The sequence below is a fragment of the Leucopleurus acutus genome, assembly GCF_964270905.1.
Source record: "Leucopleurus acutus genome assembly, chromosome: 5".
NCBI classification, from domain to species: Eukaryota; Metazoa; Chordata; class Mammalia; order Artiodactyla; family Delphinidae; genus Leucopleurus; species Leucopleurus acutus.
The window spans coordinates 3,160,454-3,299,031 of record NC_139147.1 but is presented as its reverse complement, the minus strand read 5'-3'; the positions used below and the strand labels follow the sequence as shown (position 1 = coordinate 3,299,031).

Here is a 138,578-nt window from a genome sequence, read left to right as displayed (position 1 = left end):
TCCAATTCCTTGTCGCTGCTGTAACAAGTAACTGCACAGTACTGATTAGAGACACAACTTTTTAAACACACACGTGTTTACTCTGTTACAGTCCTGCAGGTCAGCGGTTCTGAAACAGGCCAGCGGGTTCCTTTCCTTCCGCGGCCCTGGGGAGAGTCTGCTTCCCTGCTTCCCCAGCCTTTAGAGGCTCCTGCATTCCTTGGTTCACAGCACCTTCCTCTGTCTTCAAAGGCAGCAGTGGTGCCCCTTCAGATCTCCCTGTTCCTCTACTTACAGTCACATTGCCTTCTGCTTCTGACCTTCTTGGCTCCCTTTTGTAAATTCCCCTGGGATTACATTGAACCCACCCAATAATCCCAATAATCTGGGACTATCCCCCCATCTCAAGACCCATAATTTAATCCCACCTGCAAAGTCCCCTTTGCCATGTGATGTAACGTAGTCACAGGTCCAGGGATTAGGATGTGCACAACTCTGGGGCCGCTCAGTCTTCAGCCCACCCCACCCCCAGTCCTTCCAAGCACTTCCAGCTACTTATATAGAGGCCAGGGTGTAAGGATTTGTGACATGCCCCCTTGGTGCAGGTCTTATTCAGCATCTCTTTTTCTCCCTTTGATCAAGTGGAGGGGGGAGGGGAGCTTTGCAGATGGAGACAGTGGGTCCTGCCCTGACTAACAGGAAGGAAAAACCAGACAGTCCCCAAGCCCACCAGGCACAGTGAAGTATCCAGAGATGGTGTATCCAACGGTGCTCTGACTTTGAAGAAGCTGGTCCAGGCAGTCGAGGGGGGGCCCCCAGCGGTGTCCTCTCACCCCAACCGTGCTGAAGAAACAGAAAAAGTTCTCCAAGTGCTCAGAGGGAGGGCACAGTCGTGGTTGGATGTGCCACACCACCACCTCGCAATCCCTCTGCATTCTCTCCTGGGTATCCCAGTGCCACACAGACCTTCCTAATCACGATGATGATAAAAACTTCACAAATCAAGCAAGTGGGGTTTCCATAGTGGTCACTGCTCTGGGGTGGTCCACAAGATGTCCAGGTTCACCCTCTCACGGGGGAGGCTTCCGGGTCTCACGCCCCTGGGTGATGAAGGGGGCAGACAACGACCTCGTCTTCACTGGGCTGCTGATGGGGGTTTACACGGGACGACGAGATGGGTTTGAATCTCAGAGCTTGAAGTCAAGTGTGCAAGAAACACTGTTTTCTTTATATTCTCTAATTCTTCTGACTAGCCCCCCACTTCTGCTGCAAAGATAGAAAAGCCCACTTCTGTCATTCTCGGCTTCCAGAATGACCCTCACTGTGCGGGGTGTCCTTGGGCACAGAGCTGTCCTGCGGAGGGGTAAGGATGGAGGTCCCTTTGGAAGCTTTTCATTATTTGGTGTAAGTTTTCAACTCTTTGAACTAATAAGAAACCAAAAAAGAAGGAAAGAGGGCTTCCCTGGTGGCGCAGTGGTTGAGAGTCCGCCTGCCGATGCAGGGGACACGGGTTCGTGCCCCGGTCCGGGAAGATCCCACATGTCGCGGAGCGGCTGGGCCTGTGATCCATGGCCGCTGAGCCTGCGCGTCCGGAGCCTGTGCTCCACAACGGGAGAGGCCACAGCAGTGAGAGGCCCACGTACCGCAAAAAAAAAAAAAAAAAAAAAGAAGGAAAGAAAGATTTCTGAGCACTCTCCTCTTTCCTCTTTCCTTTGGCCCTGCTGGTCCTCAGGTGTTCACAAGCCTAGTCTGAGCCCTGCTGACGTCATCTGGAAATAGATGTCCTGTGCCCACTGGCGCCCACCTCCGATCCCACCCACATTATCTCTTTGATTTCCTCACCTGTGAGCTCGAAAACACAAACCTGGAAAGGGGCCCTCCACCGTGTTTTGCTTGCTGCCCCCCACACGGTGGAGGTTAACGTTGTTTAATAACTTTGTGGCAAAGTGACTGGGGCTTCTCCTGGCCAGTACTTGGCTCCTTTGGAAGATGAGAGGAGGCTGAAAGCAGGGGAAGGAGCTGGCCTTGGGCTGGGCTGCAAAGGAATTGAGGGGCCTGAGCTCATGCCTGTGACAGAGAAGCCCTCAGCCACAGGTCTGGAGCCATCCATCCCTGCAAACGCTGCTAAGTTTCTCTGAGAAGAAAGAGCCATCATAATTTTCCACTGAAGCAAGTCTTATTTTAGCACCAAATTTGAGATGCTTTAGGTATGAGTCATGTTGGTGAATTTTATGGGTTGAATCATGTCCCCCTAAATTTTATAAGCTGAAGTCCTAACCCACAGCACTTCAGAATGTGACTTCTATTGGAGATGGGTCTTTAAAGAGGTGATAAAACTACAATGAGGTCATTGGGGTGGGGCCCTAATCCAAGATGACTGGAGTCCTTATAAGAAGAGGAGATTAGGACACAGACATACAGAGGGACAATCATGTGAGGACACGGGGAGAAGAAGGCCATCTACATGCCCAGGAGAGAGGCCTCAGAGGGACCAGCCCTGCCCACACCTCAATCTTGAACTTCAGACCTCCAGAGTATAAGACTAAAATAAACAACTTTTTTTTGAGCCGCCCAGCCTGTGGCACTTTGTCAAGGCAGCCCCAAGACTCTACTACAGAGCATAAAAAACATTGATACAAACACCAAACATGGATACTTCTGAAGGGCTGGTTACTGGCCAGGGCACGCAGCTCAGCGCAAGGCCCATAATAAACGTCACCATCAACCGAGCCTGTTTAAAGCGTCCAGATCCATACACGACCCCTCCTGACTTTTTCTGTACTTATTTTCAGTTAACATAAAAACCTAACTCCCTGTGGGCAGGTCTTGTGAAGAGTAAAGGCCAGAACCTTGGTCACCTAAAGGTCCTCCCTCCCTGGCCTTGGGGAAGAACGAGGTGCAGGGACATTTGTGCTGACCCCCTCTTCTCACCCCAGTTATTTCTGGGAGCCCTCTGGGGAGCACGGGTGCTCGGGAAGGGATCTGTGGGACACTGCCCTTCTCAGCCCCCAAGATCAAGAGCCTCTAGTGGCTTTGCCATCCTACCGTCTAGAGGAAGGCACCCACCTAGGGTCACGGCCCACGCTCCCAGAACCTCCTACACAGAGCCAGGCTGGGGGTCTCATCCTCTCCAAGTCCCTTTGTCACCCGGTCTTGGGGGCTCACAAAGGCCTACAAACAGCCCTAACTGCTTCTCCCACTCCATCAGACCCCCAGATCAGTCCAAGGAGCGTGGCAGAGGAAGTGGGGAACAGAGGCGTCCCTCCTACCCACGTGCAGAGACCCTGCACCCTCTGGCCATGCATCGAAAGCCAGTTGTCAGTACTTGCAGATGCTGGGACCATAAGCCTGGAACCCCAAGAAATGGACTGAAATTCTCGTACCCCAGGAAGAGAATTCAGCCACATGGCTGAGCTCATGGGTAAGTTCAAACATCAATAGCTTTTGTTTAGGCCCACATCCTTAGGAGATACGACACAGAGAATGTCCCGTTTGCATGGCCATGACAGCACAACATGAAACACCTAGGAATACATTTACAGGACTCATGAGAACTTAACATACCACCGAGGGCACAGAAGAAGGCTGGAATGGTTGGAAAGGCACGCCATGTTCCCCCATAGAAAGTAAGACTCAACATCACAAGGATGCCATCTCCTAAATTCATCCACAGGGTGATCACAATCAAATTCAAATCATGAAAATGCCTTTTGAGGGAGAAATGAGTGGATTCTGAAGTTCATGAGGAAAAACAAACTTCCAGGAGGAATAACTAACAAAATCCAAAAGGGAGTGTTGGGATAAAGAGGGGAAGTAACCCCAACAGATATTAAGCCCATTATAAAGCTACTGTAGTTAAAACAGTGTGGCAGAAGCACTGGATTTTAGGCAGAGCGATCAGAGGTATAAATAGAAAGACAGGAATCAGCCCTGAAATATAGGTGTTTATGTATGTTAAACTGGGTAATGGAATGACTGGGTGGGGTAGGGGGGAGATGATTAAGTCAGTGATATTCGAACAATAGGGTCGCCATCCGGGGAAGAGAAGGTTGGAGTCGTTCCTCACTCCTTGCAAGAAAAAAAAAAATCAAAGGTTTAAATGTACAAAGTAAAATTGTAAAAGTACTAGAAGACACCATGTGAGAACTTTTTAAAAGTATCTCAGAGTGGGGGGAAGGCCTTTGTAACCATGACACAGAAATCTGGAACTATAAAAGGAAAAATAGATAAATTCAACTAAAATATTCTTCAAATCTGCTTTAAAAAGCACCTTAAACAAAGTTTAAAAGTACAAGCTGGGAAAGTACAAAATTTAAAAGTATTACAAGCGTAACCCTACCCCCAGCCCACCCAGCCTCCTCCCTCTGCACCCCAGGGACCCCAATGCCCTTAGCCATGCTCTGCCTCGCTCTGCTGTTTGCTGTCACTTGTTTGTGTAGACATTGCTTATTTCAAAGGGTGCAACTGTGACCACGTGCCAAGTTCACCGCAAGCCCAGGACCTGGGCAGGGAGTGGCACCCCGTCACCTCTGTGACAGTGATTCACCTGCGAACCTGCTCCATTTACGTGGTCCAGGGTTTCCCAACCTCGGCACTGCTGACACTGGGGAGGGTTAATTGCTTCTTGTGGGGGCTGTCCTGTGCATTGTGGGCATCCAACAGCACCCTTGGTCTGGACCCAGTAAGATGCCAGAAGCACCCCTCCTCCCCATGATGATAACCAGAAACGTCTCTGGACATTGCCAAATGTGTCTGGAGGAGCAAAATCACCCCAGTTGAGAACCACTGATGTATCCCCTTCCCAGAGATGCCGAGAGCCCTGTCCCCAGGTGATGACACGTGAAGTCACCCGGGCTCCCCAGGACGCACACACGTGTGCGGGTGGAACCCCTGCTGGGTACACGTGCTATCATGGAGACAAATGCCTTAACCAATAGGTCTCTGTCTTGAGCTGAGCAGCTTGTGTTGCTCTGAAGGGCAGGGCTTTGTGCATCACAGGACAGAGGAAGCCCGGGGGTACCTGTGAACAGCTGTGTGAGCCTGGGGGGCTGCACGGAGGGGTGGCCGAGACCAGCAGGGGAGAGCTCTGTCAAATGAGTCTTTCTGTCCGGGTGGCCGAGACCTGGTGACAACCCAGCCTTGTTTCTAGTCTTTTAGTCCATTTGACCGAGTCCCCCAACCAAATTCTAGAACTTGAAAGTCTGTTTTTGTTTTTTTTTAATTTTTACTTTATATTGGAGTATAGTTGATTTACAATGTTGTGTTAGTTTCAGGTGTACAGCCAAGTGATTCAGTTATACATGTACATATATCTATTCTTTTTCAGATTCTTCTCCCATATAGGTTGTTACGGAGTATTGAGTCCCCTGTGCTATACAGTAGATCCTCATTGATTTATCTATTTTATATATAGTAGTTACGTATGTTAATCCCAACCTCCTAATTTATTCCACCCCCCACCTTTCCCCTTTGGCAACCATCAGTTTGTTTCCTAAGTCTGTTTGTTTTGTAGATAAGCTCCTTTGTATCATTTTTTTAAATCTCACGTATAAGTGATACTCTATGAAAGTCTGCCATGAACGCCCAATGCTGTAGAGTCTTTGGACACAGCGCATGGTCCCAAATCAGAGTAATCTTCTCAATCCCTATCCCGTGCTTCCTCCCTCCCCCAGGCCCCAAGGGCCAGCAGACAATGGATACACACAAAATTAATAGAATTGCAAGAAATAGTTTCCAATAATGAAGGAGACGTTAATTATTCAACGTCACCGCCAGCATTGTCCGGAGGAATTAAATTGGGTTTGGGAGACCCGGGTTTGAGCTCCGATTCTGTCTTTTACTCATGTGACCTCGGGTACCATTTCTGTGTGTTTTGCGTGCGCCACTGTGACTGGCATTGGGTAACAGCATCCTACCCTCTATTCAGGAGGAAGTGGCACCCTCTTAGCAGTGAGCACGGGGGTGCTGAGCTGGGGTATCTGTGGCGTTTGCCCATTTCCATGATGCAAATGCTCCTCCCACCGTGGTGGATTCTGAGCCATCATCAACGTTTTAATAGTCGGTTTACAAAATGCCTGAGAATTTCAAAAGCCGCTCTCCTGAGCTGGCGTGAGCCGGCTGCAGCCCACCACTGCTCTGTGGGGGGAGGTCAGGGTTAGTGAGAGGGGCTTCGACGGGCTTGCGGGCACCATCGCAGCCATGTGCTTCGGGCGGGTGCCCACTTCCTGTAAAGAAAACAAGCCTCCTTCACAAAGAGGGGGATGGGCAGGAGGAGGGAGCCAGAACAGGAGAGTGAGGAGACCATGGCCCTGGGCTGGGAGGAAAGACTTGGCAGGAGAGCCGGGCCAGGGGGTATCAAATGAGATGCTGTGTGCTGGGCTCTGGACAGACGTTTGGCTCCTAGGATCCCTCCAAGGTTGTGCCTCTTCCGGGTTCCGGGTCCAACCAGCGACTCTGGCGCCTGGACCCTGCCTGGAGGGAGCCCCACCGCTTGCCTGTACCCAGTCTCCCTGTTCAACTGGGCACCACCTGCTTCCACCCCCTCCTGACCTGCTGTCCCTGCTACACACACACGAGAAAACCACACACTTCCTCCAAGGCAAGACAAAGCCTGCACACTCCACGCACTGAGTAAAGTCTGGGGGGTGGAGATGGCAAACTACCAAAGCTGAACTTGACTTGTAGAGACGTCACAGATTTTACAGGCTTCTCCATCGCAAAGGGTAGTAGGAACTCAGCTGTGTCGAAAGGTCTTCGCAAGTCTCCGCAGAAAATTTCCAGAATCCTTAGCTTCTCATCCCTGTTTGGTTCCAAGTAAATGCCACTTCCAGCTGTTGAATACCATTTGCTTCTAAAACTGAAGCCCCCCCAAAAGCTAAGAATTAGACACACACACACATACACACACATGATCTCCTCAGTGGAGCAGAGACGTTCTTGGAGAAATCATTCCAAAAATGAATGATCTGGAAATGTCAGATTTCTCCTTCTCCCTCCAAAAGTGTTTCTTTCAACTGGTAACTCATTATCTTTCATTCTGTTCCACTCACAATAAGGTGAGAATCTGTTAGTGCAATAAGCCAAAGTGTTTTCCCAAGAAGCTACAGCACATAAATCCCAAAGGAGAAATGCTCTGAGTGAACTGCAGGTAGGCTCACCCCAAAACCCTTCCCAGAAAGGCAGCCCAGCTGATTTTAGCGGTTGATTCTGGAAAGTACACGTTTTACTGCCTTCAGTGATCCTTGGACCATTTTGCTCTCCTTGCTCGGGGTGCTGACAGAAGGGAGGACCCTCTACCCTGGCTCACATCGACATTACTAAAAACCGGGGGTCCCAGAGCTTATTATCTGGGAAAACACAACCAGTCTTTGAGGAAAAGCAAGGAACCCTGAATAAGCCATCTATCAGCTTGCTTCTCAAACATGCAGTGGGATGGGCATCACCTGGGAGCGTGTTAGAAGTGCAGAGTCTCAGGCCCCTCACTCACCTGCTGGGTCAGAAGCTGCATTTTGACTCAGTCCCCAGCGGGTCTGCATGAAGTGAACGTGAAGAGGTGCTGTCTGCCTTGAAGAAAATATATTATGTCACGTGCCATGAGAAGATGAAAAGGGACACAGCAGAGAAGGGAACACAGGGATGGTGACACAGCATTTGTGATAGAAATGTGCCACCACGTCCTGAGCCTCTGAGGTCCCAGTTGACTGCTCTAGCGTCTTCCTAACTAGTCCTCTTCCTTCCTTCCTTCCTTCCTTAAGATAAGTGAACCCCCTTATCTTAAGTGGCTACTACTCAGCCATGAAAAAGAAAGAAATAACGCCATTTGCAGCAACAAGGATGGACCTGGAGATGATCATACGAAGTGAAGTAAGTCAGACAGAGAAAGACAAATATCACATGGTATCACTTATAAGCGGAAACTAAAAAAACGGTACAAATGAACTTATTTACAAAACAGAAAGAGACTCACAGACATAGAAAACAAACGTATGGTTACCAAAGGGGTGGAGGGATAAATTAGGAGTTTAGGATTAGCAGATACGCACTACTATATATAAAATAGATAAACAACAAGGACCCACTGTGTAGCACGGGGAACTATATTCAATATCTTGTAATAACCCATAATGGAAAAGAATCTGAAAAGAATATATGTGTAACTGAATCACTTTGCAGTACACCTGAAACTAACACAACACTGTAAACCAACTCGACTTCAATAAAAATAAAAGATAAGTGAACCCAGATTCTACCACTAGAGGGAAAGCTTTCTTCCGCCCTTAAGACCTCCTCGGAAGCCTCAGAGTTTATGTGAGATGAACATGGGCTTCATCTACATGGGCAGCTGGAGGCCCTGGAGACAGAAACTTAGACTCAGTCCCCGCCGTGCGCAGGACATGCATGGGTGAGCGAGCAATGGGACATCATCGGGGCGTGCGGGGGTCTGGGGAGCCCCAAGGAGACCGCCTCACCTGATCAAGTCTGAATGGGCACATCTCCAGTGCCCATTCGCTGTTACATAAACGTCATCCCGGTCGTGTCCTCTGGCTCTGCAGCCCAGCCCCACCGAGGAGGCCTGAGCAGCAGCGGGAAGATAGCCAACCAGGAGGCTGGAGAAAACACTGGTCACTTCATGTGAGCTAGAGGTGAAACGAAGCTCAAAAAGAGGGCCGGCCCCCAAATTGAACCCCAGTGAACTGAGTACAGCTGTCCACCCCAGGGGTTATAAAGAAAGAAAAGTGGACCAAGCAGTCCTTGTTCACAGCAGACTGGTTCTCGACTCAGGATGTAAACCCAGCCTGGTCCTGGGCCCTGCTGGGTGGATGGACTCATCTTTCAGGAGCAGTGCAGGGGACGGGGGCTTGGTCATCACACCTGACAGTCGCCTGTAGAGGCTCAGGAAGAAGGACACACTGGAATCTGTGGGCTGGATGGGTGGATGAACTGGGCCAGGCCTGCTCCGGGGCTGGAGAGCTCACCCTGGGCTCTCACCCTGCAAGAATCCAGGCCTCCAGCCACCCTGCCAGCAGGCGCAGGGGACAAGGGAGGGAAGCAGAGCTACGGCCCGGCCAGGACGTCATCTGGGGAGGACGTAAATCATCTTGCCATGTCTATGCTTCTTGAGTTTCCTGTTCCATCTCGCTTGTGTAGAGCACGGAGCAGGACACTGGAGCTGGGGAACCTCTGTGGACTGTTTGCAGTCATGATTGGCGTGGGTGACGTCAGAGCACGTGAAGTGGCCCAATCTGGTCATTAGGTCACGGTGGTGCAGAGGAGCTAAAAGGAGCACAAGTTTCAAGTCAGAAAGCTCTGAGTTAAGCCCACACTCGACACTCACCTACTTTGTGACCTGGAGTCATTTAATTATCTAAACTTCCATTTTCTCACCTAAAAAATGGACATATGTTAGTACCTCCTTCATAGGATCGTTGTGAGGTGAAGCTCACCAATGTTCTTTACATAAAATATTTAGCATAAGGCCTAGAACACAGTGATCTCAATTTGTGTTGGAAGCTCTGTTATTTTTTATATCGTAGCTTCGATTACCAATAAAACCACTCAGGTTTTTTCTAGATTCCCTCCTCCACTCTGGCCCTGTGAGCCTAGATGTGGAGTGTTTAAGGGATATTTACATGGGGTATTGTGAACCGAGAGGGAAGCAGGACCTAGAGCTTGAGAAAATTGATTTAAATCAATTTTTCTATGCACTTGGATTTAAAAGAATTATATACAAAAAGGTAAAGTAGTCATTTGTTGTAATCAGAAAGTTAGAGCAATTTAGAAGAGAAAATGGCTCCTGAAAAGAGCAAGATGACAAATAACAGTAGCTTCTACAGAATGCTTTTTATTTTCTTGAATCATTTTCTATTCTTTCAGTTTATGCTTTTAACACTTTATAAGAGGATGAGTAATACCATCTCAGTATTAGTGAAAAGGTGTGGCTTTTCAAGTCAAATACCTCGTAAGTGATGGAGCCCAGGTGAGAAGAGATGGGTACAGGTTTAGAAACATTTAGATCCAGTATCAAAAGTGAAATTGGGTCCTGGAAGTAATTGCTATGGCCCTCGCCTTCTCACCATGAACAATGAGAAGGTTCATCAAAAATATATGAAACAGGTTTTTCTCAGATGTTGGACAACAGGCAGGGCAGCAATTGTCCATCTTACTGCCTGAAGAGAGGGTTTCCAGGTCAGAGTACAGAGAGAACCTAGGTAAGCCCAGTAGGCTGCCTGAGTAGATGAGGAGGGGTGAGAGTTTGTAGAGACAAGGCAGCAGGGATTCACCAGTACCAGACAAGAGAGTGGCACAGAGAGAGCTCCAGGGACCTGTGGATGGTAAACTTCAATTATTCAGCAGAGCACTTACTGAAGTCAAATTTCTTGAGATGAAAACTATAATGGCTGAGACTTAAAAACACATTGGATAGAACTGCAGAAGAAAAAGATTGGGGAATACGAGCACATAACAATAAAAACTAACCAAATTGAAACAGAGAGAAAAATGACCGACAATGAAATGAACAAAGCATTGGCGACTCGTAGGAAAATATTGAGCAGGCTAGGACGTGAAGAACTGGAGTCCCTGAAAGGGACGGGGGAAGAAAAAATATTTTTGGAACGCAAGAGCCAAAATGTTTTAAAATCTCATGAAAACGACAGACCCTCAGCCAAGAATCTCAACAAACTCCAAGCATGAGAAATATAATGAAAATTACATGAGAAAAAACTATAATCAGATCGTTCAAAACCAGGAATTAGGAGAAATCTTAAAAGCAGAGAGAGTAAAAATAGACAGAACAGACAGAGACACAAAGTTAAGAATAACAGCAGACTTTTTGTCAGAAACAATACAGGTAATGTCGAGCAGCATCTCTAAGTACTGAAGGAAAAAACTGCCAGCATAGAGTTCTATACCCAGCGAACACGTGCATCGAAAATAAAAGTGCAACAGAAACTTCTTCAAATATAAAAAGCTAAAGAAATGTATCACCAGCAAACTCACAGGACAAGAAATCTTAAGAAAATTCTTCATCAGAAGGAAAATGATGCCAGATGGAAATCTGAATGCACACAAAGGAATAAAGAGCATCTACAACGTTAACTGCATGGATAAGTATATGATATTTATTCTTATTGTTATTTTTAAGAGACCGTGGGATACATAAACAAAAGTAATAACAATGTAGGATGGGGTTTATAATATCTGTAAATTAAAATATAAGACAACAGTAGCCTGGGAACAGAGAAGTAGAAATAGGGTTCTGATACTACACAAGAACTGATATACTATCACTTGAAAGCAGAGTGTGAAGAACTAAATATGTGTACTGTAGACCCTAAAACAATGACTACAAGAGAAGACAAAGATTTATATCTAATAATCCAAGAACAGAGATAAAGGGAACCATAAAAACAATCTAAAAGAAGACAAAAAGGGGGGAGAGGGTAATAAAATGACAGTTGGTATTTAAACCTAGTCATATCGAGGATACCATTAAACATCAGTAGTCGAAACACACCCATTAAACAGCATAGCTCAACAGATAAGATAAATAATCAAGACCTAACTGCATGCTACCTACGTGAAACCTCTCTTGCCTCTCTTTAAAAATTATTAGAAGTAAAAGAATGGAGAAAGATATACCCTGCTAACTCTATTCAGAATAAAGCTGGAAGGGCTATATTGATGTTAAACATTTCAGAGCAAAGATTATGGCCAGAGATAAAGAAGGAATTTCATCATCATAATTAATGAGTCAACTCACCCAAAGAATACAGCAACCCCAAACATTTGTACTACAGATAACAGAGCTTCCAAAACTGATAGAACTGCAACTGTGGAAAAATCCACAATTCTAGTCATGGATTTCAATCTCTCTCATAATAATTGATAAAAACTAGTAGACAGAAAATAAGTAAGTACATAGAATTCGGCAACACTATCAACCAACTTGGCCTAATCAATATTTATAGAACACCACCAAGCAACAGCAGAATTCACATCTTTTTCAAGCGTGCATGGGCCATTTACTAAGATAGACCATACTCTAGGCTAAAAAACAAGTCTTGGTAAGTTTAATAAAAGTACTCAAGTCATTAAATGTATGTTTTCTTACCAAAAAGGAATTAAATGGAAATTGACAACAGTAAAATATCTAGAATATTTGGAAACTAAATAACCCATCTCTAAATAACGCATGGATTAAAGATGAAATCAAAAGGGTAAATGGAAAGTTTTGAACTGAGTTAAAATGAGAATACGAGGTATCAGAACTTGTTAGATGTCATTAAGGCACGATTTGGAAAGAAATTTATAGCACATTAAATGTCATTCTTAGAAGAGAAGTAAAGTCTAAAAGCTATGAGCTTAGCTTCCACCCTAAAAACTAGAAATATAACAGCAAATTAAACCCAACATAAGCCAAAGAAAGGAAATTATATAGATCCAAGGATTTATCAATGAAATAGAAAACAGAAAAACTAATAGAATCAATGAAAACAAAAGCTGGCTCTTTGAACACATTCAAGAAAATGCATAAGCCTCCAACAGACTAACCAGAGGGAAAAAGAGAGAGAGAAAAGACCAATTACCACTATCAGGAGAGATGACATCACTACTGAGTTGGCAGATATTAAAAGACAACATTATGGGGCTTCCCTGGTGGCACAGTGGTTGAGAGTCTGCCTGCTAATGCAGGGGACACAGGTTCGAGCCCTGGTCTGGGAAGATCCCACATGCCACAGAGCAACTAGGCCCGTGAGCCACAACTACTGAGCCTGCGCGTCTGGAGCCTGTGCTCCACAACAAGAGAGGCCGCGATAATGAGAGGCCCGCGCACCACGATGAAGAGTGGCCCCCGCTTGCCATAACTAGAGAAAGCCCTCGCACAGAAACGAAGACGCAGCACAGCAAAAATAAATAAAATAAATTAATAAAACTCCTACCCCCAACATCTTCTAAAAAAAAAAAAAAGAGGAAAAAAACAAAGACAACATTATGAACAACTTTGTGCCAACAATTTCCAAAACTTAAATAGAAAATTTCTTAAAGATGCAAACTGTCGAAGCTCAACCAGGAAAAAATAATCTGAACAGTCTTATATCTAATAACAAAATTGAATTTGTAGTTAAAAACCTTTCCGCAAAGAAAAGTACAGGTCCAGAAGACTTCACTGGTGAATTCTACCAAACAATGAAGGAAGAAATAATACCAATTCTAAACAAACCCTTCCAGAAAATTGAAGAGAAGGGAACGCTCACCAACATATTCTATGAAGCCAGCATTACCTTGATAACAAAACTAGAGAAAGACATTTCAAATCAGAAAACTACAAGTAAATATCCCTCATAAACATAGTTGCAAAACGTATTAATAAAATTTTAGCAAATCAAATATAACAATATATAAAAAAGGTGATATATCCTGACCAAGTGAGGTTTACCCCAGAAACTGGGTTTATCCCTTTGTTGATGTCCTTATACCCTATTGTTATTCAGTCTAACTTTGCCAGAACCTCTCCCAGCTTTGTATGTGACTTGAGCAGTCATTCAATATCAATTTAATCAATTCCATGAAATCCTACATCTTTTGCAAGATTCAGATTTTCATGTTGCCATCTGTTGGTAATAGACTCGTATTGCATTGTGGAAAATTTGACAGTCAGAAAAACTGATTGCCAGAAGTGTGGGCGTGATGGTCAAGGGCAGAAAGATGCCAGCACTGACCAGGGCTGGGTGTTGAGTGAGGATGCTTTCTGGAAGTGGCCGGTGCAGTGGCAAATACGGTCAAGGAAGCCAGACCCCTTTTGCTTCACTGTGTAACGGGGGGGGGGTCCTAGGAATAAGCATCCCACTCTAAGCCCTACCTCCAACACACTACCTGGCAAGCAGCTGGCTTTCAGGAAGTATTTGTTGAATGAATGAATTGAAAATTATGAGAAATGGCATAAAGAAAAACAAAAGAGTGCTAGGAGATAGGACATCAGGAGGGGCCTAAAAGAGACTGGGTCAAAGAAGGGCTTTGTGAAGAGGTGAAAGGTAAGGGTGGTGTGAAATAATAGAAAATATATAAATTGGTCTCTGCTCCTGGCACAGAGCTCCTGAAACCCGAGTCATTTCCTAGGTGATAAGACAAGGTGAACTTGTTGACAGTTTGTCAACAATTAAGACAACTAGACAATTAGAATTTGTTCTTATATTTGGTCTTTGACCGCAGAGCTCCTAAATCCCTTGGAATTTCCTGGGTGATAGGAGTGTCTTTTGTTCTAATGAGGTGACTCTGGGCTCCTGAATGGGGGCTGGTCTCACCAGAAAGACCAAGCCATGATTAGAACCTTGGAATTTTCAGCCCCTTCTCCTCAACATTCTCCAGAGATGGGACAGGGGCTGGAAATGGACTTAATGGAGCTCCCAGTTTGTGCATTTGGAGGGTGATGCACCCCAATTCCATGGGGACAGAAGCTTCTGCACTCAGGGACCTCCCAGACCTCGCCTTTGTACCTCCTCATCTAGGTGTTCATCCGTGTCCCCTATCTCATCCTTTAATAAACTGGTAAATGTAAATAAGTGTTTCCCTGAGTTCTATGAGCTGTTCTTGCAGATTACTGCATCCAAAAGGGAGGCAGTCATGGGAACCTCCGATCTGTAGCCAAGTCAGACAGAAGTTGTGGGTCACCTGGGGACCCACTCCTTGTCATTGGCATCTGAAGTGTGTGGGGGGCAGTCTCGTGGGACTGAGCCCTTAGCCTGTGGGATCTGATGCCATCTCCAGGTAGGTAGTGTCAGAACTGAGTTCAGTCGTAGGACACCAGCTGGGGTCACAGAAGTGCCGGGTGTGGAGAAACACACACATCCGTGTCAGAAGTGCTGTGAGTGTGGCAGTCATAGAGAGTAAAGGAGAAATGCAGGAGGTAGATGGAGCTTTTCCTAACACGTGTGGCTTTACAGAGGGCGTGGCAGGGGCTAAAGGGTCAAGATTCAGCGGGTACAAATCAGACACAGGAGACTCAGACTCCGCTGGTGAGGTACCCGGGTGGCGTTTGTCTCTGTAACTCGCATGATGGCAAAGGAGACAGGGAACAAACACGTTGCATCCTCTGAACCAGCCCCGCACCCCTGGGTCCACATGCTGCCCAAGGAGAGTGGCTGAAAGATCATGCAGCGTCCAGGGTCTGCAGCCTTGCTGGAGGGTTTCCAGAATTCCTGTGCTGCGTGCTCTTTTTAGGTACAGAAATAGATGCTTTTTGCTGTGAGATTGCATTACTGTAGACATCCAGCAGCAGCTCCATTCACCCTCAGTGCCTCTCTTTCTACAATCCTTTCCACCCTCTTTCCCTTCTCTGCTTCCTGCTCATTCACAGCAGCCTCGCTGGAGGCCCTCCTCTTCCCCTGTCCCCCTGCCTGCCCACCCCAAACTGGGACCAAACCAAATCACCAACCAAGAACCAGTGTGCAGGCACCTGGCAGGAGAGCCCAGGAAGCTGGACCCCCGGCTGGAGAGGAGGGGTGAGCCAGCATCCACACCACCCTTCTGGGCTGGCGGAGAGAAGAATGGGTAGAGTGGAGGGGCTTCTCTGAGGTGGGCTCCCAGACACCTCACTCGGGAAGGCAATTATGCAGGGAAGGGCCCCGGGATGGGCTCCAGCAGAGGGGGCAGCTCTGAGGAGGTGCCCTGGGTCGAGGCCCAGGACGCCAGAACCCACGGAGCTGGCCGAGGCCGGGGACAGCCCCGGGTGTCAGAAATCCTGAAATATGAATCACTCACATCTTGAGATCAAGATGAATGTCTTACTCATTTCATTTATGGTAAAGACATTCGGTGAACAAAACTCTCCTCTACCCAGCATTACGCACTGAAGGTTCCAAATTCAGTAAGCTCCTTCAGACCTAGCCCTCCCGCAGATAACAGGAGATAAACTCTGGAGAAGTCACCAAACAACTATCTGATGCCAATGGAGTGAACAAAAACTGGCCAGGACCTGACAGAGAGCTGACACCTGGAGAGGAGATGTAAGGGTGAGCTTCCATGATTATAACTTTAGCCTGGGGCAGTGGTAGCCACACAGAGTGACTAGATGCCCATAGAAAAGGGCACCTCTCTGATCTGAAGAGCTAGAGGACCGGGCTCAGGGCCACCACAGCTGCTGGAAAGTGAGCAGAAAATCCAGGAGCAGAAAAAGCCAGAAAGGAGGAGCCTCAACTTCTGTGGATAAATCTGCCCAAATTAGATCATCAGAATTTCAAACTTCTTCTTGTCAAGGACACTGTCAAGAAAAGAGGCAGGGCCTCCCTGGTGGCGCAGTGGTTGAGAGTCCGCCTGCCAATGCAGGGGACACGGGTTCGTGCCCCGGTCCGGGAAGATCCCACATGCCGCGGAGCCACTGGGCCCGTGAGCCATGGCCACTGAGCCTATGCGTCTGGAGCCTGTGCTCTGCAACGGGAGAGGCCACAACAGTGAGAGGACCGCGTACAGAAAAAAATAAAAAGAAAAGAGGCCAGCCACAGACGGAAAGCAAACGCGTGTCTGATAAAGGAATTACATCCGGAAGAGATCAAGAACTTCCACAAATCAAAAAATAAGACAAGCCAGTTAAAAACTAGAAAAAATATTGAACAAACATTTCACAAAGAATGTTATGTGAATATCCAATAAGCACACGAATAAATGCTGAGTCGTTAATATTAGCTAAAAAGGACATTAAGGGGAAAATTGATGAAATTTACATAAGGAGTGGGGATTGGGGGAATCATACCAAATTACATCAAGGTGAAGTTTCCTGATTTGGATAATTCTACTGTGGTTATGTAAGAGAATATCCTTGTTTCTAAAAAATACACTGAAAAACTTAGACATATCTTACATTCAAATGGTTCTGAAGAAATAGTGTATATATATACTATATATGTATATATACTATATACACATGTATATAGTATACATACATATATATATATACAAATAATAGTATATAATATACTATTATATTATTAATATACTATTATAGTATATAATATATACTATATATACTATATATAATAGTGTGTATATATATATGAAATAGTATGTGTATAGATATATATAGCATATCTATAGTATATATACTATACTATAGTATATATAGTATATCTATAGTATATATACTATACTATAGTATATATAGTATAGATACTATATAGATACTACACATACTATTCTCTTTTTCTGTCTCTAAAGCAAATGGGGCAAAGATGTAAGTAATTAAGTCATTGCTGAGCCTGGTTAAGGAGGATAGGGGAGTTCCTTTTACTATTCTTGCAATGTTTTTGTAAATTTGAAAATACATAAAAATAAATTATAAAAACACTGAGGAAGATGTAATGAAATTTTCAAGGGCTAACAGAGTTGTGCCCAAAGGACCAGAAGCCAGCATGAAGGGCTAACACTGGCCAAAGTTGTGTCTGTTTCAGCACGATAAAGAATAAGAATTGTAGTGGATTAAAACACATGGAGTCCATGAAAATCCAGGAGTCCATGATGACTGCTTAAAAAAGAGAGGTCCAGAACAAACTAATCTGTTACCTTTTGAAGCATTTATTGAACTAATGTCTTGCTTTTAACATTGGTAATTCAAAGGAAGGAATTAAGTATTTACCCTGCCTTCCCAGGAGGACTGTATTTCATGGGAACCAAATAAATGCACATTTTACAGCCTGATAAATGCAGAAGGAACGGTAGTTAGAAAAACCATTTTTTTAAACCGTAATTTTAGTGGGCTGAATGGTGGCCCCAAAGATAGCAGGTCCTAAACCCTGGAACCTGTGAATGTTACCTCATTCGGAAAAAGGATCTCTGCAGATGTGATTAAAGATTTGGGGATTATCCTAGATCATCCAGGAGAGCTCTAAACCTAATCACACGTGTCCTTGTAAGAGAGACAGAGCGAGGTTTGATACAGATGTGAAAGGAGGCATCGACGCGGTGACGTGGCCACGAGTCAAGGGACGTGGGAGCCACCAGAAGCTTGAGCGGCAGGAAGGACCCTCCCCCGGGGCCTCTGAGGGAGCACGGCCCTGCCGAGACCTCAGTTTTGAATGTCTGGCCTCCAGAACTGTGGGAGAATAAGTTTTAGCTGTTTAGAGCCACCCAGTTTGTGGTAATTTGTACAGCAGCCCTAGGAAACCAAGACAATAATGAAATTAACTCAGACAAAGGTTATCCACTGGTGTTGAAACTGTCAGGTAAGTGACTGTGGGGAATTGGACGGGCACACAGAGCCAGAATCACACCTGGCACACAACTGAGCAGCAAAGGGGACCAGAGGGGTATCGGCCACTGTGCTGGACCAGGGTCAACCATGACGGCGGGTCAGCCAGGTTCACCACACCTTCTGCTTAATGAGGTGGGGAGTACACACGACCACAAACGGTGAATCATCACGCCTTTAGCTGTAACTTCTAGAACATAAGGAATATGGGGACAGAAGAACAAGCTAAGAGAATCCAGACACATGGAGAAGGTCAGATATTCTGCCAGGGAGTGGCTCAGTTTCTTCAAAACCAGTGTTGCTAAAAAAACATTATAAAAAACAAAACCAGAAAACCCCAGCGATGTGAGAGGGACTGTACAAAATAGAGTGTGAAGGGCAGAGGGGATTTATCGTGACTTCAGCTCACCAACCTGGGCCCTTCCAAGACCCTGACTGTGCATTCATGTGGTGACTTTTTTTGTGTAGTTGCGGAAGCGAAGTATTTTAACCATAATCACCTGCGTCCTCTGTCTCTTTTCTCCCGGCTCATTCAGACACGTCCTCACCACGATGGGGTCACTTGAACAATCAGGGGCATTTTTAGAATCCATTTAAGGGAGCATTGAGTGAGCTGAACTGAGGATAGACTTAGGAGTTTGGGTTTGGTAGAATACATGTATCTGTGTGTGACAGGCTTGCAGTAACTTCCACGTGTAGTTCTGTCATTGCTAGCTGTTCTGGAAAAGCTTCCAGAAACACTCCTGCCAGCCATTTGGATAACTTACCCAGGCTTCTGACACCCCAGGGTGTGGGGTCAAAGGTCAAGTCTCAGTCTGAACTTGTCTGGTGAGTCCAGCACCATAGATGTGGGAGTGGAGAAGGAGTACAGGCTCCAGGCTATGGGAAAGTATTTCAATCATCAGATGTGCAAAGCTGTAAGGGAGGTTACTACTGATGCCAGATCAAAGCAGAGTATCTCCTGTGGGGAACATGATGATACAACGTATACAATTTTTTTCTTTTTTTTTTTTTATTGAAGTATTGGTAATTTACAATGTTGTGCTAGTTTCAAGTATACAGCAAACTGACTCAGTGATATATATATAGATATATAGATATATAGATATATATATTCTTTTTCAGATTCTTCTCCTTTGTAGGTTATTACAAAATATTGACTATGGTTCCCTGTGCTATACAGTAGGTCCTGGCTGTCTACCTATTTTGTATATAGTAGTGTATGTATGTTAATCGCAGCGTATACAATTTTTGAGGGACTCACACGCAGTGGGGTTTATCACAGTGCTTGTTTGAAATGCCAAGCTGGGGCAATTTTGTGAGTAGCAACATGCCCGCAGGGGAAGATAAGCGTTTTGTGCCCCTCGACCATTGGTATTTCATAAACCACGCTCAAGAAACAACTAATTTTCTTGCTAATGTCCCTATAGAAAACCTTACAAAATTACTGTCGTAAGAAGAGGCAATCAAAGAACATGCCGGCGAAAAAATTGCAGGAAAAGAAATACTAGAGCATTGTATTAGGCAATGAATTAGTAGCAGTAGTCTGACAGTTTTCTAGTTGTGCTATATATGGATTTGTCACCTTTTAGCTTACAATCATTTTGAAATTTCTCATTCTGAATAAATATTTGCTTCATGTAACTTTATATCCATAGTGCTGTGTGCTGTTTCTTACAGAGGCCCCACGTTCAGGGGCATAACCACCAGATGCAGTGCGTGACCTGGGGCTGGGCAGACCGGCTCCCAAGGACATTTTGGGGTGAACTGGAGACCCTTGCCCTCTGAGTGACTCTGGGAACAGGGGAGGATGGGTGAAGCCGAGCTGGAGAAATGGGAGGCGGGGGCTCCTCCGGAGTTCATGATTTCAGAGCAGTGGGGCCTGAACTGGTGCTGGGAGAGAAAGGCGGGGCCAGGAGGGACCAACGCAGGCAGACCTCAGAGAGACTGCAGGTCTGGTTCCAGATGACAGCAATAAAGCAACATCGAGGTAAAGCTAGTCACGTGAATTTTTTGGTTCCCTGTGTATATAAAAGTTACGTTTACACTATACTGCAGTCTATTAAGTGTGCAGTAGCCCTAGAAAAACAATTTATGTTGGTGAGAATGTAAATTGGTACAAACATTATGGAGAACAGTACGGAGTTTCCTTAGAAAACTAAAATTAGCAATCCCACACCTGGGCGTATATCCAGAGAAAACCATAATTTGAGAAGATACATGCACCCCAGTGTTCACTGCAGCACTATTTACAATAGCCTGGACATGGAAGCAAACTAAATGTCCCATCAACAGAGGAATGGATAAAGAAGATGTGGTACATACATACAACGGAATATTACTCAGCCATAAAAAAAGAACGAATAACGCCGTTTGCAGCAACATGGATGGACCTAGAGATTGTCATACTGAGTGAAGTAAGCCAGACAGAGAAAGACAAATATGATATGTTTTTATCTGGAATCGAAAAAAACTGGTACAAATGAACTTATTTACAGAACAGAAATAGAGTCACAGAGGTGAAAAACAAACGTATGGTTACTGGGGGGAAGGTGGGGGAGAGGGGCAGGGAGGGATAAATTGGGAGGTTGGGATTGACATATACACACCACTACATATAAAACAGACAACTAATAAGGAGGCCGATTATAGCACAGGGAACCATGTAGAGCACAGGGAACTCTACTCCATACTCTGTAATGAGCTATATGGGAAAAGCATATAAAAAAGAGTGGATACATGTATGTGTATAACTGACTCACTTTGCTGTACAGCAGAAACGAACACAACATTGTATATCAACTCTACTCCTATAAAATCTTTTAAAAATAAAAATCAGTGTACATACCTTAATTTTAAAATATTTTATTGCTAAAAATGGCTAACCGTCATCTGAGGCTTCCACGAGTCAAAATCTTGCTGCTGGTGGAGGGTCTTTCTTGGATGTTGACGGCTGCTGGCTGGTCGGGGTGGTGGCTGCTGAAGTTTGGAGCAGCTGTGGCAGTTTTTAAAAGAAGACCCCAATGAAGTTTGCCACGTCAATGGACTCTTCCTTTCACGAATGATTTCTCTGTAGCAGCAGTGCTGTGTGATAGCATTTTGCCCGCAGTAGAACTTCTTTCAAGGTTGGAGTCAATCCCCTCAAATCCTGCAGCTGCCTTATCAGCTAAGTTTATGTAACATTCTAAATCCTTTGTTGTCGTTTCAACAGTCTGCACAGCATCTTCACCAGGAGTAAGATTCCATCTCAAGGAACCACTTTCTTTGCTCATCCATAAGAAGCAACTCCTCAATCGATTAAGTTCTATCATGAAATTGCAGCAATTCAGTCCCATCTTCAGACTCCACTTCTAATTCTACTTCTCTTGCTGTTTCCACCACATCTGCAGTTACTTCCTCCATGAGGTCTTGAAGCCCTCAAAGTCATCCATGAGGGCTGGAATCAACTTCTTCCAAACTCCTGTTAATGTTGATGCTTTGATCTCTTCCCATGAATCACGAATGTTATGAATGGCATCTAGAATGGTGAACCCTTTCCAGGAGGTTTTCGACTTACTTTGCCCAGATCCATCAGGGGAACTATCATCTATGGCAACTACAGCCTTCCGAAATGTATTTCTTAAATAGCAAGACTTGAAAGCTGAAATTACTCCTTAATCCATGGACTGCAGAGTGGATGTTGTGTTAGTAGTCATGAAAACAACACTAACCTCACTGTACATCTCCATCAGAGCTCTCGGGTGACCAGGTGCCTTGTCAATGAGCAGTAATATTTTGAAAGGAATCTTTTTCTCCGAGCAGTAGGTCTCAACAGTGGGCTTAAAATATTCAGTAACCCATGTTGTAAACATATGTGCTGTCATCCAGGTCTTGTCATTGCATTTACAGAGCACAGGCAGAGTAGACTTAGCATAATTCTTAAGGGTCTTAGGATTTTCAGAATGTTAAACGAGCAATGGCTTCAACTGCAAGTCACTAACTGCATTAGCCCCTAATGAGAGAGTCAGCCTGTCCTCTGAAGCTTTGAAGCCAGTCACTGACTTCTCCTCTCTAGCTATGAAACTCCTAGATGGCATCTTCTTCCAATGCAGGCTGTTTTGTCTACGCTGGATAACAGATGTAGCCACCTTCATTAATTACTTAGCTAGACCTTCTGGATAATGTGCTGCAGCTTCCACATCAGCACTTGCTGCTTTATCTCCTACTTCTATGTCAGGAGATGGCTTCTTCCTTAAACCTCATGAACCAACCTCTGCTGGCTTCAAACTTTTCCTCTGCAGCTTCCTCACCTCTTTTAGCCTTCACAGAATTGAAGAGAGTTAGGGGCTGGCTCTTGGTTAGGCTCTGGCTTAAGGGAATATTGTGGCTCCTTTGATCTTCTATCCAGACAAGTAAAACTTTCTCCATACCGGCGATAAAGCTGTCTCACTTTCTCATCATTCGTGTGTTCACTGGGGCAGCGCTTTCAATCTCCTCCAAGAACTTTTCCTTTGCATCCACAACTTGGCTGTTTGGTGCAAGAGATCTCGCTTTTGGCCTGTCTAGGCTTTCAACATGGCTTCCTCACTAAGCGTCATCATTTCTAGCTTTTGATTTAAAGGGAGAGACATGTGACTCTTACTTCTCTTGAACATTTAGAGGTCACTGTAGGGTTATTCAATGGCCTAATTTCAATATTGTTGTGTCTCAGGGAACAGGGAGGCCCAAAGAGAGGGAGAGATGGGACAACAGCCGGTCAGTGGAGCAGTCAGAACACACACAACATTGATCCATTTAGTTGGCCATCTTATATGGGGGCAGCTCATGGTGTCCCAAAACAATGGCAATAGTCATGTCAAAGATCACTGATCACTGGAATTATCACTCAGCCATAAAAAAAGAATGAAATCATGCCATTGGTAGCAATGGATGGACCTAGAGCTCATCATACTAAGTGAAGTAAGACAGACAGAGAAAGACAAATATCATATGATATCGCTTATCTGTGGAATCCAAAAAAATAAGATAAAAATGAATTTATTTAGAAAACAGAAACAGACTCCTCACGGACATACAAAACAAACTTATGGTTGCCAAAGGGGAAAGGTCGGGGGAGGGATAAATTAGGAGTTTGGGCTTAGCAGATACACACTGCTATATATAAAATAGGTAACCAACAAGGACCTACTGTACAGCACAGGGAACTACACTCAATATTTTGTTATATATATATATATATATATGTATATATATATATATATCTGAATCACTTTGCTGTACCCCTGAAACTGACACGATATTGTACATCAACTCTACTTCATTTAAAAAAAAAAAAAGATCACAGGGGCTTCCCTGGTGGCGCAGTGGCTGAGAATCCGCCTGCTAATGCAGGGGACACGGGTTCGAGCCCTGGTCTGGGAGGATCCCACATGCCGCGGAGCAACTGGGCCCGTGAGCCACAACTACTGAGCCTGCGCGTCTGGAGCCTGTGCTCCGCAACAAGAGAGGCCGCGATAGTGAAGAGGCCCGCGCATCGCGATGAGGAGTGGCCCCCGCTTGCCGCAACTAGAGAAAGTCCTCGCACAGAAACGAAGACCCAACACAGCAAAAATAAATCAATAAAAATAAATTTAAAAAAAAGATCACAGATCAGATCACCACCACAAATATAAAACTAATGAAAAAGTTGGAAATATTGTGAGAATTACCAAAATGTGACCCAGAGACGTGAAGTGAGCAAATGCTCTTGGAAAGATGGTGCCAATAGACTTGCTCGACACAGGGTTGCCCCAACCTTCAATCTGTAAAAAAAACCAGTGTCTGCAAAATGCAATAAAGCAAAACACAATAAAACAAGGTGGGCCCGCACTCGAGGAACTTGGATGCGACGGAGGCGTCAGCCCCCAGCCCACCAGGAGGCCTGAAGGGCGTGCACACAGGCCAAAGCCATCTCTGCGGTCAGCCCTGCCGCTCAGCCTTTTGCGGGGACCTCCCGGCAGGGAGCCCCAAAGCCCACCCCGAGATGCCGAAGACGCAGAACGGATGGGAGCGCCCCCTCCGGCGGCACCTGAGGGTTTCTTACCCAAGCCTGACATGTATTTGTTACGTTGCGTTTTATGAGCATTGCACACAGGAATTCTTATTTTCTAGTTTTCCTGGCTCGCTTGAGGGTAATTTGAGAGAGGGACTTCACTATCTAGTCACTCAGCTAACTTAGCCAGAATCCATTTCCATTAACCATCTTCAGCAGAGTTACAGTCATATGATGTTTTTCTTTCTCCTAGGAGAAAACAGCACTAAAAAAAAATCATGGCAAAATAACCTGGTAACTTTTTTTGTTGGCTGCGTTGGGTCTTCATTGCTGCACACGGCCTTTCTCTAGTTGCGGCTAGCAGGGGCTGGTGGCTTCTCTTGTTGCGGAGCACGGGCTCTAGGCACGCGGGCTTCATTAATTGTGGCACACAGGCTCCGTAGTTGTGGTGCACAGGCTTAGTTGCTCGGCAGCATGTGGGATCTTCCTGGACAAGGGCTCAAACCCATGTCCCCTGCATTGGCAGGCAGATTCTTTACCACTGTGGAACCAGGGAAGCCCCAACCAGGTAACTTTTAAAGAACTGGAAGCAGAGGCTATTTCATAAACAAAGGATAATGAAGAAATTTATTTGCAACTGTAAAACATCTTAACAAACAACTAAGTAAGAAAGATTAGTGATAGATGAGTAATAACTACCCTGGTAACAGAAGCATCTTTAAGACTCAACCTCCTACCACTCGGGCTTTTGCTTCATCTTAATCCAGCAGCTCTGGCTGTCTGGCTTCCTCTTCTTCAAAATTAACGTTTCCTGGGAAGAAAAAGGAAATGTGAGTGTGTTACCTTTTTTCTATTTAAAAATGCATGATGTGCTAGCAGATCTTTTGCAATAGGTATTATGAATATTAAACATTTCTATTTATCAGGCAAAATCATGGAACGTTAAATTTTATCTTATACAGGCTTTTATAGTTTTTCTTTTGGTACCAGTAATAAACTAAGCAAAAGGTTTATTCAGAGTAAATGCTAAGACAAAGAACATCCATGTAAGTGAGAGTAAGGTCCAGCATTATCTTTTGCGTGCGCGCACTCATCAGTGAATAAAATTGCTGGACTATAATTTATAAGTAACACTGTTGAAACTCTGATCTCTGTGGGAGCTGTACTCCACGCTTCCCACCCTCCTCCCACACCCCCGTAAGAGCATTTGTGTATTAATGCTGAAAAATTAAATGGTAAAAGGGTTTAAATTTTGAAGGTGTTTGCTGTATATTATTATACGTGCATTATTATAAAGCGTTATAAAGGTGAAAAGCATGTAGTAAAGTGAAGCCGTGGGATCAATCGACTGGGACCTGCAGCCCGAGGCATGCCGTATTGCTGAAATGCAGATTAGCAAGGACCCAGTTAGAGAGAACATGCACCGCACGGCTGTCCCTACCAGGACACCTAAGAAGGAGCGACATTCCCAGGGCAGGTCCTCTGAGATGTCCCATCCCTCAGGCCTGGCCCAAGGACGGCCTCGGTCAAAGGCAGAGAAAACCCTGCGCCCACCCCGGCATGCCTGGTGCCTCCTTCCCTCCCGCCCTCCTGGCCCCCAGAGCGCAGGCTCACCCTGCTCTAAGCTGTCGTAGTGGAATTCCTCTCCGTCCTCCCTGCTGGCGTCTCCCTCCTCCTCTCCAGGATGCACTGAATCTAATTCCCCCTCTGACATGTCGTCGGTCAGAGGCTGGACCTCCTCCACCGGCTCTCCCCCGTCTGAGATGGAACAAAGGGAACCGGTATCAGCAGACGCCTTGCCACACCCACCCTGCTGACAGCAGTGCCCGCTTCTCCATCAGGGGACCACCCCCTAACTCAGAGTCACAGCTCCACCCAGGCCTGGCATCTGCTCCCTCATCCCCATCACAGTGATAGGCTCAGGGATGGGCATCACTGCTCTGAAGTGCTAATTCCCAAGGGCTTTTTATTTTAAGTATACAATATATATCCCAAGGGTTTTGATGAGCATTTGGAGAGAGAAGCTCTTTGTTCCCTAGGGTTCTTGAGCGGATTGGGTGGCAATCTGATAAAGTCACTGAGCTTTGGTCGCCAAAGGGAAGAGGATGCTGGCAAGCAGAGCCAGTGCACAGGAGAGAGGACATCCGGGCGCGGAGCCCTGATCCAGCCACACCTGAGGCTCTCCCCCCCCCCCCCCCCACCGCTCCAGTTGTATGAACCAATGAATTGGTATCAGTATTTTTCCACTTAGGCCAATTGGAACTGGTCTTCAATCACTTGCAACAGAAGGGCTCCTGCCCAGTGTAACCTACCTTCGACACTCCACAGCCCCCTGAGGACTTCTTAGGAAGCCCCCAGCGAGGGTCACAGAGAAACACTGTCCAGATCCCGTTTAGGAAGGACCTGTCATCCCGGCTGCTGTCGGAGCCTTGCCCAGGTCACACCCACCCAATCACTGACCAAGGGGAGGGACTCAGAGCCTGCTTCCCGGGGAGCCCTACTCCATCTGCCCCCCAGGGCCTCCATATACCCTCAGCTCCTGGGGCCTCGCCCTGGCTTGGTCCATCCGCAGCAGCGGGCTGCTCCTGGGGGTGGGGCGGGGTCCACAAGGCCAATTCTGTGATTTTGGTCACTTTCCATTTTGGAACGACAGTTACCGGTGTCTCCTCCTCATCCTCTTCTCCTCTTTCCTAAGTTAAAAAATGTAACTTGACCAACATGCATGGGACATTTAAAGTGAGGGGAGACGGGACAGGTTTTGAATTGAATTGCATTGGGGCATTTTTATAACAGGATTCAGTGATCAGCATAATTGCCAACTCTCCGTAGTATAGTCCAAGGGCTGAAAATGAATCTTGAAAGAACGAGGATGAGACACGAAGGTGAGGGCAACGCAGTTCCTGTACTCATTCCGCTGACGGCACAAAAGGCGTAACGCTTCCCAGTTAAGAAATGACCAGGACTAAGCGCCCTTTGCAGCCGCTCAGCCACATTTCAGCTCTAAGATTCTTTAAACGTAACAAAACGAACACTGAAACTGAGCAGGACCTCGTGGGGCTCCTGGACACCAAAGCCTTTGTGTCCCCCGTTTCTTGTTTTAGGGAATAGGCCCCAGCCTCCATGACCTTCCCTGAGTTCCAAAGGGCAGGTTCAAGCGGTTACTAATCAGGAAAGGGAGGGGATGCAGAGATAAGAGGGGAGGAACCAAGAAACAGTGGTGCAGCCTTGGGGCAGGGTCCTCGTTCTGCCTCAAGGGACACACAAAACAATGTCTCTGAGCTCTTCTGCAGAACTACAACCCCCAAGAAATGGAAGATGTTCATTTGAAGATGTGCATTTGATGAAACTGGAATGTTTCATCACTACTTGACGAAACATTGTTCATTCCAGAGAGAAGGTCACAGTTTGATAACCTTGAGAAGCTCATCAAGAGACCCCCTGAGGCCAGATTAAAGGAGCGCAGGCCCTGCACACACCCTAATCCTTATCAGCAACCCCACCCTTGAACCATTGCTATGAAACTCCTCACCAAATTCCACCAGGTTGGGACACACAGTTTTGAGGGCATGAGCCCACTGTGTCCCCCTTTGCCTGGCAAAGAAATAAAGCTGTTCTTTTCTGCTTCACCCAAAACTCTGTCTCTGAGATTTGATTCAGCACAGGTGTACAGAGGCCACGTTTCGGTATCAACATCACTGTAAGAAAAAGCCTAAAAACACACAAGGACATCCATGGAATGACACGGAAGGGCATAAACCCTGAAGCTCTCGTCTCAAGGGTTATGGAGAGAAAAATAAAATGCAGTGGAAGTAGACAAAGTTCATCAGCTCCAAACGTGGAATAATTTACAATAATGAATAATTCCAACAAAGGTTAACAGCCAACACGTGGCAATCTTACCAAGCATATTGGTCTACGTCTCAGTTTTGTAACTATCACAAAACTCCAAAGATTGAACATCAATCTATAAATATGGAAAACTTCACTGTCGCAAAGATGATAATACCTGTGACAAAGAGTGACAGACCCCTGCCTATTACTTCCGTTGAGTCACTCAGAAATGCACTGTATTCCTCCATGTCCAAATGTCTGAGTTTCTCCAGGACAGTGGTGCTCAAACTTGAACTGCACCAGAATCCCGTGGAGGGGTTGTTGAAGTCCAGATCGCTGGCCCCAGCCTGAGTTTCTGATTCAGGAAGAATGGGGTGGGGCCCAAAACTCATTTCAAACAGATTCCCAGGTAGGGCCAGAGCTGCAGCAGGGACTGTGCTTTGAGAACCGCCCCAAGGGTGTCTGCTCTCTCATTGACTCCTGTGTGATCATGTGATCCCCCCCCACCCACCCCACCCCCGCTTCAGGCGCTCACTCCTCCAGCTGCTGGCCGTGTTGGCAGCTGGTTGCTCATAACAGAGTTCCTCCCAGGAACTGCCCTCCATCAAAGGAGGCCACATTGTCCAGGTTTCATGCCCCTGTCCATGGGCAGCCCACAGCCGGTGACTGGTCCACACGTGGGTCACAGGTCCTGGCCTCCATTCAGGACACTTTGAAGGGTCATCCCATTTCAGAGCTCCCATGGGGTCCCGTCAGAACCCAGCTTCCCCTTCTGCCCAATCCCCTTTCCTATACTCCCTTAGGGCAATTGGTCCCCACGCAGATCTGTAGGATCCGTATCACCAAGCAGCTCGTTTGCCTATGAACGCAGGAGTGATATAGACTCTGCAACCTACCACATCTGTTAAGCGATATTCCCCGTGCTGTTCACAGCCAATATCAAACACGTACTTTCCAGGGCCAATGGGCTACGAGCAAAGAGAAACCAAGAAATACTTCACTCTTGAGCGTCAACACCCAGTAGAAAGTACAAAATGCTTTATAAATGTGACTTTCATAAAACCTACCCCAAATCATGGAACTGGGGAAAATTCAGTATGGATTAAAGATGCTTTTGTGAACTAATGGCTAATGGAATGCAAAGTATAACGCCCCCTTTTGTTTGTTTTAAAAAAAAACTTTAACTACATTTTATCTCTTTATAAAAGTAATGTATTTATGACAAAAATTTCACTTAGTTGACCCACACAAACTAGCTAAAAATAGTACTATTGATATTTTTTAATTTTATCTAAATATACAATATTGTGTTAGAACTACTAATATTTTGATGTAGTCTCTGTAACCTTATTTCTAATACAGAGATTTTTTTTTAAAATAAAAATCTGACCGTAACTACACGTGCTGACTCTTATTCTATCTTTACTTAGAAATAGGGCATGAATGACCTCCCATATCACAGATATTCTTCCATAACATCAGTTGTCAACCTGGTATGTTATTTCATCAAAGAATCATAATCTGTTTTACTCACCTACTATTGTTGACATTTGGTATGCTGATACTTTGGCAAAAAATGCTATGGTGAACATATTCTGAGTTAAATCTTTAGGTCCACCCGTGGCATTTTCCTCGGGGTAAATTTTCAGAAGTTGAATTTCTGGATAAAAGTATGTGTTTATATATATATATATATATATTTATATATATATATATTTAAAACCAGAATAAGGCTCTAATAATTTTCTTTCCCACAACAGCACTTAAGAGCCTCTCGTCCGCAAACCCTTATTTTTTCTGGGCTTAACATTTGTTATACTTTTACATTTTTTATATACATGTAAAAACAGGACCTCATCCTTTGAAGTCACACCTTTTAAGTTATTAGCAAGGTTGAATTTTTTTCAACATTTTCGAAATTTAAATCACGTTGATTAAGTGCTTTACAAATTAAATGTTACAAATATCCCGACCCCTTTTGTCAGATAGCTTTTACATTTTCTTTATGGTACTCTCTAATCTATACTGGCTTATTTTTATCAAGTGAAACCTTTTGGGTTTTCCTTTCTATTTGTGTATAGAAAGTCCTCTTCCTCAATCCAAAGGTCATAAATACTTATTCTTCTATCTGTGACTTTCTTGTTTGCATTTAAATCTTTATTTCTTCTAGTAAGTATCTTCCTCTACATGCTGGAGGACAAACTTTCGTTTTATTTTTTCTCCCAAATGGTCATCAAGCTGTCCTAGCACCATTTCTTTTTTTTTTTTTTTTTTGCGGTACGCGGGCCTCTCCCTGCTGTGGCCTCTCCCGTTGCGGAGCACAGGCTCCGGACGCGCAGGCTCAGCGGCCATGGCTCACGGGCCCAGCCGCTCCAAGGCATGCGGGACCCTCCCGGACCGGGGCACGAACCTGGGTCCCCTGCATCGGCAGGCGGACTCTCAACCACTGCGCCACCAGGGAAGCCCTCCCAGCACCATTTCTTGACTTCTCCCCACCATGCCTTTTAACTGGAAATGACATCCTTTCAAGTGCTAAATTATTTTATATACTTCGATCTGTCTGTGGACTCTCTAACCTGCTTCACTGATCTATATTTCTCTATCCTAGTATCACACTGTTTTCATTATCGAAGATTTATAGTGTGTTTTCATAACTTGTCAGCAAGGATGTGAACAGGTAATTGTCTGAAGAAAGAAAGTCAAACCAGCAATAAAAGTGTGTAAAGGTGCTGGGCCTCACCGAGAATCAGGGAATTCCACATCAAAACTATGAGATAACATTTTTTACCCACCAGATTTGAAAAGAAAATGTTAAAGACTAATACTATCCAATGTTGATGGAAGAAGTGATGAAGAGACTCCCATAGCCTGCTGACCAGAGTATAAACTGGCTTAGCTTTTCAGGACAATTAGAGTAGTCATCATCATTTAAAGTATCAATACTTGTAGATTTCGCAATTCCAGTAACTAACCTACATAAAAACTTCTGAATACACAAAAAGATAGCTTTTGGGGGGGGGGGTATATTTTTGTGTCCTGATATAGTGTGGTTCTATTTATGTAATTAAAATCCCCATGCTGTAACTCTGTATAAGCTGTACGTGTAAGTCTGTGCCTTTGCGATGCTTGAGGTGGGCAGGTGGGATCCAGAGTCTGGGCGTTTCACGGGTGCAACTACGCTCTGGCACGACTTTAAAGTCTTTTTCTAACTAGCAGAACAAAGCCCCACTCTGCTCTTACTCCTCAGATGAGTCTAGGTTCGCAGCATTCATTGGTTCCTCCCAATTAACTCGTATCAAATTCTCTTTCTTCCACCCACCTCCGTGTGCCGAAAACTATCTCATGAGATTTTGCTGGGAGTGACGTATTCCATGTACAGATTTGAGGAGAACGTGCCTACACTTACAAAGACTAAAAGCAGAGTCTGCAATTAGGGTGTGAATTATATGGAAATGAAAACTGAGTTTTAAGGGTCTGAGGCTACTCTATTAAATCAGTTAGATGTTCCTCTGTCAAACTCTTAACACCTTTCATTTGCTCAGCAAACTCTTTCTTTGGGGAAAGTTTCTGCTCAACCCCTGATCAAGGCTACATGGCAAATGCAGGGTGGTAGGTAGGTTTCAAATTATTCAGGGTTTCTCTGCATCCCATCAGGGCTCGGGCAACAAGGACAGGTAAGGCCACAGAGTCCTCCAAACAGAAATGACCCATCACGGGTACTGCGAACCGGAAACCTTCAGACCCAAGGCCTCCAGTCCCACCACCACCTGGAGCAGGTGGGTGGGCGTGGGGCTCCAGGGAGGACCTGGTGGGTCTTCCTCCCTGCAGCTCCGGCTGCGGGCCTCCCGGGGGAAAGAAAGTCAAAAACACCCACAGGCTCAACTGCAGGAAATGCTCCGTCGTTGCAGACAAATACGTATTTCATATCCGATTTACTCATGAGACCAAGGTCAAGATGCCCCCAGTGCTATAATGATTCCCGCTGCTGGGAGAGAGCATGGATGTTACTGAGATGCAGAGAAACTGCCTGAGCTTCCCCCGCCCCCGCCCTGCCCTCTGTGGGTATCAGTGAGGCTCGGAGCTCAGCACAGCTGCCCTGTTTCCCTATCGGGAGGGGGTGGGAGGGTTTGCCTGGGTCTGTCCTATTTTCTGCTCACACATTTACGCAGGCTCGGGGAGGAGGGTGCTGCTTATTTCATTGGCAAACATCGCTGCCCGTCGACTTACATTTTTGTTCAAGAACTTGCCCTGGTACCTGTGGTTCAGGTGGATGAGCTCGGCCGTGCCCTTCTGCTGGCCGTTCACCCAGGTACCCACGTACTTGCTGCCCGTCTCCGCGTAGAAGTAGGTGCCTTGCCCGTGCCTGGTGAAGATGAGGACCACGATGCACTCGGTTCTGTTGCAGTGAAAACCCTTCCAGGTTTATGAGATACACATTTGTTTTTTTTTGTTTTTTTTTTTTTTTTGCGGTACGTGGGCCTCTCACTGATGTGGCCTCTCCCGTTGCGGAGCACAGGCTCCGGATGCACAGGCTCAGCGGCCATGGCTCACGGGCCCAGCCGCTCCGCGGCATGTGGGATCTTCCCGGACCGGGGCACAAACCCGTGTCCCCTGCATCGGCAGGCGGACTCTCAACACTGCGCCACCAGGGAAGCCCTGAGACACACATTTGAATCAAGGGGGGCCTAGGCTGAGGTGGGCTCACAAGTGGCTTCTATATCTGGGCCCAATCGAAGCACACCGCCTGCTCGTGGCCCCAGCTGAGAGCAGGCATCCCTGCTGGACAGCGGCGGCCTCCTACCTATCAGCTGGCTGGCTCGTGGAAAAGGCAGGGCTCCTGGGAGCTGCAACTCAGCGCCCAGAAGGTTCTCCTGTGCCCTCCGTGGCCTGGGGCCCTTGGGTAGGTTCCCGGGAACCTGCAGCCGCGCAGCAGTACGTTGCCCCCACGCTGGCCTTAAAGCCATGAACCATGGGGCAGAGCTGGCCAGTGGGCTCTCCAGTCATGATTCTGTTGCTTAGTCACCGTCATGTGCTCATGACGAGAACTGATCTGCGGGCCCAGGGGGAGAACCGAACCTTTGGTGAGCAAACCACTCCCCGGTGTAGCTGTCATTGTTGACGTAGTAGTACACGCCGTGGCCATGCCTCAGGTCGTCCGCCCACTCCCCTGGAAGGGCCACACAAAAGCAGGGGTCAGGAGGAAACAGCTCCGCCCTTCACCGCTGTCCCTGCCCACTCTGACCCCCCTCCATCCCTGCCTCTCGGCCGGACCGATGGACACCTGGAGTGGGGAAGGCTGAGCCGGGCCTCTGGGGGGACGGGCTGGCAGGTGTATGTACTGGGCCACTGTCCCCTGCATGTGCTAACAGCGGCTTTTTCCCACTTGGCCGGCGGCACAGCAAGGCTTCAAGCCAGGGTTTGCTGCCCTATGGACAGTGGCCCCAGCTCCACACCCCTGCTGCCTCGTGTGCGTTCAGTGATCCAGCAACAACTTGGAGCCTTGGTGGTCTATTCTCAGCCACTTGCCGGCATTTCCATCTGTTTCCCACCTCGCACCTGCTCCCGCGCCTGGGGCCGCCCCCCCTGCACACCTGTGTGGAGCATCCTCGCCAAGTGGCCGCGAGCCGGTCTGCGCCCCTTTCGGCCAAAGCAGCGGCGAAGAAGTCCCATGTTAACGTGGGCTTTGGGCTGGAAGACTGTGGACTTACTGAGCTAAAATGAGTACTTAGCCTCCGACCTCAGAGAGGAAATCCCTGGGCAGTGACTGCGCCCTGCACCCATTAAGGTACAAAACCATAAGGGGACACGACAACTTACAACTGCCTCCAAAGGCGTTTTATATGTTAGCTAATAACCTTCACAGTAAAAATTCCTTCAACCCCCTACTCTGAGCGCGTATATGTGTATCTCCACATATGCATATATCTTCTCATACATCACATATATGATACATATAAATAGATATGTTGTTCAAAGTAGATTAACATCTATGCTGAAATCAAAATGACAATAATGAGATTAGGTTCATCAGAATCTGGAAAGAATTAAATCCTAAATTAGATGGTGTCAAGTTGATTTAAAAAGCAGATGGGTCCTACATCTGGAGCCAGGCTTCTAAGATTTACGAAACAAAACCAAAGAGAAATTCCATCTCTAGTAGGAACAGCAGTGACGCTGTCCACCCAGGTGTCGGATTCCAGCAGAAGCCCTGTTTGAGGATGCCTCGGTTCTGGTTTTATGTGGCCACCAGACCCGCAGCTCCAGCCCACACCCTCAGAGGGTGGAATCCGTGGTAAGAAGCGCTCCTATCGCACAAGCTACATTGTGGCCCACCGACATTTACTGAACACATACGGTCCGTCAGGTCTGGTTCTGAGCATCTCACGTGTGTTCACTCCTCTGAGCCTCGCACTGCAGGGGAGAAGGCTGAGGCAGGGAGGGAAGGGGTCCCCTGAACCAGCTCACACCTACTGTCACACCAGTTCCAGGGTTGGGCTCACAGACCTTTTTGGAAATCTGATGAAAACTAGATAACTTCCCAGAAAAGCAGCCCAGAACATAACCTTTGCACACCGTTGGCGAGGCTCACAGCCCACCCCCGCGCGTCTCTCTCGCTGGGTTAGGAACGGCCTTCACCAGTCTTTGGGGTGAGACATCACACTGTCGTCACACCAGGTGACAATGGTGGGTGGGGCGGCAGTGCGGTTCTTGGAAATAAGGGGACAAGAGTTCCTGAGCCACATAACATTGGCACGTAACGCACTGCGGCAGAGGTAAGGACGCCACTTTAACGAGGCAGAACGCCTCCCAGATCAGAAGCCTTCCGTGAAGGAACCACCGTCTAAACCAACAACGTGCTCATCAGAAGAGGGGCTGGTCAGCAATGGAAGACGGCAAGAGCAGCTCCAAGGACACTCTACCACTGAGCACCAGTTGACCTGGGTCCAACCCACCCCCCGAGGTCCGTGCTCGCCCAGCAGCCTCTCTCAGCGCATGGGCCCCCAGGAGGGAATGTGCAGGCCACAGGGACAGTCACATGTCCCCCTGTGGATCCGTTCACTAATTACAAGGCTCTCTGGTTTCTGCATCAACCCTGTGAACACAGGAACATAGATCGTATTTGTTGAATGACTGGGGAACTTGAAGCTTTCGTGTGTGCCTCAGCAACCCCAGGTCCTCCACAACATGGAAGTCTGCTTTGTGGTAATACTTTACCTTCATATCTTGATCCGTCTGGATAGATAAAAGTGCCTCGACCGTGTTTTTTATTTTTAACATATTCTCCAATGTACCGCGCACCACTTTTAAATTTGTAGGTCCCCTGAAACACATTGATTATATAATTCATATCAATCCTGAATTTAATCATTGCTAACAGAGTCTTAAACTGGGTAAACCACCCACTCAAGTCACCGATTCTGACCTGGCCGTGCCTTTTACCATATTCGTATTTCCCTTCATACGTGTCCCCGTTGGGCAGTCTCGCTTTCCCATGACCATGCCGCTCACCGGCCTCGTTCCGCTCCCCTTCGTATTCCTGGACCGAAGAAAACAAGATGATCACAGTTACCATTTATTAAGCACTAACCAGGGACCTCCCTGGTGGTCCAGTGGGTAAGACTCTGCGCTCCCAAAGCAGCGGACCCGGGTTTGAACCCTGGTTGGGGGACTAGATCCTGCCTGCTGCAAGGAAGATCCCACGTGCTGAAACGAAGACCCAGCGCAGCCAAAATAAATTTTTTAAAAAATGAATAAAATAAATAAAAGCACTAACTATGTGTTAGGCATTTTATAAATAGTATTCCATTGCATCCTCCCAATCCTTGGCCTTGTCTTACAGGTGAGGTAGGTACCACACCTGGGTGACATGGAGCATCCGTCCAGGGTCACACAGCTGGCACCTGTCCATGGTGGGACTTTCACTCTCTCCCTCCAATGTATTATGATAATCCTTTACACCGTCAACAAAACTGACCATTTTGAGGAAAATGCGAGGTGCACCAAGTTGTGTCCTTTATAGGAACACATTTGAAGTAGCATTTGCGGGTGGAACGTGTCCTAAACCCACCTTCCTCCAATAATACAGAACTTAAAATGCAAATCATCCCTGGGGTGCCTGTGGCCTGAAGACAGCTTTGACCTTCAAGGATGGTGGGAGAGGGGCGGGGGAGCTGAGGAATAAACTGGGCTCAGTTGTCAACTTGAGTCTCCCAACTCAATTTAGTTTATCTTATTTTTAAACTCCTTATCAAGAGACTTAAGGTTCAAACCCTCATAGCTAAGATCGATAATTAATCTATCTTAAAAGTAAATCAATAAAAAGCGTAATACAAGCTTGTCGCTTCCCTATTTTCTCGATCCTTCATGAAATAAACGTTTCTCAAGCACCTAATACGTGAGCGTAGAGTGCAAACAATGATGAAATGGCGAGGAGCAATGAAATGAAATGGCATAGAGCAATGACTTGACACGGCGCTGGGTCTGGATAGACATTACACGTGAGCTCAGACACATTCAGTCAAGGGCTTCAGAAACAAACATTTTTGCAGTTCTTGTGCTTTTCTAGCACCGTTTGGCTCAGAAATTCATGCTCAGATTATAAGGCAGAATTTTATAACCTTACAAACTTGCTTCAGGGTTAGTCTACGTCAAAGTGTACAGAAGGCTCCTCCTGCCACCCCAAAGACCTCTCGATACACCCAGTACTGAGACGCTGGGGTGCCTGAATAGGAAGAGAACCCTTGCAAAGGACCCCAACTGTGAATCGAACCTGAAAATTATGGACACTAAAAAGTTACAGATCGGTAGGGCCATTTGAGGGGATGAACTAGAAAGCTTACTGGGAAGGTGGTGTAGCTTGGGTTCCCCAGAAGCAGACCTTGGAGAGAGATTTTTTTTTAAGTGCTCCCAGAAGAAACCAGCAAAGGGGGTGCGAAAAGAGACGTGAAAGAGGCGGCTGCCAAGCATGGGTGATGTCGGGTGATGTCCCAGACTCCGCCTCATCGCACAGGGGGCTCTGGAGTGTAGATCACTGCAGCTTGTCCTGCCTTCTAGCACTAGCTGCTGGCTGTCCCGGGATGCGTACATCCCAGGCACTTCCGCCGCTCCCTGCTGGCCAGGTGGCTCCAGTGCACAGAGGTGCTTGTCTTGAACAGCAAATCAGGCAGAAGCTGGAAGATGGGTGTGCAGAGCTAGTAAAAAAGGTCTGATCAAGCACATTTATCTCAGCAGGGCTGCTAGATTTTTCAGGTAAATCTGAAACTATTTCAACTCTGTACCCTGCACACACACAGCGGATGAGGTTCCCGACCTGCCAGCCAGGCAACAGTCACCCTCTGGCTTCGGGCAGCACAAACATGCCCACGTGGAGCCCAGCTCACATCACTGAATGTGCATCCCTTACCTCCTCTCCGCTGTCTAAACCAGGAAATATTTCCAACGACCCGGCTCATTTCCAACAAGAGTGAAGAAAGCACATGTGATTACAGGCCTGTATGGTGATACTTCAGGAAGCCTTCGCTGAGCCTGGGACCGCCTTAGCATTTCTTGAAGGCTGCCAGGAAACAGCTTTCCTCCATCTTCCTTTAATCCTGAGGAGCCAGGCTCCATTACAGAAATAGTTTCAGAATAATATACAAAAATACATTCAAGAATAGTATGGTAGCTTGGGATGACCCAGCCATCCAAGGAAACTGCCTCGATGAAGGGTGACAGCAGGGAAGAGGACGCTTCCAAAGTCTTGGATTTGGAAATCTTTGCCTTTAACGATAGGAGGAATTGTTGGAGGGGGAGCGAGAAGGGATTCGGCAGGCGGACGTCATAACGTTTCACCTTTCACAGCCATCTTGCAGGACGCAGCGCCCGCTGTGGTCCTTGCTCTTGGCTGGGCCTCCCAGTGGGACTGTGGCTGGCCTCCAGGCCACCCCACTCTCCGAAACCGGCTTCCAAGGGTCCGCGCACCCCTGGGAGCTCCCCCCCCCCTTACCCGGAGATCTCACCCCAAGATATTTCTCTCCCTCCTCCTCCAACTCTTCCGAGCCCAGGTCCGACATGATCCCGCCCCAGTCTGGATCCCGGCTGCCGCCTGAGCCTTTCTAGTCAGTAGGTACCAGCTGCCTGCACCGCGTCTGCCGTCGCCACGGAGACGCGGCCAGGCCCGCCTTCCTCCCAACTGGGGCGTAGAAGCCGAAAGGTGGGGGTAGGAGTCACTGTTAACCATCGCATGCTGTCATAGCAACGGGATGCATCCACCAATCGCCGCTTGGGACGGGAGAGAGGCGGGGCCTGGGGCGGGAAGGCGTAGGGAGAAGCCAATGGCAGCCTTCGGGGGCTGTCATAGCAACGAGAAGGGGAGCCTCGGCCAATCGTCGCGCAAGAGGAGGGAGGGGGCGGGGCCTGAGGCGTACTAGGTACCCACCTGCTCGCTAACCTGGACACCACGTGGCTTGCCCCCTTTAACCAGCTGCTGGGTGATGCTGCAACGAGGAGGGGTGCAGGAAGCGCGTCGGGCCAGTTCTCTTGAGGCCTTCACCCCTGCCTAGGGCTGGGCACTGCCCCTTCCCAGCCCCGGCCACTGGTTCCTCGGATCCCTCGGCAGGTCCTCTTCACCTTTCTGAGCTCTCTTCTGATCCTTCGGTGTTGGCGGTCCACAGAGATGTGTTCTTCGAGATCTTTTCTCGTGTTTGTAAACATCTCCTCCTGGCTCAAGGAGTCAGCTCCGACCTACTAGCAGATGCAATCTACCCTGATGCCCGTCACGGTTTGACGTCTCTCCTCCACCCTAGGTGTGAGTCCAGCCCCCTGGGGTTCCCATATGGAGCTCGCTCCCTCACACACGCCTAGACAGTCACTCACATACACACATACACCTGCACATGGACACTCACTCCCACTCGTTAATGGGCCCCTCCTCCTAGCTTCCCTCCGGTCATCTGACCCTCGGCCTGCCCAGGGCCCCTCATGATCTCCTTCCCAACTCGTCTGTCACCAGCCCTGCTCCCAGCCTGTAAGTTCTAGCAGTGGTCTCTAATTCAGCCTCTCTATCTCCAGCCTTTGGTACTCTTCACCACCTCACGTTCCTCCTCTACTCCGAAGCCCAAATGCAGACCAGCCTTATCCACTGGCGTTCAGTCCCTCCATGTTCAAGCCCTAAGTCATCCTCTCAGCCTCAGCCCACCATCCCCTTCCTATACTGGTTTAGATGCTTCAGACAAAAGAAAAACACAGGCACTTGCCCCAGTACATCCTTCACTTCCCCACTTCTATGCCCTCTGCCTGTGTCAGACTCTCCCTGGAAAGTCTTCCTTCCCCCAGCCCTGCCTATCAAAAGTCATAGCCATTCATCAAAGACTGGATACGAGACCACTTCCAGAAAAAGCTCCAAATTCATGATAAGGGTGCCCTCGTGGAGGAAGAGGGGAATGGGGCTTAGAGAAAGAGGAAAGGACTTCAGCTCTGTATCATCTATCTGGCTATCATCCATCCACCTACCTATATATTTTAAAGGTCTGAGTGTGACAACATGCAAAATTTAATTTTAAGTAGTGAGTTTTTATTAGTATATAATAACCATATTTCTCTGTATTTTTGCTCTAAATGTTGGACACCTCCATCCAGTTTCTATTGATCCTTCAAGTTAGCTGTGCTCACTGTGTCTCTCTTAATTCCCATCGTACCTTTAGCCATCTTCATCAAATACACGAGACAAGTTCTGTCTCATGTGACGGTCATCTGGGCAGTTATCAGGAGCCATGCCGCCCTCATCTTCGTTTCCCCCTCAGCACCTCATGTTTTGCACACAGTGGATGCTCAAGCCAAGGAAATCCAGTCCATGTGGGCCTTTAGATCCCCTGGTGAGATGGAAATGTTTCTCCTTTATCACTTTTACTTAAAAGAATGTCTGTTTTGTGTGTGGAAGTAAACAAAGACCACCCAATGAGAACAAGCAAAGACTATTTATTCGCGGCTTGCTATAGCAAGGAACTCAGCCACCATCACTTGCATTTCGGCAGAGACTCAAAGGCAGGCAGAGGAGTGGGACAGCTTTATAGTGGGCAAAAGGAAAGGGGTTGGTGCCCTGACTGCAGGCTGTGGGTGTGGGAAAGCTGCCGGAGGGCTCACGAGAACCGAGACAGCCCGTGTGTTTGGTTACAGTAAAAATTCAGCTTTCTCTGGTTGGTCCTAAGGGGGAAGGGGGGGGCAAAAATTAGGGTGCCTCTCAGTTATAATCAAGTCCTGGCCATTTGGAGCCCATTGTTAAAGGGGTTATCGTTTGTTACTGGATCAGCTAGTAGAGCTAGCGACTGACTTCCTGCCAGTCTGGCCTACAGTAGGCCGGCTTCTTGCGATGGCTACTGTAGATAGTGGGTTGGTTTCCTGGGCTTTGTCGCTGCAACTTGTGGGTCAGAGTTCTATTTCTATATATGGTTCGGCCATCGTACATTTGTATATCCAATTTTAATGTGTTTTTGCAAATTATACAAATAACTGTGTTTCATCTTAAATCTAAATATTGTGTGGTGCTCTTAGTTGCTTTTGAGATTTAAAACCTTCAACAATAACCCCAACTTTTCGTTTATTTAAATCTAATATTTAAGTATTTTAAAAAATTGATCTAAATGGAGGGAAAACAGGTCTTAAAGTCATCATCATTTAGTGGAAATATTACTCCCCTAGAGCCGGAATGCCCAATGTCAAATTCTGGGTTCCCATGGCCTATTCGCTTTGGTGACCTCAGGCAACTCCCCTGGCCTGAGCCTCAGTTTCCTATTCTGTAAACTGAGGGGAATAAACCCTTCCAAACTCGAAGAGCTGCCCTGGGGATCAAAAATGGTACCTTATTAATGTATTGTTATTTATTATGATAGCTATATAATGCCATCAGTGAAGATCTAACAAAGAAATCACATATCGTTAATAGAAAGTTCTCCTCGCACCCACCCACCCCCCTCCCAGGTGTGTCGTGTGATGTTGCTGGGGGATGGGGAGATGGGGGAGGGTAGCAGTGCCTGAGGAAACACAAAGGCCAAATCCATGAGGTGAATGGCTGAATAATCAACAGATCTTCCAGAAGACACACAGCATGCCAACGTTTCCCTCTGAAAGAACAGCATAATGGAAGGTTGCAATCTCAACCGCATCTCAGGCCCAAATCCATCACTTACTGAAAAAAGAAACAATGTACAGGCAAATTAACACACAAGACCCTACAATTATATTGTTTGTTAGTTGCAAAGAGAAAAAGATTGTAAACACCCCAAATTAACAGTTTTTCTTGTGGGAAAAAGTGGGGACTTTAGAAGGACCGATGACTATGGTTTTCTTCTTTATACTTGTCAGTTGCCACATTTACTACAGTGGGGTGTGTCTTTTTATAATAATACCTCAAAATATTTTAAATATTAGAGATCTGGAATGGTAATACAATCAAGAATATGCAACCAGATGTTAGCTTTTTTGCATATAAAAATAAATGTCAGGAATTCAATTTTCAAATTTTCTCTAAAAATGCCAGTGAGTAATGTTTGCTAAGTTCTGACTCTGTGCTGGCAGTGTTTGAAGAGTTTTATATATGAATTATCTTAACAAATCCTCACTGTCATTTCTCCATTGTACAGCTAAGGAAACGGAGCCACAGAGAGGTAAAGACATTGCTCAAAATCACACAGCCAGTGGGATTCAAACCATGCCATCTGACCCAAGCTATTGCTGTAAATCACTACACTCTACTGCCCCCCCGGATCTCTGATTTAAAGGAATAACTATGCTCTTCTGGGAGTGACTTTAACCATCTACCAAGCAGAGAACCACTGGCTCAAAGAGCCTTCGATTAAAAGACTCAGAAAGTGGTTTAAGCACACCCTGCCCTGGATCACATCATAAGCAGCTGGGTGCCTAGCCATTGAATTATTAGATCCTAAAATTTACAACTGGATTTATGGCTTATGCAAATTAGTCAGAATCCTCCCCCCCCCACCAAATCTTTCAGTCAATCTATAGTAATTTCATTACCCTGCAGGTTTAACAATCGTCCAAATAAGGCAAGATCAGGTAAACATCAGGACTGGTCTCCCAGCCTCCTGCAGCACAGAGCCCAGAAACTCCTTCCAGAAAGAGGCTGCTCCCCGCTCACGGCAGGTAGGAAGTCCCACCTACCCTCTCCCTATGAGACCTGCGTAGTCCAGAAAGACCTCATTCGGCCAGCCTGATGCCGGGCAGCCCCAAACTCCCTGACCCTTAAGCCCCACGTGACACGCAAGTACTTGGTGATCACAGAAGCAGCGATTTCAAAATCCGAAGGCCTGCGAAACTGTGGCATAGCTCATCCTCCTTTCCCGGAGACAAAAAGGTGAGGCCTCACTAGGAGGAGTTTCTTCACTGGAAAAAGGAGGAAATCCTACTTCTCAACCTTGACAGGGAGGCACTTCCCCTACTCCCCCAGCCGGCCCTTCCCATCACCCCCCGGGAGGGGGTTCCCATCCTCTCCCCTCCCCCTCCCCTCCCCCCTCCCCCCCCACCGCAGGGAGCGTGCGCAGATGAGCCCTCCGTGGAGAAGGGAGGGGCGAGGCGGCAGGGCTTCAGGTGAGCCGCGGAGGTGAAGGACCACGGTTCCTCCCAGCTCCATTCCCCCAGGCAGAAATTATCTTCTTGCTTTTCTTAAATATAAATGAGACCCTCCTCTCTCTGCTTCTCCCACCCCCGCCAAAAGAAGGGGTGAAGGAAACCCGATCCGTGGTTCTGCCCAGAGGGGCTGGGGATAGTGGCTTCGGCTTCTACGGTGGGACCGCCCCGGGGGAGGAAGGTGACTTGGAGGCCTCCTGGGGGTCCGCTTCCCGTGTTCCACAGCTTTCTGACCCACCTCCGAGCTGGGTCGGGGCTGCCTGGCAGTTGCCATGGCGACTGGCTGGGGCCCTGAGCCTGTCCCTTCTGGACCGTGGAGGACAAGGCAGAGGGGAGTCAGCAAAGTGCAAACAGGGTTGTTAATGTGTTTGTTTACTAACTGCTCAGATGAAAAGCAGGGACTTTCAACAAAAGGAATTCAGGCCCATCTTCGGTGTGGAAATGTGTGGTTGTTTATTAAAATACTCGTGTTCTTGAGAATGGAACTATTTTATATATATGTATATATATATATACGCACATTTATAAACATACACTTTTAGGTATATCTATAGGTAGATATAAAAACACAGGCCTTGTAACTTCTTTTTTAAAATGGAGTTTTTATGGCATTTAGTGGGTAGGAGTCAGACCCAGGTTTGAAATCCTAGCTCTGTTTGCTTTTTTCTGAAGCCAATTTACCCATCTGTAAAACGGAGGTAATAGTTCACTGCCCTTTTAGGGCTGTTGTGAGGTCTAAATAAGATGTTTATAATGAGCTTAGCACGGGCCTAGCACACAATAAAACACCTAGTAAATATTAGCTATTACTAATAATTGTATTATTGTTACTCCGCACTTAGTAAATGTTAGCTATTATTGTTAATAATTACACTGTGGTTACTCACATAGTAACCAAGCACGTTCTGTCTATCCATGGGTCTTTGGGGAAGTTCTGACGTCAGGTTGTCTTGGTCATTTTCAATTGTGTCTTCCCGGAGAGGATCAGACTGCCAAAGATGGTTCAACCAGGTAATCGTGACAATCAGAAGTTAGTCTGTGAAAAACAGATTATGTTTAATGCTTATATCCATTAGCACTGATACACATGAGGACGGGAAGAGACCCAAGTTTCTAGAAAGATATCGACGAGTAGATTCTTACGTAAAAGGAACTCTTTTAACTGTTTGACGTTACGTCTCTTATAAAAGTGACAACTGACAAGGAGGAAATAAACAGATACACACACACACACACACACACACACACACACACACCCCTACACACCTACGTGAGGTATGCGGTTTCATGGAAGGATATTGAGAATGCTATAGTCCAGAAAGGAAGTAAATTCTTTTCCGTCCAGGTAGTGGGATTATTCAGTAATTCAGCAGCAGCAGTGGGCGGACGGGTTCATGCAGTCAGGCAGGGTGGAGCCAGGAGACATCAGGAAGTTGGGCCAGCTCGAGTTTATGTTAGGCAGCAACTTGAGGGCACAGACTGTGCTCACCTGTGCTCACCTGTGCTCCCCTCACCCCCCCCGCCCCATAGCAGTGCCCGGCACATAGTAAGCCCTCAATCAAAGAAGCTTGTGATCGTGGTGTTAGGTAGCATTTTGGAACAGAGTTGTACTTTATGCAACACTTGGGAAAGAAAAAAAAAGGTAAAGTATATCAATTTCTCATTCTTTTTTTCTTCTATCTTGTTTTTTTTTTCTCCTTAAATCAGATTCCATTTTCCAGGGGCTCTCTCAGTATGTCAGTTAAATAACTATGGCTTAGTGTGTGCTGGGTCCCTGGTCATATACTAGGGCTTATGAGGAAATGAGGGAAGAAAAAGGACAGACCCATTTGGGGCAAGTTTGACATTAATCCATGCTATTTAAAAAATTACCAAAACTATGATATCTGATGGCTACATGTTAGTGCCTCAACCTAGAATGGATGTCCTTTCCGACTAGTGGATAGGAAGGTTGCTTCTAGGTTTGATATTACCTGTCATCTTGCTCTGGCCAGTGGTAGAGGTGGTGGGAGAGTCCATGGTACGAGGGGCTGCACCTTCTAGGCCTAAGGATGGAGCAGTCTCTCGAGCAAGGAGCAGGTGGGGAGGCTGCAGGCCGCTCTTCCCAGAGTCGGGCTCACCCTACCCAACCTTCAGGAGGTCGTAAGGACCAAATAGGACGGTGAGGATGAGAATGCTCTGGAAACGGCAGATGCTGGAGAAACGTAATGTGTAAGTTGAACTCACAATTTTAATTCACTGATGGTACAATATTTGATGCACACAGAAGAATACATGTTCACATGTGTCAGTGATGTAGCAAAGCCACACACAAATACCTGGGAACCTACTTCCCCAGATAAAGAAATGAATGAAGAAATAAAGAGAATCACCACGGACATCTGAGTGCAGAGATCTCTGTCCACACCTCAAATCCGACTCTAGAATTTAGTTATAGAGAATGAAGAGTTACTGGGCCGGTGGGAAGGAACCTTAAGACTAAATATCTACTACCACATTGCCTTTTAGAACGGCCGGCCTGGGCCTGCTCTCTCCAGCAGAGTGACCGGTTCCTGGTGCTGCCTGGTCTGCTGTAAGTCATTTCTCTTCTTTGCTAATTTGCTGGGCAAAACAGCATCTCCTGGTGCCTTTACTTTGTACTTCCTTGATGATTTGTGAAGATAAGCACTTTTCCCTAAGGCTCGTTCTCCATCTACATTAGCTGTTGTTAACTATTTAGATCACATGTCTCCAGGACACCCTCAGAGATCCATGTATGTCGTGCTCTCTTTCCGAAATGCAAGACCTACCTGGGTCTTGTTTCTCTACCTGGGGAATAGTTCTTCAACTTTACCCAGATGTCACCTCCTGGGGACGCCTCTGCCGGCTGCTTCAGGCCCCTCTGACCACCCCTCTGGCTGTGCCTGTTCTGTTGCCCTCCTTGCATAGTTGTGACTTGTGTTTCGGGGTCAGCCTCCCTAAGGGTCCCAGGGCCTTGACCCCTGCAGTCTAGTGCAGAGCCTAGGCTCGGATTATTAAAAATTACTAAACGCTCTTGGCAAATTGGGGAAATACAGTAAAGTACAAAGAAGAAAGTAAAGAGGACCACTAACCCCACCTCCCAGAGAGAGGTGCCCCTGCTGGCACCTGGTGCGCGTCCTCCCGGGCTTTTTGAATGGGTACATATAATGTGTGTACTTAACTGAAGCTGTTTTATTTATCACTTGCCATTATCACTTACCATTATGGGGTGACATGTCCAAACTTCTTCAAAAGTGTTTAAAAGACTGAAAAGTATGTCACCTTAAGGATATACCAAAATTATCTTGACTCAATCAAGATTTGATAAAAGAATGAATGGGAATGTTTAATACAAGTTTGAAGGATGTAGGGGGCGTTACCTAAGGAAATTGTACTCCATTGTGTTACTAAGAAAATACCGTTTCAGGTGTCTTTTCTGGGTACCTCATTCCCCCCTGCTCTGGGATGACCCCCAAAAGCCCTTTCTCAGCTCTGGGTGCTGCCTCTCCTCCATGGCTCTGGCGTACCTGCCTGTCTGTATGTACAGGCCCAGAGGGACCTTTAAAGTACAGTCCCTTGGTTTATAACACATCTTTTACCAAACCACACCTAGGCTGAAAAGTACTGAGCCTTGCTGAAGACCGTATAAAAATATTCCAACTTGGTTATCCTATTTATCTGCACTAGCTCAGCTGAGGGGTGACTCCCTAGTTGATGGACCGGTTTCCTATTTCCCTTTCCCTGACCTGCTATGACCTTATAGGCTTAAAACTAGGAGGAATTTACAGCGCATGGGCTCGGGCAACACGTGAGCTCCAGAGGGGAGCTCCACTGCCAGGAACACTTGGCTGATGGAAGCAACAGTCCCTGCATTCGGTGCAAGCCTCTCTAGCAGCCCTGCTGGAGTCAGGGTCCAGCTACGCCCAAGGCACTCGGGCATCCTCCAGCGACCACTCCCCTCACCCCAATACAGAAGAAAAGCAAGAAAGCGCTCAACTAGGAAAAAGTGCCAGGGCCCTGGAAGAAGGGACCTTTGCCCACCTGTCTTCCACGAGCAGTTCGCCAAGGACCGCCCTCGCAAACGGCAGATGCCTCAAGTGTTAGGTGTTATCATAGGACTCACAAAGCTCCTCTGCCCCAAATGCGTCCCAACTCGGGTATCACGGGGTCTAAAATCCTACCGCTAGCAAGCCACTGCCTAGGCTAAGCACGTCGTTCTATCTTTTTTTTTAACATTAACGTTTATTTTTATTCTGTTTGAAAATACACGGCTTTGTCCTTTTTGTGCCTCTTCTCACAGCCCAGAGGCAACTGCTTCCCACTCTTAGCCTTTGTTCCACGTTTCTAAAGACGGTGAGTACACCGCGACTTTACTGTCCAGCTTAGACCTCTTGCCCTGCAGACGAGATCTAGCTCTCTGACATCCCCAAGGACAGTTCTAAGTGCTGTTAAGGCTGCTGCCTGGGCTTTTCCCATCCAGGAGGAGAGCCTTGGGTGGGGACAGAAGGGGTGACTCACAGAATACGTGAGTCAACTAGGGTCGCATCAAGAGATCTGCAGCCCGAGGCAGCCGGAGGCCTGGCCGTCTCCTCTCTGGGCCCCTGGGGACCCAGCAGACCTGCTCCTCCATTCTTGGTCAGGCTACGGCTCCTTGGTGTGTGGACTCTTGTCTGCCTGGAATACAAGATGTGCTTCTCGTGGGAGGCTCTTCATTCGGTTCTTTACCAACAACATTAGCAATGGAGCCAAAAATCTCCCCGGCTCACCGGGTGAGCACCCCATACTGCTAAAATTCTTGCTTTTTGATCAGTGGAGATAAAACGAAACGCCTTCACGGTCAGGAAACACGTTCCGTTTCCTTATCTAATAATATTTCATGCTTTTCTGCTTTCTAAGCTGGAGGCATTTTCACGAGCTCTGAAGCCCAGTATCCTCAAAGCTCCCTACAGGGACCCATCGGCCCGCTTCCGCCCTCCCCAGGCAATGTCTGCTCCTCCCTGGCTGCACACGCCTCGTGGTTTTCCTGCAGAGACAGAGCTTCTGGGCAGAAGGTCCTTTTTTCCAGTCTGATTTCTCCTTGCAATGCCCAGCACTAGCACAGAGCTTGTTTGCACATAGTAGGTTTGCATTCCTAGTGCCTCTCTACCATGGATGACCCAACCCTCCAGCAGGTGTCAGAGTTACCTCTTTCTTAAGACCACGGAACAGGAGTGAGTCTTCCCTGCGAGCTGGGGGCGGTGAAAGCCGACCCTTCCAAGTGGAGCTGTCCACCTGTCTGTCCTCTCTCAGCGCCGCTGGGGCTCACGGACACGCTCGCACCACCTCTCAGATCGGCGCTGAGAGAAGTTCATTGTCTCATGACCTTCCGTCTTGTCTCCGGGCCACACCTGCTGTCCCCTCCCCAGGGTTCCCCGGAACCCTCTCCATTTCCCCAAAACACCTCCCTCTTCACTTTCACAACTGACTCCCTTCTGCGACAAAGGGGACAGAGGGAGGAACCCTCCCCTCGTACCAGCCCACCGGCAAAGTGACGGCTCTCTCCCCTTTTTCCATCGTCTCTTCTCCAACCCGAGGCTCATTCCTCCTCACATATTCTGGATTCCTTGTCTTTCCGCCTCTGAAGGGACGTGTCATTCAAGCACGCAGCTCCCTTTCCTGGACGTGTGGACACCCACCCTCCCTCTGGCTGCTCTGGGACCTGGGCCTCCCGTGAGAAGGGGCTAATTTCCAGGTCTGGGGCAGGAGGTGCATGGGATGAGCTTGTGAGGACATCTTGTCACCCTAGAAAGCAAGGACACTATCAAAGGTACCCGGGTCACGTCAGAAGGACTCACTGGCCAATGCGATTCAACAAGGAGAGTAACTGGAATGGATGCAAATACAGCAACTGTGGCTCAGCCCACTCGTGCGGAGAATAAAAAAGCAGAGCAAGGGAAAACTCACGGCTAACTTTTGAAGAATAGTAGAAAGTCAACTCATTATTTTGACAAGTGGCAAATAAAGGAATTCCACGTGTATCCTGCCTCTCCTATATGAGCCGCGCTGCAGAGTTAACTAAGTAACTGATGAGGGGAAGTTTCTCTTTATAGAAGTAGGCTAGCAAATAAAAAGGAAACAATGAAATTATGATGTCCATTTCACAACTATGAATTCTACTTCTAATGAATTAATGAACTTAGGCAAGGAACGTCTGAATACAGCAGAAGATGACCAGATACCAGGTGCCTCACTGGCTTGAATCGTCCCGAATCTGGTCACGCCTCGGGAGCTCCTTGCCAATTCCAGGTAGTACAGGAAGTACATAAAGAATATGTTCCACCCTATCACAACGATGGGGTCAGCACAGTGCAAAGCGTAGGAGACTCTGCAGGAAGAACGGCCTGGCCTCCGTGACAACAGCAAGAAACTGCTTAGGACAAAGATGCAGGGGAATCTCCAGATGGAGAGATCTAGGAGACACATCAGACAATACATGTGTGGACTGTCTGGGTCCCCATCCGAACATACACTGACAGAGTGAGACCATTTATGGGGCACTCAGGGGAGTGAGAACACGGGCTGGGGATTTGATGCTATTATGGAATTATTCTTGCTTGGGGAGCCCTCATGACGGTAGAGTGATTATGTTGAAAACTCTATCTTTTAGAGATACACACTGAAACTTTACAGGTGAAATATAACGTCTGGGATTTTCTGCAAAATATCCTGGGAGAGGAAGAGGGTCAAGACAGAGGAAACAAAATCGGTGGCGCATTGATGAAGCCAAGCAGTGGGTACCTGCAGCTTCGTTCTAAGGTTCTCTCGACTTCTGTCTACGCTTGAAAATGTCCATGCACTTCCCTGGTGGTCCAGTGGGTAAGACTCCGCACTCCCAATGCAGGGGGCCCGGGTTCGATCCCTGGAGGGAGAACTAGATCCCCCATGCACGCCGCAACTAAGACCCGGCACAGCCTAAATAAAGAAAGAAATATTAAAACAAAGAAAGAAAGAAAGAAAGAAAGAAAATGTCCTTGCGTTTAAGAAATGTCCTTCCTCCCCGAGTCCTTCTCCAGCTTTGGGCCCTTCACTTCTCCCCAGCGCAGCCAACCTTCCTGAAATGGTTTTCTGCTCTCCTTCCTCACCCCCACCCAGGCCTCTGCCACCCCCCACCCAGGAAGCTTCACGACCTCCAGGGTGAGGCCAGCAGACAATGACTTCCTTGCAGCCTCCAGCTCCACGCCCGCTCCCTCCCCATCAGCAAACACTGCCTTGCTGGGGCTTCCTGGACATCACACTCTCTGGCTTTTCCCTCTGCTCCATCCACAGCTTCCAGGCCCTCCTCCCTGCCTGGCCCTTAGATACTGGCACCCCTGGGGGCTCAGCCTAGTCTCCGGCCCTGGGCAAGCTTTCTCCTCCCCTGCTGTCTGTACCAGGCCTCTCTCACCCACCTAGGATTCTTCCAGAGACTCCAGACTCACACATCCAACCCCAGTTAACAGCCCACGGGAACCAAACGCTCAACAAGTATAAATTAATTCCTTGCCCGCACCCTGCCCCTCAAGTCTGTCTGTCCTTCGTCTGTCGCCTCGCTCCACGAAGATGCCGCCATCCACCTCGCTGCCCAAGCCAGACAGCTGGGTGTCATCCCAGCTCCGTCTTCTTTCTCTCACCTCTTGGGCCTTCATTAAGTCTGTGCTCCCAGACAACCATCCTCGGGCCGGATTGCTGCCAGGGTCCTCAGCCTCCCCCCTCCCTTTCCCTGCTCCGGCCCACTCCCCATACCAGCCTGCGGGCTTGTGTCTACGCTGTGCTCCCTCTGCACAGACCATGTCCCTTCTCTTCCCCGAGCGCTTGGCCAACTCCTTGTATGCTGCTGAGCTGTCACCTCCTGTGACCATCAAGTCTGGGTCAGGTGACCCTCTTTTGCACCCCATGTCCCCTACTGCACTGTGTGACACAGTGCTGTGATGATTGCTGGTGACCTGTCGTCTGACCTCTCCACTAGCTGGGAGCTCTTGGCGGGGAAGGACCACATCTGTCCTGGGCTGCACTGCGTCAGGGGGGCTCCCCCGGCCTCCGCCCCCCTCCTAGATCAGGGCAGTGGGAGGGCAGGAGGGGAAGTGGGGCTGCACACTCCCTGCTTCTTCCCCGCTGCTGCTTCTCTACCAAAGTGCCGCCCTGGTCCAGGGGGTCCCTGGGTTCCAGTAATGGCTCACTTCCCTGGCCTCTTCAGGCCTCGGGTGCCAACTTCCTGCTGCCTCTGGCCTGGGAGTGCCTTCTCCACCACCTGCTCAGACTTATTTAGCCTGGTAGTGGGTTAAATAATGTCCCCCTCCGGCCCCGCCCTGCCCCGCCCCACAAACTCATGTCCCTCCCTGAAGCTCTGAACGTGACCTTACTTGGGAATAGGATCATTGCGGATACAGCCAGTTCTGTTGAAGTCCTCCCGGAGTAGGGTACAGCCTAAATCCAACATGACTGGTGTCCTTACAAGAGGGGGGTACACAGAGACACAGACACACGGAGAGATGACGTGAACACAGACAGGCCAGGTGACGACAGAGGCCTATTAGAGCGATGCACCTACAAGCTAAGAAACACCCAGGATTGCCAGCGACGCCGCAAGCTGAGAGAAGGGCAAGCTGAGAGAAGGGCACGAAACCCATTCTCCCCCGGAGGCTTCAGAAGGAGCACGGCCCCGCCAGCATCTTGATCTAGACCTGTGGCCTCCAGACCTGTGAGACCATAAACGTCCATTGTCTTAAGCCCCCCAGTCTGAGGTCTTTAGTTATGGCCGCCCCAGGATATGAACCCAAGTCCCTTCCACTCTTGCCGCAAGCCTCTTGCTCTGTGGATTCTGCAAAGGCAAGGCCCCAGTTGACTGAGGCCTCAGCGCCTGGCACGCTCTGGCCCTGGTAGGCACCCAAGACACATCTGTCGGATAAGAGTGAATGTGCCTCTCATTTGGTCTGTTCCTCTTGTTCTGAAATAAAAATCAAAATAAATTCAAAGCAAGCGTGGAAGTCTCGAGTTAAAGCAGAGGCCCGGCCAGGCAGGTGTGCTGAGCGGGCAGCCCCAGGTCTGGGCACCCTGGACTCATCTCTCTGGAACCCTGGCCATGGGCTGTGGCAGCGGCAGCCTGAGGGCACACCTCCACCAGTCCCCACGCTGTGTCATGAGTTCAAAAAGCTGGATATGAAAAGTTCAACTGGGTTGGAAATTCATTTATTGATTCGCACAAGAAATGTCAACATTACACCTAGAAAGAAAAGGAAGAGTGTCAGATTCTTAAAAATAACTTCAACTTTTGTGAAATTTGTGTGATTGTAAAAAAGACTTTAAAGTTATCATCTACCTGCGCCAAGAAAGAGTGTCCAGAGTGACATCCCAGCTGTGCTCCGTCCTGAGCTTGTGTGCAGTCATTTCAAGCATAACACCTGATATGGTCATCAAAGCAATCACACGTTTTCGTTTCAAAATGTGAACCGTTTTATTTGGAGATTTCATACAAATTTACTAACTTCCCTAATCCATTTTTAGGTGTTTCTTACAATCATACGAAAGATTAATATAGAAACTAATATTTTCTAAAAGATTAATATTTTAATCTTTGTAAAATTCATAGATGAATATTTTCGGCAAGTGTTATATAGACCACCTAAGGTCCGTCTGGTTTTCCCCAGTGTGCCGTACAAACATCATCATTTTCTAGGTGAGAAATGGCGTGGAAACGTGGAGCATCCCTGCGCTGAGTCCTTCCGCACATGTTCATGCACTTGGCAAACGTGGATGTGACCTTCTGAGTAGGGCAAGGCCCCGAGAACCCCTCCAGTCCCAGGCTAGGGGCCAGGAGATAGATTTAGAAATAACCAGTACCAGTTGGGTGTGCTAAGTCAGGAGCAAGAGGTATCTACAGTGCCCTGGGAAAGGAACAGACAAACACCTGCCCTGGGTCTCGAAGTCTGAGCTCACTAGGAAGAGCCGGGGTCTGGAGGGCTAAGGCAGAAATAGCCACTCCACGTGTGAGAAAGTCCTGGAAACTAAAAGAGCGGTCCTGAGCTCTGGTCGTGAAGTCGAGAGTGGGTTAGGGTCTTGTTTTCCAGCTACTAAGGACGGAGGCGGGATCCGGAGGGGGATCTCGAAGGGTTCTCATCAGGAACTCGAAGGTTCTCATCAGGATCTCGAAGGGTTCTCATCAGGAACGCCAGGGTCCCGTCTGCTTTAGGAGGGCAATGTGAAGGGCTGGAGGAGTGGATCTGGGAGGGGAGAGCTTGCAGGCAGGGAGGCTGACGCTCAGGGAGAGAGGAGGAGCCCGGAGCAGAGCCTGGGGTGGCTGCAGAGCAGGGTAATCTGGAGAAAGAGGTGTGCCAGGCTGGGCAGGCTTGCATCACCATGAATAGAGAGTTAGGGAAGGGAGGGAGGAGGACTGTGAGAGAGGAGGTCTGCGGAAAGAGACCTCGCCAGGGGGAGGGAGGAAACATCCTCCCTTGCAGGATGAGGGGCCGGCAGCCATCCTGCAGCTGAACCTCAGGGCTACAGTGAGGCTGGCCAGTCTTCTTCCTGCACTGAGAATGCTTCTCAAAGGCCTACAGAAGCGATGCATTCGACACCCAACTTAGCCAACGGGAAAAGATAGCAGGGTGTCCCCAAGCGCAGGCCTGGCAGGAGGTGGGTACCTGCCAGGAGGCTGTGCGCACTCTCCTTCTGACCTCTTTGGGCAGTTACTGCCAGGCCTTGGATTGGTTTTATTTATTAACATCTTTATTGGAGTATAACTGCTTTACAATGGTGTTAGTTTCTGCTTTATAACAAAGTGAATCAGCTATACATATACATATGTTCCCATATCTCCTCCCTCTTGCGTCTCCCTCCCTCCCACCCCCCCATCCCACCCCTCCAGGTGGTCACAAAGCACCGAGCTGATCTCCCTGTGCTATGCGGCTGCTTCCCACTAGCCATCTATTTTACATTTGGTAGTGTATATATCCATGCCACTCTCTCACTTGGTCCCAGCTTACCCTTGCCCCTCCCTGTGTCAAGTCCATTCTCTACGTCAGCGTCTTTATTCCTGCTTGGATTGGTTTTAACTTTAAGCATTGTTTTAACAAGGGGGAGACTTCTTCCTGCAATTTCTTCTGCAAAACATGCTTTCTGCCTCACTGGGCCCTTCCAGGGAGGTGCTTTCCTAGGAGCTGGGCACCTGGGCTGGATTTAGATGCCATGTGTCTACCGCGGGTGCTTTGCAGGTACCCCAGGAAAATAATCAGGCTTGTGCGGGGCGGTGCCCGGTCACTTTTTGGCAAGAAGTGAGCGTAGCATTCGCGAACACTGTTCCTGGGTGAGGTGGGAAGCCTGTTATGGTACGGGGGAGGGTCCGTCTGGTTCAGGAGACTGAGACCCAGTGCGGTTCTCCAGCACAGCCACGTGAGGGGCGTGTCACACACACACACACACACACACACACACACAGGTGTGATCAAAGATGGTTCACCACAGCCGATCGTGGGCCCCATTTTCACTTAATACGAGGCTAGTCTCATGAGTCTGACCCCTGAGAGGAGGTAATAAGAATAATGTCCAGGAGACCAAGGCTGGCCCCCTTTAGTGCCGGTCCTTTCTCGGGAAGCCCGGCTCCGCTGCTGTCCGGGAGGACTTACCTTGAGGACAAAGGGTCCTTGGGGAGCTCTTCTTTGGTCAGCTTCGAACTCAAGCCCGGGCGCCCGCAGGCAGGTGCAAGGAGCGGGGACCGCGGGGAGGAGTCCTGAGCGGCGGTGGCCCGGGGTCTCCTGGTGGCGGCGTCCCCGCCCGGCCTCCCCGGGGCTGGCTGGGCCTCCGGGTGCGCTCCGGGGCCGCGGGAGGAGCGGCGAGGGGATGAGGGGGAGGGGCCGAGCCGCCGCCGCCGCCCGGCCGGGCGCCCCGCTGCCTCAGGAAAGTGAAAGGGCCGCCGGGGCCTCCGCGCGCCGCCCCAGGAAGTCGCGAGCAGGAAGCGCCGGCGGCGCCCGGGCCGGGCAGCGGGGCGCCGGCCTGGGGGCGCCGGCGAGACGCGGGGACCGGGAGGGGGCCGGTGGGGAGCGGGCGGCGCGGGGACCCCCTCCGCACAGCCCGCGCCGGCCGGGCCGCGGGACTCGGGCGCCGCGGCCGAGCGACACCTGCCAGCGCGGGCGACGGGCGGGGAGGCCGGGGGTCCCTGCGCCGGGCGCGCGTCTTTGTGCTCGTCCGGGGCGGAGGCGTCCGGCGGGCCCCGGGCGCGGGGCGGCCCCTGCAGCGGGCGGGGGCGGGGCTGGAGGAGCGGCCGGGCGCCCCCGGAGCCGGCGAGCGGACCCCGGGGGAGCCGGTGCCGGGCGGGCAGCCGCCCAGCGGAGCCCCGGGCGGGGGCGAGCCCAGCCGTCCTCCGGGCCTTTTCCCCGGCCGGGCGACCGCGGTGACAGCCCAGCCCGGGGCTCGAGAGGGGAGCCCCGCGCGGGGTGGGCGGCGCGGCGGGGCGTGGGTGTGCCCGCCAGTCCTCCTCCGGGACGGGCCGCCGGGGAGGAGCCGACGCCAAAGCCGGCGGGAGGCTCGGAGCGCCGGCTCCCTGGGCCTTCGGCTTGTTCGTCTGAGCAGCTGGTTCCCGGAGCCGGTGAGCCTCCTGGAGGGATTTGACTGGACTCAAAGCCCCGGAAAGTCACCGGCTTCGGGGCCCCAACCGTCAGGCTCTTCTTTCCAACACCCCCCAGCCGCCGGCCCTCCCAGCCTCTGCAGCCACGCTGCTGATCCTGGGGACCTGGCGACCTAGGACCGCGACCAGGATCCTGGAAGGCCCCTCTGCACACCGCCAGGTTTGGATTTCTCCGGGTGGAATTCCAAAGCCCGCCTTCCCTTTATTCTCCCTGAGCTTTCTGTCTGGAAAGTGCCCACCTGCCCTTGAATCTGAATTGTGTGAGGATGTTCGAGTTGGTAACTAGATGAGATCTCACCCTCCCCCCACGGCCCCTTCTTTAATGTCTTTTAAGGTCAGCCTTGAGAACCCAGGGCTCTGGGCCTCCGGAGTCTCACCGTGTGGTTTTGGAACGGCATTTGCATGTTCCGTGTTGTACCCGCCACCTTGAGGTTCTGTTTGTTGGTGGGAGAAAGTGGTACAGGTAGAGGATTCCTTTTTGTATTTAAGCCCAGGAAAGAAACACTGGCTATTGTCATTAACTTTTAATATTGCTTACAGCCTTTAAAGCACAGACCATACAAAGTGTTTTCTCTGAAAATGAAGCTGTGTTTCTCTTTCTCTCTCTCTCTCTCTCTCTCTCTCTCTCTCTCTCTCCCCTAAAAGAAAAATGTCTGAAAACTTGTTTGGGGAACATGCATTCCCCCCGCCCCCTTTCAGTGTTACGCACATCATTTTGAGACTCATTTTCGTCTCCAGCGAGTACGAACTGTTCCCCGGGTAGTGTGCTGAGGGTGGGGCTCCAGACGTGTATTGCCCTCAGGTCATCCCATTTTATAGTTATGTAGTTTATAGAGTAGGTTGGGCGCTTCCGGAACATGGATATAAAAATGTATATTTTAGATTATAAGACAGATGCTCTAATGGGGTGTCTCTGAAGTTGCTATCTTTAACAGTAGGATGAAACTGGGTATTCTGACACTTTTCCCTACTGGAGTGGTGAGTTCCAAGGGTGCCTATTAAGAGCCGTTTTTTTAAAAGTGCGTTTTCTTTTCTATGTGCTTGGATTATGTGCCAAAAACGGGGCTTAAACCAAGTGATCTGCTCCAGTTCTGCCGCCCTCTCTTTGGAGGAGACCTGCCCAGAGGAAGCAGGTTGGAGGGAGGAGGGCACTGAGGGAAACTGGACCAACCTGAATTTGCCCCACAGCGTCCAGCCAACCCAGATCAGCCTCCGGGCCTCTTCCTCGACAAGGCAGTGGGGCTCACAGGAGAGCACGGAATTTGTCACTGATGACCTTGGCGGTCTTGACTGGCTGTCGCTGGAATGATTTTCAGTGGGCACCGTCTAGGCTTTGGAGGAAGGGGCCTCATTAAATAGAGCTCTTAATGTCCTACGTGTAAAATCTCTATGTTTACACATCTTAATTGCACTTACAGTGAAAACTTATAGCGCTTGAGTTCACCCATTTTACAGAGGTAAGAACCATGGTTTTAAAAGGAAATCAAGATTTTTTTTTTCCTGCTGACTTTTCCAATGTCTTCTGATTTCTTTTTTTTTTAACATTACAGGTTTTACCAGAATTGAATTGAGGTTCATTGATTAGTTGATGTAATAGATGGCAATAGACTATTTCCAGATGAGCTGTAGGTACCTAGAGAAGCAGCATCTGGACAGAGGAGGAAAGTTGACTCTGACCATCCATTTCCAGGTGCTGTAAAACTTAGACCAAATCCTTTCCTCTAAAGGAATCACTCAAAGATTGTTTCTCAAAGTATATTTAGGCCCAAACAGGAGCCCACTCATTCTGAGCAGAATTTTAGTAAAATGGTTTTTTTAAATCTAGAGATTTGAGCAGAAACATTGCGAAGCACTTGTGGAGCTTGGTTCAGCGCACCTCCTGACCGCTCGCTCTGTGCTGGGTTCTGAACCAGGGGATGGGGACCAGGCGGCTGCCTGCAGCGCTGGGCCTTCCTCCCTGATTTCTACTGAGAACGACACCAGCTGCTGTTTACTGAGCATCTCCTCCACACCGGGCTCTGTGCTGAGGGCTGTCCATGGATCACTCATTTCATATTTATAACAGCCCTAAGTAGGTACCATCATCCCTATTTTTTAGCTGGGGAAGGTGAGGGAGCAGAAAGCTGGTGGCGTGCCCGGGATTACCCAGCCCAGGGTCAGCTGTCGGGGCAGGTGGCACTCTGGTGGGATGAAGAGCTGCGGCTGTGACATAGTTAGGGCCCCGGTGGGGTGTGGGTGCAGGCCGAGTGGCCAGGCTGGCTGTCCAGAGGAAAGCTGTAGTTCCCCTGGCTGGAGCAGAGGGGCCTCAGTGCCTCACTGAGAGGAGATGGGGGGAGTGGGGAGGGTGTGAGAGCTTGGCAGGGTGCATTTTGAAAACTCACTCTGGAGGGAGAGCGGGAATGAACATGGGAAAACTCTTAATTGGGAAGACACAGGCACTGAGGAAGAGTTGAGGTCTTCTGAATCGGAACTATTTGCTATTACTTATCTGTTCTCTCAAGGAAGTTGTTTAAAGACACTGAATACATTTCAGCTTTAACTCGAGATGAACGTTTAGTCAAAAGTAGCTTTCTTGAACAACGTTATATAACCTGTGACTTTTCGATAAGCTTTAAGGTGGAACAGTGCATGCTTCTGCATGCACTGTGTGCTGTGTGATTTAATGCATGGGTCCCAAAGATTCCTTGTCACCGAACACAGGAGAAAAACTGAAGAATGGCACGAGTCGTGAGGTTGGCTTTGGGGCAGGGGACCAGGCCTCCCTGCGCCTTCTTTCCCGTCTGGCTCTGCCTTCAGCCCTGACTGCAGAATGGGGCCGTTTTCCAAGGCCTCTGAGGTGACCACAGGTGTGAGAAATGAGGTGGCACAGACGAGCTGAAAGTCACTCCCACGGCATTCGTGCATTTAGACTCCATCGCAAAGCCACAGTCAGATGATGGGCTTCATGACCTGCCACCTTGTCCAGGCCGATGTTCCTCTCTGTTACTGGCTCAGACGTAGCCCGGGACACAGCTTGGGGGAATGGAGCGCGGCCAGTTCCCTGGCACCCTGGTGATGGAGCACCTGGTGCGACCACTGGGCACATATGGGTCTCCTGTGAAGATGAATGTTAGCTCTGCAGAGTACTGTGATTGGGAGTGAACAGGTTGATCTCAGGAGGGCTTCCAGATAAAGAGGAATTCAGTGGTTCTTTCTTTTTTTTTTTCTACTGTCCATCTGTTTATTATTTTTTTAACATCTTTATTGGAGTATAATTGCTTTACAATGGTGTGTTAGTTTCTGCTTTATAACAAAGTGAATCAGTTATACATACACATATGTTCCCATATCTCCTCCCTCTTGCATCTCCCTCCCTCCCACCCTCCCTATCCCACCCCTCCAGGCTGTCACAAAGCACCAAGCTGATCTCCCTGTGCTCTGCGACTGCTTCCCACTAGCTATCTACCTTACGTTTGGTAGTATATGTATGTCCATGCTTCTCTCTCGCTTTGTCACAGCTTACCCTTCCCCCTCCCTGTGTCCTCAAGTCCATTCTCTAATAGGTCTGTGTCTTTATTTCCGTCTTACCCCTAGGTACTTCATGACCTTTTTTTTTTTTCTTTAGATTCCATGTATATGTGTTAGCATACGGTATTTGTTTTTCTCTTTCTGACTTACTTCACTCTGTATGACAGACTATAGGTCCATCCACCTCACTGCAAATAACTCAATTTCGTTCCTTTTTATGGCTGAGTAATATTCCATTGTATATATGTGCCACATCTTCTTTATCCATTCATCCAATGATGGACACTTAGGCTGCTTCCATGTCCTGGCTATTGTAAATAGAGCTGCAATGAACATTTTGGTACATAACTCTTTTTGAATTATAGTTTTCTCAGGGTATATGCCCAGTAGTGGGATTGCTGGGTCATATGGTAGTTCTATTTGTAGTTTTTTAAGGAACCTCCATACTGTTCTCCATAGTGGCTGTACCAATCCACATTCCCACCAGCAGTGCAAGAATGTTCCCTTTTCTCCACACCCTCTCCAGCATTTATTGTTTCTAGACTTTTTGATGATGACCATTCTGACCGGTGTGAGATGATATCTCATTGTAGTTTTGATTTGCATTTCTCTAATGATCAATGATGTTGAGCATTCTTTCATGTGTTTGTTGGCAATCTGTATATCTTCTTTGGAGAAATGTCTATTTAGGTCTTCTGCCCATTTTTGGATTGGGTTGTTTTTTTTTTGTTATTGAGCTGCATGAACTGCTTATAAATTTTGGAGATTAATCCTTTGTCAGTTGCTTCATTTGCAAATATTTTCTCCCATTCTGAGGGTCGTCTTTTGGTCTTGTTTATGGTTTCCTTTGCTGTGCAAAAGCTTTGAAATTTCATTAGGTCCCACTTGTTTATTTTTGGTTTTATTTCCATTCCTCTAGGAGGTGGGTCAAAAAGGATCTTGCTGTGATTTATGTCATAGAGCATTCTGCCTATGTTTTCCTCTAAGGGTTTGATAGTGTCTGGCCTTACATTTAGGTCTTTAATCCATTTTGAGTTTATTTTTGTGTATGATGTTAGGGAGTGTTCTAATTTCATACTTTTACATGTACCTGTCCAGTTTTCCCAGCACCTCTTATTGAAGAGGCTGTCTTTTCTCCACTGTATATTCTTGCCTGCTTTATCAAAGATAAGGTGACCATATGTGTATGGGTTTATCTCTGGGCTTTCTATCCTGTTCCATTGATCTATATTTCAGTTTTTGTGCCAGTACCATACTGTCTTGATTTCTGTAGCTTTGTAGTATAGTCTGAAGTCAGGGAGCCTGATTCCTCCAGCTCCGTTTTTCGTTCTCAAGATTGCTTTGGCTATTCTGGGTCTTTTGTGTTTCCATACAAATTGTGAAATTTTTTGTTCTAGTTCTGTGAAAAATGCCAGTGGTAGTTTGATAGGGATTGCATTGAATCTGTAGATTGCTTTGGGTAGTAGAGTCATTTTCACAATGTTGATTCTTCCAATCCAAGAACAGGGTATATCTCTCCATTTATTTGTATCATCTTTAATTTCTTTCATCAGTGTCTTATAATTTTCTGCATACAGGTCTCTTGTCTCCTTAGGTAGGTTTATTCCTAGATATTTTATTCTTTTTGTTGCAATGGTAAGTGGGAGTGTTTTCTTAATTTCACTTTCAGATTTTTCATCATTAGTGTATAAAAATGCCAGAGATTTCTGTGCATTAATTTTGTATCCTGCTACTTTACCAAATTCATTGATTAGCTCTAGTAGTTTTCTGGTAGCATCTTTAGGATTCTGTATGTATAGTATCATGTCATCTGCAAACAGTGACAGCTTTACTTCTTCTTTTCCTATTTGGATTCCTTTTATTTCTTTTTCTTCTCTGATTGCTGTGGCTAAAACTTCCAAAACTATGTTGAATAATAGTGGTGAGAGTGGACATCCTTGTCTTGTTCCTGATCTTAGTGGAAATGGTTTCAGTTTTTCACCATTGAGGACGATGTTGGCTGTGGGTTTGTCATATATGGCCTTTATTATGTTGAGGAAAGTTCCCTCTGTGCCTACTTGCTGGAGAGTTTTTATCATAAATGGGTGTTGAATTTTGTTGAAAGCTTTCTCTGCATCTATTGAGATGATCATATGTTTCTTTTGTTCAATTTGTTAATATGGTGTATCACGTTGATTGATTTGCGTAATATTGAAGAATCCTTGCATTCCTGGGATAAACCCCACTTGATCATGGTGTATGATCCTTTTACTGTGCTGTTGGATTCTGTTTGCTAGTATTTTGTTGAGGATTTTTGCATCTATGTTCATCAGTGATATTGGCCTGTAGTTTTCTTTCTTTGTGACATCGTTGTCTGGTTTTGGTATCAGGGTGATGGTGGCCTCGTAGAATGAGTTTGGGAGTGTTCCTCCCTCTGCTATATTTTGGAAGAGTTTGAGAAGGATAGCTGTTAGCTCTTCTGTAATCAGTGGTTCTTTCTTACACATCATGTGAAGTTCATTTCAGTGACCTTTGAACAAGCTGCCCCCCCGAGGACGGATGCTCTACCCCTACCTGGTGGCTCTCGTGGTGGGAGCGCCCTGTTGCAGGGAGGTCCAGCTCTGCTGTGGGCTGGGTGGCCACACCACGTGTGGTTACTTCTGCCAGGGCCTCCGACGGTGCCATTGTCAGAACACTTGACTTTTCCATCCCTCCTTCTCCTTACAGAGAGCCGAGCCTCTGCTGGAAGGAAGAGGGGAGGCGAGACCCCACAGGACACCCCTGCATTCTTCCCAGGATTAAGAACCTATTTATGAAGCATCTTATTTCGTGACCGAAGCTCCACGGTCAGTGAGACGTAAATGGCCCCACTTCCCCCCGGCATTCGCTTCATCGTCTCGTTCTCCAGGGATCAGTGGTAAGTCCTTGGGCACGGTGCCTCCGTGCAGCCAGTGCCCCCTGCCCCCAGTTTCATGATAAAACGCACGTGGATGACCAGCCTCCCCATAACTGTCGAATGGTTTATTGGTGGTGGAAGCGGTGACCAGGAACACGGCTGAGCTGTCCATCTTTGGTTCTGACAGTGACAGACAGACTGAAAACCTTCGAGGTTTTCAGGGGTTTCTGGTCCACTGAAGATAATCCTGGCCCCCACCCACAGAAAAATGACCACTGACTACTGGCAGGATAATAAAAGGGCTGTGGGTGAAATAAGTATATTAACTCTGAGCTTAGTGAGTGGCCTCGCTGAGTCAGGACTTTCAGAGAAAAAATGAAATCTGAACAAGTTACACGCAGATCACTTTGTGTTCTGAGAGCGCCTGGTGTGCTCTGAGAAGCTTTCTCACAGGAGATTCGTGAATCCCACACTCCCTGGAGCAGGCAGATGGTAAGGGCGGAGTGCAGAGCTGGGCTGTCTAGTCTCTAACCCACACTCTCAGTGGGTTTTCTCCCCTGCTGATCTCTGTTGGGAAGGAAGAATTGTTCCTCTACCCTCATAGGTTGAATGATTGGGGGCCTGTGAATTAAACTGACAGAAAAACAGATTCACAAGAGAAAAGACAGATTTAACCACGTATGTGTGGGAGTTCACAGAAAAACGTGACTCCAGGGGGCCTTAGAATTGGGCGATTGCATGCCATCTTAATAGGGGAAGAGGGGCAAGAGAAGGGCGCTTTTGGGAAAACAGGTAACTTTTTGGAAAGGTAAATGTGCCCTTAGGAGACTAGCTGAGAGCTAGGATACCGTTGTGCCAGTGTCTGTTTAGGTGTGACGTGGACACGTCCCGTTTCTGGCATTAAGACTCAGTCTCTGCTGGCTGCTCCCCGGGGAGGATGTATGACAGCTGAGTTCTTTCGCAGAGGCTCTGCTTTTAGGCAGATAAGCGATTTCAGGACTCACGCGTCTTCTGCTCGAAATAACGCTGATGCTGCAGCAGCGTGTTCCGAGTCCCTTCGGCCCGTCTCACCGGCGCGCTCTTGGCCTCCACACCTTTTGCAGCTTCTCAGGCCCAGGCTGGTGGGTGGAGCGCCCACAGGATCTCAGGTGTGACTTCAGACATCTGGCTCTTGCCACAGCAGTTCGCTTGTCCACTCGTCTCCCGTCTACTGCTAATCTAGCCACAAGTGGTTCCCTTTTATTTAGCGGGTGCTTATCTTTCCCTTGTTTTGAAACTTTATTTTGATACAATTTCGAACTCACAGAAGAAAATAAGCATGTTACCAGGAGCTCCTGTAGAACTCTTATAATCACAAATTCTATTTTTTTTTTTTAAGGTTGAGACCTACAGAGATAGAAAGGTGCTTCTCACACTTTAGTGTGCCTGGGAATCACCTGAAACATGTTAAAATGCAGATTCTGATGCAGTAGATCTGGGTGGTGACTTCATTTCCCAGGTGATGCGGTGCTTTGCGTCCATAGGCCACACTGTGAGTTGCAAGGAGATAGCGTATTTGTCTTCATTTCTATTCCGTCTCTACCTCCAACTTGCTCTTTGACCTTGAAAGGTTATTTCACCTTTCTAGATCTCAGCTTCCTTAGCTGTAAAGGAAGAGAATTAGCTTTTCTTCTAACATTCCTGCGAAGGACATTTTTTCTGTTTTTCTACCCAGCATGCGTTGCCTCTTCCTCACAGCACTTTGATTTCCTTTGGGGAACTGACTTCCCTCCTTTGTGTGCAGGTGTGATAGGTAGGTGAGTCTCCGGATTTTCCATCCCGTTATGGCAGCCCCGTGACCTTCCGCCAGAGCCCAGGTCCAGCAGGAGGCAGGAGAGGACCTAAGGTGGGCTACGGGCCTCTCTCTCCTGGGACTTTCCGTCTTGAGTTGAGTGAACCTAGGGCAGAGGAAATGGTGAATCGCCTCTGGCCCAGCCGTGGGGGGCCAGGTTCAACTGGCAGACAAATTCTTAACATTGTCCTCATTTGCTTCTCCCCTACTTTCTCTCATCTCTGTGTGTGTGTGTGTGTGTGTGTGTGTGTGTGTGTGTGTGTGTGTAGATGTACGTATACACACACACACATTTTTTCCTGAACCATTTGAAAGCAAGTTAAAGACATTATGCCCTTTTATTTCTAAATACTTCAGTATGTACTTCCTGTGAACAAGACATTTTCATATAACTGCACACAAAGATCAAAATAAGCAAGCTTAACAGTTATAATGCTATTATCTAATCCACAGTCCACACTCAAAATTATATCAAATGTCCAATAATGTCTTTCATAGATTTTTTTTCCCTGGGCCAGGATCTCGCCTGGGGCCACACTTTGCATTTGGTTGTCCTGTGGGTTTAGTCGCCTTTAATTTGGAGCTGTTTCTTGGCCGTCCTTTGTCTTTCATGAGCTTGCCATGTATGAAGGATACAAGCCATTTATCTTATAGACTGCCCCTTGTTGTGTGTGTGTCTGGCATTTCTTCATGGTTAGGTTCAGATTATGCATCTTTGTCAGGAATAACACAGAAGAGAGACAGCTTCTCGCTGATGGTAAAGGAGTTACGAATATTGGTGGCGGGGGAGGAGGGACAGAATGAACCGTGTGGTGTTGGGTTGGAATTAAAGATATCAAGAAGAACTGGAGAGGAAGTAGGGGGAGAAATGTGTGTGTGTGTGGTGTGTGTGTATGTAGTAGGTGTGTGTGTGTGTTGTGTATGTATGAGGGGGTGTCGTGTGTGCGTGTATGTAAAATGCCCTCTCTCTGCCCGCTGAGGGGCCCTGGGGACAGTAACACCCCAGCAGCAGTGAGCACACCCGGTGCTGGGTCTCAGTTTCTCTGTAACGTTTCCCACCGAAGGAGCCAGTCAGGCATCCTTGGAGGCTGGGTCAGCACTGGGCAGAGAAAGTGAGATGAGCCTGGAATATCTTGTGCCAAGAAATAAGGAAGTGCTTAAAAATGAAGGGGCGCTGACTGGCCCAATCGGGGATGAGATTTGAAATAAACGATACCAGTAATGGCTTATAGCCCATTGAATAAAACAAGCATCCAGTGAGTCCATTCTGCTCTAACTAAATAATGCATAAATGGGAGGAAGGAAAGCTCCTTCCTGCAGTACAACGCCAGCCGCTAAGTAGAGCAGGAGTGTCCACGCTGGAGCGTCGCCCCCTGAAACCATCAGGGCTGCTTGGTTTAGGCAAGGATCATCGATGGACACACACGACGGGGGGAAGGTTGGAGGAACAGGATATCTATGTAACCTCAAAGTACGTACCCACAAACTCCTTATTGACTACTAGAGGGAAAAACTGTAGCTCTTCTGAGGGGTGACCACGCAGAAAGCCCCTAAACCAGGCGGTCAGTGATAACATCACTGACGTCGTGGCCCTCCTTTAGGGTGCTCTGGAGAGACAAGGTATGCCTCGTTTCCTTGTTCCTAAATGAGGGATGTCTGCTTACTAATTTCTGTGCCAAACGATACTGTTCAGTGACTCTCGTCTAAAGAACTTTTTACTTATTTGCATATGACCGAGATAAATAACACTCAGATGAGGAAACAATATTCTCCCTTGAGTCTCTGAATTGTCTGGGAATGCCTGCGGCATTCTAGAACATTGCTGAGGAAGCTTTGAAGGTGCCTTGCTGAGATAGGCTTTTTTTGCTAGAAACTTGGGGTTAACCCAAACACTATTCTTGTCGTGTTGGTGGATACAGAGAATGCTATCTATTGTTACAGAAAGTAAGTGGAACACTGATGAAGTAAAGGTCTAAATAATTCATTTTTAATTGTATTTGCTTAATATTCATAAGCCTAAATGTAACACAAAGCAGAAATTAAAGTATCGGATTATATTCGTATCCTGGCGCTGCTATAACAAGTCCACAAACTGGGTGGCTTAAAAGAACAGAAATTGGGGCTTCCCTGGTGGCGCAGTGGTTGGGAGTCTGCCTGCCGATGCAGGGGACGCGGGTTCGTGCCCCGGTCCGGGAAGATCCCACATGCCGCGGAGCGGCTGGGCCCGTGAGCCATGGCCGCTGAGCCTGCGCGTCCGGAGACTGTGCTCCGCAATGGGAGAGGCCACAACAGTGAAAGGCCCGCGTACCGCAAAAAAAGAAAATTAATTTTCTCATGGTTCTGGAAGGCAGACGTCTGAGATCAAGGTGTCAGTAGGGCCTTACTCCCATGGAAGGCTCAAGGGAAGCACGCTTCCTTGCCTCTTCCCATTTCTGGCGGCTGCTGGCGGTCCTAGTTTTCCTTGTCCAGCTCTACCTGCATCACCACGTGGCCTTCCTCCCTGTCTGTCTCTGTGTCTCCCCCTGGCCTTTTATAAGGACACGGAGCTGGATTTAGGATCTTAGTGGATTTTAGGTCGTACGTGAGTTAAGTATGACCTCAACGTAACTAATTACATCTGCAAGACCCGATTTCCAAATGAGGCCACATTCTAAAATTTATGGTGGACATCAATTTTTGGGGGGACAGTATTCAACCCACTGCGAGATGGATAAAAGGAAACAAATATTATCCAAAGTCCTTGCTTCACAAGTGATAAAGGAAGAGGGTGGACGAGGATAGAATTACAAAATGAGAAAGGGCTTCTGGAGGATTGTTTAATCCCCATAACCCAGGATAACCCTGCAGAAGTAAAAAGTCTGCTCGCTCTCCCGGACGGGGGTATTGCCATGGCTGCTAGGAAGGCACCAGCCCCACAGTGGTTTAAAAGTGACCAGTGGGGCTGTGTTTAGGCCTTCCAGAAGTGGAAAGCTCAGCCTCTAGCTGCTGGGTCTTCCCCTCTCCTCAAACCCTACGTAATAAGATGAGGAAGGAGAGAGGAAGGATTTGAAAACAGAGGGAGTAGAGTTGGCCTGATCCTGGCGAAATGAAAGATCGGGTTCCTCTTTAGGCGACATACATTCTGTGTGTGTCTAGGAAACTCCCGGTTTGCAGGGTAGGTTGACCCTTTGCCCTGATTCTGCAGAGCAGGTTCCCTCCAAGAACCCTGCTAACTGGCAGGCCAGTACTGTTCCCAAAGGACCTGATTCATCAAGGTGTTTCACCTCCACCCAAAACTGAACTGAAAATGTCTGGAGGCAGGTTCTCCACTCTGTAGCCCTCGGTGTTCTCGGGGCTTTCATGGTTGTGCTCCAGCGTGTGGCATCCCCCAGCACGGGGCGGTCATGGGAACCACTTCCACCCCTGCAGGCTCTGGGCAGGTGAGCATCCCATGCAAGACCGCCCGCTAGACAAGAAGGCGAGGGCCGGGGAATGGCCGCTGGCTTCCAATAACCTGGACAGCTTGACAGCCTAGGAATGAATGCAGGTGTGTTAGGGCCCCAGGGGTCTTCAGACCTGATCGAGGCATATGGACGAGCTCGTTATTTCAGGGTTTATTTATTCTATTTAATAAATATATTAAATGCACTTAATAAAACTAGGATATTTATAAGTGGAATGTTCTGGGTAGAGAGTGGAGACCATGAACCTGAGGCCCATTTTCCTTTTAAATTTATTTATTTGATTTTTGGCTGCGTTGGGTCTTTGTTGCTGTGCACGCGCTTTCTCTAGTTGCGGCAAGTGGGGGCTACTCTTCGTTGTGGTGCGTGGGCTTCTCATTGCGGTGGTTTCTCTTGTTGTGGAGCACGGGCTCTAGGCACGCGGGCTTCGGTAGTTGTGGCACGACGGCTCAGTAGTTGTGGCTTGCGGGCTCAGTAGTTGTGGCTCACAGGCTCTAGAGCACAGGCTCAGTAGTTGTGGCGCATGGGCTCAGTTGCTCCGCGACGTGTGGGATCTTCCCGGACCAGGGCTCGAACCCGTGTCGCTGCATTGGCAGGTGGATTCTTAACCACTGCGCCACCAGGGAAGCCCCCCAAGGCCCATTTAAGTAGACCTGCTCTTTCCAAATCCTTGTGAGCTGGGTGATGATGAAATTCAGAGTCTCCTGGCCAATGGCACACCTGTAAGCTGGTTGTGTGTAGAATCCTTGAGGGCTCCAAGTCCTCTCAGACTCTGATTTGGGAGGGGCTGGAGGTAACTCAGACTGAGAGTATTTTCTTACTCCTTGTGGAGATGGGAAAAGGGAGCTCTGTACCCAGATGGGGGCCGATCGGGGTCCCCCACAGTCCACACTAGCCCTAGCAAGTGGGCATCAAGCAACCAATGGGTCTAGCTATGGGCTGGAAATTCGGGTGTTGAAAGTTCCAGTGGCCTAGAACCTTCATAAGCTGGTGCACAGGAGCAGGGGGTGGGATGTGGAGAGCTTCCAGCAAGGAATTGAGAGACCTCCACCCCCTACCAAAACGGATGACTTTCAGAAACACAAGGACAAAAGCCTAGACTTTTGTCACAGGTCCGCTGTACTTGCATAGTCTGTGTTCTTTGCAATAGACGACACACTCACTTGGTTTTAGTTTCACTTTTTTCCTACCTGCTCGTTGGCAGGGGCTCAAAGAGAAAAATCCTAGGAAAACCATCAGTAAATGTTTCCTTGATGACGTCGGCGTGGTGTGCCCTCACTAAGCGCAGGTGTTCCAGAGGTTGACGGTTTGAGTCCCACGGTACTACCAAGCCTTTTTTCCCACCTGAAATATGACCTTTTGTTAAAAAGCTGGCAATATTTATTTGACTCCTGCCTTTTCTGGTGGCCAGGGAGCCAGACACCCTCAGGAGTCTTCGTGTTAGTCCAGAAAGCTACCCTTGAGAAGTAAATCACAGCATTGGAAACGTGGGTGGGAGACAGAAGGAAGGTCCTCTCCTCATCGAGGGCCTTGAATGAGCCGCCTCCCCGGGGGCCGTGGCCCCCCTGCAGCCCCTGTCTGTTCCGTCGCCCCTGCCTCCGCCTTGGGTCATTATGGATTTAAGCCCGCACGCAGTTGGAAGGTCATTGGCCTTTGCAGACCAGAACAGGACGGGTTCTTCAGGGTTAGGGGCCCCAAGGACTTTATCCTCCTGACCCGTTGTCTTCCCCGAAGGGCCGCTTTTCTATAGGGTGTTTCAAACATTTAGAACCACATTTAGACCTGAATGAACTTTCATCTTCTTGCTAAAGTATCTTCTTGTCTGTAGTCTCCATACACCTCAGCACTTCCTCTCGAACTGCTTTTCTCATAAACCAAGCGCAGCAGCAGGGCTTTGGGCCACTAGTTTTTATGCCATTGGCCTTATTCATAGCTTGTCAGCGTCACTGAGTTGTTCTCACTGAAGCCAGTGAAATAGTTATATTTCTGCCTTGCTGTGTCCTTCTAAAAAGTAAAAAATAAATATGATCTTAAACGCCCAGGGTAGCAGGCTTATAAGTCGCTTGCAGTTGATTCCGTTACGAACTAAATCATCATTCCTTTTTGTCTGCTTTGTAAACCCATGTGTACATCTGTGTCCCAGGTTTCTCTTTGGTTAGTTTTTCCCATGATGGTTTAAATAGTTTCAATTAACAAAGTAAAAGTGGCACATTTTTAAAATATTGTAGTGGTGTTATAAACAGGATTGATCTTTGATGTAGGACTAAGTAAAAAAAATACAGCATAAGGAAATTTAAGAATCCCGTTGCAATGGATTCTTAATGCACCTTTTTTATTTTAATTGAAGTATGGTTGGTTTACAACGTTGTGTTTAATTTCTGCCGTACAGCAAAGTGATACATGTATGTGTTCGTTATACACATATATGTTCGTTTTCATATTCTCTTCCATTGTGGATTATCACAGGATATCGACTATAGCTGCCTGTGCTCTACAGTAGGACCTTGTTGTCTATCCATTCCCTATGTAGTAGTTTGCATCTACTGATCCCAAACTCCCAGTCCAGCCCTCCCGTCCGCTTCCCTCCCCCGTGGCAACCACAAGTCTGTTCTCTATGTCTGTGAGTCTGTTTCTGTTTTGCAGATAGGTTCACTTGTGTCATATTTTAGATTCCACATATAAGTGATATCATATGACATTTGTCTTTCGCTTTCTGACTCACTTCACTTCGTATGATCATCTCTAGGCCCATCCGTGTTGCTGCAAATGGCATTACTACATTCTGTCTTACGGATGAGTAATATTCCATTGCATATATGCACCACATCTCGTTTATCCATTCACCTGTCGATGGGCGTTGAGGCTGTTTCCATGTCTTGGCTATTGTAACTAGTGCTGCTGTGAACAAACAGAAGGTGCATGTATCTTTTCAAATGACGGTTTTGTCTGGGTGTACGCCCAGGAGTGGGGTTGCTGGATCATACGGCGTCTTATATTATTTTATGTCATCCCTGCCACTGTTTTGTGTTTCAGGTACAGAGCCTTCATTTTTATTTTGACATTTTTGCTGTATGCAAGTTTTCACTTATCTCGAAAGCCTATCAGCATAGTTAAGGTAAGAAATCATTGAAAGCACCCGATGTCATTTCCGGCCTGTAATCTCCGTAAGGAACTAGTGAGCCGGTTGGGGGGAAGGGGAGTTTGGGGGAGGGCAGTAAGATAAACGGAGAGAATGGAGTGCTGAGAAGCAAGGTACTTTGCTGCTTTGGTTGTTAGTTTTTCTTTTCTGGAATTAATAGCTTTAAAATGCTTTTGGGATTTATAGTTTCAGAGGTGCTATACTTTCGGTTATATTCGTTGACTGTCCCAGAATTCTAAAGCTTAATTACATATCTATTCTGTCTTGTGTGAACTTGCCCTCCGAATATATCCAGTCTAAAAATGTTCCCCAAGTTGCTTCTGCCGTCATTAGGCTTTGATCCTAAGTCTGGCAGTGGTGGTGTTTCTCCATTATTCTTAGAACACTGAGTTCCTGTGCGAGTGATGGGTGGGCAGGAAGTTATTAAGCAGGCATTTAACTCGACTTGGGGAAAAGAAGATTAAAGGAGACAGTCCTACGTAGTAGCCAGCTGTAACCTGGGGAAAAGCAGAGTCATTTTCTTACCCTCACTGGAATGACATCATTTTGCCTGCAGACTGTCAGCTGGCTTGAATGGCTGCTGAGCCTTTATCATAGAAGGGACGGGGAAATCGTCCAGGGCCAAAGGTAGTTCATTTACAGCCCGACCACCCCTCCGTCACTTTCTCCTCATTGACCGGGACGCAGGTCCAGGACTGTGATTCCACTGACCTTTGTAGTCCTGCCTCCTCTGCTCCCCGGGTCGGGGGGAGGAGGGGCCGACTGCTGGACAGCTGTCGTCTCGGGCTCCCGGCCGGTGGCAGAGGCAGTGCCGAGGCTGTTGCTTCTCTGGGCGGTTCTGTGTTCCCCGGTCTCCAGCAACTCCCAGTGGGCGTGAAACATCATCCCTCTACTCCAAGGATCCTAAAATTCCTCCTCGACCCCTAGTAAGCAGGAATTTCCCCGGCCCTTCCGGTCGCTTGCAAACTTCTCCCTTTTTTAATGTACGAAGTTTGAATAACTATGGCAATCTTTGCAGACCTTTTATAATGCAGTTTTCAAAACAGAGAAAAGGATGGGACAGGAGAGGGTGGGCGTCATCCACTTGACCAGTGTCTCTAATATCAGTACCGAGGACCAACCGCCCCTGTCAACTTAAATACTACTAATTCCTGCCTTCCTGGTTAGGGAAATACACATATGGCTCAAGAGAAAGGCAAGTTATGAAAAGGGAGGAGACCGTTGAAGGGACCTTAGAGAGTGCCTAGAACTGAAGGAGCCGGCGGGGTCGGGAGCCTTCCTGCGGCTCCGATGGATCCTGCAAGCCCGGGCGAGGGTCCTGGGGCCAGTCCTGGCCTGCTGAGGGCGTCGCGATGCAGCAGCAGCCTGACAGGCGCGGGGCCCGTGTTGGGACCGAGGCAGCATGCTGAGGGGGGCTGGCCACTGGAGGGTCTCCTTCTGGTGGCCACGAGGGTCCCCATTTAGCCAGGAAGGGATGCGGCATTGTTCCAGGCCACTCTCGCGGCTTCCCCGTCGGGGAAGCCCCGTCGGGGCTTAGTGATGAGGGGTCCGGCTCTTAGTTAAGTTTTCATCAGTCACGGTGACTGCCACTGGCTGAGCCCCGCGCCTGACAAGGTGCGCGCCTCCCTTATTTAATCTCATCGTCACGGCCGTCCTGTGCGTGTCCTTTTGAGGAAACTGAGACTCAGGGGCCTAATTCCTCTGTGAATTAGGCCAGGGCCACCTCAGGTGAATTCCACAGGGTCGGGCTGACTCCAGGGTCCCTGCCCTTACCCTCCCTGCCACGGGTCTCTAGGGCAGGTGTAAGAAGCTGGGTACAGTCGCAGCATCACACCCAGATTTTCTTCAACACACAGATTGTCTGACTTAGCACCTTAAACGTGCCTGGATGTGTGGATTGGCCTAACGCAGAACCCCGGGGCTTCTTTGCCTTCTGAGACAGATAAGATGTCACACTCCATACGACTTTGCAATGCCTTGTGCTGTATTTAGCTCATCTTATTTATAAAACTAGAAGTAGTAACGGTGCTGTTGACCCAAGGAACAGCCTGAATTATCTATAACCTACATTTATTAGCACATTATGAGCAAAACGAAATTAAAATACATTTGCGTAGCTGGAATTGATCACCAGGGGTGATGAATCCTAAAGTGATTCGTATTCTTTAATGTCACTTCCAGGGACGTGACATGTCGTGGTGGCACGAGGCTACTCTGTTTAGACTTAGTTTAACCACTGATGAAACCTTTCATTTTTCTCTGATTTTAGTATATAGCAAAAAGGAAAAATAAGTGACAGTAATGAAAACAGGGCTGGGAGGAGGTGGGGTTACAACCCCGCTGTCTTCTGAGAGCTGCTCCAGTGCTAGCCCTGCCTCTTAACTGGAGGCCGATGGACAGGTGGGGCCTGCACACTGCCCGAGGGACACTCTGGGGGGCTCTTCCCTGGCCCCCCACCCCCGGGCTGGGCCAGAACAAAAGCCTGAAAGCAGAGGGTTCTCGGGGAGAGCCTGAGATGCAGGGGATCCCCAAGGGGAGCCGTCACATTGACCGGTCTGAGTGTGAATGTCCAGCCCTCTCTGCACACACGGGACCCAGGAAAAGAAAGCCGTGAAATCCTCAGTGGCGGACAGAAAACAAAGCCTGAAAGGCTGGAAGTGCGTACCTTGGCTTTGGGTGGGAAACTTGCTATCTGGAAAGTTCTACCGTTCCCAGTATTCCTGTTTAAATAGGACACAACTCCAATGAAAATCTCAGCAATGTCTTTTTTAACTGAATAAAATAATCTTAGAGTTTATGTGAAAAGAATGACCAAGAATTAATTACCAAGGAAAGTGTGGAAAAGGGAACATTTTTTAAGCCACTGTAATCAAATTATTATGGTATTGCACGAGGATAGACAAAGAGGCCAGCAGAAAAATACAGAAAATACTGTGGAAACCTACAGTAGAATGGCTGACAGAGGCGACGGGAAAAGCATAGTTCGTCCAATAAATGGTGTTGACACAACTGCAGATTCATCTGGAAGAAATCAAGTTGAACCCCTATCTTGTAAAGAATAGATGGATGGATTAAAGATTTAAATGTAAAAAATAAAAAGTAAAAATCCAAGAACAAGATGATGTCCCTCTTAGGGGTATGAAGTTGGGAAATCCAAAGGAATGATGGACGGAGGGGGTGAAGAGGCAGTTCACAGGCAAGGGATATAGGGATATGCCACTTTATACCCACAAATTGGCAAAACCCCTGAAAGAGTAATAGCCCCTGTTGCTGGCAGTGATGGCGGGAGAAGACTTTCAGGTACGGGTGACAGAGATGTGAAGTGTTACGGCCTTTTGGAAAGCATCTGGGTAATGCCTGTCCTTCAGTCCTGCTTCTGGGAATCTTGTCCGTAAGAATGGAAGCGCCAGCCCTTAGGAGTATTTGCATAAGCATCTTTTTTGTAGCATTGTCTGCAATTTTTTTTTTAAAGGAAAGAAATAAAACGTGGCTATTCTGTGAACTTACTCAGCAGCTGAAAGTGTGAATAAATTGTGGCACATCCATATTCCGATATGTGCAACCACTTAAAAGAATTAATTGGAGCCAAACCAGTCGACTCAGAAAGACTCCCAGCAGGTATTTTTGAGTCAGAAGAGTCAAGGTGGACATAAGTCCACGTAGAATGATCCCATTTAAAAGAAAAAGACAGTGACCCGAAAGCTTCCCTGTGTATTTCTGTACACCTTTGTGAGTGGGTGTACCTTTGCATATGCAGGCGTGTGTCTGGTCCATTTTCACGTGGCTCCTGTGCACTGACCACCTCCTGGGTGCTGGGGCCCAGGTTGTCTGTTCTTCCTGTTTTGAGCGCTGTCTCATCCACTCTTGCTGCTGTAGCAAAATACCATCGACTGGGTGGCTGTAGCCAGCAGACATTTGTTGCTCACAGTTCTGAAGGCTGGACGTCCCAGGTCAGGGTGGGTGCAGCAGGGTCAGTTTCCGGTGAGGGCCCTCTTCCAGCTTGCAGACGGCCGCTTCCCTGTAGCTTCACTTGGTGGAAGGTTGAGGAGCTCTCTGGGGTGCGTTTAAAAGAGCACTAATCCCATTCATGAGGGCTCCACCCTCATGACCTAATCACCTGCTAAAGGCCCTACCTCCTAGTACCATCACCTCGGGGGTTAGGTTTCAACACGTGAATTTGGTGGGAACGCCAGCCTTCAGAGCATAGCGGGCGCCAGAGCTTTCATGTCGCTTCTAGGACTTCTTTTGCATAATGCTTTGGAGAGTTCTTTTAACCGAGAGCTTCATAAAAGGAGTCTAAAGGACTAGTTAAAATAAATGGACCCACACAACCTAACGAACCCTAGAAAATTTACTACACATATACACTCTGTATAGATCATGGACACACACGTGCACGTACGTGCGCACACACGACACTCCGTGTGTCGTTCAGAGATGAAGTGAAGCTGACGCAACCCCCCTCCTCCTGATGAGGCCCGAATCCCCGGCTCTCAGCCTCCTGCCCCTCTCAGCATCTTCTGGACCCCTTCCCCACTCCCACAGGCAACGAGCAGCTCGCTGTAGCCTCGGCCAGAGAACCGAAGAGCCCATGCTTTTGGAATGAGTGGGCGCATGAGGAGTTTCTCAGGGTGAAGCTGCTCAGATCCAGACTTTAGCGCGTAGAGTCTTCGTTAATGTACATTTACGTAAATACATCGGTGCCTAAGGGACTGCACGGGCCGGCGTGCGTGGCGCTCACGGGGAACGTGTCTGCTGCAGCTCCAGCTGCCCAGTGCTGGGGGTGGAGGGCGCTAGAGAGGGGATCTGTAGGTGGGAGGTAAGTGCACACCCCCGTGTCTCTGCCCCTCCCCCCCACATGGTGCTTCGTGACGTCATGGCTGTTTTCTGCATCCTTCCATCATGTCCACACCTGTCTTCTCTCACTCCCCACCCACCCACCCCACCCCCCGCCCACCTTCCAGTCACTCTGGCGTCTTGCGGTTTATTGTGTTGTTGCCGTTCCTTTGTGTATTACACAGACATTTCTAAACACTTATGAGCCCCGTGCACCTGGAATGTTCCATTCTGCTCTTCCCCCTTGGCGTTTCACAGCCGTATTTCTCGGCTGCCACATTGGCTTTTGAATGATCGACTTTCAATCACTGCCTGGTGTATTTTGATTAATTTCATGTGTTATCTGTTGAAAGGCACATGTGTAAGAAATTTGCAAAGGAGACTGCTTTTATGAAAGCAAAGGACTAGCTCCCCACCCCCAAAATGATTTTATAACCTGGTAAGGATCAGTTCACCTGGTGAGTTTTCTTTCTGACAAACTAAGTTTATCTTAGTTGCATTAATCCTTAATTTTCCTGCAAACACCAGGTTTGGGGAGTAAAACTCATTGGAAAGTTAAAATACGGCAGAGTCTTACTAAAAGCTAACATGTGGTCGTTTAATACCCTCAGAACTCTTTATGCTCAAGTAATGCCAAGCCTTTTATTGCTTTTGCTCCGGCTCCTCAGCGGGGTGGGCTGGAGATTGCATTTCTCATATGAAGGAGGACGGCTGGGGAGAGAAGGGAGCTGAATGAGATTAGGGCCAGCTGGAGGCCCTGGGGTGCCCCTGTGGGTGGACCCCAAACACACAGCTGCCAGTCGCTGCGCCTTTCTGGGAGAGGGACCCGGAGAGGAGCTCTCTGCACACACCTCCACACGCCCGTCTTTACAGCAGCGCCGACGGGCCGCGCTGTGCCGGCTTCTTAAGAGGCTGCGGGGAGTCCCCGTGAGCCGGCCGAGGTTGGAAACTGGGACAGCAGCACCAGGATCCCGGCTCGGAGCCCGTCTCCGGGACCGGCACCGGCACCTCTCATCCCGGGACAAACCAAAACAGAAAACCTCTTCTGCTTGTTCATGAAACAAAAAGGGATGATTTCTAATCCTTTATATCCCCCGTGCATGGTGAAGGAGGATGTGGACCTGCCAGTGGGAGCCGCGTCCATAACGGTCCTCTTCCCAGGCTTCCGTGTAAGGCGTGTGTTAGGAACCCCACGCCAGCCCCGCTCGAGGGTCCCCCTCAGCCCATGGGGGTCCTTGCGTCCTGCCTGTGGCTCCCTTATTGAAAGGTGAATAGACAGCATCAGTGGTGCCTGCAGGCCCGCTGGCTTCCAAGAGAAGCAGCAGAGAAAGGTGGGCGGACGCCCCTGACTTCTGAAGGCAAAGAGGAGAAGGAAATGATCACATCAGGCGGGTGGGGACGTGCTGGTTATCCAGCTTTATGCAGAGAGGCAGGGCTCCCCCGTGTCCCCGTCCCAAATTCACAGCCACGTCCACAGTTTCTCAGGCGGGCAGGGAAGGGGCTCTGAGGATCCCAGGATGGCGGCGCCCGGCCTCCACCACCGGGGAGTGGGAGCTCGGCAGGGGAAAGCTGTCTGCAAAGTGTTACTTTGAGTTTGGAAAGCGGAACCTCGGCTAGTTTTAGCGGAACCTTGTGTTTAAATTACAGCAGAGCAGCCCAGCGAAGATGACAAAGCCACGTAACCACAGAGTGGCTGGGTCCCGTGTGCCAGGCCGGGTCTCGGGGGCGTGTGTCCGTGTAAGATCAGGTGTCCCGCCGTGGCTGGCCACAGCCCTAGCAAGGCGGCCTTTTGAAGGAGATCGGCCTCTTTAGTGACCCCTCCCGAAGAGGCGGGGAACCCACAAAGCGCAGGTGGTGGACAGGCCTCCTGGCTGCCCCCTGCACCTGGCGGACTGGGGTGCAGCTCCCTGCCCGCTGCCCTGTGTCTTGACCCCGGGGTAGATGTTCCTTCCGGGGCCAGGCTTCCTCACAGCCCCCCAGGCCCAGCCTCTCTCAGGTCGCAGCTCACTAAAGGCCGCCCCTTCGGGACCTCTGCTCCCCCTGAGGGCCACCGCCTTGACCTTGAGGACGCCTCCTTTCTGCCCTCGCTCACACCTGATGGATCGGTTCATCTGAGCCCCGTGTAGCGGAAACCCCAGAAAGCGCCCAGCAGGGGAGAAGTGGGAGCCGGGGGCCACCTGGGAGGGGACACGTGGTGGCACCGCAGGCACATGGAGTCCTGTCTGCTGCCCCTTGTGTTTTAAGGAACAAGTCACCTGTTACTCAGGTCCCCATACCAGGACGGCCCCGGCTGCCCTGCGGCACTTTTCTGGAAGTGTGGATGCCTCCTTAAGGAGCACCTTGAGCTAGTTTTGGGCGGGGGGGGGGGGGGGGGGGCGGGGGGGGGTTGACATGTGATTTGCACATAGTAAAGTGCACAGATCTGCGGTGTCTAGCCCTGCAAATATTTACACGCTCACCCGGGAAATCATCACGCAGGTTAAGGTCTGGTCCCGTCACTGTTGCCCTTCCCTAGGTGATGAACGTCACCTGGATTCATTCATTTCCCTCCTCCGGAGCTTCGTAAACAGAGTCTCCCATTTGTGCTCCTTTGTGTCAGGCTTATTTTGTTTCGAGATTCATCCTCGTCCTTGTGGACCTGTAAGTTGTAGTCAATGATATAAATCCAGCAGGATGAATCCACTCTTCCGTTCTGGGCAGGTGGGCCCCCATGCTGCCCGGCTGCTCTGAGCAGTCGTCTCTGGGTGGCCCAGTACAGGCTGTGTTGGCTGTGTCTCAGGAGGAGACGGCCGCTAGGGAGCTGGAGGAACCGTCCTCGTTGGCAGGCACTCTGTGGGTTCCCTAGACACACTACCCCAGAGGTGCCGTATCCCCCTAGAACGCAGTCACCCTAGGACAGCTGTAGGGAGAGGGGCGGCTGAGCCCCACCTGAGTGCACTCTCTCTCTCTCTCTCTGGCTTCTGTCCTCCCCATGGATGTCCCAGGGTGAGCTGCACAGCTACTGCACGGCTTCATATGAGGGGGAGGTCGGATTCCACAGCCAGAGCCCAAAAGCCGGGGACACCCCCGCTCAGCAGCTCCCAGACAACGGGACCAACTGTGGCTGGGCCCCATTTGGTGAGTTCTCCGTCCGTGCCCCTGCTTTCGTCCCGTGACTGAAGCTGGCCTTCCCTGCGAGCCTCCTCCACAGGTGGCAGTCCCCGCGCCGGCTGGCTGATCTCAGCAGCGGTGACGATGCTGTCAGATGCAGCCGCGCCTCCAGGTGCAAACTAACCTCTCCTCCCAGCAAACCAGCCTCGCACCTTCAGCTGCTGCACGTTTCCCGTGCCCGTGTGCAGGGGTGTCGCTCAGTGGTCAGATCTGCTGCAGGTCATCTTCAGGTTGCATTTGTCCAAGCTGGAAGTTAGGACTTACAGAGCGTAAGCTGTGGGTGGAGAGAAGAGAGCAATCTCAGAGCTGTGGTGTGGGGCTGGCCTGGGGGGCCCGAACCAAAGCCGGGGTAACATGTGAAACAGAACAGAACCCACAAGCTCACCGCCAGCAATGGGGGTTTGACCTGATGGGAGTAACGTTTATGTAGCGATTATTGGAAACATGGTGACTTGATTTCCAGTTGCTGTATTTTCTGTGTTCCCTTCTGAGGACGCCGCCCAGACGTAGAGAGCAGAGGTCGCGTATGTCATTGTACCTCTCCCGGACATAAATTGGTGTTTAGTGAAAAGTAAACAATACCCTCCTTTTCCTGTTGCTTTTCGCCCCACGTAGATCAGGACAACTTCCAGCAGCTGCTCGGCGCCCTGGACTACTCCTTCCTGTGTGCGTACGCTGTTGGCATGTACCTGAGGTAGGTCTGGCTAAGACTGCAAGACCCAGGTGGTCCGCTGGGTGCAGAGCGCAGCTCAGGTACGGCTGAAGACGCGGCCCCGCCCGCAGGTGGCTGGTCCTCCGGTCTCTCCTCAGAGACAAGGGTGAGGTGGAAGCCAGCACACGGCCCGGGTGTCCTGCAGATCGGGCAGACTGTCCTCGGACGGCTTTCCTGGCCCCGGGGTTGGATGCACCGTGAGCCCTGCCGGGACCCGGTCTCTCAGGAGCAGGGCCCTGGCAGCTCCCCACCCGGTGAGCACGGCAGAGCCTCCTCTTCTCTGGTTTCAGGGGCCGCCGTCTCTTTCCTAACCCCGCCTGGCATCAGAGCAGTTCACACAGCGGGTGCTTGGCGTGTCCACCTGGATGGCCCACTAGGCCGGAACAGAGCCTCCCCTGAGTGCCAGAGGCCGTCCTGCCTGGCGGTGGGAGGTGTGGACCCCAGAGGCACGTTGCTGGGATTCGATCCCGGCTTGACGGCCCGCTCGGGTGGCTTTGGACGAGTTACCGCACCTCCTTGGGCCTCAGTTTCCCCTTTGCAACATGGGGGAAACAGTAGTTCTTAACTCACAGGAGTGTGGTGAGGTTTAACTGAGTTAATACGTGCAGAATGCTCAGAACAGGGCCTGGCCCGTGCTGTGTTCCCAGTGCCTGTTACATACGATCGTTAGCCCACTCTTTTTTTTTTTTTTTTTTTTTCTGTGGTACGCGGGCCTCTCACTGTTGTGGCCTCTCCCGTTGCGGAGCACAGGCTCCGGACGCGCAGGCTCAGCGGCCATGGCTCACGGGCCCAGCCGCTCCGCGGCACGTGGGATCCTCCCGGACCGGGGCACGAACCCGCGTCCCCCGCATCGGCAGGCGGACTCTCAACCACTGCGCCACCAGGGAAGCCCCGTTAACCCATTCTTGATCCAGTTCTGAATTGGCCTAGGGAGGTGGTAAACATTAGTGGGTAATAACAGGACGTGCAGTTGGCCGGTTAAAAACTACTGCTACTGTGTCAGTCCAGCCAGGTTTAACAGGAAGAACAAAACAAAACTTACAGGGACTAAGGCCTTTAGTCCAAAGAGGGCTTTGTTCAGAGACACAGAGTTTCAGAGCTTTGGGAATCTCTGGAATCCCTGTAAACGTTTACCTTCTTCCCTGAGATCCACCCAGACTGTGTTATCACCGAGACCTGGACCCCCTCCCCAGCTCAGGACCGTCTGGTGTCTGGTACCCAGACAGGCGGTTTCTGCTGATGGAGTGGCTGTCGCCCCTTTGTTGAACTTGCACATCTGCATGGAGCTGCAGGGCTTGTCCGAGTGCGGGATGCATAACACGGATGCGGCGCAGAACGGGAGCCCAGCTGCGGAGAAGGACGGCGTAAGCCTCAGGCGCCTTCGGGCGTGGGCTGCAACCGGGCTGCCAGCCGCATTCCATCCTGCGGTCAAATATTTATGTTCTAAAAGCCGCAGTTTTACTGGACACCAATCATCAATAATATAAAAAGACCCCAAGGTTGGAGTGTGTTTTTCTCAGTCACTAGAAAACACTAGTTAAAGGTGGTTCTCAGCTGGGAGTGATGTTGTCTGCTAGGAAGCATTTAGCAATATCTGGAGATAGTTTTGGTCATCTCAGCTGGAGAAGGGGGTGCTACTGGCATCTAGTGGGCAGAGACCGGGGGTGCCGCTAAGTGTGCTACAGGACACAAGACAGCCCCTCGCCACAAAGAATTACCCGGCCCAACATGCAAGGGTGCTGAGGCTAAGAAACCTGGTTTGAATAAAGTGGTTTCATTATTGCTTATTTATTGGCAAAGATCGTTCTTCATGCAACTCGCCAACGAAGGCTCTTATTAAATAATTTTATTTTATTGTGAAATAGCATTATGTATTTCATAATAACCTAATGTGAAGTCCACAGTGGACTCGTGACGGGGATGAGGGTATACCCTGCTTCCTTGCATGCTTCCTCGCATGGCTTCTTAGTGACATCATGACACGTTGCTAGTGAGATGGATGGTGTTAGCGTAGCAGGTAACTCAGACGTGGTGGCACCTTTGCTAACCCAGGTCATTGCTGGCAGGTTCAAGCAGGTGTGGCGTGGCCTTTATTACCTGTAGGAGCCTGATACGACATGGAATGCTGTCCATTCCGTTAGGCCTTTTCTATAAAACTTGAAAATAGAGACCAAGTTGAGTCCCAGTATGGTCTAGCAAGACTAGAGGACGTTTGTAAGCCCCGGCCGGCCGATGGTACTAGCTTGCAGGAGGCCCATCTGACTCTGACACTTACTCCGTGACCTTGGGCAGGTCAGCCAGCTCCTCTGGGACATGCCCCCTTTTCTCTGAAGTGAGCAGGATGAAGTGGATAATTCCTTTAGCTCTCGAATGCTCTGGAGTTTGTATGTGATCAGTTTCTACTCAGCTTAAAATTGGACCTGAATGCTGTTTACAACTTTAAATTACTTCCTCTGCTTTAGTGTTTAATAGGTCATCTGCGTGATACTAGGTTGATCTTTTTTTTTTCTTTGGTAAATTCTGAAGGAAGATCTCTCTGGGGTATTTGTTCTTGAGATGAAAGACCAGAATTTTGGAGCTGGTTCCCAGGGTCCTGTTCACAGGCAGGCAGGCAGGCGTCATCCTTCATTACGTTTCATATTTATCTGACTCCTAGAATGATTACGTGGAAGAAAACGAGACCCACAGAGTGTATGTAGAGATTGCAGAAGGCTCACAGTCATTTGTGGTTGTTCTCCAGCTCTTTATTCACTTAAGTCACAGTGTCAAGCTGTGTGACACAGTGACATGTCCTACAAGGCAGTGAAGGACGTATTTCACATGGCACTGGGTAGTGAGGTGTGATGGTGGTAAAGGCCTGTTGAATGTATGTCCCGGTATGAAACTGGAGATTTTCACCCTCCCCGGCAGCACTGGAGCTGTTTGATTGAGCACCCACTACTTTGCCAGGCACTTAACCGAATTTATCTCGTTCGAGCACCCAGGCAGCTCTAGGAAGCAATTCTCCAGAGAGGTGAGCTCTTCATGGCGTCACGTTGCTGTTCGAAGGGAGCCTGGAGGCTTTGCCCCACGTTTCAGACTTTACCTTAAGGAAAAGGCTCTGCCTTTAAACCAGATCACGGTGCTTGTGACCAGAGGGTCGTTGGCAAGAGCGCCTCTGGCCTGGCCGCCGATGCAGCGGCTTAACGCCAGCCCGAGGGCCAAGAGACGTGCTCAAGGTCACAGGTGACCCCTTTTCGTATTTGTTTACAGTTCGACAGTTAAACGTGGTTCTCTTAAAAATATACGTTCACTGACTGTTGTTTATATAAAACAGGATTAGCCAGCAGGACAAGGTTTTGGGTTTGTTTTTTTCATTGGCAGGTATCATATATGTCAGAGTGTCTCCGTTTTATTATTTGACAGTGACTTTTGTTAGAAATAGGAAGTCTTAAAAGGTGTTGCCAGTTTCTGGTTAATAAATGCTCCGTTGAGAAATGATTGTGATTAAAATTTACTGGGAATTGGAGTGCTTTCAAGTTCTAAAAGCTCAGAGCACGAAAGCACCCAGCCAGGAGTCGCTGGGTCATTTACATCACGGGTGTGTTTGTCTTCTCACATTTGTCTTTCCTTTTTCTCTGTCCCCAGTGGCATAATAGGGGAGCGCCTGCCCATTAGGTATTACCTGACTTTTGGAATGGTGGCCAGCGGTGCTTTCACTGCCCTGTTTGGGGTAGGGTATTTCTACAACATCCACAGTTTTGGATTCTACGTGGTGACCCAGGTAAGGTCTGGTCCACGGCTCACCATGTATGGGATTTCCGTGATGAGCCAGACGGGGTGTTAATGTCACGGGTCCCAGACTCTGCCAAGAGAGGACATGGCAGGTGGCGGTAGTGGGCGCAGCACTGCGTCCTGGCTGAGGCCAGGGTCAGCGCCATGGCAGGTGGCGGGAGTGGGCGCAGCACTGCGTCCTGGCTGAGGCCAGGGTCAGCGCTGGCACATCCAGCCCCTTTTCTCTCCTCTGCTCTGAAATTCCAGCAGCCGGGAAGTGTTTCTTTTGTGTGTGTGTGTGTGTGTGTGTGTGTGTGTGTGGTACGCGGGCCTCTCACTGCTGTGGCCTCTCCCATTGCGGAGCACAGGCTCCAGACGCGCAGGCTCAGCGGCCATGGCTCACGGGCCCAGCCGCTCCGCGGCATGTGGGATCTTCCCGGACCAGGGCACGAACCCGTGTCCCCTGCACTGGCAGGCAGACTCTCAACCACTGTGCCACCAGGGAAGCCCCGGGAAGTGCTTCTTAGTTTCAGGAGCTGCCGCCTGAAGAATCCTACTTGTCGGTACCCCAGCAGGGGCTTGAGGCATGAAGCCCTTCTGAGTCCTTCTGCCGTAATTTGGGCGCATTTGAGATGTTCTGTCTTGTGTCAGACTTGACCGCTCTGGGGTTGGGGGGATGAGGGGCGTGGGGAGGGGAGGAGGTTGAGGGGACTTGGGGATTGTCGGGGGCAGTCAGCGGGGGGCGGGGGGCGGAGGGGGCGGGGGAAAGGCCAGGGCCTAAGGGTGCTGCAGGGGAGCGAGGGCCGGACGAGCATGCGGCCTGGCCCTTCCCGCGGGGCTCAGTGCTTCCAGGACCTCTTGGCTCTGCCCCTCCCCACAGCCCTGTGGATAATATTAGCTAGAAATGGAAGATGACTTGAAACGATGATGCTGAGCTTCCGAGGCTCCCCAGACACAGCCCAGGGAGATGTGGCAAGGTCATCAGGGCACATCGTATGTAATTTGCTTTTAAAATTTTCACCATAGGACTTGAAAGAGTTTGGCTGTTTTCATTACCAAAGCGATGCACACTTTATGGTGATACAGAAAATCGGAGAGAAGGAAAAAACCTATTTCCCAGAGTCCCAGCACGTTCCTGGAGGGAAGGCTGAGCCTGGCTGGCCCTGAGGCCGGGCCAGCGGCTCCCAGTCGGCCTCTGGAGCCTGGTCCTTCCCGGGGGCAGTTGGAGGAGGCTGCCCCTGAGGCCCCTGAGACTAAAGCAGAGCCAGTTGCTGATACACTTCCTGAATCCCTTCTTCAAACAAGAGCTCGGGGCGCTCTTGGCAAGTTGGAGAAATCATTTCTCTAGGCACTAGTCAAGGTTCTGCTCCCTTCGGTGGTTAGCAACAGTACCTTCTTCGTGATACAAGAAGGGAAAACGTGCAATTCACAAGCCGCCCTTATGGTATCATCACAGTTCTATAAAAAGGAGAGGGTTTTTCTCTTTGCATAAAGTTTTAGCTTGGAAAGAGAATGGACAGCTTGGCCCCAAGCTGTTGACGGTAGTTCATCTCCGAGCAAGAGATTTTCTTTTCTTTTTTTCCTCTACTTACTCCAAAATTTTCACAATAGGCACGTACGACTCTCGTGGTAAGATATATGCGTATATTGTTAAAATACACGTCTGGCTGTCGAGGCTCATATCGAATCGGGTTCTGCCCCTTCCTTTTGTGAGAGTCCCCGCTGGGCGCCCAGACCCCTGAGGCCAGGCTCCCGGGTGTGGGTGTCCCCCCTCAGCGGTCTCTTCCTTTGCCCTCTGTCACAGATCGTCAACGGACTGGTACAGACCACCGGCTGGCCCAGCGTCGTCACCTGCCTCGGCAACTGGTTTGGCAAAGGGAGGTAAGGAAGACAGCCCTGCTTCCAGCAGCGTCCGTTTTCAGAAGATTCTGATGAAAACCAGACCGCTTTATGTTTAGTTTTTCTTTAGATTCATTACAGAAAAAAACACATCAGTCTACTGTATGAAATAAGATGACTGAAACCTCTGCGTCTTGAGGGTCTAAAATTCAGGCAGGCCTCTGTTTCAGGAGATGCCACCCCCGTTGTGGGCAGGGTGGAGTCTGGGTCATCTGCGCAGCCAGCCAGCAGCCCGGGCCTCACCTGGCCTCCTGGGAAGCTGGGAGAAATGCAGTCAGGGCCTTGCCCCAGGCCTTTCGAAGCAGAAGCTACATTTTCACAGGACTGAAAGGCACAGGGAAGTGTGACCTGTCCAGGTCACCCAGGGCCTGGTAGCAGAGCTGTACCCAGCCTCTGGTGACCTCACTGCGGTCAGATTCCATCGTAACGTCTGTGTGACAGGCAGCACGGCCGGGCCCACGGTTAGGAAGTGGTCGAAGATGCCGGACAAGATGGGGAAACTAAAACAGGAAACTCACTCCTCCAGCCTTACTTAGCCTCGGTCATCTGGCAGGTTCTTCAACGTGAACTTTGGTTAATGGGGTATTTCATCAAATGATCGTATTTAGATTGCAAAGGCACAAATTTAAATTTGGGGCCTTCCAAGAATTCTAGGAAAAGGCCTCTTCTTTTAGTCATAGAATGAATAAGCTCAGAGACGTGTAATTATGCAGCCGGAGGTAAGTGAAGATACTGTCCTCTTGTAAACACCCCTGGTCCCAAGCCTTGCAGAGGTGGTGTGTTGCGCTGCCTGTTTAATTCTCCACCAGCTCTTACGCTGTGCAGGCACTGTTGTAACCTCACGTACTGATCCGTGTAAGCCCCGAGACATCATTTGCCCCCTTGTGTTTTGCCGTTTTGCAGGCGAGGTTTGATCATGGGGGTCTGGAATTCCCACACGTCTGTGGGCAACATTCTGGGGTCCTTGATTGCTGGCTACTGGGTGTCCACGTGCTGGGGCCTGTCCTTCGTCGTGCCTGGGGCCATCGTGGCAGCCATGGGGATAGTGTGCTTTCTCTTTCTCATTGAACGTAAGTACCGGTGGGTGATGACCTCTCCCCGGGAGGGCTTTGCGGGGTTGCGGGGTGGGGGGGGCGAGTTTAGGAGAAGAGGCTGCTGCTGCTTCATCGCAGGCAGGGATGGGGTTGTCCGGCTCTCCCTTGCCAGGAAGACTTCCTTCTTAGGTATAGGCTTCCCTGATGAGCCGCTGCTCTCCTGGTCTTGCTGGATTTTCTGCTGTTCCCTGATTTCTGGAGTAACCAGTGTTGACACTCCTCCCGCCCTGTCCTCTGGCCCCCTGGCACTGGGCATGCGTGGTCTTCTGCCACGCTGCCCGCTGCCCGGCCCACGTGGCTGCACCTGCTCACGCCCGTCCTGCTGCCACAAACTGAAATGGGCCTCACCAGCTTGTGTGCCTTCTGATAAGATACAGCCTTGCCAATGTTTTCAAACCATGACGTGACTTAAGATCATATACCTTAATTAGGCAGTGTTGTACCAGAAAATCCAAGCCTTTGGTCCATCCTAGACTCAATCCCAGGCTTCTGTTTTAACTGAATTTTAAATTAATTTTTTGAATAGAAATCGGCAGGACAAGCATTGCTGACAATTACACTAATGACAGAGAAGCAGGTGCTCCCTTAGCTGGTATGCGTCAGGGTGCTCCAAGCCCACGAGCTGTTCTGATGAGTTGTATTTCGCGTTTGCCTCTTTGATTTGTCTCAAAGCCAAATGAGATCACGTGGCACTAGATGGCTCCACTGTCAGCCCGCAGGTAGGGCTGCTCCGGGGTCAGACGACCTCATCCCTGGGAAGCGCCAACTGTAGCCTCAGCTTTGCGTTCGGAGTTGAGTTGCCGGTTTTATCTTCCAAAAGGTTAAGGCGCTGTGAAGTTTCTCACTTCCTTTTGCTTGTTGCTAATGCTAACCTTTTCATTTTTAAAATAACCGCCGTTTAGTGGAGCACACGTGAGGCTCTCAGGCCAGCGTTGTGCTGTCAGTGAAGAAGGAAGCCACGGTTAGTTGAGGAATCAGACGCCCCCCTCCCCTGGGTGTGAGCAGAGGGCACGGGGTTGCTCGGCTTCCATCTTCACCGTTTTCTCCAGGGGCCCAGTAAGCTTTTGGCAACATCTCGAAATGGCCCAAACAAGGGAATCGTTAGACAGATGGGGGCGCAGGGGGAGGGTGGGTATTGTGACTTCCTTGCCAACATGCCGACCTGTGGCACCAACTGTCGCTTGTGTGTCACCGGAGTTCCAGGAAGGATCATCGTGTCACCTGGACTCTCCAGGGGCTGCTTCCACACCGTCACCTGGACAAGGATGCGCTTCCTCTATGTTAGTGCAGGGACACCCCCCACCCCCGCCCACGCGTGCCTTCGGCCCGAGGTCCAGAGTCCACGGTGGCTTTTATTCTCTTCCTCAACTGATAAAGGGGCGGCTCTGGGGAAAGGGGCGGAGTGACAAGAAGCGGAGGGCCTGGCAGTGGACGGGAACTTGTTTGCTGGCCCGGCCAGGCCTCTCAGCGCCAACACCGTTCAGCTCAGTCATCCTGGGCGGGGCAGGATTTCCAAGAACGCGGAAGCCCTGGTTTGGTCGTTTATAATGAAACGAGAGCGTCCTCACACTGAGCCGCCGCTCCTGTAGCTTCCAAGGGGGCGCGAGGCTGGGGGGCTCTCCTGGAGCTGCTTTCCCGCCGCTGGCCGTCCTCTCACCCCCTCTCCTGTTTCCATGGTGACCGTGGGGCTCTGCCTCCCTCCCTCCCAACCCCACCCCCGCCCCGCCCTGGCCCACTCTGGGATGAGATGCACTCGCTCAGCTTCCCCCAGGCCCGTCAGGTGTTCCTGGGAGATGACTCAGGGAACAGATGAGCACTCGTGCCCCCTCCTTGGCCTGTGCGGAGGTGGCCCCAGCGGGCACTGAGGACGGACGGGGCCCTGGGGGGCCACAGGCCGCCAGGAGGGCGCTGTGGGCTGAAGTCCGGGCCACAGAGGCCGTTCTCCCCTCCTCCCTCAGCCCATCGCATTCCCCTGGGCCGTGTCGGTTCTTTTCACCTGGAGTCTTAGCCTTTAGCTCTTAGGTGTCCAAGGTAAACATGGTCAGGGTTGTGCAGGATCGTCCGTTGAGTTCCGTGCCCCCGTTCTTCATGAGGCCGCCAAAGATTTCCTCCCACTGGGCCTCCTTTCCTGCCCTCACCCCTGCGCTCCCCTCCCGCTGTCCCCATGGCTGGGGCAGGGCTCTCTGGTGTCCCGCGAGCATCGCTCAGTCACCTGGTCCTCGCTCTCTCCGCCGTGGGCCGGTCACCTCTCCCCGGGACTGGCCGGCTTTGTCCGAGCGCCCGCGGCTGCTGCTTTCCTTGCCTGGCCTCCGCCCAGCTCACCAGGGCCCAGCTTGTGCGGCCGGGGGCACCCTCCGGACTTGGCGTTTCTCCACCTTCTCGCTGAACGTCTTCCTCTTGAGCTCGGGCTCTGGAGGCACTGCTCTGCGCACATGACTTGGACAGGACGCCCGCCGACCGTGCCTCTGACACTTTCCTCTGGGGGCGGCTCCTGCAGCCGGCCTCACGGGAGGAGGCGTTTCTGTGGCCCCCTAACCCTCCCACGCTGGGACCGGGCACCCAGGGCCCCGTGTCCACGAGTGTCTCAGCGAACGGAGAGAAGCCGGTTCGCAGGCTCGGACACCCTTACTCCTCCTCGCGCAGCCTGAGCCGGGCCCTTGTGAACAAGGCCTCTCCTCCTGGGCCCGACGTCACCTGCCAGCCTGAGGCCACCGCAGGCACAGGCCTGTTGCTCTAACAGACCCTCCACGGCGGAACGAGAATCAGACCGCCGGGCCCTCTCTGCTGAGAGGATTGGTACCTGTACTCCCCCGGTAACAAGGAGGTGGTGGCCGTATGAGTGATGGTGAAGGCCAACTGCAAGCAGTGACCAGCACATCCTGTGTCCAAGAGCAGAACACTGCAGAGAGGAGAGACTGGATCCACGTGCGTCTCGGTGGCTTACTTCCGCTCCCTCCCGGTCCCTAATCCCCTACTGCAGGGTGGGCGGGAAAGCCCCAGGAGCGCCCCTTCTCGTGACCAGCAGCGAGGGACCGGCTCGGCCCTGTTCCCTCTTCCTGCCGGGGCTGGGCCCAAGGGACAGGGCACCCCATCCACAGGCCCCTCCAGGGCTGCCTGGGAAGCTGCCCTCAGACGTGTCCCAGCCAAGGGTCGCTGGTACTAATGTCCTGCAGGGTGAAAGCCCAGGAAAAGCCATGTCCTGGGGACCAGCCGCACCCCATGGAGACCGACCCTGGGGCTCACAGCACAGCTGGGGAAAGCCACGGGCTGGGGAACTGCTGGTGTCACTGCACAGCCCCAAGGCCATCGGGACCATCAGGGCTCCCCAGGCCCACCCTCCGCACAGGGCGGCGGGGAGGAGCCTCCAGCCCAGGAGCACATGTGGTCCGGGGCCCCTCCGCGGTGTCACCCTCTATCTCGCGGGAGGGAACGCCGCTGTGGGAAGTTGAAAGCCCTGTGGCTCGGTTTGTGTTTCAGGGTGGTTAAACTGTCTCACCAAAACTTATAAAAAAAGACCCGGGTTCTGGGTGATGGGGAAAGAGCAAAGCTGTTACAAGGCGGCTGTCTAGATTCTCAAGAAGTGGAGTTTGCTGGCCAGTGCGACTCGTGGCCCTGAGCCCGGCTCTCGTTCCCGGGTCACACCAGCGTGATCTTAAAGTACGAAGATGAAGAAAGCCTCGCTTCTGGTTCTGTCCGCTTCCACATGTCCTTCCCTCTGTCGACAAAAAGTTAAGCAGTGGATCTAAGAAAACAATGGGACATTTTATTCAAGCTGAATTTGAGGATTGTAACCCAGGAAGAGCATCTCAGGAAGCTCTGAGCACTGTTCCGCCCATGAGAAGTCAAGACACAGTTATGTAAGGTTTTTGAGACAGAGGGATTATCGACAGTTTACATAATCCAGGTCTAAGAGGCATCGTGGTGGGTCACGTGGTCCCTTACGGGATCAGTAAGGAATGTTTAAGGCGTTGTCCTGTGGATGCTGGGGGAACGTTGCTCCTCTGGGCTGCACAGGTATTCCTGCTCGTGGGGGAGGTTGGGTTGATGCCTCCTGTGGATACACGATGCACGGTGCGGGGCAGAGGACGCCCAAGGGCAGAGAAGCATTTTGATGTGTACGTGTTTCTTGTCCTGCCGTAAAACGTGAATTTTATTTCACACCTCCTTGCATTTAGGTAAAAGGCATTTTGTTCTATTTCAAGGTAGATGTTTTGTGCCCGCTAATTTTCCTTCTAGTTAATTCCATAACATTAAATGACTCATCCCAAACGTTATTCAGAGCCCCGCTAGTCTGATCTGCGGGTCGTGTTTTTCTAGTTCCTTCTGATACTTACGTCCTTTACACGTACCTTACACGGCTCGTCACCATAGTGTATTTAAGCTCTGCTTATTTCTATTTGTAAACTATTTTCCATGTTGCAAAGCAGCCTTCATATTCGTGACGATTTGCGTTTGTCGGTGCTGGTTTCGTACCCTCCCGGCTTCAGTGCGTGGGGATCAGGCAGTCACGGGGCCCGAGTGAGGGAGGGGGCGCGTGTGGGTTCTCGCGGGGGTGGCCGAGCTGCGCCCTCACCCCACCAAACGTGCTGCCTCGTGCATTGCCTTTTTTCTGAAATTGTTGCTAAGGTAGTAAAAGCATCAGAGGGTGCCTTGCTTTGGTTTACGTTCTTGTGTCGGAGGAAGCAGCCAGCCCTGGTTCACGCTGTTCCGTGTTTGGTGTTTCAGATCCGAAGGACGTCGCCTGCTCTTCCTCCCCGGCCACGGTAAGGACGAGCTCCCTGCTTCTCGTGTCTTCAGTGTGCTGTGATGATGACTGTCACCAGCGTGGCCCTGCCTGTCCTGTCAGTGGGTAACAAAGTGTGGACAGAGGTCCTGCCCTCAAAATACAGGCAGTTTTAGAAAAAGATTAATCATGATGATAACAACCAAAACCAGACGAGGAGCTTGGTGCGCTCTGGGTTAGGGACTCAGAGCGACCAGGAGCTGGGGACCGGCCGGGCCTCACGAGGAGCAGGGACATCATACTTTTCCTGGGCGGGTGTGACTACAGGCTGACGCAAAGCTAAGCTGGCTGACGTCACTTGAACCTGGCGGCCACACCTGGCAGGTGGCCCGCTAGGACCGCCCAGCACCAGGACCACATTCCCTGAGTCATTGTCACTGCTCACCGCCCCTGACCGCTTGTCCCGCCGGCGTCCGCAGAGGTCTCTGCCTACCCCCAGGTAACTAACTCTGGGAGCTGCCCAGGCCAGCTCCCCGCCCCTGGCCTTCGGCTTGCCCTCTCTCCTCTGTCGCTCCCAGCAGGGGTGTCGCCCTTGCACCCCGTTTCCTGCTTAACCTTAGAGTAGACCCCCCGAGTCGTGCTCCCTGACTTCCCTCTCCCGGCTCCCCTTCTGTCCTCTGGCCTCCACCGCTCTGCCAAAGCCACCCGCCAGGGCCCCCAGCAGCACGGTCTGGCCGCATGTGGTCAGCGCTCTGGCCTCACCCCTGACCTGTCACCAGCGTGTGATGCGGTGGTCTCCTCCCTCCATGAGATGCTCCCTTTGGGGGCTCGTAACATGCTCTCCTGCTTCTCTGGTAACATGCAGAGCTCTTTGCTGGCCCTACTCTGCCAGCCCCCCAAACATGGGAGCCCCCCCCCGGCCCGGTCCTTGGCCCCTCCTCCCCTCGTTCCTGCTCTCACCGTAGGAGATCCTGCGTGGGCCTGGGGCTTTCAGCATCCTCACGGCACCTCTGTGTGCGTTGATGTGCAGTCCCCAGCGTGGTCCTCTGCCCTGAGCTCCGTGGTCATAGGTCACACTGCCCACCCGACATCCCCACAGAGGCGTCTGGGTGTCTTCCCAGACTTAACATGACCAGAATGTTCTCTTTATTTCACCCCATAAACTTGCTAGGCCCCTGGCATTCCCCGTGTCAGTCAGAGAACCGCTGTCCGCCCGTTGGACAGGCTGGATTCAGAGGACTCGTCCCAACTCCTCCTTCCATCAGCCCCGTGGCCCATCCATCCCCAGGCCCGTCAGCTCTGTGTGTGTGTGTGTGTGTGTGTGTGTGTGTGCGCGCGTGCACGTGCACATGTGTGTGTGGAGTCATCCTTGTGCACAGCTTCAGACGTACGGGAAAGCATACCTGTGCTAGAGGCATTCCTGCACTTGTGTGTGTGACCTGGGGCCCAAGCTGTGTCGTCTTCCCCCGCTGAATCCTCCCTGGCAGCTCACTGGGCCTCCCCAGGGTACATGGGGCAGGGTGGCCCACGGAGTTGGGGTTCCTCTTCCTCTTTCTTCCTCACAGGGGTCAGTCAGAGGGAGAGATTGGACTGATTTCTGGGGGCGTTTCATCAGCTTCTGCCACAGCCCCAAAGTTCTCTTTCCCACAGGAACTCTACTCACTTCCTGTAGGGCCCTGGAGAGACCGGTGTCACAGGGCCTTCTCGAGGGGCCCCAGAGCCTGGGGAAGTGAGGGCGAGCTGGGCTGGTTCTCTGTCCGCTCTGTCCGTTTGCACCTCCCCCTTATCGTAAGCAGAGCTTCCGTGCAAAGCCGGATGCACTTGCAAGACATCTCACAGGTGCTGACTTCTAAGTAGAGCCGTGTCCTGGGAATTTCCCATCTGAAGGTGTTATTTTCAGCATCAAGTTCTTCTCCTTTCCAGTTCTTTAAAGTTTTCATTATGGAAATTTTAAAACACGTAAAAAGGTAAAAAGAATAGTATCATGAACCCGCATGTGCCCATGACGCTGCCAGTCTTATTTCATCAGTACCCCTTCTAATACTCCCTCCGTCTCCTCATGATTTATTTTGTAAGCAAATACCAATCATCATATTATTTTGTCTCCAACTATTTCAGTATATGTTTCTAAACTCTAAGGACTCTTTTATTAAAAACAAACAAACAACAAAAAACATTACTGGGGCTTCCCTGGTGGTACAGTGGTTGAGAGTCCGCCTGCCGATGCAGGGGACACGGGTTTGTGCCCCGGTCCGGGAAGATCCCACATGCCGCGGAGCGGCTGGGCCCGTGAGCCATGGCTGCTGAGCCTGCGCGTCCGGAGCCTGTGCTCTGCGACGGGAGAGGCCACAACGGTGAGAGGCCCGCGTACCGCAAAAAAAAAAAAAAACAAAAAAAAAAACGTTACTATACCATTAGCACACCTAGAGACCAACAGTAAAGAATAGAAGAAAAAAAAAATAGAGATAATCAACTAAGCCTGACAACTGAAAAAACACACAACCTAAAAGTTGTGAGTAATGTCTATTCAGGGACCTTACTGAGGACTGTAGCCCAGGAGACAGCCTTGCCGTAGCTCTGAGGAACTGTTCCAAAGAGGTAAGGTAGGAGCCAGGATATATAGGAGCTTTTGCTGAAAAAAAAAAAAAAAAAAGCCATGTAGTCAAACATCGAGAAAGATTACTGTTAATCACAAAAAGCAGACATCTCAAGTTAATGATTTTATTGCTTGTCTCTGTATAGGAAGATGCAGGGGTCTGGGCTCATTGAAGTTATTCCTTAGATATGCATCTTAAGGATCTAGGGCCAGTATCCAGTTTCTCTCCTTCCTGAATTCCCCTCAGGGCACACAGTTGGGAGGGGCTGAGGTGGGGACTGCAGTGGCTGATAGCTTGGTGGCAGCAACATTCTTTGTTTACTGAAATGGCAGACAACATTTTTTGTCCACAAGCCAAAATTTGTTCTTCGAAAAGATCAACAAAATTGACAATCCTTTAGACTGACCAGGAAAAAAAGATCCAAATTACCAAAATGTGGAATGAGAGAGGGGACGTTACTGCCAACTTCACAGAAAGAAAAAGAATTATAAAGGAATACTATGAACAACTGTATGCTAACAAGTTAGATAACTTAGAATAAATGGGAAAATTCCTAGAAAGATGTAAACTACCAAAACTGACTCAAGAGATAGAAAATCTGAATACACCTGTAACAAGGAAAGAAACTGAATTATTAATTTAAAAATTGACTACAAAGAAAATTCCAGGACTAGATGGCTTCATTGGTGAATTCTATCAGACATTTAAAGAAAAATTAGCACCAACTATTCACAAACTCTTCCAAAAAATAAGAGAACACTCCCCATTCACTCTCTGAGGTATTATCCTGATAACGTAAGGAGACATGACAAGAAAACTAGAGACCAATCTCTCTTATGAATGTACATGCAAAACTCAACAAAATACTAACCCAGCAACGTATAAAAGGATTAACTATCATGATCAAGTGGGATTTATTCCAGGAATATACAGTTGGTTTAACATCTGAAAATCAGTTAATGTAATACTCCACATGAATAGAATACAGGACAAAAACCACGGGGTCCTTTCAGTAGAAGCAGAAAAAGCATTCGACAAAATCCAGCACCCCTTCCTAATGCAGCACTCAGCAAACTAGGACTAGAAAGGAGCTGCCTCAACCAGATAAAGACGATAAAAAGCCACAGCTAACGTCATACTTAACGGTGAAAGTGGATGCTTTCCCCGTAACATCAGGCACAAGACAAAAGATACCTGCTCTCACCATTTCTACTTAACGTTGTACAGGGGGTTCTAGCCAGAGCATTTAGGCAAGAAAGTGAAATAAGAGACATGCAGATTGGACAAGAAGAAGTAAAAGTGCCTCTATTAGCAGATGACGTGATCTTGTATATAGAAAATCCCAAGGAATCCACCAAAAACCTATTCGAGCTAATTAAAAAATTAGCAAGGTTTCAGGACACAAGATCAGTGTATAAACATCAATTCTATTTCTATACATTAACCATGAACAATCCAAAAACGAAAATAAAAAAACTTCATTAACAGCAGCATCAAAAGGAATGAAACACTCAGGGATAAATTTAACCAAGGCAGTACAAGACTGATACACTGCAAACTACAAAACATTGTCGAAAGAAGTTAAAGAAGACCTAAATAAATGAACAGGCACCCTGTGTTCACCGACAGGAAGATTTAATACTGTCAAGATGGCAGTATTGCCCCAAATCGATCCACGGATTCAGTGTAATCTGTACCGAAACCCCAGCTGGCTTCTTGGCAGAAATTGACAAGCAGATCCCTGATTTCATATGCAAATTTAAGGAATCCCGAGAGGCCAAAGGAATCCTGAAAAAGAACCAAGTTCCCAATTTCAAAACTTATTACAAAGCTGCAGTATTCAAGACTCTGTATTACTATCGTAAGGGTAGACATACAGATCAATGGAATAGGACTGAATTCAGAAATTAAACCCTCATACTTATGGTCGGTTGTTTTTTGACAAGGCACTAGGACCCTTCAGTGGGGAAAGGATAATCTTTTTAACACGTGGTGCTGGGACAGCTGGGTATCCACAGGCAAAGAGTGAATTGGGAACTGTTTGTCACGGTGTACACAACATTTAAATGCATCAAAGACCTAAATGTGAGAGCTAAAACCATAAAACTCCTAGAAGAAAATATAGGAGGACATCTTCATGACCTTGGATTAAGCAAAGCCTTCTTAGATATGACACCAAAAGCACAAGGGGTGGAAGGAAAAATAGATAAATTGGACTTCACTGAATTTAAAGCTTTTATGCTTCAAAGGGTACCATCCAGAAAGTGAAAATACAGCCCAAAGAATGGGAGACAATATGTGCAAATCATATATCTGATGAAAGACTTGTATCTAGAATACGTAAAGAACACTTAGAACTCGGTAATAAAAAGACAAGCTAGTTTAAAAAGGGGCAAAGGATCTGAAGAGACATTTTGCCAGAGAAGATAAATAAATGGCCAGTAAGCACATGAAAAGGTGTTTAGCTTCATTGGCCATCAGGGAAGTGTAATCAAAATCACAATGAGATACCACTTCAGACCCACTAAGATGGCTAGAATCAAAAAGACAGATAATAGTAAACCGGAACCCTCATACACTGCTGGTGGGGATGTTAAAAAATGGTGCAACCACTTTGGAAAACAGTCTGGCAATTCCTCAAAAGGTTAAGCATAGAGTCACCATATGACCCAGCAATTTCACTCCTAGGTATATCCAAGAGAAATTAAAACATACGTTCACTGTACAGACACACACACGCGCGCGCGCACCCCATGGCTCCAGTGGTCGAGCTCTGTCTTGTCCGGCAAGCCACGCTCTCCTTCTGTATGGAGGGTGTTTTCTTCCTTCTGAATCGATCTGCTGTTGTAGGAAGTGACTGTGTTTTTCACTGGTTAGAGGAAAAGTCGTTTAGAAATGTCAAAGCCGTTAAGGAGAGTTGAGTTGCATTCACCGGCAGTTTTACGTTTCTTTAGTCCTCGGTCTTGGATTATTCTTCAGGAAAGGATTTGATTTTCACCCTCCGTTATCTGAGGGTCTGGAGCCTTGAGATTAAACTGATTAGCCTTTGTTTTGCTTTAATCATTTGTCTTATTTTCCCTTGATAGCGTTTTTTGCGAGGATATTTCGGGTCCTTGCTGCAGTGAGTCTAGGTGTAATTTCTGTCCATTGTTTCAGTAATTGCTCTAACTACATTTTTTTCTCCCAGCATCCAAAAAGCTACGAGAACGGCACGCACAGATTCCGGCTGCAGAAGCAAGCGCTAACCGAGGAGAGGAACAAATCTCTGGTGAGTTGCCCACGAGGCCGCTTGGCAGGAAGGCAGAGTCCTGCCTCAGCGACATCTGTCACAGACATCCAGGGTCTTGTATTTCTTCAGTTTGCCTTTGTTAGTTTGTGAATCCAATCTGTAAGCGATTCATTCATCCGACAGCTGTCTGCAGCATTCAGGGTTGCAGCACCGGTGCCATGGACATCAGTCCCAGTGTCCTGTGGAACTCACATCCTGGGGCGGGACGAGTGTGGGGTAGAGAGAAAACCAGCAGCAGACAGAGCCACCCAGAGGACTGAGCACGCACTAATTCAGGCCTGGTGTTGGGAGCTTCCCGAAGCTGGTGGCTTTGCGTGGAGCTGTCAAGGAGGTGAGGAGTGAGTCTGCACACACGTGGCCCAAGGGGGTTTCAGGTGGAGAGAGCGTAGGTGGTCTGGGAGTAAGAGCGACCCGAAGGCAACATAGAAAGTCGACTTCCAGCCCTCCACCCCTTCACAAGTGGGGAGGCCAGGATGCAGTCCAGGGCTCTTCCCCAGCGCTGGGCTCACCCTCCCCTCTCCTTTCAAGATGCAGTCAGCCTCGTATCCACAGATGCGAACCCGCCCATACAAGGGCTGACTGTACTGAGCCATTGTACGTGAGGGACTTGAGCGTCTGCAGACTTTGGTCTCCGCGGGGGATCCCTGGGACCAACCCCCTGCAGATCCCGGGTACCAAGGGATGACTGTCCTTCCAAGAAATTCCTCCCGTTGCTTCTGCCTAGCTGACCGCATGGAGCCGCAAGGGCACTTTAGGTTTGGTTTTAATGCTTGAAAGTATAAGATATTCTCTTTTCTTTTTAAATCAGTTAGCTTAAAGGATAAATGTGCTAAACAGGCTTCTTACTTTTTTTTCTTTAGTGCCCAGGGAAGTTATTTCTGGTGGTTGAAATAATGAAAGAGGGAAACATGGTGTCTCATACATCTTGGTTCTTAGATCTTAGTGAAATTCAACTGAAATGCTTTAAAATCTCTACTCACTTCTGAGTTTGCATCAGAAGCAGGTGTCTTCGATTGGGCTGCTGTAACAAAAATACCCTAGACTGGGTGGCTTAAACAGTAAACATTTACTTCTCGCATTTCAAACGTTTGTTTCTGGAGGCTGGGAAGTCCCAGATCGAGGCACCAGCAGGTCTGATGTCTGGTGAGAGGCTTCTTCCTGGCTGGTAGGCAGCCGCCTTCTCTGTGGATCCTCAGGTGAAAGAGCAGGGAGAGAAGCAAGTTCTCTGCGGTCTCTTCCTATAAGGGTATTAATCCCATCATGCGGGCTCCACCCACATGGCCTCATCACCTCCCAAAGACCCCACCTCCTAATACCATCATATTAGAGTTGGGGGTTCAACATACAGATTTGGGGGGGAACACAAATGTCAGTCCATAGCATCAGGTCTCAATCAATGTCCAAATGGCTGTAATTCCTCTCCGCTTGTTACTGAAGACTTATCTTTTCTCTGAGGCAAGAGCCAGGCCCTGTGTTCTAATGTAGTTACTGACCAGTAAAGCTAGCGCTCTCTTCTGAGCAGAGCTTCCCTCTTCCTTTTTCTGTTCCTTCTATTAAAGTCTATTTACCAACATGTCACCAAAGAGACAGTTACCTATTTAGAGGCCCCCGTAGGTCCTGTTTCAGGCCCGGCCACGCCACAGGCTGACTTTGATGTGGACATGACCGGGCAGGTGTTGGCCGCAGTGGACGGGTGTCCCCTTTCAGCTGGCCCCTGCGCGCTCACCAGGCTTTGTGTGGTCCCGCCCTTCCGTAGCGTGGAGAGCTCACGTGCTGGAGGTGGCTCCTGGGTCAGCAGGCAGGATGTCCCACACGTTTGGCAAGGCACACTGGTGTCACCTTTCCCCGCGTGACCTGGCTCAGATCCATGGGCTCGGCGTGGAGCCTTACCCAGGACCCTGATCACCACTGCTTTTCACCTGGGACTGCTTAATTCCCTTCTATGGCAGGCATGGTTCTTAGACCTTGTGGGGAAATACGTAAAGAAGGGGGTGGGCAAGGAAGAGAATGTGAGCAAAGAGAAAGAGGCTCCGGGGTCTCTCGCCACGCGGCGGACCTGCGTCCAGCCCTCGTGGGCGTTTACCATGTCGTCTTGGGGGTGTCGACCTCTGTCGTCTTTGTAGTCGCATGTCCTTCACGTCATCCTTGGCTTCTCTGAGGGTCTTTATCTTTTTTCTTTTTAAATTCTTTCCATTTTGTGTTCTTATTTTTTATTTTTATTTATTTTTGTTTATCTTTTTTAAAAATTTATTTTCTTTGACATATAGTTGAATTACGACGTCGTGTTAGTTTCTGGGGTACGGCAAAGTGACTCAGTTATACATACATATATATTCTTTTTCATATTCTTTTCCATTATGGTTTATCACAGGATATTGACTAGAGTACCCTGTGCTCTACAGGAGGACCTTGTTGTTTATCCATTCTCTATATACCAGTTTCCACCTGCTCACCCCAACCTCCCAGTCCAACCCTCTCCCACCCCTCTGAGGGCCTTTCTGATTGGCTGTGGCTCAGCGGCCACTTCAAGACCGCTGAGTGGGTGTTTTGATGCTGAAGGTTTCTCCACCCGGCGTGCCAGTGCGACTCCACCTGAGGCCAGCACACGGTGAGGCAGGGCTGAGCCGTCATTCGTGCAAACGCCCCGTGTGCGTTTGCTCTCATCACACGAGCCCTTTCACTCTGTGCATGTATAAACCTCAGAGGAGGGTCCCCAGCTGAATAAGCCCCCAGCCCCCTGAGGGCTCCCCATCCCAGCAGATCCCCCGGGGGCTCCAGGCACACCACTTCCCCTGCCCTGTCCTCCCAGCAGGTCCCTGTTGTCTCCGAGGAAGAGGCAGCCTTGCTCTCCTGATTTGCTTTGGAAAACCCGCCATGACCTCACGCATCCCTCTGTCTCCTCCAGACGCTGCAAAAGACTGGACTTGGGTGGCTGGGACGGCCCCCACCCCCCAGACTGTGCATAAAGGATGAGCAGGTGTGGGCAGGAGGCCCATCCTCAACGAAGACAGGGCCTTCCCTGCCTGCCTGAGGGGCTGCTCGTGGCTTAGAGCAGAGGGGCTGGACCAGGGCTTTAAACCAGCCCAGATTACAGAGCAGGGAAGGGCCAGGTGCTGACCCAGGGCTGTGACCTGGTGGGTTTCTGTGCTGGACCTGCAATTACTACTGTCCTGGCTGAGCAGAGTCTCTTCACTTTCTTTTTTCTCTTTATCTGGCTGTATTTCATGGTCTACCAGTCGGACCACTTAGTGTTAAAAAAAGTCTGTCCTGTGGTTCTCAGCCTGGACTACACATCGGGCTCTCCTGGGGCCTGCCCCTGAGACTGCTGTATTCGGTGTGGGGTGCAGCCTGGGCACTGGGGTCTCCCAGAGCCCCGAGGAGATGCCAGGGTTGAGAACTAAAGATTTCATCTCCTACACTGGACAGCCGGCATAATTCACGAGAGAAAACTTTATTTCCAAATGCAAATCATAATTCTCAGTTTTCATATACCTTTGCGGAATGGTCGTCAGGAGGATGTTCTGCGTCCTGAAACATCAGAGCACGTGGTTACCTGCGACCATGTTCACCAAAGGCCGGTTCTCAATGCCTGAGTCGTGGCGGGCGCTGGGCTTCTCGGTGATGCAGCCCTTGCTGCCCGAGAGCTGAGGCGCTGCGTGCTCAGTGCCCGTAGGGCTGCGGTTGCTGTAACCTGCCAGCCTGTTTCCCAATTTCTGTCTTTCACCGGAAGAGAATTCTAATATCAAGAGTGGGATACCACAATGCAGTGTCATTTTTTTTTAATTTAACTGCATTTTTTAATCTAACTCGTGTAGATTATAGTGAGATAAGTACAATAAAACCTATTTGGTTTTGTGGTAAGTCCAATATACATAGAAACATTGCTTTTTCAATCCTTGACCTGTATAGTGCACTCATGAAGGACACTTTTAGATCATCCTTGCTCTGACTTGATATCCCGCCCAGAGTTGAGGACCACAGTTCTTTGTTTTAATGAAGATAAACTTTTTTTTTTTTGCGGTAGGCAGGCCTCTCACTGTTGTGGCCTCTCCTGTTGCGGAGCATAGGCTTCGGATGCACAGGCTCAGCGGCCATGGCTCACGGGCCCAGCCGCTCCGTGGCATGTGGGATCTTCCCGGACCGGGGCATGAACCCGCGTCCCCTGCGTCGGCAGGCAGTCTCTCAACCACTGCGCCACCAGGGAAGCCCTAATGAAGATAAACTTTGTCCTTTAGGGATGTCTGGAATCAGAATTTATGAAATAGTGGAATTTGTTTATGAATTTTAAAATAATATTGTTTTTGATCATGTATGTCTTTTGTGAACTCCTTAAAAAACACAGGATCATGGAAAGAATTTATCGACATTTCATACAAATTACATGTGATTCTACCATTCAGTGATAACCATTGTCGGTTTAGAATTTAGCTTCTTTCTTCCTATAAATAGATCCTTTAGTTACCTACTTACATAGGTACATATTTAAACATCCTTTGAGATCGTGATGAAAATGTGCTTTTGAATGACGTCTTATTACTTAATGTGTCATAAGCACCTTCCTATGTCATCAAATCTCACAAACTTTTTTTTTTACAACTGCAAGGTATTTATATGGATGTACTTTAGCAATTTTTCTCAATGATGGTGTGACATTAATTTTATCATATAAGTATTTTTCCACTTCCCAAATTATTTTTCACAGAGTCCTAGAATTGTTGGGTCAAAGGATAGGATTTTGTGTGTTTTTAGTTAGTATTTCCCAAAACCACGTGAACGTTAATGGTCATAAAGCAATGGCCACAGTGCGGATGTCACCCAAGGCGTTCCCCAAGGCCTTTAGTGGGACAGCTTACCACACCTCAACCAAGCAGACTACCTGGTGACACCTTTCCTTTCCTTTTCTTTTCTTTTCTTTTATCTTGTCTACGGGATCTGTCTCCAGGACCCAGAAATGCAGTGCTTACTGCTGTCGGATGGAAAGCGCTCCGGCCACCAGAACCACGTGGTCGTTCTCCCGGCAGACGGCGGTGGCGGCATCGCGGCCATCAGCTTCGTAGGCGCCTTGAAAATTCCTGTGAGTTACACGTGTCCAGGAGAGTTTCAAAAGGGGGCATTTATGCTCACTATGAACAGACACTGGCCTGTTGATAACCAAGCTTAGAAAGAGAAATCCGTGATCCTCCGGGTCACGCAATCCATAAATTAGAAATCCATAGCGTGAGCCAGAAGTTGCAGACAGGCCAGCTCAGGAACGAATAAGGCTGCAGGGCTGTGTTAGCCTCTTAACAGTTATAAAATATATCGTACGTGTACGTTACGCATACGAAATTCATGGGCTCCCTCAGCAGAGCATCTGGGGAGCCATGCGGAGGACTCTGAGGAGCTGTGTTCTGCTAACGGGGAGCCGTGGAGGGTGCTGAAGACAGAGCCAGGAACGGAGGCAGGATGAGAGGAGGGAACACACCCTGCCCCTGGGGCCCGGCATGGACGGCCCCATGGGCCACACTCAGAAACAGCTGGGCTCCCGCCCTGGGGTCCTATCCAGGGGAACAGACGTGGGTCTCATACAGCAGGATCGCTTCCCTCACGCCGGCCTCGGGGAGAACCAGCAGAGAGAACCCAGAAGCTCCGTAGCGACCGTGTGGGAGCTGGAAACTAAACAGTACACCCAGAGCCTTAGAATCATGGCCCAGAAATGAAAGAACTGAGAACTTCGGCTGTAGAACAGAAACTTCTGCCAGTGCCCAGATGAACTGGGCTGTGGAGGACCCTGTTGCCGGTTTCCTGCCAGAAGAGAATGTTGAAGGCCAGGCCTGGACATCTCTGTGGGCTGGCCAGAGGACATGCTGGTTCTAAATTAAAAAGTTATTTTTTAAATGTTGCTAATAACGACAAGTAACTTTTCTGTTGTACCTTATTGTGTAGCCACCTCAAATACTTTTGCCAAAAAGTAGGGTGCACGCTATAAATAGAAGTGGGGTGGTGGAGAGAACAGGCTTCAGAGCCCTGGCCCGGCCTGACCTGGCCCTGCTGCAGACGAGCTGGGTGTGCCTGGCAAGGGTGTTAACCACTCTGGGCCTCCATTTCCTCACTGTAATACAGGCTCAGGACCTGAATTACTACTTAATGCTGTTCTGGGGATCAAATGAGATCATTAACTACACAGTAAGCACAATGCCAGGCACATGGTAAGCATGCAGTACCCCACCCACACACACCCTCATACTGGGTCTGACTGTGAAAACATAACTTGCTTAATTTCAAAGGTACTGCCATGAATTGCATATTGTGTGCTTTGCCTAGTTTCGAGGGATGTTCGTAACTATGCAGTAGAACCTGGGAGGAGCAGGGGAGGGAGTCAGTACCTTAGTGTTACCTGATTTCTCACTCAAATTTCCCAAGTGATATCTGGACTTACTGTCTCACAAGGGCCACCTCTTTGTAAATGCAGACATAAGATGGAACACAAACAAGCATTTTACAGTAGCCGTGAGACTCCAAACCTCAGTGTCCTCACTGAGATCTACGTCTCCCTTTTGGGTGTTAACCAAACTCCAGTTCTGCTGCTTGCCCTCAAAAATCAATACTCGAGAGGCAAGTGTTGGTTAGAACGGAAAGTCGCTTTAACCAGAAAAGCTGACAAGCGGGGAGAAGGCGGACTCATGTCCCCAAAACCACCTCCAAAGATTCTGCTTGGCCATGAACGTTTTTAAAGAGAAAAGGAGAAGAAATCTCAGTTAATCATTGAGATAAGGGCTCAGAGTTGTCACCATCCCCCAGTGTGTGCAGGCTTGTGTGCAGGCTTGTTGACTTCTTGTGATCTTTCTTTAGATGCTATCTTGTTCACACAATTTGTTCACAGGCTTACGGACAGGGAAGCTAAGGAAGAGATCTGGTCATCCGTTGATGTTAATTACTTATTCTTCATTTTTACTTCTTTGATCTAGGAAAGAACCAACAGGTTAGGCAAGGTATTGTGTAATCAAAAGATTTGACAGGTGTGCTTAGGCCATAGACGCGTAGACCATGGGGGTGCCTGGTTTAAGGTTAGTTACAGTACAGCTCTGCTAAAGTGACGAGAGAAGGGGCATCTCCTGCAGAGAGCTCTTTCCTTCCAAAAGCTGCTGACAGATCCCCCTTGTCAGAACATCATCCCATTTCTATGAGTTCATGGGGGAAGGTCCATCTTCTATAACTTCTTCATGCTGACATAGGATGCCATATTCTCAGAGTGGGAGAAGTTGACGTGGGGCACCTCTCTGCTGACAATTTTAGTTGCCTGCTTATGTGCATGGGCAGAACAAGCTACAGTTATTGGGTTGGCCAAAAAGTTCGTTCAGGTTTTTCCATAACACCTTATGGAAAGACCCAAATGAATTTTTTGGTCAACCCAATATTTTGATGCCCACAAAGACAGAGATTATTATGTGCAGTAGTGTTAATCCCATGCTCTTGAGGCCAGTTCTCAGAACTGTGCTAACCGTAGATCCAGTACTGCTGAAGATGAAGCAGCTGTGTCATGGCTACAGTCTGGTCACCACGCAGTCAGCTTTTTCCTCTGGTGGCAGTTACAGTATCTGCAAAACAACTCGGGAATGTGCATCAGATGCTGAAAGATTCTGTGACTCTGTTGTCCTGGTTACTAACAGCTCAAGCCTATTCCCTTGTGACTCAGGGAGGCCTGGGAGACTTCAGCTTCTCTACAAACAAGAGGCAGGGGCATGCAGGGGCCTTTGTACTTGGACGGGGAGGGGGCGTTGCAGGGTTCTACCTGGTTCCGTGGGTGTTTCCCCAACACCCACGAGCTTGCTTAGTCCCAGGCAGGCGGAGGTAGCCTGTGTATCTTACAGGATGGTAGGAATCGTTTGTGCTGTGTGTTTCCAGATCTCTGTCCTTTGCAGTGATTTCAGTTTTAGGGGAAAAGAAATAGCCAGTAAATACTCAGTAACTAGATGACCCTGCACGACGTCTGTGCCCTTTGAGAACCCCTTTAATAGCTAAGTTCCAGAGAGATATGGTGTGAGAATTAAACCAGTAGTATTTTTATTGACTCTGATCTGATGTAAAGACATTGAATTTCAACCTTAAAAGGTAAGAGTCCATATCGGTCGGTTCTCCAGTTACCTCACGTCCTCCACAGCAGTACAGTATCCGTGCATCTGGAGGTGCTAAAACCAGACCCAGGATGTGGGCTGTTTTTATGGGAATGAAGTGCTGTGTAATTCTACTGCATATTTCAGCAAACCTGCTGAGTCCACTTTCGGGGTGAACCCCTGCTCTCTCTCTCTTTCAGGGCGTGATAGAGTTCTCTCTGTGTCTCCTGTTTGCCAAGTTGGTCAGCTATACCTTCCTCTTCTGGCTTCCACTGTACATCACAAATGTAGGTGAGTGCGTGTTGCGAGCATCACAGCTGGGAAGCTCTGTGCAGGGTCTGTGATCGGGACTCCCTTTTATCCACTGGTGTCTATAGTCTTGGAAAGGAAAGGGATGCATGATGCTTTTGAATCAAACAACATGATTAGTAGAAATGTACAGACAAAAAGAATTCAGACAGCAACGTTTCATTGCCATAATGGTAACCTGTATGGGGTTTAAAGGGTTGACACGGTATATCCCAGCTGTGGCTACAAATTCCATGGGGTTCTTCCTATCTGGGGCAGCATACTTTTAATGTAGGCTGCATCGGACTTTGGGTCACAGCAGCTGGTGAACAGGAGCAGAGGCCTGAGGGATCTGAGATAAGAAAGGCTGAGTAACTGGCCTGGAAATTGCTTCCTGGAGATGAGCTCTAATTCTGGGGAGCAGACAGTTTGTCTCGCATTTCCAGTCCAGCAGGGGCTGAAGCCGGAGATTCTGACAGAGCAGACTCGCCCCGCAGTGACGCCCACTCCCTGTCCTGTGCGTGAGCACACGGGAAGATGGGCAGGGACCAGCAGCTCCTCCGGGGAGAGGTCCTGTGCAGGGGCCGCAGGCGCGGCTAAATGGGGACAGGGATGGTCAAGGAGGGCCCCGAGCTCTGGGCCCCGGGGTCAGGGAGCGTGAGGACAAAGTGAAGAAACCAGGGTCCCCCGGAGGGGCAGGCTCTAGCGAACGTGAAAAGAGGAGACATTTGGGACATGGGGGCTCCAGACTACAGACCAGTAACTCCTGGCAGTGTCGTAGGAGCAGCAGAGGTGGATGTGAGCCCGAGGCCGCAGGGCTGAGTTTCTCGGGGGTGGAGGTTGTGGAGGCGGCGAGGGGACCACCCTGTGTTAGCAGGGAGCTTCCTTCCCGGGCCAGCGACCTCCACTCGTTACCGCAGGCAAGGCGCACACCGTGTAGACACGTGGGTGCCTGATAGGCCGGCCCTGCACCTTCCACCCCAGCGGTCTCCTGCGACTGCGAGGGGCTCACATCGTGAGTTACCGGCGTTTACCGTCCGAGGGATTGTTTGAAAAGAGCAGAGCTCCCGGTATGTGCCGTTTGGGCCTCTAGGAAGGGCAGGACCTGATTCACAGTCCGGAGGCTCCACCTCCAGGCGCTGGCCAGCCGGAATCCAGCTTGAAGCTCAGGCTAAGTCCAGCGACGGGTCCTGAGCTGACCGTGAGGACACCTCGGTCTCCTCCTCTGGAGGAGAAGGCTCCAGCCGCCCCCGGCCTGAAAGCTGGGGGTCCTATGGTCCGCGTCCAGGGCGCTCTTGCGGCCAGCCCCTTCCCCAGGTGGTGCCCCACAGGCCCTGCCTCGCCTTCGGGCCGTGTCTGACTTCACGGCTGCCCCGAGGGGGACCCAGAGCAAAGGCTGGGTGTTGCTTAGACGGAGCCAGGGGAATCCGCACCTTTAGGTGAAGAGTGTTCGGTTCCCATCCTTTCTGTGTGTCTGCCCACAGAGCGGACTCTTTCTTCCTTCTCCTCTGTAATTACTGCCTTGACACTAATCTGATAGTGGATCTCATTGCTGCCTGGTTTAAATCATGCTTCTGAAACAAAAGAGTGTTGTGTGAGGCTCGCACGCTGCTGCGACGTGCTTGCGGTGACGCTCTGCTGTCACGTTAATAGATCACCTCGACGTCAAGAAGGCCGGGGAGCTCTCCACCTTGTTTGATGTGGGCGGGATCTTCGGTGAGTTCATTTTTGTTCTACTTTGACTGAAGCCTTCACCGCCGCGGCGCTGCGTGAACGCCCGTGGCCCGCGCGCTCTTGGAGTGGACTTCCAACCAGGAGGCCCCTGAGCCAGGCCTCTGAGAGCAGGTCCCTCCCCATCCTGGGCCGTGAGCGGTGCTCCCTGGGGACCAGGGCACGCCTCATGTGGGCGACAGACGGGCGGTGTCAGGACCCTCACAGGCAAAGGGGCTTTGAGGCCAGCCTGAAAGCTGACCCCTAGACCTAGGTGCCCTCGGGTCACGGGTCAGCAGCGCTGAGGCGGCTTCCTGCTCACGGGCTGTGGAAACGGGTCTAGAGGGGAGGTCGTTCTCTTCTTGCCGCTGCTGCAACACGGGTCCTGCCCTGGCCACACACGCCCCTCAGGACCCTCCCTCTCCCTTGCAGGTGGGATCCTGGCAGGTGTGATCTCCGATCGACTGGAGAAGAGGGCCTCCACCTGCGGCCTCATGCTGCTACTCGCAGCCCCGACGGTGAGACCAGCCCCAACCTCGTCAGGGCACCTGCGCCTCTGGAAACAGCTTCTCTGTCTTCCCCGCAGCACACACGCCAGCTTCCAGGGCCCCCTCCTCTCAGGGCTCTGGTTTCTGGGAACGGGCATCACCTCAACCCCAATCAGTGCCCTGGTGTTCGGGACAGACAGCCTGGGAGGGGACACGGAGCTCAGGGGGAGCTGCCCCAAACCCAGGCCCCTCCCCTGGGAGCTCAGAGTGGGACCACCCCCCTGGGTTCCCAGCTCACAGGGTGATCAGACCCTGTGTGTCTGGGACAAGCCTGGGGGCAGTTGGCCGAGCACTCTGGCTGCCTGTCTCTGGGTAGCCTGCCAGGGCGGCGTGGCCTTCCTTCCTTTCTAGGGGTTTCCACTGTCTGGTTGGCTGCCTGAGAATCACTTTTCAGAAATACGCATTCTTGGGTAATCTCTCAGCTAGTTGTAGTAAACCTTTGTCTTTCTCTGGTTTTGACACCGTTCACAGCTCTACGTATTCTCTGCCATCAGCAAAATGGGTCTAGAAGCCACCATCGGTGAGTCTATGAGGCCTTTCTTTACTTTCACACACATTTTTTTTTGTCCACACAGCCTTGTGAAATGAAACTTAAAAATCAACAAAGAAGCAGTTTGTGCGACGTAGCTACAATTGTCCCTGTGTCCCTCTTTGGGGGATGGGGGGGCAGATGGGAGGGGCCCATAGACACTTCTGCTCCCAGACCTGAGGCCTCAGGTTTAAGGGCCAGCGTGGGAGGGTGCAGGCCCCTGGGCTTGGGGCGGTGAGAAGCTCTGGATGCCCAGTGCAGGAGGCACTCAGAGAAGCCGCACGTGCCCCGGAAGGCAGCAGGCGGGGCTGCGGAGACCTGCACCCCCAGCATCACCAGCCCAGGGGCACCGTCCCCTCTTAGCTGCTCTGTCAGCTGCCATTCTGGGCACGGTTGCTATTTTTAACTTCCTGCAAGGAGCGCTATCAAATTATGGCTCTGACACTGAGTAACTGCTTCTTCTGTTGTCACGTGACAGCAGTGGGGATTGGCAGGGACCCCGTTAAAAGTTATCCACAGGGCAGGTTCCTGATTCAAGGAGACCATGGAGTTTCCTGGGACCCCTCGGTCCAGAAGCTTCCACACAGAGGAATGTGAACCAGGGGATGGTCTGGGAAAGTGAGCCCAGGGGACAGGTTATGAGCTCGGTGGTCCCGCCCATGCGGAGCTGGGCTGTGCAGCTGTGGGTGCAGAGAGGAAGCCCTGTCTGCTGCAGACGAGGCTGTGGCTGGTGGTGGCATCCAGGCGCTCACCCGCGTCACGTCTGTGCCCGGGTGCCGGGGCTCTCAGTTCCTCTTGGCTTTTGACAACACTGCTGCCCGTCACGTTTGAGCAGGCGGGGACCAGGTCCTCTGAACGGCGCTTGGCTCTTTGGGAAGTGTGATTGGACTTAGAGACATCTCAGGGCAAGTTTGAAGGAAGGTGTTTGTGACGATTGCCCCAGCAGTGGCCACTCCCCGCACCGGCCTGCGTCCCGACCCGTGTGTGATGCCGGGATGCCCACCTAGGAGTAGCTAAGACGGTAGAGGCTCTCCCGCAGGGCCCTGTTCTGCTGGCTGAACCCCCCTCCCGGTTTCTGTTTCCCGCAGCCATGCTGCTCCTCAGCGGGGCCCTGGTCAGCGGGCCGTACGCACTGATCACGACCGCCGTCTCCGCCGACCTGGTGAGTGAGGGCAGCTCAGCGCAGAGCCGGGGCCAGGTGCTGCCCGGGGCGGCCGCTCCGTCCATCATGACTCAGTGGTCTCTGTTAGTAAAACGGTCTGTTTCTATAAGCACTCTTTTGCAGATGACCAGTAAGGATGCCAAGAGTCTTCTGAAGCAAATAAGGGGACATGGCAGTCCCGTCCCATAAACAAGTGGGCTGAGACGGTCTGAGGCCCGAGGTCCGAAGCCAGCAACTGGCTCGCTCCTCTGAGCTGCCCTGGCAGCCCCGGAGGCTGGTGGCCGTGTGCCCCAGAGCCCCGCCCACCCCGGGTGCCCCCTCTGTGCCCAGCCCCCTGCTGGTCTTGAGGACTTTAGGGACAAGCCCAGTGGGGTCCTGGCCCTGGGAGGACACACTCCAGGTAGTAGGCCAACATGGTAAAGAAATGGTTCCGGTGCAGGGTGGTGAATGCCACGGCAGGGCCACCCAGGGCCTTGGAATCCACGGGGGCTCCTGACCAGTTCTCCCTGGAGGGGAGGCTTCTCACAGATAACATTTGACTGTCGACCTTAGGGGCCCTGAGAGAGCAGGGCTGTCTCATCCACCTGATAGGAAAGACAGTCAATTTCGTGCGGGGGCCACGTGCGGACATCTGAAGGACACACTGCACTGAAATACAAAATCCCCTGTTAGAAGGTAGTTTCCATAAATAAACGGGAGAGAAGAGGCAGGTGTCCTGCACAGAAGGGTTTATGCAGGTCCTCTGCCCTGGGGGAGGGAGAGCACCTCCCCTTTCCTACGGTGCAGGCTGTGCACAGGGATGTCCTCCCACAGAGGGCAGCGTGGGGAGGGGGAAATAGAGTAACTTCTCAGGGGAGAAACCTGACAGCCACGCCTCCACCAGGGGTCACTGCATTGATGCACGGATGCCGGGTAAGCGGTGACGAGCGCGGCCCTTCACGCCCGTGGTCCCCCTCCCAGAACCCACACCCCATCCAATCACAAGAAACGAGGAAAGTCCCAGAAATAAAGTCTGAGAAGCTGTCACAGCCACGAGGAGCCCCAGGAGACACAAGGACTAAATGTTATTCAGTGTCCTGGGTGGGATCCTGGGACAGAGAGAGATTAAATTAGACACGAGGTAAAAACCCAGGGGGTCTGAATCCAGTGTAGATTTTCACGAGTACTGCATTGGTAGTGGGTCATTCATCATGATGAACACAGCCGAAAGGTGTAAGGTGTTAACACAGGGGAAAGTGGCAGCAGGGTTTGCCACAATCTGCTCTCTCTTTGCAAATTTTCCGTGACTCTAAGACTGTTCTAAAATTAAAAGCGTATTTAAAATCACGAGCAGTTCCCCAGAAGTGGTTTACAGACTTGTGGGCAGGGCGGCCGGGCGTCTCAGCCATGTGGTCCTGCGTCCCCTCCCCCAGCCAGCTCCCGAGTGCCCTTGAACTTTCCTGCCAGCTCCAGTGGCCCCCTCTTCACTTCGGCGTCTCTCAAGTCCTTTCTGCATCAGACCCAGAAGCCACCAGCCTCCAGCTCACTCTCCCGTTTAGAAACCACAGCAAGCCCATGTCTCTGCAGTCCCCACGCCTGCTCCCGCGTCCCCTTCTCTCAGGGCCGCGGGCGGTGCGTCTGCCTGGCCCTCGGCCCTCGTAGAGACACCAGCCTGCCCTCACGCACTGTCGTCAGCATCCCAGGCTCTTTGCTTCCAGGCAGAACCAGAAGTCATGTCCTGACGGGGGAGCAGAAGAGGAAGGAGGGGGTGCTTTTCTCTTCCTCGTCCCCACGAGGGCTCTGGCCCACCCTCACGTTGACAGACGGCTCCTAAAACTGCCTTTACAAAGCGTGTCCAAGCTCCTGTCTGTGTGAGCACAGAAAATTCGGGAAGGGTGTACACCGGCCCAGCAGCGTGTTTGCCCTCATGGAGTTAGAGGCGGAGGAGGGACTTTCACAGATTCCGGAAGACGTGGATCCTGGGGGATTAACTCGTCGTGTGTGTGCTTTATTTTATGCTGTAGATGTCTGCGTACACACACAAGCACTTGTATTTTACAAGCTTTGGTTTATTTGTACAGTTTTAGGCTTCCAGGCACTATTTTTCCTGCTTTATTTTTCCTTTTATTGTCCTCAGTTTGTGATTTCCCCCCAACCTGTGTGTGTGCTTTCTGAAACCAGAGGTCCTGTTGGTTTTTCATTTAGGACTTATGCCCCCTCCGTTGGTTTCTTGGGTCCTGCCCTGTTACCCGTCCCCGGGCACTTGCTACTAATTAGACGCTGCAGAGGCGTCTCAGCCACGGCACGGAAAGCCCCAGGCAGACTCACGGACGCAGGCATTAGCACTGGCACAGCTTAGGGACCGGACGAACGCCATTCATCTTTTCATTTTCCACGCTGGCCGATACGGTGCCTCGGTGATAGTGCCGAGGAAAGATTTGCTTACTGAAGAGAATTCTAAGACCTTTTTCAAACTAGAATATATTTGGACAAGTATTTCTGATGAGTTCTTACTATTGAAAGCACTTGAAACTTTGCATCTTTTTCCAAGGTGAGATTGGGATGGAACAGAACTTAAATTTTCTGATGGAAATACCCGTTTTGCTTTGCAAAGTGATTTGGGTGAATTGTCATAGAGGAGGTGTAGGTTTATTTCTGCCTCTGCTGTTGCTGGGACGTGTTTCACATTTGTGTTTCCCTCTCTTCTAGGGGACTCATAAAAGTCTGAAGGGAAACTCCCACGCCCTGGCCACCGTGACCGCCATCATTGACGGAACTGGGTCTGTAGGTACGTGGATGCTTTTAGCCCATCATTGTGGCCCTAGGGGAGACACATGGTCACATCCTAGTTAACAGCCGCCCAGGGTTCCAGCTGCCTTGGTGATGTCAGGATCAGCTGGCCTTAAAATGTGAGCAGATCAAAAGCGCGTGCAAACCCAGAGCAAACAGGCGGCTGGCCCTGCCTATCCTCTTTGGTCGGATGGTTCCAGAGGAGACCTGCGCACGTGGCTGGCAAAACAAGGTTTCCTCGGTCTGAAAGGAGGTGGACCCAGGTTTCCTTCCAAGCCGGTGGTGGGCAGGCTATGGCCCACGGGCCTCTGGGCCACTGAGTGTTTATCACAGTCTTTCAAGGGAGATAGGATCTTATGTCAATATAAATGACAGGTGAACTGGTGGGTCTCGTGGCGCACAAGACTCCGAGTGTTACCAGCCCCGTTAAGGATCTTGGAGAGAATGCAGTAGCGTATTCTGGAGGGAAAAAGGAGCAACTCACGGCTCCGAGCTGGGCCGCTGGGAGCTGGTCAACAGCAAGCCTGTCCTGATCTGTGAGTCAGAAGGCTGACAGCAACGTCCATGACCTTTGTTGAGCCTCTTGGGAGGAGCACACAGACCGGGACCCCTCCCGCCAAGCCCCCGGAGCTGCCTGCCCCGGGCTCCTGCGTCGGTGAGGGCCCCTTTCTGGAGACACGGGAACTGAAGCTGGGAGGTGGGCTGGAGTGGCCCCGGTGGCCGCTGCGGAGGTGTCACCTGCTGCCCCAGGCCCCTGGAGTAGGGGGACACTGAGAGGGAGGGGCAGGCCAGGTGGGGAGGGGCCCTGGGGGTCTGGAGCACCCTTGTAGCAGTAAACCAAGCGCTTGCCAGACAAAAGCGGCTCTGTAAGCACAGTTCCACCCAATACTGGGCCCTCCTCGGTCCACCCTGTCTGGGGCGTGCGGACCCCTCCCTGCCCCGGCTCAGGGCCTCTCCCCGCTGGCCCGCCCTCCTCTGGAGCACCGTCCACCTGTCTGCTCTGTGCTGTCCTCTCTCCCTGCACCTGAATGGAAGCCCCAGGAGGACAGGAGCTTGTTTTGTTCTCGGTTGTACCCTGAGCCCCGGGACGGTGGGGACGGTGCCTGGGGTGGAGCAGGCACTCAGTAAGTGGGTGAGGAAGGAACTGCCCGGTGGCTCTAAGACGGGAGAGCGCAGGTGGGCGGGGCGGTCTCCCATCCAGGCTGTCGGGTTCGAAGATGAGGGGCCGGGTAGCAGAGGCCTCAGCCCGCACGGCTCACTGGGACAGGGCCGCACTGTGATACTGGTCTCACCACCCTGATGTTCTCGGTGAGAACATCCCCTCGGGGGCGCCTCCTGGGAGGCGGGGTACAGGGCTGGGGTGAGGGAGGTCGGGCGGGGGGCCGTGCCGTGTGACGGGTGTCCGCGGTCTGCCAGCACGCCCCCCCGGGCTCACATGGCCCCTGAGAAGTTTCCCACAGCCTGGAAGATGCGCTGTCGGGAGACTCCCGGGCTGAGCACGGCTCTGAGGGGCTGTGTGACCCGGCCGCATCCTCTCTACCTCCTGTCCACGGAGGCCTCTGTCTGAGTCAGTCCAGCGCCCACTGTGACACCCTTTTCTGAAAGCAACTTGGGAGCTTGGCCGGCAGCCCTGATTGCATTTTAAAGCAGAAGATGGGGGGTTAAAAAGAAGGAAATTATGAAGTAGCCTAAAGAACACATTTCTCTTGATCTTCTCAAAACAAGAGGGAAGCAGAAGTTCTTGGCCCAGGGTAGAGACTCTGCGTCTCTAATTGGGGGCAGGCTCTGAGCTGCAGGAGGAACCAAAGCCCAGCTCTGGACACCTGTCACCCCTCACAGAAGGAGGGCAGAGGCTAACTCAGACCATCCCTGGCCTCTGCACTCGCTGCAGGTCCTGCATCCTGGGTCTGGCTGAGCCTCGGACTCCACGGGCTCTGGCAACCCCAGTGCACCGGGACAGAGGAGGTGGTCGCCATGGAAACGGCAGGCAGGCACGTCCACCACTGTGTCTCCCCCACTGTTTCTCTGCTTAAGTGCTGCCCAAGTAGATGGAAGCAAAGCCAGGCTCAGGCAGAGATGCACACTGTTCCAGCAGAAATTCTGCTCACAAGGGCGTTTACCCTGATGTGTTTATTAAATGTTGTAAATGTTGGTTCCAATGGAGACAGAGCTCGACCAATTGTGAACAAGCTGGTGCCTTCTCTCAATTCACCAGAGCCAGACGGTTGCAGGGACACCAGTTCACGTGTTTGGTGCGTTCACAGGGTTGAGAACTGCATCCCGGTGGGCTGCAAGGCTGGCTGTTTCTTTATGTTTATGGAGGGCGATTAAATAGAGCCCTGAATTTCTTCAAGTTAATTTTTATTTTCTCAAAGTAACACACAGTGTTACTTTAGAAACCAGATAGTAGTCTTAGAAACGTATTATAATGCAAAGTGACAGTCCCCTGCCCACGCCCCCTCCGCCCCCGTCTTTCTAGAAGCCATCACTTTCGACCATTCTTTCCCGTCTTCCCCACATACACATTCCCACGTTTCTTGATCCATCACCTTGTCTGCTGTCCTCCTGGTGAGGAAGCTGGGGCCCCTGCTCCCCACGGCCCCTCCTCTCGTCCCCCCCAGCCATCCTGACTGCTTCACATCGCTCACTCTTGAGCCCAGAAATAAACTTTAACTATTACACCCTTAATATGCACGTTTTTGGTTTTCCCCAGAGTAACAAACGTCCTGTTTTCCCTTTTGTTTACTTTTCTGTCTCGGCTGTTCCTTCCTCTCCAGCGTGGCCGGCAGCCTGCGAGGGGCCCTGCAGCCACGTGACCCCTGTGCTCTGCCTAGGACACGGCTCTCATCCCAGAGCTGCTTGTACTGCCCTCCTGCAAGCCCCTTTCATGTCTTGGCCACGGTGGACCCCTGTTTCCTAGACCCCGGGTTTACTTCTCCTCTTTGGTGGAAAACGTCTCCTAGTAGCTTCCGAGGAATAGTTTGCAGGAGGCAGGTTTGAGGGCTCGGGAGTCTGTGGGGTCTGGGTTCAGGTCTCTCCCTTGGGTATAGAATTCTAGCCGAGAGTCCTTTTTCTCCAGAATTCTAGTGTCTTCTAGCTCCCGCTGTCACCACAGAGAAGCCCATTGTCACCCTTAGCCCAGGCCTCCACCTCTGACCTCTGGTCTTTCCTCCTGGAGGCCCCCAGGCTCACTTTACCTCTGCAGCCTCTTTGCATCCCCCATGCCCTGGGCACCTGGGGCCCACCTAGTCTGGAAACACATGCCCTGCATCCCTGGGAAAGTGTGCTGTGTTTTGTCTTTGACAAGTCTCCTCTCCTGTTCTTGTCTTCCTAGAAAACCCATTAGTTGGATGTTTCACTTTCTGGATTCATCCTTCCGTTTTCTTTTTTCCTTTTGCCTGACGATGTCTTTGTTCTCCTCTACTTTCTCCGAGATGTTCTCGGCTTTCCTTTCCAACTTCCGTGCTGAACTTTTAATTTCAGGCATCACCATGTTACATTCATTAGTGTCATCCTGCCCTTTCAGTGCATCCTGTTCTTCTTGGATGCAGTGTTGTGAGATTGAATGCTGTGAAATTGCTGAAGCTGGATGGTTTTCAGACACAAAAGTGGGAGTTTCGCATGATTCAACTTCTTTTTCTGTTAGTTCTCCGAGGGTATGACATTTTCCGGGGAATGTTCTTCTCCACGGTTTCTTTATTTCCTCCAGATTCCCCCTCCTCCCGGCTTGTCTGCTTTCACGTTGAGGCTTTTTCCCTCTACACGGGTGAACCTTGGCCATCCCATCATATATTCATATTTAAGACGGAGCCACTAAGAACTCGTCAGAAGCCCTTTCTGCACGGGGCGCGTGTCAACTGCTGGTCTTCGGGGTCCGACTGGGGTCTGGAGGAGGAGACCCGCCCCCCCAGGACCCACAGGGGTGTGACCTCACGGCCAGCATTCTTGCCACTGGGAGGCAAGGTTAAGCTTCTGCTCTCCTGGGGTGTGGGTGTGGGGGGGTGATCACTGAGTAGTGATGCTGAGGAGGAGAAACCCGGGGTCAGAGGGGCCGGAGGGTCGTATCTCACCGTTCATTACAGAAGAGTCTCAGCCAGATCCCGTGTCCTCCTACCTCCCCTCCGCCCCTGCCTCGTGCACTTGGGCTGTCTGGCTCTGAGCTGGGAGTCCCTGGCCCCTTCTCGTGCGCAAGGAACACCATGCCAGTCACGCCCCTTAAGTCCCATCCTCAAAAGCAGTGCCTTCTCTCATCCACCCGTCTCCTTGTGGGTTTCATCTTGTTTAACTCAGTTATGGTTCATCCTGGGGTGTTCGGGAGGGAAGAGAGAAACACGTGTGAACAATGCACGTTGACCTGGAGCCCTTCTGTGACTTTCAGAAAACACAACTGCTTCTCCGATCATAAAAGTAGTAAGCGCTCTTTTGAACACTTAACACTAGCACGTCTGACGTAGGAAAGACCCTCATCAACCTCTCTCTCAGAGGTTAAAGCTCAGTCAGGAACTTGGTGGGAATTCTCCATGCTTCTGCCTGTTCCGAGCCACTGAGCCATCCTCCACGCGTTTCATAACTTATTCCAGTCTCTCTTAGGAAAATAAACAACTGCTGCAACAAACATTCTTAAACAGATATTTCTGGATATTTTGAGGAATATTTGCTTTCTTTTGTTTTATCATTTTTTTAAAAATTATTTTGACATAATTTGAGACTTACAAAAAGGTTTCAGAAATAGTACAAAGAAATCACATTTGCTTTATCATTCCCTCTCCCTCCCTCCCTCTCTCTTTTCTCTGTCTCTGTACATACACACCCACACACGGGCACATATGCATGCACACGAGTGTATACTTATGAATATACACGTGCATGTTTTTTCCCAAACCACTTAAGAGTAAATCGCAGACATGCTGCCCCTTTTACCAATAGCTATGTATTCAGCGTGTATTCCCCCAAAACAAGGGATTCCTGGTATAACCACAGTACAATGATCAGAATCAGGAAGTTAACAGTGAGACAGTATTAACATCTACGAACCTTATTCATATTTAAGCAAATATTTTTATAGCATAAGAATGTCTAAGGTTGTGCATTCGGTTCTGACTACTTTATAATAATTTTTTAATGGGATTGTTGGGTCAAAAGAATGGATATTGTAAAGTGAGGACACATTTTTAGATTTGCCTCCAAAAAAAGCTTGGACCAGTCCTGCTTCACCAGTACAAGTACCAGGCTTTTTTATCCCTTCTCAGTCTGACAGGTGAGAGTGAGATTTGAGCGTTTAATGTGGTCTTTCTTTTTTGGGGTCACGCTCCGTGGCTTGCGGGATCTTAGTTCCCCAACCAGGGATCGAACCCACGCCCCCTGAAGTAGAAGCTTGACGTCCTAACCACTGGACCGCCAGGGAAGTCCCCTTAACGTGCTTTTTTAAGTTAGGAGTAAGGTGTCGAGCGCCTTCCTGTGTATTTACTGGCCTGGGTGTTTTGGGTGGTCACGTTCCAGAGTTTTCTGCGCACAGCACCACGCGTGTCCCTTTGCCTCGTTCCAGGAGCAGCGCTGGGCCCACTGCTGGCCGGGCTCCTCTCCCCGTCGGGCTGGAGCAACGTGTTCTGCATGCTGGTGTTTGCAGACGCCTGTGCCTTAGTGGTGAGTCATCTTGCTTTCCAGCCAGGCAGCTTCCACGAGTGTCTCTGTGGCTGTGAGCCACACACCGGGGGCACTTTTTCCTGCGGACTCCTGCGGCTCTTGGCAGAGTTTGGGCCGGTGACAGACCCCTAAATGTTCGTGGTCCTAGGCCCTTTCTCTGGTTTAAACCGATGTCCGAAGCAGCAGCGGGTGGTTTCCAGCAGCTTGGGAAAGAGGCTGAGAGGGGGCTCGTGTGTGCCTCGGGCGGGGTCTTGAGCCCCTCTGCCCCGAAGCACCCACCTGTGAAGTGGGCAGAATAACGGCACCAGGGACGGGATTTACTGTGGGGGTTAAAGGGGACGGTGCACTTAGCTGGCCTCCTACCCGGTGCCGTGACTGCTCCCACACCCCTCCTGCCCCCAGTCGGCCGCACTGGGGAAGCAGCTGGTTCCCGCACCCAAACTGTTCTAGAGTTCAGAACAGGAGCCGGGGCCGCCCATGCAGCACTGAGCACTGCGGTCTCTGCGCCCCGCGTCTGTCCCCTCCTGCATGCGAAGGTCGGAGGCTTTCCCCGGGATGGAGGAGGACGGTCCCGACGGCACAGCCCTGCAGCGGCCACCTGCAAGAGTGGCCACTGCGCCCCTCGACTGGTCACCCCGCGCAGGGGCCCAGACCTGAAGCCACCGTCTCCTCTCGTGTCACCCGGAAAACCGAATGTTGATCCCATTACAAATGAGTTGAGGATCTTGGAAATATCAACTCCATCAATTAAATGAAACCTTTATGTTTTCATTCCCGGAAGCCCTAAGACACAGCTCCCCCCATTTCATACAGAATCAAATACCGACTCTCAACTTATGAACCTGTTAGGTGTTAAAAGCAGCTCTTCAATTAAATCCCCAGATCATTTCCGCCAAGTAGCAGTGAAACTTCCATCGTTATGGCTGTTTAAGGCTGAAAACACTTCAATATCAGAAACACCAGGTAATATATACACTAAACTTCCTTTTAAAGCACAGCTAAACTCGTAAGAAAGGAAAGGATATCCCCAGGACCCCAGAATGTAAAGACAACTAAAATAAGTACCCAGGCTGATGCTGGAGCAGCCAGGGTGAGTCGTCGGTCTCAGGAATTGAGGGGCTGGGTGGTTATGCCTCCCCTCCCACAGCCCTGGGGTTAAGAGGCGCGGTGCTGGGCTGGCCCAGGATGCAGAGCTGGCAGTGGAGACCCCTCGTCAAGCCCGGACCGTCGGGGGTCCCTGCGTGTGGTGAAAGCATGCACGTTTGCACACTGGTACAGAAGACAGCCAGGATGCGTGCCATCTCAGCCCACACGCCAGACTGGGGGCAAGTCTGCCCTGAGAACTTTTAGCCGTGGACCTGCTTACAGTAACCTTCCATTTTTTAACTTAGCATTATGTAAATATTATGGAACACCTACAAAACATTAAGTAAAGTTGGTTCTAGGGTGGTGATGTACCTGGTTCTTCGGCAGAAGCAAATCCCAAACCATGTGAGAGGAACAGAGTTCACCCCCCGCCGCGTGGGGCCTCTAACACCCAGCTGCAGATGAGCTCACACTCCCAAATCAGGAAACAGTAGGGAACGGCCCGCTGTGATGCAGTGACAGGCACAACACACAGACCCCCAAACGGCAGGTAAAAGGGTTATCGCATAAACCGCAAAAATAAACACTTGTAACATTACTAAGATGATCGTACTGAGTGAAGTAAGTCAGAAAGGGAAAGGCAAATACCATATGATATCACCTGTATGTGGAATCTAAAATATGACACAAATGAACCATCTGCAAAACAGAAACAAACTCGCAGACAGAGAACAGACTCTGGTGGCCAAGGGGGAGGGGAAGTGGGGGAGGGAAGGGTCGGGAGTTTGGGGTCAGCAGATGCAAGCGATTATACAGAGGATGGATAAGCAACAAGGACCTACTGTAGCGCACAGGGAACTATATCCAACCTGCAGGGATAAACCGTAATGGAAAAGAATATGAAAAAAGATTGTCTCTATGTGTATAACTGAGTCACTTGTCTGTACAGCAGAGATTGGCACTACACTGGAAATCAACCAGACTCCAGTTTAAAAAAGATGAAAAAAAAATGACTAAAGATGGCAAAGAAGGAACTGAATTCACGTGCAAAGAACAAGAACTAAAAAAGACGGAGCTGGTGACATACAGGTATAAGCAAATCATCCAGAATGAGCCCAGAAAGGGGAAGATGGAAAATACTAGGGAGCAGGTAGAGATTGGAGGCTCAGAGGAGACGGCCCGGCACCGCCCAGCAGCAGTCCCAGAGGAAGAAACTGGAGAACCTGAGGTCGAAGCAGTCGTTAAAGAGAAAAGAGCTGGGAGTGAGGGAGGTGGGGGAGGATCCCAGCGGGTCTGCGGTCCCCAGCGGACGGCAGACTGGCTTGGAAACCCCGACTCCAGTTACTTACAGGAAACACACCTGAAATGTCAGAAAGGACAAAAGGGAAAACGCATAACAGGCAAACAATAACTGCGAGCCCGCGGCACCGGCTAGGTTAGATGAGAGACTCCAGCCAAAATTGCTGCAGGAGAGAGAGCGAGGACAGCCAGCAGACGACTCCGTGGTTCCACTGAGGACAGTCTTTTCAGCCTTAAAGACCAGACACGGGCTTCCCTGGTGGCGCAGTGGTTGAGAGTCCGCCTGCCGATGCAGGGGACGCGGGTTCGTGCCCCGGTCCGGGAAGATCCCACATGCCGCGGAGCGGCTGGGCCCGTGAGCCGTGGCCGCTGAGCCTGCGCGTCCGGAGCCTGTGCTCCGCGACGGGAGAGGCCCGCGTACCGCAAAAAAAAAAAAAAAAAGACCAGACATGCCTCTTCTCTTCTGGGGTCTGTAGGCCAGTTTCACCTCCTTCCGCGTCTGAGGCTGGACCTCCACGAACCCGGCAGGTGACTCTGGGGGCCTGCGGACTGTCTGGCTGTGATCACGCCTGGGGCCCTGCTCTCCGAGCCCCGGGCCTTCCCCTCTCCCTCTGACCCCCGTCACACGGGGCTGCAGCCACCTGGGCGGGCTCTGGGGCCAAGAGGCCCTCTCCCTGCTGGGCAGTGCACACAGACGGCCGCTTTTGTCACGTCTGAGAAGTTGGTGGGGCGACCAGCAGGCCCTGAGGTGGCAGGGCCGGGGCTCTCGCAGAAGCTCCCCCGTGGAACAGAGCTGCTCCAAGGGTGGCCGGGCAGCCTCCGGTGCTGCTGGCTGCGGACCCTCGCCTGGTCCTCCATTACGCTGGTCTCCCCCAGTGTCACCGTGACCATGGGTCACCTTGTCCTCACTCTCTGTCTTTTTCCCATTTGGACACTTTATGACTGGACTGGTTTCATTTTAAACAGACATGCTTCTGGCTGGAATCTGTCCTAAGGGCGTTATTCCCAGGAGCACGGCCTCCGCAGTGACACACGGGACTCGGTGCCCAGCAGCCCTGCCCTGGGACCCGGCCCGTGGGCAGCTGTGCGGGGCACTCCCACCGCTCTGCTTGAGGCTTTTAAGTTCTTTACGTTCTGAGGAAGAGGCCCCTCCGTGGGCAGCTGGTCCCCAGCGCCCCACGGGAGAGCCGCAGACACGGTGAACTTGAGCGCCTGCTGGGTTGGGCTCCCGGGGGGCGGGGCTGCTCGGGCACCTCCCCGCTGCCAGCAGGGCACCACCCGCAGGGTCTCCCAGCAGTAACCGTGGCCTTGTCTTTGCTCTGGGTGCAGTTCCTGCTTCGCCTCATACACAAGGAGCTGAGCTGCCCGGGGTCGGCGACGGGAAACCGAGCTCTGTAAGTGCGCCCTGCCCCCTGCGCCCCTCAGCCTCTGAGCGCCAGCCCGGCCTGTCTGCCGCCACACCTGCTTCTCCTAAAAGACCACAGCTCACCCGTGGTCCCTGGCACTGCACGCCTCATTCACGCTCATTTTTCCTTTCCTAATCAATACCTGGTGTGGGTATGATCCCGGCAACCTCTCCTCAAAATGGAGTGAAAAAATGTGCGGGAAATTTACCTCTTTTCTGCTCTTTGAGCTGCAGCTTTCAGACAAACATAGCAGCTCCCAGGCTCAGCCTGGCTCTGCTCCCGCTTCCTGTGTCCTCTCCCCTTTTCTGTCCCCAAGGCCTCGGGACAGGAAGGGAGAAGCTCCAGGCTCTGCGCTTTGGGCGTGAATTGAGCGCTGCAGGCTGGGAGACCAGCTGCTGTTTCACCCTCCTCTTGCAGGTTTAAGGAGCACTGACCCCTCGAGTCCCGTGGAGGGAGGCTGGGCCAGTCCTTCACAAACTGTCTTTCAAGGAAGAGTTCAAATAAAGAATCCTGTGTTGAAAAGAGTGATTTACCCTTGCGTTTTGCACATTCACCTGGGAAAGACACACAAGCCACTTTGAGAAATCCTGGTACTGTGTCGGCCGGGCCGTGGAGCTCCCCGGCAGTGGTGGAGCAGCTCGTGGGCGGTGCTGGCTGCCGCCCGCCGAGCCCCACGAGCTGGCACCTCGGGGTGCCGGGTGGCCCCTCCGCATCCTGAGTGGCAGCGGCCGGGACTGGTGTGCAGCGCCCAGGGGAGCCTCGGTCTCTCTCAGGTATTTCAGTGCGGGACGTCCAAGTGGGTGGAGCTCAGATGGCAGGAACGTGCCGGGGGACAGTCAGGATGCTGCAGGCAGTCGGGGTGCGGACCGCAGAGACACCTCTGCAAGGACAGAGCTGACACCTGCATCAAAACCAAGACAGAGCTCAGACCCATCATGTCACCCAAAAGATGTCCCCAGCACTTCCCCCTGCTCTGCACCCACCCGGAAACGGTCCAGGGTGGCCTGCGGTGAAGCCGTCAAAGCCTGTGGACAGACTGGAGGACAGACGGCCGCCCCGGAACCCCGGGGGTTGCCGTCACCGGAGCCCCAAGGGCCCCGAAGCCACTGGCCCCGGGTGGGGTCGCGGGGAGGACGCGGCGAGGCCGGGCCCGCAGCCCAGCCCTGTGTCTCCCCCCATGACGCCACGCGCAGACCTGGGCCTGTCCCTGGTGACACAGCACTGGAGCGGATTTATTTGCTGAAATGTGTGATGTGTTACAGAAGCTTAGGGAACATACGTGGCATCTTGTTATTGATTCAGACAAGCTCCGATGGTTCTCTAACCACTTGTTTCCTCGGGTGTTGCCTCTCGGTTGTTGACCTTTGAAATAAAATGTTTAAAAGAAAAACCAACTCAGGCAGAATGTCGGCTATTTCTGCTCACGTCTCCATTACATTCAAAAAAGAAAACTTCCAAATAGAGCTTCACGCTCTTGGTTCTCTCAGGGTCGGACACAGTCCGTGGTTTTGCAGCTGGAAGCAGAGACCGTTTCCAGCAGAGAGGGGGTCACCCGCTTGCGGACAAGTCCCCAGTCTACACAGAAGGTCGTGCCCAGGCCCCAGCAAACCCAGCGGCTGGATGTTTTGTAAATCATGTGATGCAGGGAATACCCCAAGGTTTGTCCTTGACCATGAAATGTCACACCGGCAGGAGCAGGGCTGCACTTGAAAACTGCACAGTTCAGGGCAGGCTTTCAGACGTCCTTCTCAGAACAGGCATCTTCTAAGGTGACACACGTCTTTGTCAGACAGGGTGCCGAGTATTAACACCTGTGCACTGAAAGGCAGGCTGTCTCTGGGGCCGTGGTCAGGGTCTGGCCGTAGACCACGGCCATCTTGTTGTCCCTGCTCTCCAGTGGCGGGCAGGCGAGGTGAGGGCCCTTCTGAACACACTGGTCCTCACAGGGAGCTTGCTTTTTTTGTTAGCCAAAGTTACTTACACACTTAGAAAGCTTCCTCCTACTAAAGATAAAACTTCCATCGACGCTAAGTGGATTCCATACGGTTTCGCACACACGGTTCACTCAGCCTCATCCTTCTGTCCCTCCGGCATCCTGTGTTTCATCCTCTGCCTCTGGCCCACACGTCCTCATTCTCCCTCCCTGCCCTTGGCTGTAAGCATCCTTCTCGCCTGGCTTCCAGGGATCGTGGTGGCCTGAGTTTGTCTGTGCCCTGCAGGCTGCGGCCCCCTTGCTACCATACAGCCTCTGTCCTTTTTTCGCTACTAAATGGCATCAACAAGGGCAGGAAAAGACTCAGAGCTCCCGCCTCAGAGCACAGTTCTGTCTGGGGCCTGAGCTGCTCAGATGCCCAGGTGAGGTCTTGAGTTGACCCAATTCAATTTTGCACCCTCCCCGAAGAATAGCTACCCTCTGTTGTGGTTCAGCAACAGAAAGCTTTTTAGGAGGCGATCGTTGTTTTTCCCAACCCAGGGCACTAAGGTATTAGAAGAAAATCTTCCACAACCCACAGAGGAAGAGGGGCGGCCGTCCTGAACCTGCAAAGGGACAGCAAACGGCGCCCTTGTGGGGGAGAGTGGACCCCTTTAGGAAAGGAGGCTCGCACACGGCTGTTTTCTAAAGCAGCCTGGCTGAAGCATTCTCTATCCGTGAATGGAAGATTTCATCCTGACTTTTAAGGAAAAAAGTATATGATTTCAGTATAAAAATACATCATCGTTTCATTCCGCGCAGTAGCTGGGATAATATCCTTCTGCAAGTAGCCAGCCGTGGTGCCTACGTGCTCGTATTCATATGGAAATGTAACTCTGCCCTTCTTGAATGTATATGTCAGTAAGATTTTCCTATTCAAATCCATAAAAAATGCCCAGGATGATTGAAATGCAAGCTTGCGACAGGGGCAGTGAAGGAGCCAGGGGCGGGGCTACAGCCCTCCAATCACAAATGAAAGAGAAACTGGCCCTAGAAACTCGCCATGATAAAGAGCCCCCTCCGATCACCAGCTTGTAAAATCCAGTACAAATAAATTATTGGAAAAAATGAACTGGAAAAAGAATATGTCATAACTTTTTATCATTGGATTCAATACACATACAAGCACTCTGCCGCATTGCTGTAGGAGTCTGTGAACGCTGGCTCCCCTCTCTGCTCACCCTTTTTAAAAAGTTTTATTGGAGTAGAGTTGATTTACAACAGTGCGTTAGTTGCAGGTGTACAGCAAAGCGATTCAGTTATACATGCACATACATTCATTCTTCTTCAGGTTCTTTTCCCATGTGGGTCATTACAGAATATTGAGTAGAGTTCCCTGTGCTCTACAGTAGGATCTTGTTGCCTGCCTATTTTATATATAGTCGCGTGTGTATGTGAATCCCAAACTCCTAATTCATCCCCCCCGGCCCCGCAGCCCACGTTTCCCCTTCAGTAACCATCCATTTGTTTTCGAAATCTGCTCATCTTATCGTGACCTGTGACCAGTGACCCACCAGACACACCCGGAATAGGAGGGAAGCTTGCAGGGCAGGGAGCTGCGTGGCTGCCCCCCCATCCCGGGGATGGGGGCTCCAGGGTGGATGGCTTGGAGGCTGGCTGTGGGGGTGCAGGGGCTGCTGTGAGTGACCCACACTGTGCGTCACGTGGAGTGTCCCCAAGGAGCGTCAGCCTGGCTTCCGGGGCGCCCCAGGTCTGCCAGGCTGGGGAGTGCCGGCAGCTCCTCTGCTCACTGGCCGGGCTGCAGGCGTCTGTTTCTCCAACCAGAGCCCAGTGTCAAAGGAACACGTGGGCCCCTTGTTCAAAAGTCAGAAGAAAGTGCTGTTCAAAGTACTAGAATATGAAACGTTTTCCCTCTTCCCTGGGGAGGGGCGGTAGGAGACAGGATCACGGGACCGCTGAGGATCCAGTCCTACAGCCCCTTAACACTGCCCCGCCGGACTTCACTACAAACCACAGATCCAGAGAGAACACCCTGCAGGACTCAACACAGCAACGGCAGAGCAGCAAACCCAAGCACGGGGCCTGTGGCTGCGGCGGCCGTAGCCCGTGAAGCCATCATGGCAACGCCGCGGCCCCCGCCAGGCTTAGACAGGACCTGCAGGCCAGGCGGGGAGCCCGGGGCCAGAGTCAGCCGGAGGGGGCTCGCGTGCTCTCCCTGCCACTGTGCGGCCCCCGCACGTCGTGCAGCCCGTTCGGGTTAGGGTGGCCTGTGGGCGTCCTCCTCTAGGGTGTCTGAAATGTCCCACCCCCCACCCCAGAACGGACACGGGTTCTGGGCTCATCCTGTTACCGATCAGTGTTCTTGGCCTCCTTAACCAATAGAAGTTGATCAGAGGCCAGACGAGAAATTCAGGCAGGGCTTTACTGAGGCCCCTGCTGCAGCAGGCGGGATCGGCAGCAAACCCCAGGTTCCCTTGCTTGCCTGCTCCCCGAGGGGGGGGCGAGCTGTTCCTTACATGGGGTGAGGGGAGGGGTGTGTCCAGGGGTCAGGCCGGAAGGGCAGCTTAGGTGGTCTGCCCACCCCTTAGGTGGTGGTGTGTGCAGGGGGCACACGCAGTGGTGTGTGCAGGGGGTACGCGCAGTGGTGTGTGCAGGGGGCACGCGCAGTGGTGTGTGCAGGGGGCCTGCGCAGTGGTGTGTGCAGGGGGCACGTGCAGTGGTGTTTGCAAGGGGCCTGCGCAGTGGTGTGTGCAGGGGGCACGCGCAGTGGTGTGTGCAGGGGGCCTGCGCAGTGGTGTGTGCAGGGGGCCTGTGCAGTGGTGTGTGCAGGGGGCACGCGCAGTGGTGTGTGCAGGGGGTACGCGCAGTGGTGTGTGCAGGGGGCACGTGCAGTGGTGTGTGCAGGGGGCCTGCGCAGTGGTGTGTGCAGGGGGCCTGCGCAGTGGTGTGTGCAGGGGGCCTGCGCAGTGGTGTGTGCAGGGGGCACGCGCAGTGGTGTGTGCAGGGGGCCTGCGCAGTGGTGTGTGCAGGGGGCACGCGCAGTGGTGTGTGCAGGGGGCCTGCGCAGTGGTGTGTGCAGGGGGCACGCACAGTGCCCTGCTTTTGCTCCTGGCTCTGCAGAAGTGGCACTTGGGTTTTGGTCTTTCTATATCTTGCTGTCATTAATTTGCCCCAGCTGTGCGTGCACGCAGTTATTTTTAGTCCCTTATACTTTCTTTGTATTTTGTTGCTTGAGAAGACGTCTGTCCAGGTGCAAGCCCTGCAGCAAAGGGTCCCGAGCCCCAGCCTGTCTCAGTCCTTCCAGGTGCTGGGCTGGCCTGCCTCTCCAGCTGAGCCAGTCAGTTCCTTTCAAGTCACCCTTTCACCAGTCAGCCTGGTGTCACTGTCCCCTGAAGGCTCAGCCTTCCTGATATGCTTCTAAGGAAGCGTGGTTAGGTGTCCCCATCCCCGGCCTGTTCCCACCTGGCCCCTGCCGAGGGCGCTAACTGACTGGGGCCACTTTACCAAGGCCCATGGGAGCGGGGCCCCGAGGGCAGTGACACCGCCACAGGGACGGGGTTCCACGCCAGGAGCCGGACTCCCCCACACCCCAAATAAAGCAAAGGAGCTGGCACCCTAGACCCACCCAAAGCCCGACCCTGAAACTGGTGAGTCACCATCCCAGCTGAGATGCTTCCGTGACAAGGCAGGGGCGTCACCTCCAAACTCACTGCAAGCCAAATGGGGACCTTGTGACATCTTGACGGAGGGTCCTGGCCCCGCTGAGCCATTGCAGGGGGTACCCCGCGGGCAGAGCCGGGCCGTGTCCCGCAGCTCAGAAGGCGGGCAGGCTGCTAGAGGTTTGCCCCTTTTGATGGGCTCGTGCCCCCTTTCCTTTTCAGTCGGATGTCTGGGTACCTGTGTCCTAAACACCATTTCCTCTCCTCTTCCCATTGGTTTTACTTATTGATGATTTCCCTACAGCACCAAATGGCTTACTGTCTGGCCGGGACACATCACACACGCGTGTTAAGTGTGCACGGGTCCACCAGTGTTTAAAATAGATCGATTTAGACTATTTTTACTACTTTGAGTCAAACTAAGCCTACAACCAAAAACAGATAACCCTGGCCAAAACATATCTTTGTGTGTCGTAGTCGACGTGACTGAGGTCCCCGCGTGGGTTGCATTTGCACCAGAAAAGCCGGGTGTTTGGGGGCCGCAGGAGAAGCAGGTGGCTTGCTCCAGAGGACAAGGGCTACAGCATCCTCTCCACAACGTGTCTGACCCCAAAAGGCTGAGGCCAGTACTGCCTTCCCTCTACCCCTAAGCGAGAACCAGCCCCGTTCCAGGGGAGCCCCTCACCCCTTCATGTACAACTCATCAATGATTGTAACTTCACAGCCATGTAGCAGGGATCCAGGGCAAAAGGTGGAGGGTTACCCCTACCCTGGAGAGGGCCCCGGGCCTCCCTGCCCTTCAAAGTCAACATTATTCTGACCTTACCAGGTTTCCTGTACTGCAGCGAGTGAGGGTGTGTTTCCTGTCGTGTGTCGGCGGCCCCCGGGCACCTGCGCTGGCCTCTTGAGAGCTTTTGCCCGTTTTCCTGTTGGGCTGCTGGCCTTCTTCTTTCTGCCCGGCAGAGTACCTCCTGGAGCTGGTCCCCGTCTCTGATGGTTGGTTTTCCGCTTGGCTGGTGTGTGTCTGTGTGTGTCGTGTGTGCGTGTGCATGTGTAGTCCCCTACTGGTTCTGTGTGTCTGTTGGAACCCTGACCTGTACAATGTCTTCCTCTCTTGTCTTCAGGTTTTAAGGGGACATGTCTTATTTTTATAATCAGAACAAGTAATAAAGTTAATTTTGAAAGTCGGGGTAACACTAGGGAGAAAGTAAAGACCACTGTTGTGGGTTGTGGTCTCCCGGGCCAGCTGTGTTTCAGCACGTCCTCCCAGGGGCTGCAGCAGCGGCAGCAGGGCTGTGGAGCCTAGGACCCTGCCACACCCTCAGGGACATCAGATGTCACCAACTGCACAAGCGCTGCGTTCAGAACCCCCGGCCGGGAAGCCACACCTGTGAAGACACCTCTCGGGTGCCTGGAGTCATGACTTCAAACCCGATTGGTAGACTGGTGTCATTCTTTCATCCAACACACGTGTCTCCCGGTGCTGGAGAAAACCAGCGACAGGCAGGGTGAGTGCAGCCCCTGCCTCGTGGGGTTGGTTCTGTGGGACATAGACCAGAGCAGCAGACAGACCAGCAGTGCCGCGTCGGGGGACCAGTTCTAGGAGAAACTAAACCAGCATGAGGGGACAGGAGGGAAGAGGTTATTTTACGTCGGGTGGTCGTCTTTGAGGAAGGGGTAGTTGAGCAGAGGACTCAGTGACGGGATGGAGTGAGCCGTCCAGGGACCCGGGCAAGCTGGCAGGACGGTCAGCGGGCACCATGCACAGTGGGCGCTGCCTTAACCAGCACTGGCAGGGCCGGGGAAGGAGGGAGGGAGGTGCCGGGGGAGGCGGGGAAGGGGGACGGGATCCCCGGTGGGTGAAGGGGCGGGTGGTAGGGGGACTGAGGACCTGATGGAAGGACAGTGCTGCACGGTCCGGACGGGCAGAGGAGGTGGTCAGCGGGCCTCAGAGCGGAGACTCGGGAGGTCTGCCGATCCTGGCACAGCAAGGCTGAGGCTGTGGTGGCGGAAATGGGGGCTGACATGGGGGGAGGCGGGCCAAGCTGGGCAGCTGGCGATCGGGAGACAGGGGTTAGAGACGGAGGGGCAGCAGGAAAGCCGAGCTGGGTGAAGCGCAGCAGAGGCTCGATGTGGGCGCAAGTCACAAGCTCGGAGCTGACAGACGCCACTTGACGATGGAGGACGCTGAGACCCAGAGAGAGGCCCAGTGGAGACCAGCCCAGGCCTGCCGGCCGCTGGTCTGAGCTTCGCCCACCGTCCCTTATAAATGCCGAGTCCAGCAGACCTCTGATGGCCAGTACCCCTGGAGACGCCCTTGTCTTTACAGCACTCCTTCCGGCTACCCTGACTCATGCCTCCCAACCCATGGGACCGCCCACGCTCCAGGGGTCCCGGCCACTGACAGACCACCAGGGGCTCCCCCCCAGCCAAGGGGCTGGAGGGCTCACGGGACCTGCAGGCCTGAGGGTCTGAAAGGCCCAGACCCCTGTTATGTGTTTTCTTTTGTTCTGATTTAATAGAACCCAGATCTTTTGCTGCCACCAGAGGGCCTCCCTGCGCTGAGTCACAGAAGGACGTGTGGAAGTACGGCCACGTCCCTGGGGGGCTCCTCTGCAGGGGCTCCCTGGGCCCCCAGCCAAGCCCCCAGGCTTCCCTCAAGGGCTGGGTTTTCAGAGGGTCCCTTTGCTTCGCTGTCACATTTAATGTGGTACAGGAAACCGGAGGGCAGGTGTCAGATGGCCAGCCTGGCAAGGGGAAAGTTGGACCTGCAGGCGGTGGGGAGGGGTTGGGCCCAGTGCAGCCGGGGGCGGGGGGCGGAGGGGGGCCTGGGAGGCAGGGGGATGGGGCCAGGGGAGGCACCGACCTTGTCAAGCTCAGCTCCACCGCGGTGGTGGGGGGGGGGAGCTCCATCACGTTCAGTCACCACCCCCTCCTCCCGTCACTCGTGAGGCCCCGTCTTCCCCTTCGTTTAATAAAATAACGAAGGGCCGAGGTCTAGACAGGTTGACGGCGCAAAGCTCCCTGAGCCAGGTTAGCATCCACGTTTCTGCCCGCAGCTCACCGTCCGTCTGTCCTTCCCCAGAGAGGCTGGCGCAAACCAGCAAAATCCTTGTGATTTTGTTTTATGGTCTTTTTTTTTAATACTTCTTGTTAAGGGAATTTTCATGTCTACATGAAATTGACAAGATAACATAATAAGCCCCTCACTCCCGTCCCCGGCCTCAACAGCCATCCCGGCACGTTTCCTGTTTCCTCTCCACCTGTGCACTTTCATTTTCCTCTTATAATGTTACGTATCTTTAGGTAAAATCTGGAATCATATCATTGCACGCAAACACCTTCACTGGCTTCGCCAGCCATTTGCTCGGCTCTCTTCTGTCGGAGCAAAGACCAGACGCTGACCTCCACTGTCCAGGCAAAGTCACTGACGGCCCGGGAGCCTGACCAAGTTCCCACACACGTCCGCAAGATTCAGAGCTGGGAGCCCTGGGGACACGGGTCCTGCTGGTGACCTGAGCCCAAGGGCAAGGAGCGAACCCACCGGCGTGGCGCTGTCACCTCTGCAGGTGACCACGCGTGTGCCACCTGGACCGAAGCAGAAGGGTGACGACACACGTGCCGAGTAACTAGGTCCTCCCCTCACCTCCTCGGCCACAAGATTTCATAAATCCCATCGCCTGGGGTTGAAAAGGAAGAGAAATGGGTAAGAAACTCAAGATACCCCTAAGTTCATTTTTAGAAACTGCAGCATGAAATGAGAGATGAGTGTCTCTAGAATACCAAGTAGGGGAAATGAGAAATCATGCCTCCAAATCATATGACATGCCAGGAAACCGTCCAAGTACCCGTGACTCAGAGGGGCCTGGGGGCGGGATTTGATGGGACCGTGAGCCACTGCAGGACTCGCTGCAACTCAGCAAACAATCGATGGTGTTAAACGACATCCTCCAGGGAAGATCAGCTCTCTCTCCACCAAAGCAAACGCAGCGTGAGGAACAGTGGTGGCTCAGTACTTCTAGGGCTCCCGAGTCACGTGGGAACAAAACTTCAGGCCTGGGCTTCCCTGGTGGCGCAGTGGTTGAGAGTCCACCTGCCGATGCAGGGGACGCGGGTCCGTGCCCCGCTCCGGGAAGATCCCACGTGCCGCGGAGCGGCTGGGCCCGTGAGCCGTGGCCGCTGAGCCTGCGCGTCCGGAGCCTGTGCTCCGCAACGGGAGAGGCCACAGCGGTGAGAGGCCCGCGAACCGCAAAAAAATAAAAAAGAAAAGAAAAGCTTCAGGCCTGTTCCCTGAGCTAGGACCCGTGGAGGGACCCCCAAAGGACTTTCAGGTATATGGCTGGGCGTGTGCCAGGGTTTACCCAACCCCGAGAGCTGAGTCACCACACCTCAGACACCACCCTGTGTGCGGCCAGCACGACCCGGAGCAGGGGCTGGACCATGAAACCGTGTGTGCTCACCCTGACCACCCTGGCAAGCCCGCCCGCAGGGCTCATCCTCCCGGCCCTGAAACTACATCAAGCAGGCTTGTAATGCGTCTGTTCCCCTGGAGTCCCTAAAAGTCCTCCTGCTTCTTTAGTCCTCTGCAGCAGTCATTCGCATTTTCTGCCAAATATTCTCGCCCCTTCCAAGCACACGCAGTCATTGTGATGCCAGCCCCCTGCCTGTTCGGCCAACGTGTTGTGAGAGGGGTGACACGTGTCCCTTCTGGGCTGAAGCATTTAACTGCCCGAGTGTGACCCCCCAGAGCAGTTTTCCCTCTGCCCTTGTGGCTGGTGACGTTGAGATGCTGGCTGCTCTGCGAGCCTGGCTTAGATGTGAGCAGAGCCCCTGACAGGCCCAGGGGCGGGGTCCCCGCTGCGAAACCTACACAGCTGAGGGGCTGGCAGGAGGGCCGTGCAGAGACCATCATCAGAGGCGAGAAGAGGGTCATTCCTGGTGGACTTGGTCACTCATTTAGTAAAACTGTCACCTGTGACCCGTGGGAAGCAGGTCCTCCACCTTAGGACACCGTAGCTCTAGGGGACACGGTTGGAAATTGGATTTTAGCATGTGTGGGTTTAGTTGCTGTTGGAAAGACATTATACAAAAAGATGAGCTCAGAAAATAATTCTCTGGTTTGTAAGCGGGATGAAAGGCAGAGAGTCAACACACTGAGGAACTCGCAGGGCTGGAGAGAAGCTACTGATTCTCAAACCCCAACGGCCAAGTGGCGAACCCGAGAAATGCCTGAAGCGGCAGCCGCGCAAACCTCAGCCATTTCCACGGGTGAGATCAGGGCCCGGCCTCGCGTCCGTTCCTAAAACCTCTCCGTGGATCAAGGCGACTCCCAGGGAGTCATTCCATTCCAGGTGGACACAAGCAAAGACAAGGTCGTGTCCCTCATGTCGGCTTGTAGGCTCAGAGACCACAGCCATCTCTCCACCATCGGGGTAAGAGGACGATCCCCCAAGGAGACTACAAACCAGGAGGAAAACAGCCACTGCTCGTCATGTGCGGTAGCTGCACTGCACGAGGTCGCTGTGAACCCAGAATTAGCGAAACCTGAGCCATTGCTCCAGGGGGGACGCAGGGCCAGGGTCCTGCGAGCCTCAGGCCACTACATTTTCATCAGTCAATGAGCCTCCCTGGTGACTAGACAGCTCCTTTCATACGTGTTGTGGATTCTTTAACGCTGAGCCCACGCCAGCAGCCCCGTAACTCACTCCTGTAACGAAGCTCATCTCGCACATGTGTTTTCTCCGGGGAGGCACGTCCCAGCCTTCCTGCGCTTAGGACACTAGACAGCCCTTCCCGCTGTGCTTGGGGCCATTTAAAAAGCAAAATCACCAGCAAAGAGCACAAAAATGTGAAAAACGTGGCGCTACATAGGCCCTGGAAAGAATGCTGGTTTGCAGCACGAGCTGAAACAAGCGGGCAGAGCCACCCTGTCACCCTCAGCTGGGGACTTGCACATCCGGCCCCCCAGATCCTTTGCCTCCCTGTGCATGTCAGAAAAGGCCCCTAAATTCCTCGAGTATTGATTCGAGGTTACAAATACATTTTCTCGAGTAGATGAATTTAAAAACAGAATCTGCAAATAACGAGGACCAGCCGTGGTTGAGGCTGATGGGAACTTAAACATACCCTGTTCTCATAGGAGCAGACAGGCTAGGAGAGCAGCTCAGCCCCCCAGCAGGGCGGTTCCCCCGCGTCCAGTTCAGACGTGACCGAAGACAGCAACAGCAAAGGGAAAACACCCACGGGGCAGAGCCACAGCCAGAGCAGGGTGGACGGGGCTCTTCCCACCCCACCGGGATTCCAGGATGGCGCAGAGCTGGGACTCCTGTGTGCCTGTCCTCCTGGCCCCGTCCAATGGGTGTGAGGGTCTCTGTCATCCAAGCCCAGTTCTGACATTTTATATGGAATGTGGAGGGGCTAATTTGCCTTTTCATCCAGATCTCTGACCCCATGGGAACCGCTGGGCATCACCCCCAATGCAGAGACCCCCCCACACACACACTACCCAGAGAGCCGGAGAGTTTTGTGCAGGACTGAACAGGAGCTGGGGGTGGTGCGGGCAGAGCTATTTCCAATGTGAGGAGAGGGAACCTTGGGCAGTGGAGCGGATGCGTGGGCATCAGTGCTACTCACCATGGCCTCGGTTCTCTCCACTAGGCACCCAGCCGGGCTCCCAGGGAGCAGACCCTGAGATGGAGCTGAGCACGTAGGATATTTGTCAGGAGGTCCCTTGGGATCGGAGCCGTGGTGGAAAGGAGGGGCAGAGAAGGACGTGGCAAAGGGCGCTGTGGAGCTGCTGTGCAGATCAGACCACAGCCTTGGGCAAGAACCGCCCTCAGGTCTGGGACGGCGGGCCGGGTCCCCCTGCTGGGCTGCTGGCTGCCTCCCCGCTGCCGATGCCCCCGGCTGCCCAGAGAGCCTCTCTTTCTGCTCACTCGTGTCTACCCACCAAGGCCCCCACTTACACCTCCTTGTTCCTCCCCTCACGTCCCCCCTCCCCACCTCTGTTCAGCTGGCCAAGTCCTTCCCCATCGCTCGTGAATTCCAGTACCTTCTAAGATTGGGGCTGCCTCTCCTTCCACACAGAGCGGAGGACCAGGTGGGCCCAAAGCTCTGCCCATGGGGAGAACTTTCCCTCTCCCTGGAGCAACCTGAGAGGGGCTGTCGTGCGGCAGCCGTGCTGCCTTGGCTGGGATGGACCCACCCCTGAACTGGGCGGGGCTTCTCCTCCTGTATCTGCTCCCCGGGAGTGTTTTTCATTTACTATCTTGACCAGGGGCAGGGCCGCTCCCAGAGGCTCCCACCTGTCATGTCCCACTGTGATTGATTTTACCCCTCTTCAATGGGGCAGCTGTTCTTACCCTCCAGATAGCCATCCTTGCTTTCGTCTCATGGTCTGCGCTGAGTGGTCCCCTTGTTGGCCGCATGTACATTTTGCCCCTGAAGATGCTATGCCCTGTTAACCATTTCAGAGGTCTGCAGGTTGCCCTACCGACCCTTCTGCTCTCTGCAGTGATTCTGTCCAGCTGTGTTCTGACGGGTCCTCACCCACACCCGATCCTACGGTTTTCATGTCTTTGTCTCTGGGGCTCTTGGTGAGCCTGGTTATCACGGCCCCTCCTCCGGTGAGCCTGTTCCACAGACGAGGCCGCCACTGACTTCTTCGTGAGGCTGGTTCTCGTCTCACCGACGCATTTCATGTGCCTATTGTCAATGGTGTGACCTGCAGGACTTCCCAAGGAAAAGAAGCATCTCGTAGGTTTGGGGCTCACACAGCTTACGCATTCCAGCCAGGTGTGTTAACATCTCCCGCTATCGTTGCATTTGTAGATTTTTCTACTTATTTTCACTCTGTCAATTTTTTAAATATATTTTGGTAACATGTTATTAAGTGCATACAAATTTAGAATTGCTATATCTTCCTGGTGAATCAAAGTATCCCCCTTTGTCATTCGAAAATGGGTGTTTCTAGTGATTTTAATCTTGAAGTCAATTTTGTCTGAAATTAGTATATATACACTAGTTTTCTTTTTGTGAGTATTTGCCTGGCATGTTTTTTTTTTTTTTCATTATTTTGTTTTAAGCCATCTTTATCCTTACTTTTTAGATACTGTGGGATGCAACAAAGCAGTGTCTAGAGAAACATTTTGGGTCTTGAATGCCTTTCTTCAATGAGAAAAATTCTTAACCGATATTTCTTCGATATTGCTTCTGCCAATTCTTTTTTTCCCTTTCCTTTTCAGACTCCTGTAAATGTTTACAAAACCTTCTCACAGCAGCCTTTATGTCTTTTCCCCCCTATTTTGTATGTTCGGTCCTGTGTCTCTCCTTGCTTTATTCTGGATGTTTGCTTTTAACCTGTTTCAGATTCACTCGTTTTCTCATGAGGTAATGGAACATTCTGTTAAACCAATCTATTGAGTTTTTATTTCAGTAATTGTATATCGCTATTCTCAAATTTGTATTTGGTTATTTCCATTTATGTTATATCATTTTTTATAGTTTTCAATTCTCACTCACTTTAACATTTTGCCTGGTTAATTCCAATATCTAGAGCCCCTGAGGGTCTGTCTAATTTCATTGTCCTTTGTTTCTGCTGGTTCTTGTCAATACTATCTTTTCTCTTAGTGTGTTCGGTTATTCTAGATTTTGTACTGGACAATGCACTTGGAGCAAAAAGATTTTATAGAAATAATTGATGAAAATATTTTTCTCTGAGAACTTTTTGTGACTGCCAGGCTCCTGGTTATATTAGCAATCTGGAATCATTTTAATCTAATTGTAATAAGTGAGATTTTCTGAGACATCCTATGTCTGAAAACTGGACTGAACTTTTCGCGAAGGCTTGTTTATTTCCAATTCACTTGTTTTCCCTTAGGTGTAACACTTTGGGGTCCCAACCCAAAGAAGAAGGCTTGATAAGACCCCCAAACGTGGAGGACCTTGAACTCTAAATGTCATCCTCTCTTACTATGGGATGGTCGAAGGCACTGCTCAACTTCTCAGTGGCCTCTTCCATGATTGGCAAACACTCTTAGTAGAAAAACTGCCCCAGAAGCTGGGTTCATCTTTCCAAATTTTGATCTTCTCCCTGACGTTGGCCTCGTGGTTTTCACTGTCTTATTAGTCCATCAGTAGTCAAGAATTTTTTTCAGATATTTTGTTCAAATATATCTTGCTGTCCTCAGAGGGAGGGTTGGTCCAAGTTGCTTAGGTCAGTATTCCTGGAAGCACAAGTCTTTACACTGTTGTTCTCAGCATAAATTTAACAATTCACTCTTCTGACACCAAGAGATCAAAGCTTCAAATACGCTCAGTTTGTCATCCTGACTACGTCACTCTATACTCTGAATACGAATGGGAAAAACAAATACAGTCAGACTTTGTACGAAGTTCAGAAGCTCGAGGACAAGCTGACCTAGCACTCTAAGTAGGTTGCATTTCCAAGTTCACCTGTCAGGGGGTTGCCTAGATTTCAGAGTGTGTGTTCCCATGCAGGACAACCAGCCCACGAGAGCCCCGACGTGGGGCTGAGCCACTGAGGCCTCTTGAATTCTGGGTCACAGGATCAGAGGTGCAGATGGGAGGAAAACTACAGGAGCCAGAGATGGGACCGCCTCCCTGTCTGCCAAGTAGGAGGAGGGCCCAGGAGAAGATGTTTAACAGGCTCACTCTGCCTTTGGTGTTTGCCCACCTCTCTGCGTTCTGAGCACCCAGCCTCCAGGCACCCTGTGCTTTCCTGGGGTCCCCAGTGCCCTGTGCCTCCCTGGGGTCCCCAGTGCCCTGTGCCTCCCTGGGGTCCCCAGCGCCCTCTGCCTCCCTGGGGTCCCCAGCGCCCTGTGCCTTCCTGGGGTCCCCAGCGCCCTGTGCCTTCCTGGGGTCCCCAGCGCCCTGTGCCTTCCTGGGGTCCCCACTGCGCACTGGAGAGCCTCACCCATCCTGTCTCCCACCCATCCTGCTCCACACTCCCAATTCATCTCATTCTTTTCCCTCATCATAAAATCTCAAACTCCTCCTTTGCAGCCGTCTCAGCTCATAGCTGACAGAGGGAGGGATCCACTCAGACCAATTCCAAGTCTGTAAAGAGGCACCTGGTACAATTTCAGGCAGCAGAGGTAACAGAGTGGACAGAACGCTTGCAGAGAAAGTTGGTGACATTATCTGGGGGGGAGACAATAGGAGAGACAGTCACTGAGGTGCCTCTACTTTAACTATTCAATTCCCTTAATTAGGTCCTACTTTTCCCGAACTTTCTCTCCCTCCAATTCTGAATCCTAGGGATATTCCAAGTCTGGTTATTTTTTCAGCTGCTCCAGGGCAGAGCAGTGTCTGCCTTGTATCAAAGGGGACCCGTGACGGGGAGACAGCGAATGGGAGAGGTCAGGGGCCGCGCTGAGGCTTCTGGAGCTATTTGTGTTAATAAATCAGGCGTCTGTAAGGCTGGGATTATCTGGAGTCGTTTTTTAGGTTTTTGCCCTGACTGAATCAAATTTGATTTACACGCTACAGTGTTGCTGCTGGGGTTTTGGGGGGGGGTGTTTCTTATTATTATCAGTTTACAAACAATCAAAGTCAAGCTTTTATTCCTGGCAGGTTTCGGTTGCCTACACTTTATTTAGTGGACATTTCTATTGTGCTCAGTTTTTCTAGAAAACAGAAAACCTGCCTGGTTTTGTTGCAAACACAAGAGGAGCTCACGCTGTAAGCAGGTGGAGGGTCGTTGGAGCACCTGAGCGGTTTACAACTCTTTCCTGAGGGCCAAGCTTGGCCCCTACCCCCTACATGATCAGCGTGGCTTTTCCCCATTTACAGGTAAAGGAATGAGGCTCCTGGAAGCCAGCGTCCCTGCAGGTCACGGTTGCCACCCAGGGCCCTCCCCCGACAGCTCTACAGCACTGCGTGCATTTCTCTGCAAACCTTATTCTTATGGTTTACAGGGGTGTCTGATCAAAGTGTTTGTAGTAGAAAACCACATTCACAAAGGGGCTATTTTTGGACAACAAAACTTGGAATTGTTTTTTCCAAAGGGACTTCTCTGGGCTTTCCGGGGATGAGGGGACATTTGACATTCATGACCCACTGCAGGTCTGGGCAGAGTTTCCTCCCTGACAGTTTGGTTTTTGAAAACGACACGGCAGACTCTAGGAGAACGGCAGACGTCACGTGGACAGAGGCCGCGTACGCAGTGACCGTGCCTGTGCTTCCCAGCGGGCCTGGCCTCGTGACTGACCTCACTTTGGACTCCATCTGAGGTCTAGCCCGGCCAGCATGACCTATGGGGTCCCACGAGGGGCTGGCTCCGTAGGTACCCCCAGAACAGCCCTTCTGTGGCAAAGCTTGTCCCAACGCTGACCCATCCCTGAAGGTAACAGAACTAAGGCCCGAGCTGAAAGGGATTTGAGGAGCTTCAGATGCAGAAGCTGATTAAATGATTTGCTCAGAATCCCAAGGAAACCGGGAGCAGAGCCAGGACAAGACTTCCCGCCATCCACTGCTCCACCCGTCCAGCCCACCTCGCCTCCTCGCCGTGCCAAGGCTGGGTGTGATCTCCCTCACACACACGTGCACTCATACATGCACTCGTCCGTGGCCAAGGTCATCTCTGCATTGTTCACTAATCATTTTTCTAGCTCCACCAATATGTATCATTCTGACCAGGGACGTTATCTTTCTCCTGCCAGGTATGCTATCCTACTCTGCAGTACGATCAAGGGTGTAATACTGGCCACCACGCATTACGAGTGCCCGGAAGAAATGAATGCTGTTTTGTCAACAAGAAGCAGCAAAGCTCACTGAATGATGGCAGTTAAAGTAACAAAGGGCCCAAGATGAAACAAGCCCGTCACAGAAAGGTGAAACAGGAAACATACTCGAAAGCTTTTAAGCCAACTGCAAACTCCAAGCTTCCAAACTTCTCTTCAATCTTTGACAACTTGATAGGTAAAGGATGGGACTCCTGGTGACTTGGAGGATGTCTTCACGTGCCCATCAGTGCGTGTAGGTCCCAGTGGATTCCTTATTCCCAGCCTTCGCCCTGTCTCTATGGTTTGTCCACTGGATCTGAAAAGCCCTTGACATTGCCCCACGTTGCAAACATTGACAAGTTTTTGCCATAGTTGTTGATTTTTTTCTAGGTATCCTGGAAATGCACCCAGAATGGGGATCCCAGTGGTCCGTGGTGACTGGCCTCTGTAGGACAGGGCAGATGGTGGGCAGGCTCTTTCAGCCCGGGGCTTCCTGGCAATTGTAGGAAAGAGGGTCCAGGAAGAACCTGCAGGGTGGCAACAGCACTTCCGG

The 138,578-nt window shown here is 50.7% G+C and overlaps 2 protein-coding genes across 2 annotated transcripts; one reads left to right on the top strand and one right to left on the bottom strand.

The window, feature by feature from the left end:
• Positions 1–24,985: 24,985 nt before the first annotated feature.
• RSPH1 (radial spoke head component 1) lies at positions 24,986–38,110 on the bottom strand (the record flags this gene model as incomplete). The annotated part of the gene is made up of 9 exons (XM_082840412.1): positions 24,986–25,038; positions 25,842–25,985; positions 26,758–26,917; positions 28,955–29,026; positions 32,286–32,421; positions 33,135–33,225; positions 35,274–35,379; positions 35,482–35,595; positions 38,057–38,110. 9 exons carry the CDS (start codon positions 38,108–38,110, stop codon positions 24,986–24,988), a joined length of 930 nt encoding a protein of 309 aa, XP_082696538.1.
• Positions 38,111–55,366: 17,256 nt separating this feature from the next.
• On the top strand, positions 55,367–122,075 carry SLC37A1 (solute carrier family 37 member 1). The gene is made up of 20 exons (XM_082839488.1): positions 55,367–55,471; positions 61,525–61,714; positions 69,998–70,079; positions 77,924–78,056; positions 78,705–78,783; positions 82,429–82,564; positions 84,359–84,435; positions 85,357–85,523; positions 90,273–90,310; positions 96,055–96,135; positions 101,099–101,230; positions 104,450–104,540; positions 106,191–106,253; positions 106,680–106,765; positions 107,267–107,315; positions 108,413–108,486; positions 111,175–111,253; positions 116,801–116,898; positions 120,613–120,677; positions 121,107–122,075. The coding sequence occupies exons 2-20, from the start codon at positions 61,659–61,661 to the stop codon at positions 121,120–121,122; spliced, it is 1,602 nt and encodes a 533-aa protein (XP_082695614.1). The 5' UTR covers positions 55,367–55,471; positions 61,525–61,658; the 3' UTR covers positions 121,123–122,075.
• The last annotated feature ends 16,503 nt before the right edge of the window (positions 122,076–138,578 follow it).

Excerpts from the sequence above, each read along its gene's own strand:
- SLC37A1 (XM_082839488.1), top strand. The coding sequence starts at position 61,659 with ATGGCCCCACTTCCCCCCGGCATTCGCTTCATCGTCTCGTTCTCCAGG. Across the intron at positions 85,524-90,272 it reads CTTTCTCTTTCTCATTGAAC|ATCCGAAGGACGTCGCCTGC; the intron begins GTAAGTACCGGT and ends TTGGTGTTTCAG. Across the intron at positions 101,231-104,449 it reads TAGGCGCCTTGAAAATTCCT|GGCGTGATAGAGTTCTCTCT; the intron begins GTGAGTTACACG and ends TCTCTCTTTCAG.